The 128,996-nt window shown below is 40.7% G+C and overlaps 4 protein-coding genes across 8 annotated transcripts; 3 read left to right on the top strand and 1 right to left on the bottom strand.

Moving 5' to 3' along the window:
- Positions 1–38,605: 38,605 nt before the first annotated feature.
- Positions 38,606–44,047, top strand: gpr37l1a (G protein-coupled receptor 37 like 1a). Its single transcript, XM_036559636.1, has 3 exons — positions 38,606–39,003; positions 40,392–40,743; positions 43,095–44,047. The coding sequence occupies exons 1-3, from the start codon at positions 38,723–38,725 to the stop codon at positions 44,019–44,021; spliced, it is 1,560 nt and encodes a 519-aa protein (XP_036415529.1). The 5' UTR covers positions 38,606–38,722; the 3' UTR covers positions 44,022–44,047.
- An 18,478-nt stretch (positions 44,048–62,525) lies between these two features.
- Positions 62,526–72,261, bottom strand: arl8a (ADP-ribosylation factor-like 8A). Of its 2 annotated transcripts, XM_036559111.1 has the most exons (8): positions 71,828–72,261; positions 67,636–67,716; positions 67,215–67,288; positions 66,282–66,375; positions 64,416–64,483; positions 64,263–64,333; positions 63,510–63,602; positions 62,526–63,190 (listed from the first exon to the last, which is right to left on the bottom strand). In XM_036559111.1, exons 1-7 carry the CDS (start codon positions 71,948–71,950, stop codon positions 63,553–63,555), a joined length of 561 nt encoding a protein of 186 aa, XP_036415004.1. In that variant the 5' UTR covers positions 71,951–72,261; the 3' UTR covers positions 62,526–63,190; positions 63,510–63,552. The 2 variants fall into 2 exon arrangements, with proteins under 2 accessions (XP_036415004.1, XP_036415003.1); XM_036559110.1 differs by lacking the exon at positions 62,526–63,190 and having other exon boundaries at positions 63,456–63,602.
- Positions 72,262–73,694: 1,433 nt separating this feature from the next.
- Positions 73,695–82,947, top strand: cunh6orf89 (chromosome unknown C6orf89 homolog). Of its 2 annotated transcripts, none has more exons than XM_036559113.1 (9): positions 73,695–73,799; positions 74,170–74,240; positions 76,508–76,765; positions 77,522–77,687; positions 78,046–78,188; positions 78,645–78,796; positions 79,308–79,443; positions 80,955–81,078; positions 82,389–82,947. In XM_036559113.1, exons 3-9 carry the CDS (start codon positions 76,577–76,579, stop codon positions 82,469–82,471), a joined length of 993 nt encoding a protein of 330 aa, XP_036415006.1. In that variant the 5' UTR covers positions 73,695–73,799; positions 74,170–74,240; positions 76,508–76,576; the 3' UTR covers positions 82,472–82,947. The 2 variants fall into 2 exon arrangements, with proteins under 2 accessions (XP_036415006.1, XP_036415005.1); XM_036559112.1 differs by having other exon boundaries at positions 74,170–74,236.
- Positions 82,948–86,280: 3,333 nt separating this feature from the next.
- znf76 (zinc finger protein 76) lies at positions 86,281–101,927 on the top strand. Of its 3 annotated transcripts, none has more exons than XM_036559114.1 (14): positions 86,281–86,312; positions 88,589–88,680; positions 89,610–89,693; positions 89,809–89,886; positions 90,938–91,119; positions 92,332–92,388; positions 93,384–93,479; positions 94,269–94,470; positions 94,627–94,806; positions 95,909–96,097; positions 96,636–96,748; positions 98,086–98,244; positions 98,421–98,534; positions 100,342–101,927. In XM_036559114.1, the coding sequence occupies exons 2-14, from the start codon at positions 88,608–88,610 to the stop codon at positions 100,429–100,431; spliced, it is 1,617 nt and encodes a 538-aa protein (XP_036415007.1). In that variant the 5' UTR covers positions 86,281–86,312; positions 88,589–88,607; the 3' UTR covers positions 100,432–101,927. The 3 variants fall into 3 exon arrangements, with proteins under 3 accessions (XP_036415007.1, XP_036415009.1, XP_036415008.1); XM_036559116.1 differs by lacking the exon at positions 86,281–86,312 and adding an exon at positions 86,319–86,571; XM_036559115.1 differs by lacking the exon at positions 86,281–86,312 and adding an exon at positions 87,971–88,382.
- The last annotated feature ends 27,069 nt before the right edge of the window (positions 101,928–128,996 follow it).

Consider the following 128,996-nt stretch of genomic DNA (forward strand, 5'->3'; position numbering starts at 1 on the left):
AGGCCTCAAGTTGATTTGGAATAAAATCTCTTTACTTTAACTTTCATCAAAAGTAAAGAACGTTTTGTTTCCTCTTATGAAGTTTAGCATTTTGTAGATATGTGTTTAATGGACAGTGATAATAATGATAATATGTAGGTTTGTGTGACAGTAAATCAGTGACAGTGCTTTAGTCTCTAATCTGTCGGTACAGTTTTCTCATTATTCATGCGTTATTGTTCTGAACCTACACAGTCAGCCTTCTATGTTTGACCAGCGACCATTAAAGCATTGTAAATGTAAACATGGCCACAGAGGCTGTATGCATAGCGCACGTGCTAACACGTGCTGGATGATGATGTACATTTAAAAACAGTTTGAAGCTTTTATATGGAACTCTAAATGGATTTGAGCTGTACAGTAAATACAGTTATTACAATAAAACGTTCTCCAACAAAGAGCTGGGCTGGTTTGGGGTGGAATGTTCTTTTCCATTTACTCTGCCTGCATGACAATAACTTCACTGGCTACTTAACAGAAAAAAATGCAGAATATTTGTTTTTATTAGAAAATACTGTGCCAGATGCTTTACACATTGACCTTTGTTGGAGAGTGTTGGTGTTTGATGGAGTGTTGGCGTTGTTTGGAAAGTGTTGGTGTTTGATGGAGAATGATGGTATTTGTTGGATAATGTTGGTGTTTATTGGATAATGTTGGTTTTTGTTGGAGTGTTGGCGTTTGGAGAGTGTTGGTGTTTGATGGAGAATGATGGTGTTTGTTGGAGAATGATGATATTTGTTGGATAATGGTGTTTATTGGATAATGTTGGTGTTTAATGGAGGATGATGGTGTTTGTTGGAAAATGTTGGTGTTTATTGGATAATGTTGGTGTTTAATAGAGAATGATGTGTTTGTTGGGGTGTTGGTGTTTGATGGAGAGTGTTGATGTTGGAGAGTGTTGGTGTTTGATGGAGAGTGTTGATGTTGGAGAGTGTTGGTGTTTGATGGAGAGTGTTGATGTTGGAGAGTGTTGGTGTTTGATGGAGTGTTGATGTTGGAGAGTGTTGGTATTTGATGGAGAGTGTTGATGTTGGAGAGTGTTGATGTTGGAGAGTGTTGGTGTTTGATGGAGAGTGTTGATGTTGGAGAGTGTTGGTATTTGATGGAGTGTTGGTGTTTGATGGAGAGTGTTGATGTTGGAGAGTGTTGGTGTTTGATGGAGAGTGTTGATGTTGGAGAGTGTTGGTGTTTGATGGAGAGTGTTGATGTTGGAGAGTGTTGGTGTTTGATGGAGAGTGTTGATGTTGGAAAGTGCTGGTGTTTGATGGAGAGTGTTGATGTTGGAGAGTGTTGGTGTTTGATGGAGAGTGTTGATGTTGGAGAGTGTTGGTGTTTGATGGAGAGTGTTGATGTTGGAGAGTGTTGGTGTTTGATGGAGAGTGTTGATGTTGGAGAGTGTTGGTATTTGATGGAGTGTTGATGTTGGAGAGTGTTGGTGTTTGATGGAGAGTGTTGATGTTGGAGAGTGTTGGTGTTTGATGGAGAGTGTTGATGTTGGAGAGTGTTGGTGTTTGGAGAATGTTGGTCAGTGTGTTTTGGTTAGGAGCAGAATGAGCGTGAGTTTTGCTGATGTAACTCAGCTGGATTGATCTGATTGTGGATACTTGGCTGCTGAGATCAGGCCGAGGACTTTGTGAAACGTGGTTCCAACAGGAATCTGATGTAATCTGAAACAAACCCTGAGACCCCCATGTGTACTTGTGCCTGAGAGTGTGTGGGTGGGTGAGTTGTTGACACAATGTCAGGAGCAGTTTCATCATTGGGGGAGTTGCTCAACTCTGGAAATCTCGAGGAACATTGCACATACCTTCACAGGTGAGTGAGAGGAGTTGGCATGTAGATTACAAGATGTAGTTTGGCTTTTTATTACATTCTTCTCCTTTTTCTTCTTCTTCGAAACAAGAAGCGCCAAAAGAAGACGCGCCACTCCGCCTACAGCTTTCACGTTACAGCTTGTTAATGTTAGTTATCAGGGAGCGCAGGACTGATTATCACACTTTGAACTCTCTTATCTTGAATAACTGATATCAGCCAAACTCAGTCATACTGAAAGTGTTCTGCACTAATAAAGTGGACAATTATAGATTTATGAACATTATTTAATTTAATTGATATGATGAGATATTGTGAATATATTGTCAGTGTCAGAATCACTAATCCATGATAAATGACTATACTACAGCACAATAAAAGCCTTTCCTGTGTGTAGAAACTATGACGCAATCAATCAATGAATTTCAAATATTAAAAAAATACAATTTAAGTAAAAACGGGACATTTTTCACAGACTGCACAATTCCAAAAACACATAAAACAATAGTTTTGTACAAAAACACATGTAAGAATAGTTTATACTTTAGTACTACTGCCTTACAAAACTGCCTATAACTGCCCAGTGACACAAGGGCTACTGCGCTAAAGTACATGTTATCAACCATGTTTGATAGCTATATCATAAATATTACTGTAGATTTTAAACCTTTAATATTTACTAATTAGACCCTCAGATTAAATCTTTTAAAGTTACAGCGAAGGTGACGAGGCGGGCCATTGTGATGTCACAAGAGCAGTCTGCCAGCCATGAGCCATTGTGATGTCATCAGCACTGCATGTCGCTCATAGGCCGTTGTGATGTCATCAGTGCTGTCTCTCGTTTAGGGGCCATTGTGATGTCATCAGGGCAGCCTCTTACTTATGGACCATCGTGATGTCATCAGTGCAGTCTCTCATTTGGGGGCTAATGTGATGTCATAAGAGCAGCCTCCCAGCCATGGGCCTCTGTGATGTCATCAGTGCAGCCTCTCATTTAGGCCCCATTGTAATGTCATCAGAGCATCCTCTTAGTTATGGGCCGTTATGATGTCACCAGTGCAGCCCCTCTATTAGGGGCTGCTGTGATGTCAAAAGAGCAGCCTCTCAGCCATGGGCCGTTGTGATGTCATCAGTGCTGCATGTCACTCATGGGCCAGTGTGATGCAATCAGTGCAACATGGGCCATTGTGATGTCATTGGTGCAGCCTCTCATCTAGGGTCTATTGTGAAGTCATCAGAACAGCCTCTTAGTTATGGGCCGTTATGATGTCATGAGTGTAGTCTTTCACTTGTAGGCCATCGTGATGTCAAAAGTGCAGCCACACTCACATGATCCAAAGGCCTGCAGAACCAAACCACTGACCACCACTAAACCCTACCAGCTATCACTTTATACTGGTGTCACTCCACTTTCTCTCCCCGCTATTCTTTTATTCATCTCTCCATCACTCTCAATTAAAATACACATTTCTAACTCTAAATGAATACATAATTTCTGTATTCTACATATTTAATTCTCATATTTTCACCACCTAGCCATTACTGCTCTCTGATTCACTCCAGGCTGATCCTTCGCCCCATTCGTCGTTAGAAAGCTTTAGCCAGGCTGTCTTATTAATAACAGGGCTAATGCAGGTGCTTCTGTTTCTGATGCAATGCATCACTGACACGTCCAAACATGTCTGAGTTCATGCTAAGCTGAACTGAGAGTGAAGCGAGTGTTGAAGAAGGTGAAGTTCTCAGGAGGCGTCTGATCAGAGAGAGAAAGTGAAAATCTGTTTACTTCTCTCTGTAAAACTCTGGTGAGCGCACAGATGCAATGAGCAGCATTGTTACCGCAGTATCAGTTTTAATTTGTAGGAATGTTTTTGTCAGCAGGAGTGTGTGTGGAAGAACACTGACATCTCACTCAGCTGGAAACACCCCAGAAAAACACACACCTGAAAACACACACCTGCTTCACCGTGATCCACAGACCTACAGAGCAACTTCATGATGTTACCACCACGGCAAAATGCAAAGTCTGCAAATAATTCAGTTTTTCCCAGTTGTTTCCACACTAGATCTCTGAGGGAGGGTTTACCAGACTTAGATTTAGCCTAAACTTATACTTAATAGGATTTTAATGGTGAAACCCCAAACCAGCAGCCAGCCCTGCATCACCAAAAGCTACTAAAATCTACAAAAAACACGAGCTGGCATTAAGTTTTTAATTGGCCTGCAATTTTGCGAAAAGGGTGCACATGCTACATTTTTCTTGCACGATTTTCTGAGGTCCACTTATAACATTTGTGTGCATTTATGCACCACAAATCATAATTAATATCTACTCTGCCATTTTCCAACCTCTATTTATCCCGTTAAAATTAGACAGGCTGCTTTTGTTATTGTGCCTAAGACTGATACATGTAAATGAGTTCTGCTTTGATTGGCTGCCTCATTCGAAAAGCAAACCGCATGCAGTAACAACACTCCTTATATCTTCATTACAAATGGGCAGTAAGCATTTGCTTAGAAAACACTAATATTAGACTAAATACAAATTATCTTAATTAATTAGAATTTTAGCAAGATTTATAACACTATATATTGTTGTTACTATTTACCGTATTTATGTTTGTTTGTGTTTGTTCAAATGTTGCATGATTTTTACAGGTATAAACGCACTATCCAAATTATTTTAAAGAACTTGCATAGATGCCTGAAACTTTTGCAAAGTAATGAGTGCAAAAACATGAAAGCAGTGAATTCAAAAGGGGCCATTTTTTCTGTTTAGTTTCCATATATGTACTGTATGCCCTGGAGAGTGAACATGCATTTTGAAACTTTTTTTTTTTACTTAAATGCTTTAATTTAAAGGAGATCTGCTCATTTTTAATGTTCATAATTGTATTTCTGTTCTACTAGAACAGATTTACAGCTTCAGTGTTCCAAAATCACATTATTTTCACACATCACACATTATTCACATCCTATTCATCTCTATTCACCCTCTGTCTAAAACGCTCTGTTAGAGCTCCTGTGTCTTTAAGCCCCGCCTCCCGATAAGCCCAGTGTGCTCTAATTGGTCAGCTCGCCCACTCTGTTCTGATCGGTCAGCCTCCAGAGCGGTTCCGCCCCTCCATGTTCCGCCCCTGTCCTGCAGTCTGCAGACAGACCCTTCTCTCCTGAGCAGCTGTAACTCCGCTGTGGCTGTTTCTCCAGCGGCGTCGGTTCTGCCGGATCAGTTTGATCTAGAGCGGATCCTGAAAGTCCAGTCAGCATCTCTCCACACGCCACAGCACTGAACACACTCTTCCTCCTCCAGTAGCCGCTGTGCGCTGTGTGAGGGGGCGGAGCTCACCGGTAGGCAGGCAGTAAGGACTGTGTTACAAGATGATGTCATCCTGTAACAAAGGAAAAGTGCTGGAATTCCAACGAGGCGTTTCAGGCAGCTGAGAAAAGTGGGTTCTGTGGGAGAGAGTTTCTCCCTCTGGAGGGAACGCTGATACAACACACTGATGGAAAGAGAAGAACCGGGAAAGCATAATAGGACCTCTTTCTAAAAAAGCATGTTTGTAAACGTTAGTACTGTACGAAAGTCACGGGGCCTTAATTGATCTAATTTTAAGTTATTAATTTTTTATAATAAGAATTTCCACAGCGGGAATTTTTGAATGCCTTTAAAACTATCGCAGTCCTCCAATAATAAAGGCAGCAGCTTCTTTTACACAGTGATAGGAAACATGGCAGCTCACAGAAACCCTACACTCTTAAAAAAGATGGTTCTCCAAGGGTTCTTTAGTAAAGACAGTGGTTCTATGTAGAACCATGAACACTCAAAGAGCCATTTGCATAGTTACAGTGTTTCTGCATGGTGAAATGGTTCTTCTTGATGGAGAATGTGTTTTATATTGTTCTACTTAGAACCTTTTTGAAAGGAGTTCTAAATATCACCAAAAAGCATTCCTCTATTGTTATGATGACAGTAGAAGGATCCTTTTTGGTACTTTACAGAACCGTACACAACACAGTTTCCATCCATCTGAAGAACCATTTCATGATGCAAAGAACCCTTCAATCATGCAAAGGGTTCTCTGAGTGTTCATGTTTGTACAGAGAAAGAACCTGTGAAGAACTATCTTATTTAAGGGTGTAGTTCTACATACTGGTTCATTTTCCTGACCAATGTGGTCATGTAGTTCCCCAACTACTCTGGAAGACAGATTTGAGTCAGTTAAAGGAGAAAAACTCGTTGAATGGATCTCTATGGAGTCGGCAGTGAAGATGGGGTTAACTCCAACTGTGGCCGTCGCACCTGATCCAGGTAATTAATCTCTGACCACACGGAGATCAGGTGTGTGAGATCTGGCATGAACCGAGTTTTCTAACATTGTTCTACTACCACTGAACGTTCCTCAAAGAATGTGGAACAGCAGGGTCTGATATTCAATCCATCTTCTGTTGATGACTATCACAGTTTTCTCCATTACACCGACATTACACACATTTCAGAGCGTCTGTGCTGCAATGAACCCAACACACTCTCAAAACTCTGGAAACATTTCTACAGAACTGAGCAAACCTCAGACCACCCTTCACTTCATTACTGTCCAGTCAAAATGACCATTAAGTACAAGTTATTGATTATGATTATATTTGGTTATTGATAATGAAGGAGAAAGTCAAAGTGAAAAAACAAAAGCTGAAAAACTGATTAAAAGCTCCAGAGAAAATGAAGCTCCTAACAACCACCTGGAAGAGCTGGTCGACCCCAAAACTGCCCCATCAGATAAACAGCACTTAAAGCTTTCATCTCTGAGAGAGAGGAGAAAATCAAGCTGATCAGATCTGAAAACATCCACAGGTGTTTCTGTCCATCCTTCCACTGTGAGAAGACGACTCAGCGCTGTGGGTCTGAAAGGATGTGTAGCTGATCAAAAAGAACCTCACTGAGAAAAGGAGACGGACACATCAAACAAAGAAGCTGAACGATGGACTGACCACCCCAGAGTCCAGACCTCAACACCACTGAATGTGTTTGATTACTTCAGAAAATGATCAACCAGCTTCTAAGACTGAACTTTGGAGGTGTGTCTGCAGATTCTTTGAGGAACTGAAAGTGAGTCTCCTGAGAAGAGTGGAAGCTGGAATAAAGGTAGAGAGTGACTCACTGACTCACACAGCTGAGAGTAGAGTTAGTTATAAAAATATATACTTTTTTCTGATAATTACGTTTTCCTGATGCTGAAATCTCAATAACCTAAAACTGGAAATGAAATTAATTAAGGGGTCATCATGCACTCTCATAAAAGATGGTTCTTCAAGGGTTCTTTTTTAGCAATGAAAATGGTTCTATATAGAACCAGGAACACTCAAAGAACCCTTTGGATGATTAAATGGTTCTCTGCATGGTGAAATGGTTCTTCAGGTTGATGGACAATGTGTTGTATATGGTTCTATATAGCACCAAAAAGGGTTCTGCCATTGTTACAAGCTTGTCATTATAACAATAGCAGAACTTTTTGGTGCTATATAGAACCCTTTTCAAAAAATGGCTTATAGAAACTAGTGAAACGACTGAAGAACCATTTCACCATTCAAAGAATCCTTTCAGCATACAAATGGTTCTTTGAGTGTTCATGGTTCTATATAAAGAACCCTTGAAGAACCCTTGGGTTTCTGTAAGCTACCATGTTTCCTATCACTGTGTTAAAGAAGCTGCTGTCCTTGTTGTTGGATGCACTGCAGTAGTTTTGTTCACAAATTTACGTTATGGAAATGCTTATTATGAAAAATGTATATGGTTCTATATAGCACCAAAAAAAGGTTCTGTTATTACTACAAGCTTAACATCGTAACAATAGCAGAACCCTTTTTTGGTGCTATATAAAACCAAATACAGCACATTCTCCATCAATCTGAAGAACCGTTCACCATGCAGAGAACCATTTAAGCATGTAGATGGTTCTTTAAGTGTTCAAGGTTCTATAGAATGCTTGTCTTTTCTTAAAGAACATTTACTGAACTGTCTTTTAGGAGAGTGTATTAAATCTGACTTTTTGCAACAAAAGCAGTTCAGACATTACAATCTGGTGTTTATTCAGAAAAAAATGCCAGATATGAAAAAACATTATTATTTGAAAGATGTTGCTGTGTTACTCCCATGTTCTCTGCACAGAACAGCGGTTTGATCTCTAGCGGTTTGATCTCTAGCGCTGGAGAACCGTGTGTGACAGAGTTTGCTCAGGTGAGGACGCTGCAGCTCAGTGACACTGAGAGCGTCAGCAGGTGATTTATGATTTATCTGTTTGAAACGAATGTCATTACAGTGACGGTGTGTGACTTACATGAGCGTAAATCAGGAGGTGAAGAGCGTCAGACGTAGAACTGCTTCATTACTGTTGGGCTTCATCACAGAGATCAGTGTGTTTAGTGCATAAGACACTATGATACATCACAGCCTGTCTTTACCTCACAAACATATATGTTTACTCTATTACACACCACACTGTACTCACTGTACACTATACAGCACTGTCACACTGACGCCTCACCATTTAAAAACACCAGCTGCCCTTATCCTGTGTGGACATTTCACCATGAACAGAAATTATTTAGTATGACTTTAATATGATATATATATATATATTGGAACAAAACCTTGTATCTCCAAAAAGGTAACTTTACAGTAGAAGGAAAAAAACCTACTTTACTTTATGTAAGTCAATGGGACGAGACATTTTGCGTCGTTTCTTTTGGTTCTTTTGGTTCTTTTGGTCCATTTATCATGAAATCATTCGTCAAAAATTTAGATGTGAGGTTTTCTCGGGACAGCAGCAATATATACAATATAATGTCCACTTTTCTGTCTCTCCGTACACAGTTACCTCAGAATAAAGTCGGTCACACCAGTGACTTCAGCTAAAAGCTTCATATGAAATCATGAGCTAAATGAGAAAATCTCTGATAACTGAAAGACACAGTGGACTCACCATGTGCTTTTCTTCATAGATCCTCAGAACACAGGGAAAAGGAAGTCGAGTGATGTCATCAGTGTGACTTTTATTTCAAAATAAGAGATTTTTTGTTATGTGGTAAGTGACACGACTCCTGGGGACAACAACTCTCATTATATATTTTAATATTTTATAATATTTATTCTGCATTTGTTTTCTTTACGTCATTTAAATTATATATTCCATAGTCATGTATAGATTATTGTGGTTAAAACTGTAGAAAAACATGTTTTTTACCTCAATATATGGCCTCAGCCTTCACACATGACTGTGAGGACGAGCTCTTCTGTGGTGTTTGGAGTTCTAGATAATTGATTTAAAAACCAATATTGCTAAATTGAGGCTCGAGAAGGTGTAACTGTTATAAAGAGAGAGGGGGGGGCAGTGAGAGATAGAGAGAGAGAGAGAGAGAGAAAGAGAGAGAGAGAGAGACAGTGAGAGAAAGAGAGAGAGAAAGAAAGAGAGAGAGAGAGAGACAGTGAGAGAGAGAGAGAAAGAGAAAGAGAGAGTGAGAGAGAGAGAGAGAGAGAGAGAGAGTGAGAGAGAGAGATAGAGAGAGAGAGAGAGAGAGACAGTGAGAGAGAGAGAGAGAGAGAGAGAGAGAAAGAGAGACAGTGAGAGAGAGAGACAGTGAGAGAGAGAGAGAGAGAGAGAGAGAGAGACAGTGGGAGAGACAGATGAGTGATGGTGAAACTCTGAATGTGACGTGTCCCAGTAAAACTCTTTGTGTAATTGTAGGTGATTAAAGTGTTATTACTCAGTAATAGACGTGCTGGCGGGTGAGTGATGATTAACTCTTAATAGAAATCAGAGAGCGTCTCCGGTTTCAGCTGACTGTGGCCTCGTTTAGTAAACCATACAGTGAGCACAACATGAACTGCATAAGAAGAATAAAACTACAAACAACCAAAAATGATCAGTTGATCAAATGAACAGTTCAACTACACTCTGAAAATCAAACCACTGCTAAGAAAAAGGTTCTGTGTAACATCTGCGGAACCCTTAAACATAGAAATAATGCAAACCAATTTGTTTACTGTTTCTTTCAGTGTCTGCAAAGGGAGCAAACTTAAAGGGTTCTTTATTAAAGAAAATGGTTCTGTACAGAACCATGAACACTTTGCATGATTAAATGGTTCTGTGCATGATGAAATGGTTCTTCAGACCGATGGAGAATGTGTTGTATATGGTCCTATATAGCACCAAAAACGTTCTTATATCATTACATACAAGCTTGACATCACAACAAAAGCAGAACCCTTTTTAGTGCTTTATAGTACCATGTACAACACGTTCTCGATCAATCTGAAGAACCATTTCACCATGCAGAGAAGCTTTTAATCATGCAAAGTGTCCATGGTTCTGTATAGAACCATTTTCTTTACTTGAAGAACCATCTTGTTTAAGAGTGTAGCCAAAAACCCCTCCCTTCCTGCATATGCTAATGAGGTTTCATTTGTGATTAAATGCAGCTCAGTGAATTAAAGGGAGTGAATTCCTCAGATCTTTCATCAGCAACTGACCTGATGATGATGTAATAATAATGATAATAATAACGACCGTGTTTCTGTAAGTGCTTTAACGATGAGGAAGTGGAGGAGATCAGAGAATGAAGAGAAACAGGGTGTGTAAAAGAGAGAGAGAGAGACAGTGGGAGAGAGGAGAGAGAGAGAGAGAGAGAGAGATTATTACATAACTTTGTATTGTTCTCTTTCCTATAAGGCTGCAGCTCGGTTTCCAGGAGAATTCCCGCAACGCCCACAGTCCGCTTCCCCTTCAGAGTGGCTTTTAGTAAACGGACACCCCCTGACCCCACCCACCACTGTGGAGAGATACTTTTGATTAAACATAAATCATAAATGAACCTTTCATTCATTCATTCATTCATTCATTAAGCTGTTTTATCCTCCTGGGTTGTGGGGGGGGGGCCGGAGCCTTTCCTAGCGCTTATTGGGCGGAAGGCAGGAAACACCCTGGACAGGCCGCCAGTCCATCACGGGGCAGACAGACACGCTCACCCCTAGGGGCAATTGAATATCTCTAGTTGGCCTGACTGCATGTCTTTGGACTGCGGGAGGAAACCCACGCAGACACGGGGAGAACATGCAGAAAGGATCCTGGTTGCCCGGCCGGGGAATCGAACCCAGGCCCTTCTTCAATCAATCAATGAACCTTTATTTAACCTCGGAGAACATTGAGGGTGACCCTCATTTACAGTGTTGCCGAGTTGATACCGAAAAAAGGGACTGATAATGTGTAAGAACATATCAAATAATAAACATACATAAAACTGAAAATATGAAACAATAATTAAAGCAGAACTAAAATGTAAAAGTTAATAAAATCAAAAGAAGATAAATAAAACAAAAGAAGGATAAGATCACCAAAGGAATCTAAAGTTAATTAAAATGACTGGAATAATAATAAAATCATCATTTAGACAAGAAAAAGCATATGAATAATAGTAAATACACAAATAAATAAATGGGAAAAAATAAAACAACTAAAATAATGAAAATAAGACAATAATAGTGAAAATCGAGTATCAGGTAAAACAGCAGAGTGGAGGTGGTGGTTCTTGCTGCCCTCAATGCAACCAATATCTGAACAGAATTTGAAGGTTTCTGTTTATTCACTGACACATTTAAAACAAATAAAACATGAAATATTAAATGTACCATAACTTTTGCAGAGGCCACATTTCATGTCCTGTTTTCCCCCGTTGTGTTAAATTCAGTAAACAGTAATTGTTTATTAAAATGTTTCCCTGCTGCAGACATGAACTGTGAGCTGAACGAGTTCCTGATAATCACACATGCGAATGACTTTGATGATGAATTTGCTGAATGAATCATGAAATGTACAGTTTCAGCTGCATTCATGTTCAGCTGTACAGTGACTCCACTGTCCACTGCATGAGGAGAGAGCAGAGTCACTGCCAGCACAAACCAGGCAAACATTAGTTATGATAGAAAATATTACCACTGTGAAAAAATCAAAGTCAGCTTGAAATTTTAATCTAATTCTTTTGTTTTTTAAAATTTCTCAACTTAGTTTAGTGAAAAGCTTTAAACCTCTGATCTAGCACTGCATCTCTGCGCACTGCGTCTCAGGCGCTGCATCTCTGCGCACTGCGTCTCAGGCACCGCATCTCTGCGCACTGCGTCTCTGCGCACTGAAGCTCTGCACACTGCGTCTCAGGCACTGCATCTCTGCGCACTGCGACTCAGGCACTGCATTTCTGTGCACTGCGTCTCAGGCACTGTGTCTCAGGCACTGCATCTCTGCGCACTGTGTCTCAGGCACCGACACATCATTTAAACATGAAGAGAACCAGTTATGCATTCAGGTGGTTCTCTGAGTGTTTATGGTTCTACATAAAACCACTGATTTACTAAAGGACGATGCTTAAAAGGTGTAAAATATTATTATTGATAAATATTTATTTACTGTTATTTGAAGGAAAAGCAAACACTGCAAACAGACAAAAAATATAATTTATCATTTGCTCAACATGTTTTTAAACTGATTACACATAATTTTCTAATTTAAATTTTAAACATTAAACTCTTTTAAATCTATTGTTTATAATGATGTTTTAATGTTTTAATTACACTTTTGAATTTTTATTTAAATTATATTTGTATTTTCTCCTTTGTACAGCACTGTGAAGCGTGAAATGAGCTGCACTCTTAAAAAAGATGGTTCTTCAAGGGTTCTTTAGTAATGAAAATGGTTCTATTTAGAACCATGAACACTCAAAGAACCCCTTGCATGATTAAAAGGTTCTTTGCCTGTGAAATGGTTCTTCAAATTGATGGAGAATGTGCATGAATGAGCTGTACATGGTTCTATATAGAACCTTTTTGAAAATGGTTCTATAAAGCACACAGAGGGGTTCTTCTATTGTAACAGGCTTGACATTGTAACACCTAAGAACCCTTTTATAGAACCATCTACAGCACATTTTGTATCAATCTGAAGAACCATTTCACAAAGCAAAGAACCTTTTAATCATGCAAGGGGTTCTTTGAGTGTTCGTGGTTCTAAATAGAACCATTTTCTTTACTAAAGAACCCTTAAAGAACCATTTCTTTTAAGTATTTGATATATTTATTTACTGTTTATTTCAGTGTTTAAAAGAAAATCAAACACTGCATTTGGACAAAAATACGGTTCATCAATTAGTCAATAAAGTTTTTAAACTGAACGCAGAAATTTTCACATTTGAACGTTAAACATTTTATTTGTTTACTTATTTACCTACTTAATGTTTACAGTAAGGAACAGAGCGCTCAGGCCAGGCTCATGATGCGGACGTATGAACTGAATCTCTAATCTGATGATGATGTAAGATTAACAGTAACAGTACTAATCACAGTAATAATGATGGGGTGTTTGTGTAAGTGCTTAAAGGATGAGGAAGAGGAGGAGATCCGAGTGAGAGAGCTCCTCCTGATGAAGAGAAACGGGGGGGGCGTGTTAAAGTCAGGATTGACCTGCACGCCTGAGAGACGCTGATATAATCAAGGCTATAAACCTAAACTGTCCTGTAGCTGTTACTGCACCCTAAACGACCCGAGTTACTACAGCATCGTCCTCTACAGAGACGCAGCTCTGCACATTCTAATGCACACTTACTGTTAATTCACTGAGTTTAACAAAAGGAAATAAAGAACCAGTACACAGGCTAACCAATACACACAAATTAAACTGACCAGTTCACATGGACTGAACTGACCAGTACACAGACTAAACTAAACTGACCAGTTCTAATGGACTGAACTGACCAGTACACAGGCTAAACTAAACTGACCAGTTCTAATGGACTGAACTGACCAGTACACAGGCTAAACTAAACTGACCAGTTCTAATGGTTTCCTCAGTCAGCGCTACAGTTCAGTAAAGACTCAAACCGATTCATAGCGGTGACGCCCCGTCCTGATGAGTAATAAATGCATGGTTAACAAACAGAGATGTGTAATTAATGGATAATAACTGTGGAGTAATCCTGAATCTCACTCAGCTCAAAACAAGTGACGCACTGATACTCAGCAGCTGAGAGAGACAGAGAGAGAGAGAGAGGGAGAGAACTGAGAGAGGGAGAGAGAGAAATGAGAGATTATTAGTTGTGTAATGTTTATACATTTTTAATAATGTAAAAAATTCGTACATCTTTTATGTATAATGCATTTTAAAACAAGTGAACATTAGTGTTTCTGGTTGAGTGTTTATTTGTGCTGTAATGTATATAATGTTTACGTGAGGCCCAGATACGCAGATCCAGACTACCGAAAATCTTCATTCAGATCAGCTTTAATGAACACATTTCACAGCTCTGTCTGTCGGTGGATCGTGTGTGTCAGTGAGTGTGTTGGTGTAATTTCTGTCACTAATGCAGAACCGATGAACACACTGCAGTCAGCCGTGTAAACGTGGTGTATGTGGCTCAGTGAGGTGTGTGAGCGCAGATCGCGCTGTAGATCTGTGTTTGTCTGGTCGTGTCTTCTGTCGCCCACTGCCCGTCCTTTCCGGGGAACGGTTCAGGGGAAGAGCAGGGAAAATCCCAGCATGCTTATGCAAATCAGCTCAGTGAGGTCACGCGGAGGCACTGGCGGAAGGGGGCGGAGCTTCAGCCAGGTGCAGCTCTGAGATGCCCTGCAGCAGAAATACATTAGAGACAAAAAACAACAGCACAGTAAAATGAGCAGAAGCACCGAGTGTGAAGATCCTATTAAACAGAGGAGAACTAAAAATAAACAGACTCAGAGAACCCATTAGAGCTAGAACAGTAAGAGTTCCTCACTGATACACACGGCACTGTCTACAACACACGGCACCCAAAAACACTGTTTAACACCAGTCATCTCTAAAAACATCACAATAAACGCAAATATAAATACAGTAAAACACTGTGTAACATTACACTCTTTAAAAAGATGGTTCTTTATAGAACCATGAACACTCAAAGAACCATCTGCATGATTAAATGGTTCTCTGCATGGGGAAATTGTTCTTCAGATGGATGGAGAATGTGTTGTATTTGGTTCTGATATGGTTATGATATGTTCTAAGCTGTACTGACTCCACACACCCCGTCTCGTCTCCAGGACTTTATTTTACTGTTCTGTTTAAAACATTCGGTTATGAAAAGGTACAAATACGAACTTTTCACCTGGAAACACTTATTTAAGGTTCACAATCAGACCTTAAACCACTGTTGGAGCTTTGAGGGAACATTTACACTGTTTGTACCTTGATGATGAAAATGTTCCTGAACAGAACCTTTATTTCTAACAGTGTATAGAACCATATACAGCACATTCTCCATCATTCTGAAGAACGATTTCCCCATGAAAAGAACCGTTTAAGCATACACAGGGTTCTTTGAGTGTTCATGGTTCTACATAGAACCAATGTCTTTACTAAAGAACTCATGAAGAACCTTCTTAAAAAAGCAACGCTGTAGAACATTAGAATAAAGGCAAATAATCATAAATACAGTAAAAACGCCGTAGAACATTAGAATAAACGCAAATAATCGTAAATACAGTAAAAACGCCGTAGAACATTAGAATAAACGCAAATAATCGTAAATACAGTAAAAACGCCGTAGAACATTAGAATAAAGGCAAATAACCATAAATACAGTAAAAACGCCATAGAACATTAGAATAAACGCAAATAATCATAAACACAGTAAAAACGCCGTAGAGCATTAGAATAAAGGCAAATAACCATAAATACAGTAAAAATGCCGTAGAACATTAGAATAAACGCAAATAATCATAAATACAGTAAAAACGCCGTGGAACATTAGAATAAACACGAATAATCATTAATACAGTAAAAACACTGTAGAACATTAGAATAAACACGAATGATCATTAATACAGTAAAACGCTGTATAAGGGTTTAAGAGTATTTATCAAAGTGGTCACTTTTTCCACTCTAAGCAGACCATCATGTACAGCTCAGCATGCTGACTCACTCGAGCTCTGAGGAATGCATTACTGTTATTTGAACAGTTATTTTTATCTCTAATAGCTCTATTAGATCTGGATTAGATAATTAAGCATTTAGATAAGATTGTCTTAAAATAGAAAAACATTTTAAAATGAGGATTAGAGGCAGAGAATGCATTTCAGTGACCTCAGGTCTACCTATTTTGGCTAATCTAAGCATTGAGGCACCACAACGTGAGGAAATATGTTTACTTTCTTATTTACTTAAAATTAATTTCACTTTTTGTGCTTATCTATGAACTTACAAAGCATGCTGTTTGTTAATTGTCTTATCTATGAGCAAACAAAAACATCTTGGTCTGTTTAGATAGGGCAGGGTATGGTTACATGCAGGAGGACTAAAAAAATCCTTGAGATCTGACTGTAAAATCTAATCTCACTAAATCTATTGTTTCTCTCTGTGTTCAGCTGAACTCTTTTTTTCTGTTTTTCTTTCTTTCTTTCGGTGCTGAGCAAGTTTGACACACTGAGTCAGGTATGTGTGACCTGGTTAGCACTCTGGTCTAATCTTTAATAGGTCACCAAACACAAAATACTCAGATTGTGAGTCAGAAATACACACAAAGCCACAGCCCTGCTCTCAAAACACCAGCTTCACATCGCTAATAATGCTGTACTTCACAGTGTGGAACCTTCTACACCTTCTGCACCTTCAGATGCGAAGAAGAAAACATGTCTGAACTTTTTAGATCCTTTTTATTTAACAGAATCATAATTCTTCTTGTGTTTAAACTCTCTAAGTACTGTATTAACCCTATTAACAGCTGAGCTGCTCTCTCATTGGTTAGGACTTCAGGAGCTGGACTGAAGGCCTTACATGTTAGATTGACTACCAGCATAATTAGGAAGTGACAGAGGAACCAACCAATCACACTCTGATTTACACTCTAGTCCTTCTGAAGGTTCTAGATACGTCACTGACTGTGAATACTGACTGTGAATACAAGTCTTAGTCTAAGCAGCATAACAGAACACTACCTCCTTGTTTCTACACTCACTGTCCATCTTATCAGCTCCACTGACCATATAGTTTGACTCTGCAGTTCTACGGTTACAGACTGTAGTCCATCTGTTGTTAGTGTGTGTTGCGCTGGTCTGAGTGGATCAGACACAGTAGTGCTGCTGGAGTTTTTAAACCCCTCAGTGTTGCTGCTGGACTGAGAACCAAAAATATCCAGCCAGCAGCGTCCTATGGGCAGCGTCCTGTGACCACTGATGCAGGACTAGAGGATGACCAACACAAACTGTGCAGCAGCAGATGAGCTATCGTCTCTGACTTTACATCTACAAGGTGGACCAACAAGGTAGGAGTGTCTAATGGAGTGGACAGTGAGTGGACAAAACTCTAGCAGCACTGCTGTGTCTGATCCACTCGTACCAGCACAACACACACTAACACACCACCACCACGTCAGTGTTACTGCAGTGCTGAGAATGATCCACCACCCAAATAGTACCTGCTCTGTGAGGGTCCATGGGGGTCCTGACCACTGAAGAACAGGGTAAAAGGGGGCTAACAAAGTATGCAGAGAAACAGATGGACTACGGTCTGTAACTGTAGACCCACAGAGTGAAACTATATGGTCAGCGTGGCTGATAAGATGGACAGAGAGGGTAGATAAAAGGTAATAAAGTGCTCAGTCAGTGTATGTTAAAGTCTGCTACACACTTCAGATAAAACACATGAATGACTTTGAATGACTGAAGCTGATTAATCTAGAATGGTTAAAAGTGACCATGTAAATTGCCGTTAGCTTAGTGCTAACATACTACTAAAATCCCATAGGGGCGCTAGCTGAAAGTAGCATTAGCATTGAGGTGTTTGTTATTGTTCGTTTTGATATTTATGGCCTGAATTGAAACAGGCGTTCACCACTGACAGTGATGGTAATCTCAACCTGAAGACTAAAGAGAAATGAATGCAACAGTCCAGCTAGAAACCGTGAAACACTGAGAGCAAAAATATAACAAGAAATATAAAATTTGCCATAACTTTCGCACAGGCCACGTTTAGCGTTATTTCCTTCTCCCGGTGTGTTAAACTCAGCAAATAAACAGTAATTGTGTATTAAAGTGTGCAGAAGTGCGTTCTCTTAGAGGACGTGTTAACTTTTTCACACTCAGCACATCAACGACAGCATGTAATTCGACGAGGGCGCCCATACTTTTGCACAAGACTGTATGTCTGAGAGAGAGAGACAAAGCGATCTATTATTATTAGTAGTAGGATTATTATTAGGTTATTTGATAGCTAGCTCAGACGGAAAACATCCTCCAAATGCTTGTTGTTCCTCTGCATTCCTGACCAATCAGACGCGCGAAGACGGGAAACAGTATCAGTTCGTCTGAGAAGGTTCTGTTTACAGAGACGCATTTAATTAAAAAGCACATTCACTCTTACATAACATGCTTACAGGTTAGCAAAGCACCTTCTAGCTAACAAGTAATAGAAGCTTTATAGCCCCTCAGTTAGCATGGCGCTAAATCACCACCCTCACCTCGAACCGCGAGCTGCTCAGTAATGTGATCATATAAACTGAATGGGGGTGCTCAAACTTTTGCATACGACTGTAAGAATTGATTTACTGTTTGAACAAATGACCCATATAATGTCTTAGAATATGGTAATATATCTGTGTTTTGTATCTGTTCATAACTGTATTGTAATGAAATGGTGTTTTGTTGTTTAATAAATCTTTTCTCTATGAGGTTCTTTGTTGTTGTTGTTGTTTTTGTTTCAGTAAAATCCACTCTTTTCTCTTTCTCTGTCTCCTTATTGCCTCCAGCCGTTGTCATTTTGCCTTGAAGACATTTATGTGGTGAACTGTACAATCTCACTTTCTTGCCCTACATTAGAGCAGATACACAAGTCAAGGCGCAGACTGTTGTCACAGTTAACTGCCTCATATTGTGTAAGACTGTAACCTGAGTTCACAAACTACTAATATTTAAACGCTGGCTCCAAATAGCACAGCTTCAACATTATAACATGCGATATTAAGCTAGAACCTAAAACTTACACCCATGTGTTATTAGATGTAAATGGGTAGATTTAGTCCTTCTGGGACTCTAGCCATAAGACAGGAATGGGACCCCGTGGAAGGTGGCGCGAGTGACTACACTGCAAAATAATAGATATTTTGTTTGAAGTTATTTCACTATATTAGCAAGTAATTTTGCTTATTTTGAGAAATATGCTTGAAACAAGCTAAATTATCGGCACTCAGGTGCAGTAATGCCAACCAATCGGCGCTCAGTAGCAGTAACACTAACCAATCAGCACTCAGTAGCAGTAAGACTAACCAATCAGCACTCAGTAGCAGTAATGCCAACAATCAGCGCTCAGTAGCAGTAATGCTAACCAATCAGCGCTCAGTAGCAGTAATGCCAACCAATCAGCACTCAGTAGCAGTAATGCCAACCAATCAGCACTCAGTAGCACTCAGTAGCAGTAATGCCAACAATCAGCACTCAGTAGCAGTAATACTAACCAATCAGCGCTCAGTAGCAGTAATGCTAACCAATCAGCGCTCAGTAGCAGTAATGCCAACCAATCAGCACTCAGTAGCAGTAACGCTAACCAATCAGCGCTCAGTAGCAGTAATGCCAACCAATCAGCGCTCAGTAGCAGTAATGCTAATCAATCAGCGCTCAGTAGCAGTGATGCTAACCAGTCAGCGCTCAGTAGCAGTAATGCTAACCAATCAGCGCTCAGTAGCAGTAACGCTAACCAATCAGCACTCAGTAGCAGTGATGCTAACCATAAGGCTACAACATTAAAATTTCTGTCTGTATCTTAAAGTACCAGGATGTTCCCAAAGAACAGTGTATTTAAATTGAAGTGGAATTCCTATTAACGCAGGTACGTGCAGTAGCTCAGTAACAGCATGGCTGCTACATCACCTGGACAGGTGACAACACCACAGGAGGATTTGGCAGCTCACTTCAAACAGGACTGAGTCATTTTCTTCTTGTGAAAGGAGGAGTTAGTAATTAGTTAAGCCACATTTTTTGTAGCTTTTGTTGTGAGACTGGTCTTATACATCTACATACAAAATATGATAAGAGCCAAATGTTCAGTTTCTCATTAGGCTGAATGAATAACCGACTCTAAATGTAGGTATTGTGATATAAACCGAGTCTGTTCTACAGTTTCTCATTAGGCTGAATGAATAACCGACTCTAAATGTAGGTATTGTGATATAAACCGAGTCTGTTCTACAGTTTCTCATTAGGCTGAATGAATAACCGACTCTAAATGTAGGTATTGTGATATAAACTGAGTCTGTTCTACAGTTTCTCATTAGGCTGAATGAATAACTGACTCTAAATGTAGGTATTGTGATATAAACTGAGTCTGTTCTACAGTACTTTATTAGGTTTAATGGGATTTTTCCAGCGTTCTGTAAAGCTCGTCCAGCTTCACAGCTGTAGCCACAGAATAACACGTTTGTGGGCGGAGCCTGGAGAGGTTGGTGAGCTGATTAATTGGAACAGGTGTGTTAAATCAGGGAAAACACTGTGCTCTGCTGGACTGAAGTCCTTGAGGACCTGTTAAACTGACCTATTTGGGGTTTTCTCTGCTGTGATCTGTTCCAGAAATAACCCTACAAATCCCCCCTGTCAGCCACAGTGCTGAGTGGTTACGGAGGGGAAGTCCGCCGAGCCCCTCAGAGATGACCCGTCTGTGCTGATTAGAACGTGCTGAACAGCTTTATTCTCCTGTTGAGTATCTGTTCTGATCCAGGATCAGTTCAGCCCCCCCCCCCCAAATATGTGTTTTCCCACTTTTTCCCATTTTCTGTTCACTTTTTCCCACTCTTTCCTGGTCTTTCCCACTTTCCCTATTGTTTTCAGTTTTCTTATTTTCCCCCACTTCTCCTGCTGTTCCCACATTTTCTCCATATCCCTTGCGTTTTCCTCTTTACCCATTTTTTAACTTTTCCCACTTTCATGTACCTTTTCTTACATTTTCACTTATTTTTTCCCATTTTCCTCCTTACCCCATGTGTATTTCCATGTTCCAGTTTTCCCATTTTCATCCAAATGACTCCCACTTCTCTCAGCTGTTTCAACTTCTTCCTGGTACTTTTTCCTCATTTTTTTCCTCTTCTTGTTTTTCACTAAAGGGAAATAATTAATTAGTTCCACAGATTCCTCTCCGTTCCGCTTCAGGAGGCCAGTAGGTTCCTGTTCATAACCATGAATATCACTAACATACAGTCAGTAAAACTGTTCGGAGTGCTGCAGTCAGGCTGACTGAGGGCTGTTATGAGAGTCTCACAGGCCCTGAGCTCTTAATGAAAACATCTGGCAACCTCCATGAGAAAATGTGGGCTCAGTGTGGGGAAACATAGACTTATCAAGGTGGAAATAAACTTGTGACATTTCAACGCATTTTGAAGGTGGAGCTCATAGCAGGGGGTGCTGGTGCGCTAATCAACACTGTCTGATACACAACAAGCTGTCAGCACATGGATGTTGTGTTGAGGTCAGGGCTCTGTGAGGGACAGTCAAGTTCTTCCACACCAACCTCACCCAGTCAGGCCTTTATGGAGCTGCTTTGTGCACTGGGGCTCAGTCATGCTGGAACAGGAAAGGTTCTTCTCCAAACTGTTCCACAAAGTTGGAAGTGTACAGTTGTCCAGAATGTCTTGGTGCTGAAGCATTAAGATTTCCCTTCACTGGAACAGAGGGTTCTAGACCAACCCCTGAAAAACAGCCCCATATCATCATCCCTCCTCCACCAAACTGTACAGAGTGCAGTCAGGCAGGTAACGTTCTCCTGGCATTCACCAAACTCAGACTCGTCCATCAGACTGACAGATAGAGAAGCTGATTGGTCACTCCACAGAACACGTTTCCACTGCTCCAGAGTCCAGAGCGGCACTTTACTCCACTCCAGCCGACACTTGGCATTGTGCGTTCTGATCTTAGGCTTGTGTGCAGCTGCTCAGCCACGGAAACCCATTTTGTGAAGCTCCTAATGTGCAGTTCTTTTGCTGATGTTGCTTCCAGAGGCAGTTTGGAGCTCTTTAGTGATTCAACAGAGGATAGACACTGTGCTCTTCAGCACTCGGCAGCCCCCCTCTGTGAGTCTGCGTGGTCTAGCGCTTCGTGGCTGAGCTGTTGTTGTTCGTAGACATGTCCATTTCACAATAGTAGCACTTACAGTTGTCTGGGGCAGATCTAGCAGGACAGAAGTTTCACAAACTGACTCGTGGCAGAGGCAGCATCCTATTACAGAGCCATGGTTAAGTCACTGAGCTCTTCAGTACGACCCTCTACTGCCAGTGTTTGTCTATGGAGACTGTAAGACTGCACTTAATTTGATCCACCTGTTAGTAATGGGTGTGGCTGAAACACCTGAACTCAGTAATTAGGAGAGGCATCCTAGCACTTTTGTCTATGTAGTGTATCTACCGTAATAGCTAATCCAACTGAAGTGTCAGTGAGTTTAAAGAAATGTGATCTGTAACTTAAACTCAGCTAAGTTAGCTACTGCCTGTTAGCCAACTGTTTCAAGCAGTTTTCCTCTTTCCTTTAAACACAAGCTTGTCGGTAATATCAATAGTGTAATCAATTTTTTCACCCATTACAGATCATAATAATAATAATAGTAATCATAATAATAATAATAATTCACTCATTTTTCATTGAAAGATACTTTTCAAGCTGTATTTAGGTAGATTGGCAACAACTAGACATTCAATACATTTGTTTTATTTATCTTTATTTAGACTTTTTTCAAAATTATTGATATTTTCTCTCATTATGTTGATTAATACCAACAAAACATCTCTTCTGGTCCAGGTCAAACTGACCCTTTCAATTCAAATCACAATAAATGAGCCATAAGTCCAGCAGAAAAGGCTTCACGCTCCAAAAATGATTACAAATATTTTTCCCGCATTTTTAAACTTTGACCCCCAACATAACAGAAAGGTTACGGTGCAGGAAATGAAAGGTAATTCACTGCAGTAATGTTGGGGCTCTGAATTTACTCTTTTTCTTGTTTTTTTCCTCAGGCTGAAATTTCACAAGTTAAGAGTCGAGTCAACATGCTGACTCGAGTCCCGTCTCTGCTGTAGAGTAAACCACTCATCAAATACAGAAGCAGAGCATTAAGCAGCTGCGAGTTTTGTTCACTGGAATTCACTGAGCTCCCCTTAAACACCAGGTGTGAGTTCCTTTGTGAGACTCTTTGGAGTGTTTCTGAGCACCGCTGGCCTCATTTGCATATTCAAATTGACAGTCGGTGCACCAGGCTTCTCAGATGGTCAACTGGGTTTTCTTATTTGAATACCAAATGCATAAATAATAACAGTCTTCTCCTCAGACATGAAAATAAGCTGTGTTTTAAAGCCCCACTAATGTCATACGGTGCCCATTTGTTTTAAACAGAAAAACCTCACAGTCCTGCGCTTGTTTTTGTCGACGCAAATCCAGCAGCAGAAGAGCTGATAATCATCAGGGTGAATGTATCCGACCTGCGCTCTCAGAAATGAGGAGCGTCGGGTTTTTGATGGGAGGTGCCACCCTGTGTTAAGTAACCGACCAACACTCAGGTGCTCTTTCTGTTGCATCCCACTGCGTGTTTATTACATATTTTGGGGACGTGTTTGGTGTGTAGAGGTTGCATCTTTAGCTTTAGCACTGGAGCTATGTGTAGATTAGCACGGTGCTAACTCCTAAATCATCACAAACATGCCTCAGAGCATGTGCAGTTGTTTAGTATCTCCAATAGACTTAATTATGTGGTTTCTGACTCACTATTATCTAAAAACGCGGACTGAAGTACGTCAGCATGTTAGCATAAATGTACATGTGGCATAGCTAAACGCAGTACAGTGTCCCAAAAAACAGACATAATTTTGTAGTCCAATAACGTAGCCAATTCTCCCTCAAATGATCTGAAACTTGAACAAAATGTGTAAAAACTAGTGTGCAGCGCGTATTTTCCAGAAAATTCAATAAAAACGCAACAACTGGAAAGCAGATTTGGACACGGCACAAAAACTCAAAGAGGAAGGCTGTCTGTGCAGCGCAAAAGGGGTCTGGACGACCACCAGTATCGGAAGATATTACATTTGTGAAGCTGTGAAATCGGTTATAAATCTACATCCCTCTGAATTTCTTGTTCAAATTTTGATAAATAAATCTTGTTTTGTTCAACATGAAGCCTATTTAGTTTCGTTTGACAGTACATGTATTTACTCAGATACTCACATCTTAAATGATGTCCATTTTTTCGGGACACCCTGTATTAGCAGCTTTTTGTCTGTACTTGTCATGGGATGATTCAGACATGCAATTTGCGCAATGCTAATCGAAGTGGTAGAAAATTAGCCAATTGCTCGGCGTGAGGATCACACATAATCACACCATGCTAGCTGGCAATAGCACAAGCTTCCATCACAAGCTCCATTAGCCTCGTAGCTCCAGTGATAAACCTAAATAGGCAAACTTCAGACCGCAAACATGTCTTGGCTGATCGTTTGTGCCAAGAAAAGGCATTACTTTAAAAATGACTGCCCTTTTCCTACTGAGAAAGAAACCTCCAAACACCTGCCCACATACCGCCACTTCAACCAAACAGGCTTTTACGGTTGAAGATATTTGCAGTGCATACTTTGCAGGTTTATGTGGTTTGTTGAAAGAATCCTCTTACTAGAAGAGTGCGGTGGCACTCCAGCAGGTCTGATTTGGGAGATAAATGACTCAGAGAGGTTCGCGTCCCCTCGTGACCCTCGGTCCGCAGTAATGCAAGGTATGGAGGCCTTGCTGCGTTTGGGTAAAGACCGGTCCAACTGGAGCTGGAGTAAAGTGAGCAGAAGATCAGATCAGGAGGGAGACATAGTGTTCATTAAACAACAGGAAAACCGGGTAAGCAGGCCTAAAGAGAGAGAGAGAGAGAGAGAGAGAGAGAGAGAGTGTCACTATGATATGCAGCCATCTAAACACCAGTTTGACTGCAGGTTGAGGTTTTGGAAGTAAATTCTGACATTTTTCCACAATTTCATCTCTTTCCTCCAACATTTCGCTGTTTTCCATTCCGTCTCTCACTCCTCTTTATACACTCCTTCTAGACAAGAGCAATAACTAATTCTAATTTAATTCAGGGTTCTCTTTTTACCTCTCGCAAGTTTTTCACAGGTTACTTTGCTCATACTGTGTATACTTTAGGTTCTCTCTCTGCAGCTCCCTACACACACCGGCCCATGTTTTCCCTGATTCACTTCATCTGGGTTCATACTTACTGAGGGGTACTAGAGCAGAAAACACCACCGTGTGCAGCACTGGCACACAGACTCACCTAGAGATCACCCATAGATCACTTAGAGATCACCAATAGATCACCCAAAATCACACACAGAAGACCTACAGATCACATAAATCACCCATGGGTCACCCATAAATCACCTAGAGATCACAAATAGATTTCTTACAGGTCATGCATGGTCACTCATAGCAAGATTGCTGAGAGATCACCTAAGTTTGCCTATAGATCACCCACAGATCACCAACAGATCACCCACAGATCACTTGAAGATCACCGATTATCACCCAGGGTGTCCCATAGTACCCAAGATTGTGCATAGATCACTGACAGATCACCCCTAGATTATCAACAGACCACCCACAGATCAGCAACAAATCACCCATAGATCACTCACAGTCACCCATAGAACCAAAGATTGCCCATAGATCACCTACAGATCGCCCACAGAACACTTATAGATCACCCACAGATCACTCAAAGATCACCAAGAGACCAACAACATATCACCCAAGGTCACCCGTAGAACCCAAGACTGTGCACAGATTACCCTCAGATCACCCGTAAATCACCAACAAATCACCCACAGATCACCAAAGGTCACCCATAGAACCCAAGACTGTGCACAGATTACCCTCAGATCACCCACAGATCACCAACAAATTACCCACAGATTACCCGAAGTCACCCAGAGAACCCAAAATTGCCCATAGATCACATATGATTGCACATGGACCACGTATAGATCACCCACATAATAATCGTTGTTGTATTTAAACTCTGCACATACTGTAATACTCCTCTTATTACATTGTTAAGTTTGGCTTGTAAACAAGAGCTAAAATCTCTTGAATGATCCTGTCAGGACGTGCAGCCAACAACTCGTTTCAGCAGTCAAACAGATACTGTATGAATCACGCATGTTCAGAATGAAACTCCCGACCCGTTAAACAGCATCTCCCTGACACACTTCCATACACATGTGTAGGTGGTCATCATTGTCCATGTAAGATACACTCTAACTGAAGTGCTGTCACTGCAGTAAAAGTAAAAGCACGTTTCTGAAAAACAGCTTGAACAGAAGTGCAACATTAGCAGCACAAACACTACATAACAGGAAATTCCACCGATTTTTTAAACTCAGTGTGTGAGGTGTAATCAGAGAGATTCAGAGTGGTTTGGTGTGAAATGGTTCAGATGTCTTTACAGTGGTGGTGATAGGAACCAGGGGTCGCCATGACTACAACACAAATATAGACATTTTATTTTCTATCCAGAACCACCAGTGAACCTACACGAGTCTTCTGAGTCTATATGGAATGTTGATGATGGAAAATAGTGGAAAATCTGAAATAATCAGTTTTCTTTGGGGACTATTTTGCCTCACAGTGCCCTGCATGTATCCCTCCACCATGAATGGAGTTTAAGTTCTCTAAACTATCATAAAACAGTGTCTCAGTCATCAGGCAGTGAATTCATAACCATTTCATGTAGGAACTTTCTGTGAGGGAGCTTTTAGAGGTGGACGTCTGGTTCCTCTCACTGTGAACAGTTCAGAGATGTTCCATTCTGAATGACTTTGTTTACACCTTAACCATTTCATTATGCAGAAATTGATAAATCAGTGGAGTTCCCCTTTCAGTAATGATTATAGGCCTGAAGTGGAACATCCAACATCCATCAGCACAGGAAGTACGAGACTGAAACTGAACGGAAAATTCTAATAAAAAGCTGGTGAATAAGAATCTGTATGGGATCTACAGTTTGTTCAGCTCTGCTCTTAAATTTTTGGAAGCTTTTGGTCTAAATTGAAATGCTAAATCTCCAAAGTGAGAGGAGTGATCGAGATTAAAGCAGAACAGGAGCTGAACCAGCACAGCAGAATGAAATTGAACTAAACTGGGGCAGTCGTGGGCTGGAGGTCAGGGAACCAGCCCTGTGACCGGAAGGTCGCTGGTTTGATCCCCTGAGCCGACAGTACGTGACTCAAGTGCCCTTGAGCAAGATACCTAACCCCCAACTGCTCCCCGGGCGCCGTGGATAGGGCTGCCCACCCCTCCAGGCAAGTGTGCTCACTGCCCACTAGTGTGTGTCTTCACTAGTGTGTATGTGGTGTTTCACTGCATGGACGGGCTAAAATTCCCCATTGTGGGATTAATAAGGGTCACTTAATCTTTAAAAATAATTAGAAACTACATGTTACAAATTTATCTAAACTGCACTTCAGCACATGCAGCTCAGCAAGTGGAGATTATTATTACCTCCCATCTGACAAAAACTGACCTGTACCTGTGGCGTTTTTTGTAGATGTGTATTTCTTTTTCTGGGTTGCCTTCATTCAGCTCAAAGCCTCCAGCCTCATTATATAAAACCAGACCATAATGATAATTCATACCATAGCGTTTACTGGCAGACCAATTCCTCTCTCACCTGTCGCATTCTTGAGGTTGGCCTGAGTGCCAACTCGTTGACAAGAAGCGCAGGAGGTGTATGGTTAACACCAGCTCTTATGTAAGGAATCCTAGGGGGGCCGGAAGAGCCAGTCCAGCCGGTCTGAGGGAGAAATAGAAGCAGTTTAAAAGACAATAGGAGAGAAGAACAATGGGCTTTAGTTTAATTCACTGTCTGACCCTTTAATGTCTCAGTAAAAAGTGGTCATTTCTGTCTTTAGTGTACTATTCTCCTTTATCAACATGGTTTCTTAATGCATTTGTCCTAATTAACAAAGAAAATAGTCTGAAAATGAGCCACATCTATGGCTTTTTATTTGTTTTTGTCACAGACTGCCATTTTTTGGATGCAAACACATAAAATGGAGTATACTTTACACATTAGGGCTTTTTATTTGTTGCTTTGATTAAGCAAATTGTAATTCGAGAAAACCTCATATCTCCAAAATGGTCATTTTTCACAGGAACAAAAAACATTTGTAACTTTAACTGTACTTTGTTGTAATGAGACTTTATTCCAAGCCATTTTTGATCAGTCCATTCGTCACAAACTGCTCACACAATGTAAAGAACAGCTGGACGTTCCAGAACATTCTCAATGCATCCGGCAGCTTCTTTTATACGGTGATAGGAAACGCGGTAGCTCACAGAAAGCTCTAATACTACATACTAATCCATTTTACTGACCAATGTGGACAGGCACGCCGGCCAACTACTCTGGAGGACAGACTTCCATCAGGTAAAGGACACAAACACCACAGATGGATCACCGACAAGACGTTAGATTACACACTGTGTAACAGTGCTCTGTGCTAAATGCACACAAACACTACTGTACGGACTTGAAGCCGGACACTGGCGCCATGTAAATGAACGCTCAACCGCTACACCAGCACATTGCTGTGTTAGAGAAGAACAGGAGGAGTTTGTGTTTGTGTCTTGCTGTGTTTCATGCAATGATGTGTCCCCTTAAGCTCTAACTGTATGAGCCCTGTGAAAAATGTACATCTTGGCAGGTGAAATAATCTCATATCCAGTTAATATGTATAATATTTCTGATTATAACATATAAGACATTTTTTATGCATATTTCTCTGGTGGAAAATCTCTCATTGATGCAAAACATCTGGTTTACAAACCTTCAACACAAAATGTGTGCAAACGTTAACCTTACAGTACATACTGTTTGCAAAGGTTTGCCTTATAGTACAAAATATAAATGAACCTTTCAGTCCAAAGGTGTGTAAAAGTTGGCCTTCCAGTTTATAAAATGTGCAAAAGTTAACCTTACAGGTGAAAAAGAGTGCAAAAGTTAACCTTACAGTGCAAAAAGTGTGCAAACGTTAACCTTACTGCGCAAAAAAAGTGTAAATGTTAAACATACGGTGCAAAAAGTGTGTAAAATTTAACATTACTGTGCAAAAAGTATGCAAAGTTAACTTTACAGTGTAAAAAGTGTGCAGAAGTTAATTTTACTGTGCAAAAAGTGTGCAAAAATGAAGCTTATATATAAAAAGTGTGCAAAAGTGAACCTTGCAGTGTCAGAAATGTGATAACCTAAAACTCTAACCTTTACTCTGCATCAGCACTCAGTCTGTGAGGTAAAGTATGCAGGTGAACGTTCATTGCGGTTTAAAAAAGCCTGTCAGTAAAAACACAGGCTGAGACTGAAGTAAAGCAGCTGATTCTCCTGACCAACTACTGCCCCCATGTGGTCGCGATGCAACATTATAAACCCTTACAAATTCCAAAGATGGTTCCATAATCAGTCACATTTACCTTTAACCTGCATTTCATATGGACAGATTTCCAGTCTGCACTTCTGCCCTTTTTTACGTCAAAAAATGACAAAATCCTGGTTAAAATGTGAAGAAAAGAAAGGATGTTTTTTTCTTTCTGCAAAACAAGACGGCACACAAAGTTAATCAAAGTCACCCCATACACAGTTGTGGAAAGGTCAGACGCAGAGTCTGATACCAATCATAGCTCTTACAGTAACTCACTTCAGAACCGGTTCTGGATGTTACAGTAAGAGCTGCCTGCTGTCAGTGTTTACAGAGACGTCACTGCAGACTTCAGTGTTGCTGGTGCGGTGGGTCGTCCTCAGCTCAGCACTGACACTGACATGGCAGCGAACGCCCAAAGACGTCCAGTCGGGTTCTCTGTAGTGATGGAGCTCCGTCCATTACCATTGGGATGAGCTTTAGTGATCAAGATCAGAACTTCATGCTCAGCGTTCAGCAACATTAAACAGAGAGACCTGCTGGTCAGGAAATGAACCAGGGGTCAGCAACATGTGGCTCTGGAGCTGCATGCGGCGCTTTTACTGCAGAATCAGATTAGTAGGTAAAAATAAAATAATCCTCCTTTACAGTAAAATAAAGCTCTGCTGATCGTTCAACACAGTTTAACAATAAATGGTCTTAAACTCTGGAGTTAATGTAGAACTGCTGATTCACCCTTTAACCCTGAAGATCAGCACAGACTGCTGGTCACCATAGCAACACAGACAACAGTCTCACCTAGCTAGTAGTTAACGAAACGGCAAAGAGAGAGATTTAAGATGAACATCGATAATTTGGAGATGAATGGGCTCATTTGTGTTTATAATCACTCCAGCTGGTTTCCTGATACGTTTAATCTGCAACGAGAAACTGAAACACTAAAAAGCTGAAGTCAGTTTCTTAATCACCAGCTTCTTATTAAAATTTTCCCGTTCCACCTTAAATGGTGCAGCAGTTACATTCTGACCCCTCAGGCATCACAAAGGTGACTACAACAAGAAGAACTGTACAAGAAAAGCAGCTACAGCTGAGCTGAAGCCACTTTTCAAATGTTGTGGCTCCCAAGGTGGTTTGATTTTTGTTGAAAGGACAAAATGGCTCCTCTCAACATTTGATTTACAACCCTTGAAATAAACGGTTAGTACTGAAGGTGGCACTCTTCATTAAACAACAACAACAACAACAACAACAATAATAATAATAATAATAATAATAATAATAATAATAATAATAATAATAATGAATTATTATAACATAGCTATGGACAAAAATCTTTCATTTCAGCTTGAGCCTCAATCAGAGAGAGTCACATCACACACTCTACACAGGAGCTATAAACACCTTCAGTTCTCAGTCACAGGACTTCGGACGTCCAAGTGATTCACAGATATCAAAGTTGCATACAACAATAAAACATACAGAGAACAAAATACCCCAAAAAACAAACACTGATATCAAAACACAAGGTCAGTATCCACAAACTGGACCCTACAGCTGTCAATCATAGGCCTATAGAAATGGGCTAAAATCAAGATCTTCATTTAATCCAGGAAGAGCAGTCGCTTTAATCCAAAACGTCTCCTTTTGACTAAGTTTCTGTTTATTTCTTTTCCTACACTCTTAAAAAAGATGGTTCTTCAAGGGTTCAGTGGTTCTATGTAGAACTATGAACACTCATAGAACCCTTCGCATGATTAAAAGGTGCATCATGAAAAGAACTGATAAATTATGTACTGTAGATGGTTCTACATAGAAACTTTCTGAAAAAGGCTCTATATAAGTTCTTCAATGGTTCTTTAGTAAAGACAATGGCTCCGCACAGAACCACGGAGACTCGAAGAACATTAGAACATTAGGAAAAAACACAAACAAAACATAATTACAGTAAAACAAAAATGAAAATAATGTTTATTTATCTGCAAAACTGTAAGTTAAAGGATGAAGGTGTGTCCAAGTACAAAGGCTAGTTTATACATGTTTTAGTAACTGTAAACAACCTAAATCAGATCTTTACTGGGGTGTGTTTGTACAGCCTGACTGAGCAAGTCTTTATACTGGTATAAAGCTATGAATGTCAACACGTTCTTGAAAAGATTCTTGCAGACGCAAAACGCTGCATCACATCCTTTTTAACAAGAACTGTTTGATGACCTGTGATTGGCCCAAACACAAACACGCTGATAACAGGATGAGTCATAACTTCCTCCAGCTGAACTGGGACTAAACTGAAGTGATTGTTTTGCTCCAGTGACTCTGAATGTTACAACCCGAGTGTTTAAAAAGAAAACTGACTCAGCATTAATGAGAGCATCATAAAGCAGCTTTGAGGAACTGAACTGACAGTTTATTACTGCACCACATCAACAAAGGCTCATTCATCTGTCCATCTCCAGCAGCTTCGACTCTAACGGCCTGCTTACTGACCTCCCCGAAGAATCCATCAGACAGCAGCTGTCAGAACATTGACCAAGACACTGACGATAATAATAATAATAATAATAATAATAATAATTTATTCATACAGCACATTTCATACATAAAAATGCAGCTCACAGCGCTTCACAATATTCTGACAGCAGCTTGGAGAAAATATCCAGTACAAAAGAGGACGATGTGAGTTCTATATAGAACCATTCCATGCTTGAATGGTTCTCTGCTTGTTGGAACTGTTCTTCAGATTGATGGAGAATGTGCTGTATATGGTTCTATCCTGAACCTTTTTGAAAAGCGTTCTGTATGGCACCAAAAATGGTTCTGCTATTTACTCTGAAAAATGATTATTCAAGGGTTCTTTAGCAAACAAAATGGTTCTATATAGAACCATAAATAGTCACAGAACGATTTGGATGATTAAATTATTCTTTGCATTGTGAAGTGGTACTAATGGAGAACGTGCTGTAGATGGCTCTTTTTTAAAAAATTGTTCTATACATCACCAAAAAGGGTTCCACTGTTGCTACAAGCCAAAGAACACTTTTTTTGGTAGTGTATAGAACCCTTTTTGCTAAGAGTGTTGTTAACAATAGAAGAACCCTTTTGGGTGCCATATAGAACCCTTTTCAAACAGGTTCTATATAGAACCATATACAGCACATTCTCTATTAATCTGTTTCATAGTTCTATATAAAACCACTGTCTTTACTAAAGAACCCTTGGAGAACCTTCTTTTTTAAGAGTGTAGAATTTAGTGGTTTTAGCTTAGTTGATCAAAACATTGATGTTTGGGCTTTTGTTTGTGCTCTATGTGTGATTTCTGGGTAGATTACTGACCGGGCCAGAGGGGTCAGGGCCCCGGGACCTCTGTCTGGCAGGGGCTTTGGGGGGACTCAGACCTGAGGGGGCTGAAACACTCAGGAAATCCACTGCAGATGTAAACATTAGATGAGTGAATAGCCGCTGAACATGTACAAGTCACTGAACAAATGAAATAAAATGAGAAACATCATCTGTTCTCAGGGTTCTTGTACTGTCACTGGTTTCGTTGCTGCTGTTTAAATGTGCTGTTTGAGAAATGTGGATTCAGGTTCGTCTTCAGGCACTCAGAGAACGAACTTGTGCAGAGTGGACACAGCAGAACGTTCCACACTGCTCACTAACACAGCTAATTCTGTTTACTGTCAAAGCAGACGAAACCTGCTTGGCTAATAGTACACATAAACATGAACGTGAACTACTGCTCAAACTCACTTTTCGGGTATTTATTTATTATTATTTATTATTCTGTGTTATTATTAGCATTAGGGGGGCTTTGCAAGACACCTGGACAGGGTATAAATATTTGGAAACTGCTAAGCTCCTAAATAAAACTAGTTGTTGTGGTGCAACCTGTTTTGATTTATTAATGTGCAAATATGAACTTACATTACAACCAGCTTATGTTTTAACACAGAAAATATCTGTTTCACTTAAAGTCAAAATTCTTCATATCGTCGCTGTCGGAACGAGAACTCGTATCTCCAAAACAGTAACTTTACAGGAGAAGGAAAAACTTTCTCAACCTGTAATGGAAGTTAATGGAAGAGGATTTTTTCTGGAGTCATTTGGGGGCATTTCTGTTAGTCTGGTCATCAAGAAATTCTAACGCAGTGTAAAGAGAAGCAGATATATTCAAATTCTGTAAAAAAACAAAAAATGACAAAAATAGAGAGAATGGGTTGTTCCAGTAATGATGATTTTGTGTGTTTTTACTTATTTATTTTGTATTTACTTTTAAAAAAAACACTTATTAGCAGCCTTTTGTCTTCATACACAGTGTTATTATTATATTTATCATCATTATTATCATTATCATCATTCAGGGAGCAGATTTGTGTCAGGAGGCTGAAGTTTACATACAGCAATTCAAATGTAAAAGTAAAACACAGCACAGCGATCATACTGATATCTAATGCTTTATATGGCGATATTAAAACACAAAAACATAGATATTATTAATAGAATAATTATATTGTACATATTCAGTACAGAGGTTCAATTCAGCTGGCATTTTTAGTTTCCACTGTCACTGAAATTCTTAGTCTGATCTGCATGCTGTTATAAATGATTTAGAAAAAGCTCATTAGTGATGATTATATGATGATTATGAAGGAAAATTAGGTATTATATGAATAACTGTTATGACATACATTAACAAATGATCACAGTGCAGCAAAGACGTGCTAAACAACTCCTGGACAGTCGTTACAGTTACACAAAACAACAATCTAGTTCTGGTTTAATTGGAGTTTGTACTGTAATTATTAGCTGGATATTAATTAATATCTGACAGCTCTTTTACTTCAACAATCACCCTGCAAATCCCAAAACTATCTCATATAATTTCAAAAAGTGGCCCAACTTCACAAAAGTGCTATTATTACCATTATTATTATTGTTATTATGAATAAGAAGTTAAATACTGCACTACACTGTTATTAATAAAGGTTCTGTTCAGGTACATTTCTCGTTCATCAAGGTACAAACAGTGTAAATGTTCCCTCAAAGCTCCAACAGTGGTTCTAAGGTCTGATTGTGAACCTTAAATAAGTTTTTCCAGGTGAAAAGTTCGTATTTGTACCTTTTCATAACCGAATGTTTTAAACAGAACAGTAAAATAAAAGCCTGGAGACGAGACGGGGTGTGTGGAGTCAGTACAGCTTAGAACAGATCATTTCAGTGGATTATGGTTCAGTTATGTTCCCTGACTGAAGGTACTGAGATGGAGCCTTGAGGGTTCCACCCCAGTGACCAGAGGGGAACTGACCCAGTGACAGTCTAGTACCTTTATTTCTAATGAGTGAACTTAACATCTAATATAACTGTAGCTGAACTGCAGAGCAGCTTTAGTGATGATGTGTTTTTAAAGCACTAAAATAATAACAGTAATACAGTTGTACAGTAACCGAACAGTCACAGTGTTCAGGGTCTGTATTGTTCACAGTGTGTAACTCAGAGTATCCACACAAACACAGTCATAAAACAGCTCAAACGTGAGTCTGTTGAAGGTAAATCAGGTCGATGGCTGAACAGGCGCTGTACTGTTACTTCCCGTGAAGCTGCACATCGTCTGACTCACAGCTGTTGAACATTAACTCCACCGTTTAAACATCAACAATCATTGACAGGGCAGCTCCTATCACTCCATCTGAACGCATCTATTCTTTACTTTCTCCAGAACTGCAGCTCCAGCGCTCTGCAGGAATTTCTCAGATTTCATAAGGGCTCTTTGTTGCTGAGAGATTCTACGTCGACTTTATTGTTCTGTTGTTTGAGGAGGAAGAATAAAGAGAGCCTCGCACGCCCAGTGAGGGAGATACAGGAAAGATCTCTCCAAGAACCCAAAAAAACAAAGGGGGAAATCCACACTTACCGAACTAACTACACACACACACACACACACACACACCAGCAGAGGCTAAAAATAACCCTCTGGAGGCCACAGAGATGTTTACTCAGCCACACAATCACCTGCCTTCAGCCATCAGAGCCTAAAATAGCAGCATGACACAGCAGCTCAAACACACCAACAACGGCTTCCTGCATGCACTGGAATTTCACTGTAACCCCTAAAAGGCAGGCCTTTTATTCTGTTATTAATCTTAAATATAAATCTTAAATATCTATTCAGCATCTACTATGAATTATTCAGTGTCTACTATGAATTATTCAGTGTCTACTATGAATTATTCAGTATCTACTATGGATTATTCAGTATCTACTATGGATTATTCAGCATCTACTATGAATTATTCAGTAGCTACTTTACATATGTCAATGTTATTGCTAAGCTGACAGTGGACCGTCCACCCAAAAATATCCAGCCAAGAGCGCCTCTGTGGTCAGAAACTGACCCCTGATGAAGGAGGATACACAAACACAAACTGTCCATCAACAGACATCTCTAACTAAAGGTGCCTAAATGTTTTGATTTGGGGGCCAAAGTGCAGCGTTTATGGTGACTGAGGATCAAAAACACAAAACAGTTTACAAATATCGAAGTTCTTGTTAAAATCAAGCTTTTAAAAAGTATTTTTTAACATTACACCATATTTTTTAAATTGGAAAGGAAATTAGAATTGAAGAAGCATAAAGCTGTGTTTGTTCTCTGGTTGCGTGAGAGAACTTTCTGACAGGCCAAATCAAACATCCTTCTGGTCCACGCTGTGGGCAGCCGAGCTTAATCTGTACACAAACAAGGTGGAGCTACAGGGATGGGTTTTTGATAAAGTGTCTGGTAAAATAACGATTAGGGGTGTGTAAGTGAGGTTTTTGGCTCAGTGTCAGTTCATTTTGTTTCCTTAAAGAAACTTCATGACAAAATTCTTGTCAGCAGCTGCTGTTATTTCAGTAAATAAACATGTGATTAAATAACCTCATTACATAAAAGCACCAAAACCTCTAGACAGACTGTCATTCCTTCATTCCATCAAACTGTGAGCTGTCTGTGTGTGTGTGTGTGTGTGAGTGTGTGTGTGTGTGTGTGTGTGAGTGTGTGTGTGTGAGTGTGTATGTGTGTGTGTGTGTGTGTGTGTGTGTGTGTTTTCTTTGGCACTGTAACACGGATGCATCTCATTACCTCTCACTTACCGTCACACTAAACATCTTAGAACTCACTCATTCATTCACCCTCTCACTCAACTATTCATAAATCCACCTGCACATTCATTCCTGTTCTTGTGTGTGTGTGGTGGTGGTGGTGGGGGGGGGGTGCTCTGCACATTTGTAGCTGTTGCTTTACTTCAGATTTTTGTTTTTTGTTTGTCACTGTCACAGCATTAGCAGAGCTTAGTTAGACTGTGAGCCTGGTCACTTTTTACTGTGGCAGCAGAGTTCAACTGGCCCGAGAGCCAGGCCACTTGTAACTGTGGTAGCAGAGTTCAACTGGGCCGAGAGCCGGGCCACTTGTAACTGTGGTAGCAGAGTTCAACTGGGCCGAGAGCCGGGCCATTTTTTACTGTGGTAGCAGAGTTCAACTGGGCCGAGAGCCGGGCCATTTTTTACTGTGGTAGCAGAGTTCAACTGGGCCGAGAGCCAGGCCACTTGTAACTGTGGTAGCAGAGTTCAACTGGGCCGAGAGCCGGGCCATTTTTTACTGTGGTAGCAGAGTTCAACTGGGCCGAGAGCCGGGCCATTTTTTACTGTGGTAGCAGAGTTCAACTGGGCCGAGAGCCGGGCCATTTTTTTACTGTGGTAGCAGAGTTCAACTGGGCCGAGAGCCGGGCCATTTTTTACTGTGGTAGCAGAGTTCAACTGGGCCGAGAGCCAGGCCACTTGTAACTGTGGTAGCAGAGTTCAACTGGGCCGAGAGCCGGGCCATTTTTTACTGTGGTAGCAGAGTTCAACTGGGCCGAGAGCCGGGCCATTTTTTACTGTGGTAGCAGAGTTCAACTGGGCCGAGAGCCAGGCCACTTGTAACTGTGGTAGCAGAGTTCAACTGGGCCGAGAGCCGGGCCATTTTTTACTGTGGTAGCAGAGTTCAACTGGGCCGAGAGCCGGGCCATTTTTTACTGTGGTAGCAGAGTTCAACTGGGCCGAGAGCCAGGCCACTTGTAACTGTGGTAGCAGAGTTCAACTGGGCCGAGAGCCAGGCCATTTTTTACTGTGGTAGCAGAGTTCAACTGGGCCGAGAGCCAGGCCACTTGTAACTGTGGTAGCAGAGTTCAACTGGGCCGAGAGCCGGGCCATTTTTTACTGTGGTAGCAGAGTTCAACTGGGCCGAGAGCCGGGCCATTTTTTACTGTGGTAGCAGAGTTCAACTGGGCCGAGAGCCGGGCCACTTGTAACCGTGGTAGCAGAGTTCAACTGGGCCGAGAGCCAGGCCATTTTTTACTGTGGTAGCAGAGTTCAACTGGGCCGAGAGCCAGGCCACTTGTAACTGTGGTAGCAGAGAGAATTTGAATGGACCATGAGCCGGGTCTCTGTTTACCATAGTAGCAGAGTTTAACTGGGCTGAGAGCCGGGTCGTTTTTTTCTTGTGGTAGCAGAGTTCAGAGTTTAACCGGGCCGAGTGCCTGGTGACTTTTCACAGTGACAGCAGAGTTAAACTGGGCTGAGAGTCGGGTCACTTTTTACTGTGGTAGCAGTAACTCACTCATTAACACTCACTCACAAACTCATTACCACTCACTCACTCACTCACTCACTCATTAACACTCACTCACAAACTCATTACCACTCACTCACTCACTCACTCACTCACTCATTAACACTCACTCACAAACTCATTACCACTCACTCACTCACTCACTCACTCACTCATTAACACTCACTCACAAACTCATTACCACTCACTCACTCACTCATTAACACTCACCCACTCATTCATTCAGCTAATGGTAATTTACTGGTAACAAATAATAGTACATTTGTTTTCAATATTTAATTATGTTACAGTAAACTTGGCTAAACTGTACTTGAGAAAAAAAGCATTTATATGGATTCTTTTTATTATTTTGTTTTGATAAAATTTACTTTTATTAACAGTGTATTTTATCATCTTTTTCAGGATGAATTCTTGAAAAAACTGGGAAGACATTTGTGTATTTTATTCATTTATGTTTTTTATTTACAATGACGGGCCATTACTTTCTTTAGACGGTGTAAAACTCTTACTGTCCACCAGATGTCACTGTTTTGCTCTCTCTCTCTCTCTCTCTCTCTCCTCTGTGGTCCAGCAGTTTGGGTGAATAAGGGTCAGTGGAGTGCGAAGAGTTCCTCAGAAGCACCCCTGCGTCCTGAGCTGAGAGCAGCTGCAACTGTGAGTGAAATGCTCCCACTTTCTCTCCTCCAGCATCATCCCTCCATCGTCTCCTCGTCGCTCTCCAACTAACTCCAGGCCCTTCTGAAGGAGGGAAAAATGGTTCTCCTACTTTGCATGGCTGTGGTTCTTGTAGGAACTTCAGAAGCAGGTCCAACAGCGGTGGATGAAGCTTCTTTCTGGATAGAAACTCCATCAGATGGTCTTCTATCTACACCAGCCATCCAGTCTGCTCCAGCATTGAGAAACAGCAGGAGTGAAGATGTGAAAATGGAAGATTCTTCAATTTCACACCTTGAGAAGCACCACAGAAGAGTTCCGAGGGGTTCTAAGGATCGAAAACTGAAGCAAAAAGAGCATCAGGTGCTTCATACCCAGAGGTGGGTGATGTTAAAGTGGAATTACACTAGTTTTTCTAAATTTGTGCATAATTAAGCGGTTAAGATGTAATCAAAGCGGTTCAGAGTGGTTTGGTGTGAAACGCTCTGTTCTAGATAAACTTACCGAGTCAGAACTGTTCACAGTGGTGGTGATAGGAACCAGATGTCCCCCTCTAAAAGCTCCCTCACAGAAAGTTCCTACATGAAATGGTTATGAATTCACTGCCTGATGACTGAGACTCTGTTTTATGATAGTTTAGAGAACTTAAACTCCATTCATGGTGGAGGGATACATGCAGGGCGCTGTGAGGCAAAATAGTCCCCAAAGAAAACTTATTATTTCAGATTTTCCACTATTTTCCATCATCAACATTCCATATAAACTCAGAAGACTCGTGTAGGTTCACTGGTGGTTCTGGATAGTAAATAAAATGTAAATTTAAAAAGTAGGTAAGTAAGTACATTTTATTCGTAAAGCACCTTTAAAACAGTTGACCAAATTGCTGAAATATCAAAATATTGAAATTGAGCGTAAATAGAAACAAAAATAATCAAAAAATAAACTGAGTGGGATGATCAAGAAAAATAAAATGCAGCTATAATCATAAAAATAATAGTAAAATAAAATAAAAATATTTATAAAATTTCAAAATGCTACACTGTTTCTTCAAGGGTTCTCTAGGAAAGGAAATGGTTCTATTTAAAACCATGTGTTCAATATGGAACAATTTCATGCTTAAATGTTTCTCTGGATGGTGAAATGGATCTTCAGACTGATGGTGAATGTGTTGTTTATGGTTCTTTATACAAGCTTGACATTGTAACAATAGCAGAACCCATTTCTCATGCTAGATAGAACAGTATACAGCACATTTAACACACTTGTGCTGATGTTGCTTCCAGAGTCAGTTTGGAACTCTTTAGTGATGATTCAACAGAGGATAGACTCTGTGCTCTTCAGGACTCGGCCGCCTCAATCTGTGAGTCTGTGTGGTCTAGCGCTTCGTGGCTGAGCTGTTTTCGCTCCTAGACATGTCCGTTTCACAGTAATAGCACTTACGGTTGTCTGGGGCAGATCTAGCAGGACAGAAGTTTCACAGACTGACTTGTGGCAGAGGCGGCATCCTATTACAGCGCCATGTTTAAGGTCACTGAGCTCATCAGTTCGACCCTCTACTGCCAGTGTTTGTCTATGGAGACTGAAAGACTTTGTGCTTAATTTGATCCACCTGTTAGTAATGGGTGTGGCTGAAACACCTGAACTCAATAATTCGGAGGAGTGTCCCAATACTTTTGTCCATATAGTATAAATACTTAGCAATGTACAAATCCTTCAGAATCTCACTCAAGCGCATTAAGTTACCACCCACCTCTGTTCATAATTACAGGCACCCAAGACCCTTTGACCCTGAAGGTTACTTCACCACTCCGAGGGTCTTCAACGGGTCACTCCTCATCCACAACCCGCTGTACCCGGTGACGGACGACTCCTACAGCGCCTACGCAGTCATGCTGCTGTCTCTGGTGGTCTTCGCGGTGGGTGTGGTGGGTAACCTGGCGGTCATGTGCATCGTCTGGCACAACTACTACCTGAAGAACACCTGGAACTGCGTCCTGGCCAGCATGGCATTCTGGGACTTTGTGGTGCTCTTCTTCTGCCTGCCTGTGGTCATCTTTAACGAGCTGACCAAGAGGAGGCTGATGGGAGACCTGTCCTGCCGAGTCGTGCCGTACCTGGAGGTCAGTTTTTTTAACAGGGATGTTTTCTCTCCTGATAGCAAAGTTTAAACTCAGAGTATCGGCCCAAACAGAGTACCGATCCAACTTTTACTCTCGGTACCGGTTCTGTTATGGTGCCGGTCGATATCGAGTACCGCTAGAACATTTTATTAAACTAAAACAAAATAAAACAACAGAATTAAAAAAGAGTTTTAATAGAACTCAAGGAAAATTAGAAATAGCTGAAGTTATGGCCTATTTTTTCTTTAATAATAATAATAATAATAATAATACATAACAATTTAAAAATTATATTAATGATCATGATATTAACCTAGCAGCCTTAATTCAACTCCGCATTGTTTTTTTTTTAAGCAAGTGAAAGTAATTTCTTTGTAATTTCTCGGCCTTTACCACTGCAAAAATTGTCTTATCAAGTGAAAAAATGTTTAATCTAGTCAATATATCTAATATTTCTCATGTTGAGATTGTTGTAAGATTATTTGATTTATTTCTAGACATTTTTACTTGTTTTAAGTGATTCTAGTAAGTAATACTGTTTGTTTCAAGAATATTTCTACTAAAATTACTTAAAATAAGTAGAAAAAAGTCTAGAAATAAGTTAAATAATCTCATAATAAACTTACAATAATCTCAAACATGGGCAACATTAGATATATCGACTAGATTTAAGATCATTTCACTTGACAAGAGATGATTTTTTGCAGGGTGGTGAGTTTTGCTGTTCCTCTGGTGTCGATTTAACATTAGTGTGGGTGTTGAGTCTGTAAAGTGTCAAACAGGCCGTTTGTTGTGTCTGGACTTCATCTCATTATTTCTGCCTCTGCTCTGAACCGATGTGAAAGAATTCCCTCTGTCCGATTCAAATGCAAATCCAGGCTCTGCTTAACGAGCCTGAATGGCTGTGCAGAACTAATTTAGGTCATTAGTGTGTTAAATGGAGATTTAGGTCAAACGGTCTGAAGCGACAGGCTGTGTTTGTTTAGAGGTTCATTCGGCCTGTTTTTGTTGTTCGGATGAACGATTAAAGCGATAGTTCGGTGAAAACGTTACCCAGTTTCACCCATTTAACCCCAAATTCAGTCGATCAGTTTCTTCAGTTTTAGCACTGGAGCTACGAGGCTAATGTAGCTAACAAGTAATGGAAGCATGAACCAGCATGGCGCTAACTGCATGGCTGAACCATCGAGCACTTGATTTACTGTTTATCTGTAAAAGTGGATAAGAATACAGACAATTTGAGGCCTCAGGATATCTCTACTGTGTTTAGCTACGCTAATGTTCTTTATTGCATGTTTATAGATAATGGTGAGTCATACAGAGTCAGAAACTACATAATTGAGTCTATTATACAACCCCATTTCCAAAAAAAGTTGGGACGCTGTGCAGAATGTAAATAAAAATAGGATGCAATGATCTGCAAATCATGTAAACCATATTTTTAAAGGATAATACTTCAAAGACATCATATCAGTTGTTGAAACTGTGAAATTTTATTGTTTTTTGAAAAATATTTGCCCATTTTGAATTTGATGCCAACAACGTTCCAAAAAAGTTGGGACGGGGGCCTGTTTAGCACTGAGTTTCATCACCTCTTCTTTAACAACACTCTGTAAGTGTTTGGGAACTGAGGAGACACTGCTGTAGTTTTGAAAGTGAAATGTTTTCCTGTTCTTGTTTGATACAGGATTTCAGCTGCTCATCAGTTCATCATTTGTCGTATTTTTCATTTCATAATGCGGCAAATGTTATCAGTGGTATCAGGTCTGGACTGCAGGCAGGTCAGTTAAGAGCCCAGACTCTTTTAATACAGAGCCATGCTGCCGTAATACAAGCAGAATGTGGTTTTACATTGTCTTGCTGAAATAATAAAGGCCGTCCCTGAAAAAGACGTTTTTAGCAGCCTTTTGTTGCCTCCGTCCCAACTTTTTTGGAATGTGTTGTTGGCATCAAATTTAAAATGTGCAAATATTTTTCAAAAAAACAATCAAATTTCTCAGTTCCAACATTTGATTTGTTGTCTTTGTACTATTTTCAATGAAGTATAGGGTTTAAGTTATCTGCACATCATTGCATTCTGTTTTTATTTACATTTTGCCCAGCGTCCCAACTTTTTTGGAAATGGGGTTGTAGATTACTGAACACCTCCACATGGTTTAAGACAAGTGAGTGACAATTTAGGCATGAATTTAGCACCATGCTAATGTGATTTCATGTACAGATGCTTCCATTACTGCTTTAGCCTCGTAAAGGGAGAAACTGTCGAAGTTCTATCTTTCACTAAACTAGCGCTAAGTTAATTGAGCTAGTTACCATCCTCTAATGGCTGGTTCTCTCTCGCCCTCTCTCAGGTGACGTCTCTAGGTGTCTTCACCTTCAGCCTGTGTGCTCTGAGCATTGACCGCTTCCACAGGCTGACCGGCGCCCCCTCCAGGCCGCAGCAGCAGCAGGTGGAGTCGTGCGGCTCCATCGTCGCTAAGCTCTCCGTGGTTTGGTTCGGCTCTCTGCTTCTAGCTACTCCAGAGCTGCTTCTGTGGCAGATGGACACAGAAACTTCGCCCGTTTCCGGTCTGCCGATGGACTCCTGCGCCCGCCGGCCATCTGCATCGCTGCCCGAGGCTATTTATTCTCTGGTTTTGACCTACCATGAGGCTCGCATGTGGTGGACCTTCGGCTGCTTCTTCTGCCTGCCTCTGCTTTTTTCTCTGGGTTGCCGGCTGCTTACGAGCCACATGGTCGAAGAATCCGCGAGACAGACCCGCCCTTCATCGTCTTCGTCCTCTTCGTCCTCTTCATCCTCACTGAAGAAGAAGAAACGAGGTCAGGAGGATCAGCTAAGCCGCATGCTAACCATGCTAATGGCCGTTTACGGCTTATGCGGCCTGCCTGAACACGCGTGGAACATAGGCCTTGCCTACGCTAACCTGGAGGTCAGTAAGGCCACGCTGGCCCTCTTATCTCTGATTGGTCAGTTTCTGATGTTTGCGCAAGCTGCAGCCACGCCCATGCTAATTCTCCTAGCCAGCCGCTCGCTAGGCCGAAGCTTCGTGGACTGCTGCTGCTGCTGCTGTGAAGAGTGTCTGCCGGACCGAGCTTCGTCATCATCATCGTCGTCGTCTTCGTCCACCACAGCGACCGCCATGTCCTCCTCTCCTTCCTCCCCGGTTTCGGTGAACGAAGAGAAGCTGCAGATTGTTTCTGGAACGACGCCAGCCTCCGTTTTCTTCGATAAAGTAAAGGACGGCTCTGCGGAGATGGCCATAGGGACTCCATGCTGAGCGGCCCAAAAAAGGTCAACACATAAAACGACAGTTCAGTGAAAAATCGAATTTACACAATTTTCCCTCAGTGTAGTCAATCAGAAAAGACTATTTAGCATCTTAAGTTCTTCAGTTTTGCACTGGAGCCATGAGGCTAATGTAGCTAACATGTTATGCAGCATACTTTTACACAACTCTCTCTTTATCCCAAACGTAGTCGAGGCATTTCTCATGAAATGTTCTTGAAAGGTTTTCCCATTCTTGCTTATGGTCTCATAAACGTAACACAAAACACCAAAGCACATGTAGTACAGTAGCAGTGAGAGACTCTATTATAAAACGATTGTTGATGTAATTTCTATAGCCCACACTATGATTTGTAGGCTAAATATTTACTGATTTATTTAAAAGCATATATGAAATAACATTATTTAAAAAAACTATTTCACCTTTTCTTTTGAAAGTTTTGACTACAAACATTAGCATTCATGGCTGATTGTGTGCTAACACTAGCGCCTCCTGCTGGAGAAGCTTCAGAGTGCCACACATGCTCATGTAAATGAGTTCCAAAGTCTAAATATTCTACATATTTAAAAAAAACAGTTATAAATTATGATATTTTCAGAATCTTTCAACTAATCTGAGAATTGCTGAGAATTTTCAGCCAGCATATTTTTTCACTTTGTGTGCTGCAGCAAATCTTTCAGTAAACATTTGTATTTAAAGCCTAACTCTGAAAATTACTGGATTAGCCTGTTCGCCGGTTAGCATCTTCTGAGCTGATCGTGAGCTGCATTCCTATGTAGAGCATTTGCTGTGTTTTTGGGCCTTTATTTTATAGTAGACCCTGCTGAAAAACCCATAGGAGCCAAATGCCTTAACCTTGTAGCTCCAGTGCTAAAACTACAGAGGCAAACTTCAGACACCAAACACGTCTCGGCTGATTGACTACATTTGGTGTAAATTGGTGAATCCATATTTTCCTGAGCTGTCGTCTTAATATCGAGACTTTGTTTCTGATACAGTTACTGAAGCTGAAGTACCTCTGAATGAAACACCACCAGCAACAACAGTGCACCAGCTCCAGCAGGACTCGGTGCTGCGGCTTCCGATCGTTTCCAACAGCAGTTCCTTTATAACTGTGGACTTCTATCTGTACCATAAGCTGTGAATGACTGAATGCTCTGTTGATGTTATAGGCCTCGTAGATCACTTGTGTGGACTCCTCGGCCACTTTCAGGAGCCCCGCCCCTGTGGCTGGAGTACTTTTAGAGACTGTAGCTCATCTGTTAATGTACAATTTGATCACCTAGCCCTTCATCAGTGGTCAGTTTCTGACCACAGAGCCACTCTTGGCTGATATTTTTTGGTGGTCATCCACCTTCAAGCTAGCAGTGGCCCTGACATGTGGAACAACCTCACCAACACCGCTGTGCCTGATATTAGATCTGATACTTGGTCAGTATCACCACCGATGCTGACCTGATCCATATTTGATAGTGTTTCTCAGTCACAGTCGCTATAAAGTTGTAACAGAGCAGTTTTATAGACCTTTTAGAGCAGGATAATTAGATAAAAACACAATCATAAAGAGAATCTTGGGGAATGACTGTCTTCTCTGTGCTACATTAACCTCTACTGTATATTTACATTTATGTATTGTTCTACCGTGACACACGAGTGCCTTAACAGAGCTCTGGTATCGGACTGGTACTCGATATGCAGCGATATCTTGAGTTCAGATATCAGAATCGATGTCAGGAAAGAAATTTCGATTGGTGCATCCCTAACTGAATATAGTAGACCGGAAAGGTATGTGGAGCACACAAAGTGGGCAGTGAGCAGAAATACAAGCTAGGGTTTCTAAACCAGACTAAAAAGTGGAATCCAGAGATGTGAGTCGGTCTGAAGGACAGAACTGAAGCGCTACATGCAGTAAATGTAGTGTTTAAGGAAAAAGGGCTAAACAGCTTAGAACAGTTGGCTAATCTGTAGTTTGAATAGCATGTAAGCCAGCTAATAGCTAATCCAGCTGAAGGTTAGTAAGATTTAAAGAAATGTAATCTGTAGCTGCTAAAACTTGCTAACGCTAAGTATAAGTTTACTAGCTAGCATATTTGCTATCCAAACTACATGCTAGCCAACCATTTCAAGTTGTTTTGTCTCTCTCAGTTCTGTTTGTGAGTGAGTGGAAGTACAAGGTGGGTGTTTCTAATAAAGTGGCCAGTGAGTGGAAGTACAAGGTGCGTGTTTCTAATAAAGTGGCCAGTGAGTGGAAGCACAAGGTGGGTGTTTCTAATAAAGTGGCCAGTGAGTGGAAGCACAAGGTGGGTGTTTCTAATAAAGTGGCCAGTGAGTGGAAGTACAAGGTTGATGTTTCTAATAAAGTGGCCAGTTAGTGGAAGCACAAGCTGGGTGTTTCTAATAAAGTGGCCTGTTAGTGGAAGCACAAGGTAGGTGTTTCTGTTAAACTGGCCAGGAAGTGGGAGTACAAGGTTGGTGTTTCTAATAAAGTGGCCACTTAGTGGAAGTACAAGGTGGGTGTTTCTAATAAAGTGGCCAGAAAGTAGAAGCACAATGTGGGTGTTTCTAACAAAGTGGCCAGTGTGTGGAAGTACAAGGTTGGTGTTTCGAATAAAGTGGCCAGTTAGTGTTGTCCTCCTAAGAAGCTTAGGTTGGTGAGCTTTGGGTTCAACTCACGGCCCCAATCAGAAACTATAGGAACAGTGCTGTAGCTCACTGACCTGTGTCCAGCACTGCAGCAGGCCGACACTGTTCCGCTCCTTCTTCTTCCATTCTTCTGTTTGTTCACTCACTCTTTTGTGTAACCCTTCGGAGGAGGAACAGTGACCGCTCCTTACTGACTCTCATGACGTCCTGCTTTATTGTCCTCAGTCATTCTTCATTATTGTAATCACCACAAGGCCATTCATCACACAGCGCCGTCATTCTCCGCTCTGTCAGAGAGGCTCAGTAGGCCGAGAGGAATCTGATGCAAAAATGTTTTAACGTTTAGAAATGTTTGAGGATGCAGGAGATGGAAAAAGCATTTAGTGGTAATATTTTCCAACATTTTTACATTCGACTTTAGCAGATAAATTTTTGTTGATACTTGAAAAGCTGTGAAAACTATTGTGGAAAAGTTTTTGATTATTTGAAAAATAATTATGCATGAATTTAGTGTCATGTGACAGGATTTTGATGTACAACATACCAACAGCAGTGAGATGGCTTTTCCTATAATGGTCAGGGGAACTCACCAATTTTTCAGAATTTCTACATAATTAAGTGGTTAAGATGTAAACAGAGTCATTCAGAGTGGTTTGGTGTGAAACGCTCTGTTCTAGATAAATTTACTGAGTCAGAACTGTTCACAGTGGTGGTGATAGGAACCAGACGTCCACTTCTAAAAGCTCCCTCACAGAAAGTTCCTACATGAAATGGTTATGAATTCACTGCCTGATGACTGAGACACTGTTTTATGATAGTTTAGAGAACTTAAACTCCATTCATGGTGGAGGGATACATGCAGGGCGCTGTGAGGCAAAATAGTCCCCAAAGAAAACTGATTATTCCAGATTTTCCACTATTTTCCATCATCAACATTCCATATAAACTCAGAAGACTCGTGTAGGTTCACTGGTGGTTCTGGATAGTAAATAAAATGTCTATATTTGTGTTGTAGTCATGGCGACCCCTGGTTCCTATCGCCACCACTGTAAAGACATCTGAACCATTTCACCCCAAACCACTCTGAATCACTCTGTTTACATCTCACACACTGAATTGTGGGGGAATTTTAGAAAATTAGTGGCATTCCCCTTTTAAAGGTCAGCATTTGAGGAAATGCTTACTTTTTGCTTCATCATCAGAGACAATATTAACACAGTATTAACTCTTTAATTCTGTCCAGAATCAGTAACCGAAACGTCAGGGAAGCAGAAGAAAATCCATACACAGTTTACGAAAGTCGATCTGAAGGAAACGAGCTGCCGGCAGCAAAACTGGCAAAAATTGTTTTAAAGCATTTTTGCTTTTGTTCTTGTTTGTTTGTTTCTTAGTTCTGCTTCTCTCCACACTGTGCTGGATGTCCGTCCTATTCAGACTTGAAATGTTTTTACATTATTATTATTATTTGTAGATGAAACATTGCTCTGTATAACACGATTGGAAACCATGTGGGCAGTAATATATAATTAAAATCAGTGACAAAAAGCACACAAGACAGAACGAAGAAAACATGGCTGTGTCTTTGGATGACAATACAGCAGCATTGTGGACATACTTGCATATCTGTCCAAGGGGAATTCTGCTTATATTATAAAATTCCCCCACAATTCAGTGTGTGAGATGTAAGCAGAGTGATTCAGAGTGGTTTGGTGTGAAATGGTTCAGATGTCTTTACAGTGGTGGTGATAGGAACCAGGGGTCGCCATGACTACAAAACAAATACAGACATTTTATTTACTATCCAGAACCACCAGTGAACCTACACGAGTCTTCTGAGTTTATATGGAATGTTGATGATGGAAAATAGTGGAAAATCTGAAATAATAAGTTTTCTTTGGGGACTATTTTGCCTCACAGCGCCCTGCATGTATCCCTCCACCATGAATGGAGTTTAAGTTCTCTAAACTATCATAAAACAGTGTCTCAGTCATCAGGCAGTGAATTCATAACCATTTCATGTAGGAACTTTCTGTGAGGGAGCTTTTAGAGGTGGACGTCTGGTTCCTATCACCACCACTGTGAACAGTTCTGACTCGGCAAGTTTCTCCAGAACAGAACGTTTCACACCAAACCGCTCTGAACAACTCTCTGATTACATCTTAACCATTAAATTGTGCAGAAATTTTGGAAAAGTGGTGGAGTTCCCCTTTGAAGATATGCAAAACGGCACTGATCTTTGTAATTATGGGAAAACATTACAGTCATTTCTTGAATGGAGTCTAACAAGTAGTGTATTTTAGATTCTGCGCTGGCAGAATGAGATCTGAGTGACAGTGAAAACACCTCAAATCAGGTCAGTATGCAAAATGTTTCTCATGTTTTTCTACACACATTTTACCTGTTTTAAGCTATTTTATTGAGTAAAAAGATCATTTTGCTCATTTCAAATAAATAAGCAGTATTATCTGCATTATTTCTTAAAACAAGTAAGATTATCGGCTTCTTTCACTAGAAAAACTGACTTAAAACAAGCAAACATACAGAAATAGGTTAAATAATGTTATTATATTCTTACAACCATCTCACAATGAGAAATATTAGATATATTGACTCGATTTAGGATGTTTTCCTTGCTTGGATGTCATTTTTTGTGGTGTGGGTGTAATATAGAGTTCGCAGTGTTGAAACTGGACTGTTGTTTTTTTGCTGAATTCAATAAAAAAGATGTTAAAAGAGTTTTTGGAACATGTCGTTTTGCACAAAGAGGAACATTCACGGACACAGTGTGAACTTTATGGACACAGAAATTCCTTTCAGTGCGTTAAAGTTCTCAGACTCCTACACTCTCTGGCAGGCGCTGGTTCTCAGGCTGAGCCGTTTAGGCCGCGCTGGGTCTCAGGCTGAGTTCTGGGGGGGTGGTCTTTCATAACGGCCGTATTGTTCCGTCGCCCCCACGGAGCCTCTCTCTGGATCTGTGTCCGGGACGGAGGGGGGTTGCTAAGTAACTGTCGTCACACTCCGGCCTTTGGAGCGCAGGGTTGCTAAGCGACTGTCACACCCCGTCTCTCGTCTCGGACCCCCAAACAGACGCTGCTTCTCTCTCGCCTTCTCTTTCATAGCCCTGCTGGTTGCCATGGAGATGGGGGCCTTTTTAACCCCCCCCTAAATCCCACCATCCCACCACTGTCAGGCCAATTTGGCGCATGTGAAGTCTGGCTGGAGGAGCGTGATGAGAGAGGAGGACATAATTCATAAGAACACTGACTCTTACAGATAAAGGCTTCTTTGGTTTTGGTTTTCTTGGTTCTTTATAGAACCATCAACACTTAAAGAACCCTTTGCGTGATTAAAGGTGAAAGGCTTACTCACATTGATGGACAATGTGCTGTAAGCAGTACCAAAAAGGGTTCTTCTATTGTTACAAGTTAACATAATAACAGTAAAAGAACCCTTTTTGGTGCTATACAGAACACTTTTCAAAAAGGTTCTATATAGAACCATGCACAATTCATTCTCCATCAATCTGAAGAACCATTTCACCATGCAAAGAACCCTTTAATTGTGCAAATCGTGCAAGTGTTTATGATTCTATATAGAACCATTTTCTTTAGTAAAGAATCCTTGAAGAACCATCTTTTTTTAAGAGTGTAGAAGAACGTTTACAAGTGATGTCCTACCTGGAGTGAGTCAGTGACTTAAAGGTGCAGTCTGTATGATTTAGTGGCATCTAGTGGTGAGGTTGCATATTGCACCTAGCTGAATCCCCCTCCCTCACTCCTCCCTTTCCAAGCATGTAGTAGAACCTAACTATCCTGAAAAAGGAAAAAATGTTCTAAAGTTAATAGAACAGGTATGTTTTCCAGGTGAGTTTCCTATTGGTGCGTTCATTATGAAATTTGAGGAGAATGTGAAGAGTAACTGGGGTTTTTAAATTATGCAAAAAAGTAAAAAAAAATACAAAAATGTAGATACGAGTTTTCTGCACGACAGTGAGTGCATTTACATTTGTTTATGTGATTATTCAGATGGTCGTTTGAACAGCGCACTCTGATTTCTTAGATCGGAATAAGGAATAGAAATGTGATTAAGAAATCTGATAAAGAGACTGGATTTTTAGCTCAGTAATCAGATTTCTCAGCACATGTAAACTCTTACTCTGATTTCTTTCGGATTTCTCATCAGATTATTAAGAGCATGAAAACGCACAGAACCAGTTATCAGCCTATTAAGTGTAAATACGCCGAACCAGTTACTGACACAATCTGATTTTCTGCAGTTATCAGACTATTAAGTGTAAATACGCCGAACCAGTTACTGACACAATCTGATTTTCTGCAGTTATCAGACTATTAAGTGTAAACATGCTGAAACAGATACTGACACAATCTGATTTTCTGCAGTTATCAGATAATTAAGTGTAAACATGCTGAACCAGTTACTGACACAATCTGATTTTCTGCAGTTATCAGATTATTAAGTGTAAACACGCTAAACCAGATACTGACACAATCTGATTTTCTCCAGTTATCAGACAATTAAGTGTAAACACACTGAACCAGTTACTGACACAATCTGATTTTCTGCAGTGATCGGATTAAGTGCAAGTTCACACTGTGAGTGATTCATCAGAATCAGCTACAAACCAAAGCTCATCAGTGAATCACTGGAATATTCTGACTTATATCAGTTTCTGTTAGTTAGAATTTTTTAGCAGCTGCTACAAAAAACTATTGATCATTCAGCGGCTCGTCCTGTCGCAGCGCTGCAGACAGAACACTCAGGAAAAAGGAACTGAACTGTCGCTGAGGTGGCACCACTGTCGTCAAAACTAATAAAAGTGGCTACACTGAGGCGCCTTAAATGAAGAACGAATCACAAACAAGAAGCTGGCAAATATGAAGCGACATCAGATTAAGTCAATAACTGCATCCTTAATCAACAAATACCTTAAACTTCTGCTTGAAAATGTTGGTGACTATGATTTGAGAAAATGACCTCAGAACCCAGAGGGTTAACTCAGTTTATGCCAGTGCTGTAAGGAAACCTTGTTTAATGTACAGAAAATGGAAAACTGTAGTATGAAAACCAGACTGGAGGTGTTTAGGAATGATGTATAATTAATAAATTCTCATTTCATCTTCTTTCAGCCGGTTGAGTGAGAGCATCTAATGAACACGGAGGAAGAATGAAACACACACTGAAGGCCTCTTCAGTCCTGCAGGCCTCAAATATTCATTTACGGCATAAAATCCACAGATGCGCTCGTGCTATTTGAGAACACACCACAGTCCCCCATAGTAAGAGGATAGTGGCCCACTGTCGGCCCGCTGATGGCAGAGCCGATGGTCCACTGGCGTTTCGCTTAGCGTTTTCTGGGCGGCCCACCAGTGTTTAAGCAGAATATTAGGCAAAATTTAACTTATCATCACTCGGTTTACACTGTCAGTCCAGTTTACTGGATTTTCCTTCCTTCCTTTTTTAAGTTATACTTTGTTTAGTCAATAATTTGAATCCAGCTCAGCGTCAGCAACAACACTTTCTATAAAATCATTTTGTATCAGGCCTAGTCATTATTCTTCTCTCTCAGTTGTTTGTAATTCTTGTCTTAGTCTTTTATTTTAGAAAATAAACTGTGTGCATTTAATATCGGATTAAAAACTGGGTAGAGCTTGTATGCAGGTCAGTAATCTTGGTGGTCCAAGGGTGTCAAACACTCAGTGGGGTACCGACCTTATCAAGCCAGTGGACCGATATGTGCTCGCTATTTGGGTCTGGCTGTTTCAGATCATGCCAATCGTGTCTCAGCTGTGTTTCAGAGCGAGTGACCCGAGTAAAGTCTGTCTGTGTGAGTTTGACACTGAAAAACTCTTCTTTCAACAACCCCCCCAGCCCCCCCACCCCCAAAGACTGAAGAGAAGGCCCGTCTTCCCAAACAGGCTGATGTGTGTCTAATAGACTCTCCATGGACTTCCTCTGACAGAGCGTCAGTGTCGGGGTTTGTTCTGGGTTTGTGTTCTCTGTGTGTAAAGTTATCTGTTCATCTGAGAACCGTCCTTTCAGTGTGATGTGCCTGTACTCTTTGCCCCCCCCTCACTGCCCCCGTCCCCCACCCCGCCCCTCTGTTTGGGGCTGACACTTCTGGAACACTGTTTGTTTTCTCCCGTCGGGAACAGGATGGAAGTGGGCTGACGGGGAGCCCCTACGTTTCCACGGTAACCGCTATCGGGTGTGTTATGGTATGATATGCGGTCAGTTCCGGGTCCAGCTCTCTGCGGGTCAGATCCGGAACCAGAACCATTCACCCCAGAACAAACAGAAACGCTCAGCACGCCAGCCGTCACCGGCCTAGCGGGGCTCAACCCGGGACAAAAGTCCGGCCTGCAGGGGTCAGGAGGTCACGAGAGCTCTATAGACACACTACAGCTGATCTAGGATCAGGACTGGGCTGCACTGGTTTTGCATTTTGTATTTTGTATTTAAGATTATTCTTTAATATTCACTCCAGGGGTGTCCAAACTTTTTCAAAGAAGGCCAGATTGTACTGTATCAAAATACCTGAGGGCTGAACTTTTATTCACAAATGATTCAAAATATTAAGTTTTCAAAATATCAGCGCATAGAAACTCAGCTATCTGTGAGCGGCTGTGCTTCCCACACAGGTTTATTGCTCATTCAGAGCAGTTTGGATCGATAAGCGCTTATAATAAAAAATTAAACTGTTTAAGAGAAACAATACATCATGTCTAATGTATTAATCATATTCCTATTCATGTGTTTACTTGTTGAAAAATATAATTTGTGAGACAAACTAAAGAAAAATCATTTGGTAAATGTTTACTAAATGAAGCTTCAGGTCTGATCAGCTGCCACCATCAGGTGAAAGGGAGAACTGCAACGTACTGGCTGGCAGGCCACTTATAATGCACTGTAAAACAGAAGCTGGGGGCCAATTAAAATCTGTCTGTGGGCCGCATTTGGCCCTGGGGCCGGACTTTGGACAGCCCTGATTTACTCAAAAGAACCAAATATGCAGCTTGTTTGAACGACGGTTTCTGACTAACCGACACAGCAGCAGCACAGTATAAACATTTCGGCAGCTGGGATTGGCTGCCCCAGCCGTACGTAAGTTCAGACCTGGGCTAGTTGTAACGTATATGATTACTCAGTTCAGGTTCATGCATGCCTAAATGGTTCTCTGCATGGTGAAATGATTCTTAACATTGATGGAGAATGTGCTGCATATGGTTCTATGTAGCACCAAAAAGCGTTCTTCTATTGTCTACAGGACTGACATCATAATAATTGCAGAACCATTTTTGGTGTTGTATAGAACCATACGCAACACATTCTCCATCAATCTGAAGAACCAATTCACCATGCAGAGAACTATTTATTCATGTGAAGGGTTCTTTGAGTGTTCATGGCTCTATATAGAACCATTGTCTTTACTAAAGAACCCTTGAGGAACCATCTGTTTTAAGAGTGTGTATACAACTACACTTTGTAGGTTCACAATTCAAAAAGACCACCGTAGAACCACCGCTGAGCAGACATTTAATTTGGGAGGTGGTCCGTTGTCAGCAGTCTTTCACTGCTTCCTAATGAAGTCTCTCTCTCTCTCTCTCTCTCTCTCTCTCCCTCTCTCTCTCTCTCTCTCTCTCTCTGTAAGCAGCAGCTCAGCCCTCCATCCCAGCACACTGTAACTGCAGCAACCATCAATGTCCATAAATCACACCATTCATTCAGACGTCCAGACAGGTCCAAAACCAACACCATCGGGGGGCTCCTTTCAGGGGCATCCAGCTCCAGCCTGATTCAGCCTGGAGAAAAAGCCGAGATCAGACGTTTTAGACAAAAGCCCCCCCAAACACACCACCCACACCACCCACCCCTAAAAAACCAACAGACCACTGAGGAGCTCTTTAATCCAGGCTGAGGGCCACTGCTGATCAGGAGCACCGCTGATCATGCAGAGTGAGCAGCACACGGCAGAACTACGGTTTCAATGGACTGAAGTACATCAGCAGCAGCCGCCATCTTGAATCCTGTATTTCATCAAACTTTCTGTATAATTCAGTGTGTGAGGTGTAAACAGAGAGATTCAGAGCGGTTTGGTGTGAAGTGGTTCAGATGTCTTTACAGTGGTGCTGATAGGAACCAGGGGTCGCCATGACTACAACACAAATATAGACATTTTATTTACTATCCAGAACCACCAGTGAACCTACACGAGTCTTCTGAGTTTATATGAATGTTGATGATGGAAAATAGTGGAAAATCTGAAATAATCAGTTTTCTTTGGGGACTATTTTGCCTCACAGCGCCCTGCATGTATCCCTCCACCATGAATGGAGTTTAAGTTCTCTAAACTATCATAAAACAGTGTCTCAGTCATCAGGCAGTGAATTCATAACCATTTCATGTAGGAACTTTCTGTGAGGGAGCTTTTAGAGGTGGACGTCTGGTTCCTATCACCACCACTGTGAACAGTTCTGACTCGGTAAATTTATCTAGAACAGAGCGTTTCACACCAAACCGCTCTGAACCGCTCTGTTTACATCTTAAACACCTAATTATGCAGAAATTTTGAAAAATCAGTGGAGTCCCCCTTTAAGCATGCAGTTAGCACCATGCTAACTGTAAGCTTGGAATACTTGGTAGCTCCATTAGCCTGTAGCTCCAGTGCTAATTTTAGTGTCATTTTTAATGATTTAACAAAATCATTTAACAAAAAAACGCTTTAAAGGAAAAGATCGACCAAAACATGCTAACACGGATGAAAGCTAGCAGCATGATCTCCTAGGCATAATGTTAGCTGTTGGCCATACAGTGATATTCACGATTTAGATTTAGTTCAGTCCAAAATTAGCATTAGCATTAGCATTTTGGACTGAACGAAGTCAAGATTGTCTGACAGATATCAGCATATATCAGTCCGCTAGCTTGATACGGTGGCACCTGCTGACTGTATGACACTGCTGGACCACCCTCGGACCACCCAGATTAGAACTAGAACTAATTTACAAAGGATAAAGAAGGAAATGAAGGGGAAATCAGTAAATTGGACTGTGAGTGCAAAATGAGTGATGAACCACTTTGACTTTAATATTCCTCTCCTGCACTGCATAAAATACCATATTGACGAGAAATCATGTTGAATCTAGTGAGCTTATCTAATATTTCTGATTTTGACATTGTTATATGATTACTACATGATTGTTTCACTTACTTCTCGGCATTTTTCCTTGTTTTAAGTAGGAGACACTTTAACTAGCTTTCAGCTATTAGAAAATGCCTTTTATTTTGACATGGAATCATTTCATTCTGTGACATAACAGTTATAATGCTTAATTATTCCAGCTGATTGTCGTCTAAGGCGGGAGAGAATCCCTCCTCCCGTTCACTCACACACACTGAGGCCTTTGTGTGCGCACAAGCATTTAACACTGGCCTCCACTGGCCTCTAGTGGTGAAGCTGAAGAATAGCAACATCCAAGGGAAAACCTTCATCAAGAGCTCAGACACCGAATTTACAGTCAACAGTTGCCGTTATCGCCTCTGGTGTTCCTCAGGGCTCCAATTTGGGGCCGATGCATTTTCTCCGTATACATGCTTCCACTGTCACAAAGTATAAGCAGGTATGATACCTAGTTTCACTGTTGCGCTTCATACAGCTTTATCTTTGTCTGAAAGCTGGTAGCCAGTGCTTGGGCTGAATGAGTGAACTGCTGTGACATCACAACCTTAATAAATTCGAAACAGGCTGTTTTTGCAGTTTAGCTTTTCCATATATGGAGTATATAGTTTTCATATCTCCAAAATCGTTTCAACATATGGAGTAGATATGTTTTAAAACTTTTGAAACAATATTTACATACTTCAAAATCAAAGTCTTATTTTATAAAAAGTGAGAAAGATATCTTTTTCCATGGTACACACATTAAGATCTATATGCTACATTTATAGAATCTATATTTATTTAATCTTGCCACAATTATTGCAACACCTTGTGTTTTGGGGTTAGCCAGTCCTCTCTTGCACACTTGCAGTCAGTTCAAAATGCTGCAGCTCGAGTTTTGTTTGGAGTATATATATTTATATATAGTGTATATTTTTTTATATATCTCAAACATTTTACACGTACAGCGTAAATGAAATGTTCTGAAACTTTTTAAAACATTTACATACTACATCAAACTCTTATTTCATAACATTCAGTGTTTCATTAATGAAAATCTCCACATCACAGACGTCAGGAAGTATTCATTTATTCGTCACTTTTAAATTATCTCAAGATAACAAGAGCAACATGTACAGTTAGCACTGGAAGGACGTGAGTAGAGAAGAAACAGAAACGCACCTGCCCTGATTCTCCTCCAGAGTAATAATACACAAACACCTGGTACATCATAGCTGATCATGTCGACAAGTCTGAAAAAGTTATTTTCATAAATAAACTAGAAATAATCATGTTAAAAAGGTTTGATACAGGAAGCAGAAGAGGGATCCAGTCATGAGGAAGTGTGTGTGTGTGTGTGTGCGCGTGACAGAGAGTACGGTATCCCGGGTAAACACGCCAGTAACCATGGCGATATTTCCATCTCATTATGTCTACATACATACAACTCTACATTTTCTTACAATTATACATAAAGAAAAATTATAAGCAAAAATAAGCAGATAAAAATCACATATGATCACATGACCGTAATTATGTTGATAAAAAAACAACCAAAACAAACAGATTCAAAGCTTCTGGCACTATAACTGCAGTTTATGGCAGAAATACTGCAACACAAATAACCTTCACCCCAATACTGACTATATTAGGGCTGCAACAATCAGCTGACAAAGTCAATTAGTCAATATAATGTTTCTTAATGAACGTAAAGGTCTTTAATACTCATATACAGTCATTCTGACAGACTGTAGTACACTACAGGAAGTGTAGGGGGCGATATGGCTCTATTGTTTCACTGCTAAGACAATAAATTGTTTGTGGCACAGACAAAACTTCGAACATCAAAGATAGATAAACTGAAGAAGGTGGAATCGTCAGATTAGTCGACTAATTGAATAACAGTCAACAGATTAATCAATTATAGGAATAATCGCTTGTTGCAGCCCTAATGTTGGTTTTTTACATGGAGGGTTTCAAAGCAAACGTGACATTAAAACAGGATGAGTACAAAATTATTAGTGACAGCAAAAAATCTAAAAAATTATAATAAATAAATAAATATACTTCTGCTTTATTAAAATGCAGCTACAGTGCAGCTAAAGGAGCAAACAGAGACGACCTCACACACACACACACACACACACACACACACACACGTTTCTATAATCTGCTGAATGTAAGTGGGGCTGTTTGTTCGTTTTAAGGCCTTTTCACACCGAGTTCAACAAACAACAAATAAAAGCTGTTCACAGCGAGTCTGAAACTGCGTAAAACTCGAGTCCGCTCAATTTTCTACAGTCTATTCATTAAACCAGGCTGACCAATCGGAGCTCCGTTGTCATGGTTACGGTCCAAGCAATGCATCATGATGGTGGCAGAACTCAACCAGCAACATGCTGACCATAAAACGCAGAAGTTGAAGAAAATACAGGGAGGACTTCAGCTGAAAGGCTGGGAATGACCGCGAGAACCTCTGAACAACATATACTGTAAAATAATGTGTTTAAACGTACAAAAGTAATAATCGGACTACCTTAAAATCAAAGTTCACTGAATGTCAAATAACAGAATGTAAGACACCAGTTATTGCTCTGTTAACGTACTATTGGGACCTCAAATGACTCCAAAGCCCAGTTAGGTTTTTCCCGTAACACTGTAGTGCTGTTTTTTTAGTTTTTTTAATCACCATTATTATTATTATTATTATTATTATTATTATTATTATTATGTAAGTCTAGATGTATGCCAGATATCACCGCCTGGCAAGAACTGCGAAAAAATAAAAATGCATTGGACTTGATGTGAGGGTTCCACTGCGTTAATAATCACATCTGTGGAGCTCCAATGTGGTGCCATCATCTCTGTCGCTGTGAGATCACGACAGTGATTCCAGGAGATGCCACAGCCATCCGTAATCTGGAGTCCAAGAGATCATAACTGTCCTCTCTCTCTCTGAGCTCAGGACTATGCTAGCCAATGTGAGCTGATGTAACAGAATGAGCAGTTAGTGCTCTCCTCCAAGCATGTTGAGCTCCAATGCTGCATTAGTGGGAGTCTGAAAGGACGCAGTGGAGCTTCACGTGTCTCAGAGGCAGCTCGTGTAGGTCTTCAACCTCCCTGCTCTGCAGCGCTGTGTGACAGAGGGAGCCCTCGCTAACGGGTGGAACAGGCAATGATTATAATTGTGGAGACTTTCATGTTTTGGGGGGTTTTTTGGTCCAAAAAAATACAAATGGTACTCGGTGTGAACAGGCCTCTAATCTCATAACACAGAAATCAAAACAGGCCGTTAAGGGTTTTGGTTTAGTGTCGCTATTTACAACATCCAGTCCAAAAAAAAAAACAAAAAATGCACGACAACAAACGTACTAAAACCATGCACCTGAAAAAGAGCCAGCCGTACATCTGTATATCAGTAATGCACTACAGGAGGTTTAATGCTGTCAGCCGAAGCGAAGCCTGTTAGCTCAGTTCAGTAACTTCAAGTTATTCCTAGTTTCTGAGAGAAACTCAAAAGGACAAAAACAGACTTGATCAACACTGTATTTCAACTCAAATCCATCACTGAGGGAAGGCATTTCACATTAAAAGTCATGTTAAAGTTCGCCGATACTGACCAGAAAAAAGGAAAAATGATATCATTTCCCAGACAGGCTGAGAAAACAGAACTGAAAGGCCTCATGCTAATGCTAATGCTAATGGTGATAACCAGGGACTATAAACTAACTCCCTCGCGGGAAGTTTCTCACTTTCAGCATGTTAACTCCTCACAGATGCTTTCTGGGTTGTAGTTCAGCTCTGCTTTGGGAATTACCTGCTGGATCCTCTGAACTATGAGGTCATGAAGGAGTTAAATGTGCTTAATATGCTTAAACAGAAGCGGGATGGCCTTGTTAGGGGGCGGGTTAGCTCATCTGACTGGGTGCATAAATATGAGACAGCAATTTGAAAGAGAGCAAAAAAGACCAAGACGAGCGAGAAACATTCTGAAACTGACATATACAATAAAAACAGTAGAATATCGATCATTTCTATCGATTTTAAACGATAGTTTGACCAACAACCAGTTTTCTCAGCTTATTCCAAATGTAGTCGATCAGCCAAGACATGTTTGGTGTCTGGAGCTACGAGGCTAATGTAGCTACCAATTATGGAAGCCTATGTACACCAATTAGCATGGTGCTAACTGCATACCTAAATTAAATGGTTCAGATGTAGACAGAGTGCTTCAGAGTGGTTTAGTGTTCTAGAGAAACTTACCGAGTCAGAATTGTATGAATTCACTGCCTGATGACTGAGACACTGTTTTATGATAGTTTAGAGAACTGAAACTCCATTCATGGTGGAGGGATACATGCAGGGCGCTGTGAGGCAAAATAGTCCCCAAAGAAAACTTATTATTCCAGATTTTCCACTATTTTCCATCATCAACATTCATATAAACTCAGAAGACTCGTGTAGGTTCACTGGTGGTTCTGGATAGTAAATAAAATGTCTATATCTGTGTTGTAGTCATGGCGACCCCTGGTTCCTATCACCACCACTGTTAAGACATCTGAACCATTTCACACCAAACCGCTCTGAACCTCTCTGATTACATCTCACACACTTTAATGGGGGAAATGTCCCTTTAAGAAATAACAGACTTGCTTATGTGGTTTTCTGGACAGGAATTAAGCCAAATCCTGGACTCTATGCTACGTAGTCCAGGACCACTCATAAAATGGTTCTTTTATATAGAACCATGAACATTCCAATAACCATGTACATGCTTAAATGGTTCTCTGCATGGTGAAGTTGTTCTTCAGATTGATGGAGAATGTGTTGTGTACGGTTCTATATTGCATCTTTTTTTAAAATGGTTCTGTATAGCACCCAAAACGGTCCTTCTACGGTTATGAAGTCAAGCTTGTAACAATAGCAGAGCCCTTTTTGGTGTTACATAGAACCATATACAACACATTCCCCATCAATCTGAAGAACCATTTCCCCATGCAGAGAATCATGCAGACGGCTAATCAGTCTGGGAAACTGATCCTAAATGTTTTGGTTGATCTACATTTGGGGAACTTATTTTTCCTAAACTACTGCTTTAAAATCCCAAACGTGTTCGCTGCTATCTGGTTGTGCAGATGTTCTGAATGGATCTGAAATCCTGATGGCACAAAAATGAAAAAGCTGCCATAAAACTCCAGCTGCCTCCACACACTGAGGGTTCTCCAAGGGTTCTCTACTCCACTTTCCCTCTTTAATCCACTCTCTGACCAGCACAGCCTGAAGAAGGAGATGTGGCATTAAAGCAATCATCAGAAACACTGACCAATCAGCTGCCGTTTCTATCACAGTCTGTATCATGCAACATCCTATCCAGACACGCTTTACAGACGCTGGTAAAAATCCCATTGAAGCTAATGAGTTTAGAGTCGCTACAACAGGGTTAACTGGTCTTACTAAGCAAAAGCAGGGACGCTGGGACAATAAGCGATTTTGAAAAATCGGTAAATAGGGACATCATTATTGATAAAATATTAATTATTTAAAATCATTTTTATCATAACATTCAATAGATCTAAGACAGTTCCCCTTTGTGCCAGAGGGGGCGACAAAGCCTCACAGAGTCCGAGTTTCACAGACACGTCAAAATGAAAGACTGAAAAATGAAAAATGAAAGATTTTTTTAAACATACACTTTAACACTAACGCTGCGGCTTTTCTCGCCACGTTCTGCTGCACCGGAACTCTCTGCTCGCTGCTGGTGGGCGTTTCTGTGTCATTGCGGAAATAAAGGAACCATATTAAACATTTGTGGTGCAGAAAACAAACCGTCCCCTACGAGCTAGAACGTCAGCTCGCTCAGCGTGACCGGCAAGCTAGCTACCTGACCTAGGCTCTTATAAAAGATGGTTCTTCAAAGGTTCTTTACTAAAGACAATGGCTCTATATAGAACCATGAACAATCAGAGCACCACTGCACTGCTGTATATGGTTCTATATAGCACCAAAAAGGGTTCTTTTATTGTTGCAAACCTGACATCATACCTGTACACTCTTAAAAAAGATGGATCTCCAGTGGATCTTTTGTCAAGAAAATGGTCTAAATAGAACGATAAACACTCAAAGAACCCTTTTTTGTGATTAAAGAAAGAAACCTAAAGAACCATGAAAGGTTCTTCAGACTGATGAAGAATGTGCTGTAGATGGTTTTATATAGAACCTCTTTGAAAAGTGTTCTATATAGCAGCAAAAATGGGTTCCAGTATTGTTACAAGCCAAAGAGCCCTTTTTTGGTACTATTTAGAACCCTTTTTGCTAAGAGTGTAGAAGAACCCTTTTTAGTGCCATATACAACACCTTCTCCATCAGTCCGAAGAACCATTTTAACATGCGGAGAACCATTCAGTCATGCGAATGGTTCTTTGAGTGTTCATAGTTCTACATGATATGATTGGCTAAATGCAAAGCTGCACTTATTTGCACAAAATTGGAAATCTGAAGTCGGAATGTGAATGGGAATGTTGGAATATGAACGGGAACGCTCGTAAGACTCAACTACAGAAGTCTGGAGAGGCCATGAGCTGTTGCTTTAATTTTCTGGATTGTTATGTGGAGATAATGGGTTAATTATCTTGTGATCTCAAGAAAACAACTTCGCCATCCTGAGATCACAAGATAATTAACTCGTTATCTCAAGATAACAATCTAGAAAATGACATCTACCTCATGGCCTCTCCGGACTTCCGCACGCAACTTTCCTATAATCTGAGCTCTCAACCGAAGTGAACAGCATGTGGCCGTGTAGTAAGTGGACGCGTACCGTAAAGCCGTCTTTCAGGTGGTTGTTGCGAATGTTTTTCACTCCTTTTAAAGCTCTGAGCTGAAGCAGAGCCTCCACACTCACGGTGCTGCTGCAGAGCTTCAGCTCAGAGTCTGTCGTTTTTAAAAGTCCACGCCTTTAAAAAACTGATCACTTTAAGGTCACTACTGCTCGATGGACTTTTCTTTGTGTGTGTTTAATAAAAAAGCACACCAGATCGAAAGTCTAGACCCCGAATACGAGTGAAAAATACTGTTTCTGGTGCCGTTTTCTCCGTGTAGCCGCGCGGCGACTCCCTCTCAGGACCACTCACTGTGTTAAAATGAGGTAAAACCAGGGCTGGAGTTTCAGAGCGCGGATCGGAGCGTGGAACGCTCACGCTTGCAAAACGGAAAGTAAAAAAATTCTACTCATCAATTTCACGGCCGTTATCGATAATCATCAACAGATCGATAAGTGATCACGGCCTTAATCTGAAGCAGAGCCGCTGAACACTCCTGGATCTCTGACTGAAGCTACAGGCTGAAACACACACACACACACACACACACACACACACACACACACACACAGAGGACGGCAAACGTAAACAAAAATACAACGTCTGTTATTTGATAAGTGTATCAAATCTGTCCAGTTCGGATTATGTATTATAAAAAATGCATACAAGTTTTTAAAAAACAAAAAACAAACAAACAACGTTAAACAGTGCAAATCATATTTATAATAATATTTTACAAGAACGAAACCTGGGTTTGCTAAAAGGGCGGGACTAGAAGGGCGGGGCTAGGAGGGCGGGGCGGGGCATTTTCTAGAATAAAACCGAGGGGGCGTGGCATACAGGTGATGTCATGGTTCTGTTCCTCCAATCAGCCGCTCTCCTCTCAGCTCCGCCTGATTCTGGAGTGCTGGATCAGCCACTGTAGTGTGATATCTAGAACAGAGAACCACAGAACAGAACCATTTTAGGGCATGGATTTTTCTCCTTAACTAATGAAGTTTGATGAAGGAGGAGCCGAACGATCGGAAACACTGATTAGCAATTATTATTATCCAATAACAGATAATAAAATGAAATATTATTTAATGTGGTCACAAACATTTAACAGTAAATAATTTGTCCTATGAAAGATTTTAATCTAAACACAATAAAAATGAACTGCAGCAAATTTTCAGTCGTGTGCAAAAGTTTGTGCGCCCCGATCTAACTGTTCTGAGTGTTAAAAAGTTAAAAAATCCTCTACAGACACTGATTATTTACTGAATTCAACATAATGGGGTAAACAAATAAAACATCAAATATGCCCTGTGAAAAAGTTATGGCCCATTTTATATTTCATGTTTCATTATTTTCCAATCTGTTAAACTCACTTTAACATGTAAAACTGTTCAATAAAATGAGCAGAAAAATAAAATATTTAAGTCTATAAGTTTCTCTAAAATGAACCATTACTGGTTCTATTAGACTAAAGAATTTCAAGCTGTGTTCAGAGTCTGAAGGGTGCTAATAAGTGCAGCCTAATTAAGTGTATTTATTGTGCATCTGGCTCCACTAATAAACAAACATCTGCATGTAGGTCTGAGTGAATCTTACCGATGTTGTCCTTCTCCTTACAGGAGATGGAGTAGCAGCAGATCTCTCGGTCCTGAATGGCTGACAGATTCCTAACGAGGGGGAGGGGTCATAGTCTCATTAAAGCTCATTAAGAACACAGGTAAACAAACAGAGTTAACGAGTTAAACTCACATCCTCTCAATGAGCTCCTTCTCGTCCAGCGACCCCGGCAGGTCTCTCTTATTGCCCAAAACCAAAACCTGAAAAGACAGTTTGATCAGTGCAGTTATGATGGATACACAGACGAACACATCTGCAAACAGACCGTTTAGCTAAGACATGCGGGGCTCATTTACCTGAAGGATGTTTTACGTCCCTGAAATCACATTCTGACATTCTTTTAAATCAACTTTAATGTTAATTATTTACCATTGTATATACATACATCATCTAAACCGCTTATCCTTCTGGGTGCATTAAACCAAAGAGCTTTTACAAGAGGCTCTGAAGTCCATTTGTAGTGATGAGACCGATCAAGGTGCAGCAGGTGCAACCTCAACCTCAATCAGTCTAAATTTCAACCACCCCAACCTCCAACCTCCATCATGTTTACCTCAAATCTCCATCATGTTTACCTCAAACCTCAACCACTTCAATCTCCAATCTCAACCACCCCAACCTCCAACCTTAATCACGTTTACCTCCAACCTTAATCACATTTACCTCAAACCTCAACCACTTCAATCAAAATAACCCTAACCTCCAACCTCAACCACATTTACCTCAAACCTCAACCACTTCAATCAAAATAACCCTAACCTCCAACCTCAACCACATTTACCTCAAACCTCAACCACTTCAATCAAAATAACCCTAACCTCCAACCTCAACCACGTTTACCTCAAACTTCAACCACTTCAACCTCCAACCTCAATCACCCCAACCTCCATCACATTTACCTCAAACCTCCATCACGTTTACCTCAAACCTCCATCACGTTTACCTCAAACCTCAACCACTTAATCTCCACCCTCAATCACCCCAACCTCAAACCTCCATCATGTTTACCTCAAACCTCAACCACTTCAATCTCCAATCTCAACCACCCCAACCTCCAACCTTGAGCACATTTACCTCAAACCTCAACCACTTCAATCAAAATAACCCTAACCTCCAACCTCAACCATGTTTACCTCAAACTTCAACCACTTCAACCTCCAACCTCAATCACCCCAACCTCCAACCTCCATCACATTTACCTCAAACCTCCATCACATTTACCTCAAACCTCCATCACATTTACCTCAAACCTCAACCACTTCAATCTCCAACCTCAATCACACCAACCTCCACCCTCAAATCACATTTACCTCAAACTTCAACCACTTCAACCTCAATGACCCCAACCTCAATTACATTTACTTCAAACCTCAACCACCTCAATCTCAACCTCCAACCTCAGTTACATTTATTTCAATCACCTCAATCTCAATCACCACAAACTGTAACCTCAGTCACCCCAACCTCAATCACCTGAACCATCACCCTCAAAGCACATCTAACCTAACATCCTTCCCACCTACATTAACTCTCATCCATGTTAACCCCATAACCTCTCCGGTGTGAATCACCTCTACCTCCAGCCTGAATCACTCTACCCTCAAACACCTCAACCTCTCTTTGCAATCACCTCCAACCTGAACGGGAACAGTCAGGAGTTTAAATGTGTTGAACTGGATTCTGATGGCCAAACGATTCTGATGTGTCTGATGAACACAACAGCAAATTAGCCAGACAAACAGTGAAGTTTAAAATGGAAATTAAACTGAAAGAACAGGCATTTCCTTCGGTCAGAGTGAAAAGCACTGACTGCTTTGAGGAGAATTGAGTTTTTGTTCCCTTTTTTAAAGCTCTTTAGCAGAAAGTACCGCCTGTTTGGGCAGAATTAGTCACATGCCTCTGCGTTCTGCCTGGTATTCAGAAGAAGTTTAAGGGCTCAAACGTAAGTCAGAGCTGACAGCTCACAGTTGGAGCGCATGTGTAAAGTAAAGCACTCACAGGAATGCCCTGCAGCTGCGGCTTGTCTAACAAGTTGTGCAGTTCATTCTTAGAGGCTTCAATCTTCTCTGGATCTGCGGCATCAACCATATACCTGCGAGAAAGAGAGAGAGAGAGGTATTAAAAGAAAGAATGAATACAGACACACTATTTGACAAATAATATCTACATTCAGAGTGAGGAACAGTGGCTATAAACAGAGAAATATACGTAGATACATATGTTATACATACCGTCGCTGCCCAAAGAAAACCATGCATCTCCATTTTTGTCGATTTTTATTTTCCTACATCATTTTAACACACCAGCTGTCCTTCACATTGTGTTTCATGATTAACGGACCAATAGAAATGCTCTGAAATCACTTAGAATAAAATCTTTTTTTTCTAATGTGATATAAACTGAGTCTGTTCTACAGTTTCTCATTAGGCTGAATGAATAACTGACTCTAAATGTAGGTATTGTGATATAAACTGAGTCTGTTCTACAGTTTCTCATTAGGCTGAATGAATAACTGACTCTAAATGTAGGTATTGTGATATAAACTGAGTCTGTTCTACAGTTTCTCATTAGGCTGAATGAATAACTGACTCTAAATGTAGGTATTGTGATATAAACTGAGTCTGTTCTACAGTTTCTCATTAGGTTGAATGAATGAGGATATACTGAGTCGTCTAAAGGTGATGTAGGTATTGTGATATAAACTGAGTCTGTTCTACAGTTTCTCATTAGGCTGAATGAATAACCGACTCTAAATGTAGGTATTGTGATATAAACTGAGTCTGTTCTACAGTTTAATGGGATTTTTAGCAGTGTTCTGTAAAGTTTGTCCAACCTCACAACAGTAGCTATGAAAGAAGATTGTGGGCGGAGCCTGGAGAGTATTAGAATAATCAGAGTGCAGTATTAAAACTGAAATGAGATGATACTCACACTATAGCGCTGACGCCCCTGCAGTACCTCTCCCACATACTGCGGAATCGGGGCTGACCACCAATATCCCACAGCTACAAAACACAAATGAACACGTTACAAATATAAACACCCAAAAGTTGGTCATTTATTCCATTTATTCCAGATGTGCAAACAAGGACTGCAAACTGCAAAAAATCTATCAGCCGTTGGGGGCATTGATTATGAAAAGGGGTCAACATTTAATTTATTTAACAATAACGCTCATCCATGATCCACACAGTCATTCTGACAGACTGTAATACACTACAGGAAGTGTAGGGGGCGATATGGCTTCTACTGTTTCATTTAAAAAGCCCTTTTAGCCCTGCCCATTTTCAGGCAGAGCGGTTTTAATCGATCAGCAGGTCACAGCAGTGAACGTCTGAAAACACACACTGACCTTGATGGTGACGTTTCCTTTGGTGATCTTCCGCATGTTGAAGCCAACAGTAGGAATCATATCCTCACTGAACTGGCCCGACTACAGAGAGAGAGAGAGAGAAAGACAGAGAGAGACAGAGAGAGAGAGAGAGAGAGAGAGAGAGAGAGAGAGAGAGAGAGGATGATCAGGTCTGCTGGTAACAGATGTCGGTGGGTAACACTGAGTATGAAACAACACTGCACAGCTAAAACAGCGTCAGCGCCGCCCTGCAGTCTGGATTTTGTCCAGTTTGTATTTTTACACATTTGTACCGTAATTATAACAGTAATTACTCTAATTTAGTCGTATCTGATTCCCCTTATTAACAAGGTGTCCCTCTGACACGCTGGTACTGATCTGGAAGAGTGAAGGTTCCTCTCAGACACGTGAAGCTCCAGCACAGTGTTCCACACCGACGCTATCGCAACATCATTGGAGCTCAACACGCTTGGAGGAGAACACTAACCGCTAATGTTCCATCAGCTAACAGGCAGCCGCATCGGCTGAGTGACGAGCGGAGAACGTGGTATTCAGGAGGCTGAACTTCTGAGCTACATCTGATGGACAACTGTCAGAAGGTCAGCTGGGATGGGGTGAAAATGTGATGAGAACATCAGACAAAACTGGAATATGATCACAGTACTGCAGACGCTTCCAGCACTCTGAACTGTGGCCTGTTCATTTCCACTAGGACAGCCCGACTGATTCATGGAGGACCACTAACATCTTCATTGCGCTGGGCAACATGATTAGGGGCTAATTACGCTCTCTTTTACAGCGATTAATCAAATTTTATTTTTAATTACAATTTTGGCTTCCAATGTTTATGAAAACAAGATAACCAAGATCAAACAACTGTCAAACAAACACTCCTTTCCTTTTCAACGGTGAGCTTTTGCCCCTCCCTAATAGCCCATCTATTTTGGTTTATTTTATTTTTATTTATTATGTTTATGTTTAAGTAGTTTTCAATAGGTTGCAGAAATGCACATACCTAAGTAATAAGTTGATTTTATTTATTTGTAATTATATATATATATATGGTTTATTATTTATCTTTTTTCTACATTTATTTCTTATTTGTTTTTCAGTTGAATTATATTTAATGTTCAAGGTAATCCACTGTTTAAAAGACAATTTTTTTAAAGTATGTTAAATAATCTCAATATTGACGAAAATAATCATGATTATGATTTTTGCCATAATCGAGCAGCGTCGTCCAGCCCTACGTCTACGTTTGTCCTGTTATTCCAGCGTCTGTTACGAAGTGCTAAGCTAACCTCTAAACTGATGCTTTATGCTGTCAGAGCGCTACGTTAGTTTGTGTTTTATGTAAACAGACTTTTATTTTGTTAATTTGAGTTGCTTCTGGCTCACAGTTGCACATCAGCCAGCTGGCTACACTGCTAATCTCTGAACTGACTGATATGCATTCTCTCTGATCAATAATTAAATTAATAATATCCTCATCTTACCCACTCAGATCGGTCAGGAAAGTCCCGTATTTACACACAGAGGAGTGCAGTGAGGTCAGGACAGCCTCAGCTCAGCTGCTGCCCACATGCCTCTCAAACAGAGTCTGAGTCAGCACACGAGGAACACTGACACTCAGCAATGAGAGACACTCGCCGCTTTGGACGCCAAACACACCCGACGTGTGACTGAGAACCGATCACAATAATCAATTCTGAGTCTTACTGTTGAATCTATATGAAGAAAAACGTGCACATACTTGGTGCTTTAACATGTTTGTGCTGAATATACTGAGTATGTAAATATATGCACATGCACGTCAATATATATATATATATATATATATATATATATATATATATATATATATATATAGATAAAATACTTATTAATTTTTAACATTTACATATTCTGCTCCTCCAAAATGACAAAAACACACTACTTTCTTTACAGGAGAGAAAAAAAACATCTCACAAGTGTTTTACAGTATAAATTAGGCCCAAACCCATTTCCACCCGCGCCCCTACCACTCAGCCCCACCCCTCTGTTTTGTGCGTTCACATCTAGGGGTAGGGTGTCCCGATTCTTGTTGAGATAGAGGGGTAGGGCGGAGTGTTGGGGCTACATGACCCTCCAAAAATCTGAGAATTTCCTCTGCTAAAAAGTACGATAACCATCGTATCATCTTAGTTTAGCACAGCACTGTTTAATGCACAAACTTTTACTTTATAAGTACTTTTTGGTCACCAAATCACCACCGTGAGTCTTATTTAGCACCAATCCAGCGGCTCCTCTTCTCACACTGGGGCTGAATCTCAAACGGCTCTGTACTCCCTACATAGTGCACTACGTAAGAGTTTAAATACTGGATCCTGCAGCCCAACAGAGCAAAATACAGCTAAGAAACAGTCATTTGGGTCTCAGACTCATCCACACTTGATACATGATGCACTGTTTAACTGTAGAGGCTGGAATTTCTAAACTTTCATAGCTAGAACACTATTTAGGGAGTACAGAGCCGTGTGGGATTCAGCCTGGGTTTGACTGAAACACGTTTACACATCTGAAGTGTGTAAAACATTCAAGTGACATTTTTAGACTTTTATACTGCAGTTTTACAGTAAATCACACTGTAAGTGCTTTAACTCAACCCTGTGACATTAACGAGGGAGCTGTTTAGGCTGTTGGCTCTTTTAGCCTGTTAGCAATCTGACCAGCCCAGTTCTAGTTAAGAAAATAAGTTGTCAGCCCCTCAGTTTAAATAGAACTGGGTTCTTAAATCATCAGTACACTCGGTGCTCCGTGTGAGCAGCATTAGAGTCAAACATAATTACGTTAACAAAGGTTTTTTTCGTGCCGTAATACACTGTTCAGCTGCTGTGAGGCGGTCAGTGTGTGTATATCGTATATTTCACAATGGTTTCGAACGCAGCTCAGCCAATCAGATTTTAGGACCTGAACTATCTGTATTTATAATACAGTTTATAATAGGATACAACAGGAATAATATAGATTACTATGAGACAGCAATACAGGAATATTATACAGAGGAGGAAATATTATAGATTATAGATAATATATGTATTTTTATATTGGAATTATACAGCAATGCTGTTTCATATTGTAAATTTTGCATATTTTTGGCACATGCATGGGTGTCACTAGCATAAATGCCTTTATCACCACTCACTCAGATGTAATTCTGGGAAAGAATGAGGTCAGATACATCCTCAGAGGATAAGCAGTGTGTGTAAAACAATAAAAAAGCATGTGCATTTCATAATAACATCAACAGATGTGATATTTAAAAGGCCTGTGTCATTTTAAAATGAACTTTCCTCACTTTTCTGTGCCAAAAAAGGTTCAACGTAGTACGTAAACACTGAGCTGCACTTTGAATGCACTGTTTTTGTGATGTCACAAAAACCAAAACATTTAGCTTTAATTTGCAGCCAACATTATCAAAAATGGCGTCTTAAGTTGAACCTGATAAGAACAGAGCTTGTGAACTGCATGTAGACCAATCAGAAGCCACCAAGCCTTCATGTGTTGTGACATCACAACCACAACCTCCAGCCAGATATTCTGTTCTTCTTGGGGGAAAAAACAGGCTGGAAGCTTCATTTATAGAAAACGGTCGCAGCCATATTGGTTTTCAGCCAATTAGAACAGTGCTAATTTGCATATAACAGTCTTAAAGGCACAGGAAGGGATTAAGAAAGGTAAAAGTGAATTATGGCCAGTACATGAAACCACACAAACGTCACAAAAGGAAGAAAATGTAGGGGTATAGGCCCTTTAAAACCTCCAAATCTGTAGAAATTGCATATCTATGTAATTATAACACTATGAATAATAGTTTTTTGTTAAAAAAAAAGCATCATGTTCGAATTTTCCGTTCCACCTTAAATGGTGCAGTAGTTACATTATGGCGCCTCAGGCGCCATAATGTAACTCCTGCACCATTTAAGGTGGAACGGAAAATTCGAAAAATGAAGCTGGCGAAAAAGAAGCAAAGAAAGCATTTGCCTTTACTAAAGCATTAAAGGTCCTTCTAAAAAGGTCTAAAAAGGTCAGAATGTCCACTGAGGCCTGAAAAAGAGCTCAATCAGAGTTGCTTTCTGGCCCTGGACCTCATTATGATGGTGGAGGAGGCCTGTAACTGTCCAGCACAGCAAAAAAAAAACACCACATTTACCGCGATCACGTTGACAAACGTTGTTTTCCCGGAATACTGCAGGCCCACCAGGGTCAGCTCCATCTCCTCCTTCCAGAAGAGAGCCTTAAACCAGTCCAGCAGCTTGTTGAACAGGGCGATCATCCTGATGTGATGTGTGAGTGGAGCAGAGCAGCAGCAGCTCCTCACTCTCTCTCTCTATCTCTCTGTCACTGTCTCTCACTCACTCTGCGCCGCTTGTTATTGTGACGGATGGAGGTTTCGCTGTTTTTCTCCGCCGCGGCGCGTCCGTGTTGCCCCTTTTTCCTCCTTTCCTCTCTCGGTTCGATGCTCTCTTGCCTCGCAGCGGCTCCCTTGCCCTCTCTCTCTCCTCTATCGGGGGGTAATTTCTCCTCCCTCCTGCCCTTTTTCCTCTCTTTCCTCTCTGGGTGCGGCTTCACAGTCACAGCTCCGCCCGGTTCAGCGCTGCGCCCTCTGCTGGACATCCCCCAGCACTGCGCGCCACCATTACAATACAGGACAATACTGTGTACTGTATGTGGGTCATTGTGCAGAAGTGGGAGCTAGAAAAAAATGTTTTAAATGATTTTTCCTCCTTTTTAACTTTCTTTTACCTTTCTCTTGCATACTAATCAATATGTTAAAATTAACTGAACATATGTTGTGTACATACTTTCAGACATTTGTCTATATTTGTCGAGAAACTCCACAGAAAATCATAAATAAACAACCTTTTCTCTTTTTTTGCTGCTTTAGTTGTTGTAGTTGTTAGTTTGGTTGTAGCTGAAAAATTTGCACTTTTTAAAAAAACCTCTCAATGTCTGTTTATCTAACGAATACAAATATTGAACTACACACTTAAAAAAGATATATATATATATATATACACACCGATCAGCCATAACATTATGACCACCTCCTTGTTTCTACAACTCCAGCAGCACTGCTGTGTGATCCACTCAGACCAGCACAACACACACTAACACACCACCACCACGTCAGTGTCACTGCAGTGCTGAGAATGATCCACCATCCTGCTGCTCTGCCATTCAGACGACGTCTTTTTCAGGGAAGGCCTTGATTATTTCAGCAGACAGTGTCAAACCACATCCTGCACTGATTACAGCAGCATTGCTCTGTATTAAAAGAGTCCATTGCTAAACTGACCTGCCTGCAGTCCAGACCTGTCACCACTGATAACATTTAGCGCATTATGAAATAAACAACATGGCAAAGGAGACCCTGAACCGTGGCACAGCTGAAATCCTGTATCAAATAAGAGCAGGAGAACATTTCAGTCTCTAAACTACAGCAGTGTCTCCTCAGTTCTCAAACACTTACAGGGTGCTGATAAAGAAGAGCTGATGCAGCGCAGTGGTAAACAGGCCCCGTCCCAACTTTACAGGCATTTATTATTCAAAAACACCAACATTTCTCAGTTTCAACATTTGATATGTTGTATTTGTACAATATTAGTAAATGAAATACAGGGTTTAAATGATTTGCACATCATAGCATTTGTTTTTGTTTACATTTTGCACAGCGTCCCGACTTTCCGGAAACCGGGTTGTGTGTGTTTTTTAAAGTTTGGTGGATAAGAGTTATTAAAATGTAGTAACTGCATTCTGAATATTTACAAACTGTAAATTGGACGGAAAACAGATATCTACGTGCCATGGTGACGGAAAAAACACGTGATTACATTTACTCATTCACTGCACTAGATTCGACGCTCTCATCTCAAGCGTAAAAACGTAAGAACGATCACTGAGATGACAAATGTATTAAATATCACATGTTATTATTAAGCCTGTACATTTCCCCACTAGTGCTGTGACTCTTATAAAATAATAACCAGTGCGGGTACGTGATGACGGTGGCGTGTCGAATCTGCGGTCGGGGTTTCCGCGCTGGGAGAGAGTTGAGTTAGATGAAGAGGAGCTGAGCGAACGGAGCGGAAAACGCGCAAAATAAAGAGTTAATCTCCTTTAATGTGAGTAATTTTCTGCTTTTAGTGCGTCTGAGCAGGTTGGGTAACTAACTTCTACATTTAATCGCACATTTTGATTTGAAATCACTTCGTTTTGTCAGCTGATAGTCGTGCTAATGTTATGGCTACAGGATTTTCCCGTTCCACCTTAAATGGTGCAACAGCTACGTTCTGGCGCCTGAGGGGCCAGAATGTAACTGCAGCAAGTTTAAGGTGGAACGGAAAATTAGAATAAGAAGCTGGCGAATAGGAAGTCAGAGGCTGGTGTTTGTATGTCTACAGGTGTGGCTGGTTTTAAAGGTGAAGACAGATCGAGTTTATATAATAAGATTCTTTTAAAAATTAATGTTTATTTGTTTTTCTGACTTTGCAGACCATGAAGGCCACAGCGTTCCCCCGTGACCTGGGCTAAGTCAAGCTAAACCCACATACTCACCTGTGTAGGTAATAGGTGAACAGGCTCATGTTTACCTCATAATAATGCTCGTATATTTAGTTTTTTTATGGTTATTCAAAGTAAAATGACATGCTGTAGTTAACTGTCAGGTCCGTTAAAGCGCACAGGAGACTTTAAAGGGATATTCCAGCCTGGAACTGGCATTAAAGGGCCCATACCCTGCATTTTTCTTATGTTTTCCACTGAGGTCCACTTATGAAAACTGTGTGGTTTTGTGTAGCAAAAACAGTCATAATTTAATTGTTAAACGACCCTATTCTAAGCTCTCCTCAACCCTTAAAATGAAATAGGCTGGTTTGTTTCTGCGCCTTACATACTGATATGTAAATGAGCTCTATTCTGTTTGGCTGTCATGTATTTTCTGTGAAACTGCTTTGTGACCACGCCTGTTGTAAAAAGCACTGTATAAATAAGCTTTGACTGTCCTTCACCTCATTCAAAAGCAGTCCAGACTGAAACACTCTTCAACTTATAACTTCAGCATGAGTGGGCGGGGCTAAACTGCTGTAGGCTGAATAGGTGCATATAGGTCAGTGATTTGGGCTTTTATGACATCACAAAAATACTGATATCAGAACAGGCTTTTTTTTGCCTCTTGGTTTCCATACATGGGCTGGCGAGTGGTCCATATATGGACTTTAACAATCAGTCTCTTTTGTTACTTTTGGTTTTTCATGATAAAGTCCTTTAAATGCATTATTTGTCGTGTTATTGAGTGTTTGAGGCTTCCTTTTTTGGGTTAGCCACAACCAGGGGAAAGACTATTTAAACAGCCTGCCCCCAAAAAACTACCTCAAAGTGCTTTTAGGTGTTCAGAAGCTCCTCCCACTTTCAAAAAACATAGAGATAAGTAGGCATGTTTACAACAGATGTAGCGATGGTTAAATTTCTTATTTTAGCTGTGGTGCCTCTCGAATAAAACTAAAACCAAACTGCTTAGCAGCAGTTTTATAGGCATTATTAGGCCTGGGCAGTATCTATTTTTTCATACCTTAATATCTTCCTGGCATTTCACTGGGGCATCTGGTATATGATGATATCTGTGTTAAAAAAAAAAACTATTTTGCTTTATATGGTTACCGAATAAACGAACACAGTGCACAATTTTCAAGCCATCGTTCAATAACACTGCAAAAAATAGCATCTGGTCAAGTAAAATTATCTTAAATATAGTCAGTATATCCAATATTTCTCCTGTTGAGATTGTTGTAACCTTATTTTGTTATAGATTATAGATTATTTAATTTATTTTCAAATATGTTTTACTTGTTTTAAGTAATTTTATTAAGTAAAATTATCTCACTATATTGGCAGGTAATTTTGCTTTACTTTAAGAAAAAAACAGTAAAATTATCTACATTTATTATCTAAATTTATTATCTAAATAAATTAATTAACATTCCCTATCGGAAAGTTTAAGTCCGTTCTGATCATGTTCGTCGCGTCATAGTGAGAGTTTATACCGTTCAACATGGCGGAGCAGAAACTGGTCTGCAGAGGAGACGAAGTTTATGCTCCGATCTTTAAAAGACGGCGGTGGGACGGACGTCCAGCTTATGTGTCTCAGAACACGACGTCTTCCTCTCGGCCTTCTTTAATAAGGACATGTGAAGGACGTTTTCCTGAGTCTGACATCATTTTAAAGCAGTTTAAAAACACAAGCGCTGCTCACTGCTGCTCATCTCACTCTGACTGGACTCACGGGATGCTGGTTGTCATGGTAACGTCTACACTAAGCGGTACTTCACGCAAGCACGCCATTTTGGATCAGATTACTTGTAGTGAGCATGTAAGCAGAGATTTTCATCAGAGTGTTGAGCAGAGTGAGAATAAACACCTCAGTCTGAGTCTGTAATCAGAATGAATTCAATCAGACTGGAGAAGATCTCTGCATGTAAACACAGACAGTGAGCCCTCTAAAATATAAATGGGTGGGATTTATTTATTTATCCGTTCAGACGTGGAATAGAAATTTGACACGGTTTAATTTTGAAATACTGTCAATGTATTTTTAAATATCGTCATCACATTTACATACTGTAGTCTACCTTATTACCGTCATACCGCTCAAGCCAAGGTATTATAGGATGGATATGATGCTCATTGACTATCAAATAAGTTACTGAAACTGAAAAACAATACTATAATATGTAAATATCAGATGATTTATCAGCTCATATAGCTCCATGAGGATCCTGTTGGTGTTATTACTGTATGTAAATAATCTCCCTGCCTTGCTCTCCATGTGTTCCAGCGCAGGGTGATGAGGAGGAGGTGAGCGGCTGAGCAGCAGAGTTCACCTGAGCTCAGGTAGCAGGACACCATGGGGTCCACCCTCAGCGAGCCGTGCATTTACGACAAGCTGTCGGAGAGCATCGACATCCTGCGGCAGTCCGGTTACCGGTACGGCATGTCGGAGAGAGAGATAGAGAAGTTCATCAAGCAGGTTTTGGAGACAAACGAGCCACGGAGGGACCCGCCGCAGTTCCCTATTCTCCGAGCCACCATCAAGGTACAGAGATTATTCAGAAAATATACAGTGTTTTATTTATATTACTGTACAGCTGCTTTGAGGTGTTGTAGCGAAAATGAGAAGTGCTGTATAAATAAATGTTTTTATTATTATTATTACTGTTAAACTTATTGACTTGCTTATGTAAACAAACATAAGGTAGCATAACTCATAACATTAGCTGCCTATTTATTATGTTAGAGCCTAAATTTAGCCTTTTTTCCATATGTAACAGTCTTAACAAGCCTTTTAGAGAGTATGTAAAGAGGAAGTCCACCAATTTTTTAAAATTCCAAAATTGTGAGAGTGGTTTGGTTTAAAATGGTTCAGATGTCTTTACAGTGGTGGTGATAGCAACCAGGGGTCGCCATGACTACAACACAGATATAGACATTTTATTTACTATCCAGAACCACCAGTGAACCTACACGAGTCTTCTGAGTTTATATGGAATGTTGATTATGGATATATATATATATATATATATCTATATATATATATATATTTATTTATTATATATATATATATATATAGTTATCATTATATAGTTATTTATTTATATATACATAAGCTTTCTTTGGGGACTATTTTGCCTCACAGCGCCCTGCATATTATGAGTTTAAGTTCTCTAAACTATCATAAAACAGTGTCTCAGTCATCAGGCAGTGAATTCATAACCATTTCATGTAGAACTTTCTATGAGGGAGCTTTCAGAGTGTTTATGTTGTGTTTTGTTTTTGTTTTTTTTTGTTGCAGTTCGTTGTTGCTGTCAGTGTGTTGGTGATAGCAGTGTTAGCCTTCACGTACCCCCAGAGCCTTCCCCACCCCGGACCCTTCAGCACCGGAGCGCACAACTGGTCCTCTCCACTCAGCCACATCAGACTGTTATCCCTGCCCATCGCCAAGAAGTACAACCTGCACAGTAAGAGTCACTCTGTAAAAACAAACCTGCACAGTCTGAGTCGATACCTTCTTTTAACTTACAAACTAAACGTGGGAGAGGCTTAAACCAGAAGTGAGAACTGACCACAACAGATTACAGACTATTCAAGAAGTGCTAACGTTAATAATAGCCAGTCAACGGTCCAGATTGTGGAACAGCGATGGTTATCGTCTCACGGTACCGAACACTGACTGCTCAAGTATTGAAATATGATATTGAATGACACAGAATTTTTCAGCATTCATAGTACTGCAGTAGTTGAGTCAGTAAAAGTGTTGAGGTTTTGATGGTGTCTGTGTCTGTCTGTGTGCGCGTGTGTGTGTGTGTGTGTGCGTAGGTTTTCATGCGTGGTGGGGTGTGGGAGGTCTGAGGCAGACCCTGCTGAACTGTTCTGGCTGTGCCGGAGTGTCTGCAGTGCTGGAGCTGAACGCACTGCACACTGAAGCTGTACACACAGGAACACAGCCCATACTGCTGAAGGTGACCACACACACACACACACACACACACACAACACCTATATACACACACCTCTACATCTGTACACACACCTCTACATCTGTACACACACACACCAGATTTTTTACTAGATTTTTAATCTCGATTAGGTTAGTTAAAGATCACATGATGGTCGATAATCTGTTGTTAAGATTTTGTCTTAATTAGCTAATTAGTGACTGAACAAAATAGTTACTCATCATAAATTCTTTTTCTTCCTTTTTCGTTTTTATTATTTATCTGTCGAATTTTTGTCCGCTAACTCGCACCACAGTTTTGGCGAGACCGGCACCGCTTTAACTCTGGAATGTTCGGTCTGATTATTTCAGGATCGTTTCAGGTTGATTTATTCCCATAGTCGATGCCGTAGACAGCTCCTTACAACCTCTCTCTCTCTCTCTCTCTCTCTCTCTTCTCTCTCTCTCTCTCTCTCTCCAGGCTGGTCAGTCTCTCTGGTTGCGGAGGCAGCAGTTAGAGGAGCTTTACACCACTCGGTCCGACTCGGTGGCGGTCCTGCTGGGAGAGGAGGAGCAGGTCATGTCTCCAGAGGCGGGGTTCCCTCAGAGTCCGGCTAACTTCAGCTTGCTCTGGTACTGAACTCTACCTGTGCTGGACATATGCGTTACAGCTTCAGTGCACTAGGTGGTGCTGTGCATTTACTCTGTAGACGGGGAAGAAGAAGAAGTCTAGTCATTCACTCATAACGGCACAAACCAGTAGGACAGTTAAGAGTTAGCATTAGTAGAAATAACCTCAGATTATTTTAATCCTGTACTATTAAACGAACAATAGTAATAACCTCAGATTTTATTAATGCTGTGCTATAACACGAGCAGTAGAAATAACCTCAGATTAGCATTAGCGTTAGCTATTTTCATATAAACATATATATATATATAATATTTTTGTGTAGACCTTTTGTTTTCGGTGTGGCTGAGACGTTGGAAAATGCATATTTTAGGTACTGAAAATGATCAATGTTAAACACTAAACATATATTGTCCTAATATTTTTGGCCACATTGTTGGCACTACACTGTCAGTAGTGCTGTAAACGTGCTGTTTGTGACTGAACTCACCTGTATGGTTTTTCCTCCTGCAGGAGGTTTGACTCAGGTTCGAGGGAGGAGGTGTTTCAGTGGCTGTTCCCGAACGCTCTGCTCTGCCCCCTGGTGGAAGGTGCAGGAATGACGCTACGGCGCTGCAGAGTCACTCACAGCACCGGCTCTCAGAGCAGAGTGAGCGGACAAGACTTTTTATTATTATTTTTATTATTATTATTTTTTTTTTATAGGTCGTACCGTTAGCAAAGTGGCAGTAATAACTCTGGACTTTTTGGGGTTAATATCGGTGGAAAGCAGTGTTAAACTGGGGTGCCCAAACTTTGTGGGCCATGATAAAAAATTCTCTCTCTCATTTCAGTCAGAAGTTTCAGAGACACACTATAAACAAACACATCTAATATACTCTTCAAAAATCTTACACTTTTATAACACTAAAATCAATGAAAAAAATGATGTTAGCATTTTTTCCTAATTGCGTGTCTAATATATATTGTTTTGTGAAATTTGTGAATCGTTACACTTCTATACTGAAAGTATTATTTTAAGAAAAAGTATAAAAATGTTTGTTTTGTCACTTTGGGGGTTGAGGAAACTCTGCCAGGCCAAATCACATGTCCTTACAACCTTGGCCTGCAGTACAGCTCTCTGTAAAATAACAGATTACTGCTTATTAGTGACCACAGTACAGTGGAAGTGGATCTTCATCCGTTTTAACCGACAGAGAGGAAATGAAAGTGTCTGTGTGTGTGTCTGTGTGTGTGTCTGTGTGTGTGTCTGTGTGTGTGTCTGTGTGTGTGTGAGAGTGTGTGTGAGAGTGTGTGTGTGTTTTGAGGTTTTGGTTGTGTGTTTCCTCTCAGTACAGTACAGTGTTACTTCTGTTTATTAGCTTTCACTGGAGCAAGATCCTCTGTATGGGCTTAAAAGGGGAATTCCACCGATCCTTCAAAACTCCCCCCATAATTCAGTGTGTGAGAGAGATTCAGAGTGGTTTGGTGTGAAATGGTTCAGATGTCTTTACAGTGGTGGTGATAGGAACCAGGGGTCGCCATGACTACAACACAAATATAGACATTTTATTTACTATCCAGAACCACCAGTGAACCTACACGAGTCTTCTGAGTTTATATGAATGTTGATGATGGAAAATAGTGGAAAATCTGAAATAATAAGTTTTCTTTGGGGACTATTTTGCCTCACAGCGCCCTGCATGTATCCCTCCACCATGAATGGAGTTTAAGTTCTCAAATCTATCATAAAACAGTGTCTCAGTCATCAGGCAGTGAATTCATAACCATTTCATGTAGGAACTTTCTGTGAGGGAGCTTTTAGAGGTGGACGTCTGGTTCCTATCACCACCACTGTGAACAGTTCTGACTCGGTAAGTTTCTCTAGAACGGAGCGTTTCACACCAAACCACTCTGAACGACTCTGTTTACATCTTAACCGTTTAGTTATGTAGGGATTTTTAAAAATCTGAAATTCCCCTTCTGTACTGCAGTGGTGATGGTCACTGTATTGTGTTGAAACGATAGTTCAGCCAAAACTCAGATGCAGTCCATCAGCTGAGACATGTTAATGCAAGTTGAAAGGGCACTTTTACAACACATGTTGTAAACGTGTGAGTAAACTGAGCAGTGTTTGTTTGTGTGTGTGTGTGTGTGTGTGTGTGTGTGTGTGTGTGTTAGGGAGAGCGTGTATTAGGCTGGCTGTTGGTGGGTGATGGCGCCCCCACTGTCCGAGTGCTGCCGCTTCATCGCTGCCAAACGCACTGCAGCTCCTTCAACCTGTGGCTCAGTCCAGGAGATCTAGGTGAGTATGCACACACACACACTGCATGTATTAGATGTAATTAGCCATATTACAAGCTATAGAAATAATCTCAGATTCTATTAATCCAGTGCTAAAAATTGAGCAGTAGAAATAACCTCAGATTATCTTAATCCTGTACTATTAAACAAACAATAGTAATAACCTCAGATTTTATTAATCCTGTACTATAACACAAGCAGTAGAAATAACCTCAGATTATATTAATCCCGTGCTATAAACGAGCAGTAGAAATAACCTCAGATTATATTAATCCCGTGCAATAAAAGATGTAGAAATAACCTCAGATTATATTAATCCCGTGCTATAAAACACGCAGTAGAAATAACCTCAGATTATATTAATCCCATGCAATAAAACAAGCTGTAGAAATAACCTCAGATTATATTAATCCCGTGATATAAAACGAACAGTAGAAATAATCTCAGATTATATTAATCCTGTGCTATAAAATGAGCAGTAGAAATAATCTCAGATTTTATTAATCCTGTGCAATAAAATAAGATGCAGAAATAATCTCAGATTATATTAATCCTGTGTAATAAAACAAGATGTAGAAATAATCTCAGATTATATTAATCCCATGCTATAAAACAAACAGTAGAAATAAAATCGGATTATAATAATCCTGTGCGAATTGACATGTCGGTAAAACACTATAATATTCTCTGGAAAAGGAGTTTCTTAAATTCGGAGGCTTGAAGAAGAGTTTACTTGAGTTCTCTGTGGCTAAAATCAGGCCGATATGTAACGTTACTGTCCTACTTCTCGTGTACAACTCAGAACATGTAAAATTGCAGAGAAATTTTGATTTTATGCAGTGAAGTTGACTCTCTGTTGTGAATTCCTGGCTAATGGCAATGCCAATGATGCACTGCATTCACTTCAGACAGCAAATGGTTCAAGCAGCGGCCTCCGAACCTGATGCTGGAGATCCGCCTTCCTGCAGAGTCCAGTTTCAACCATAATCTGTCACACCTGCTCCAGCTAATCAGCCTCTTCCCAGGTCCCTGATTAGAGTTCAGTGAGGGGCGGGGCAGCTCATCGAATACAGGTTGGAACTGAGCTCTGCCGGAAGGTAGATCTCCAGGGCCAGAGCTGGAGACCACTGGGTTAGGGTAAAAGAAATAGCAGCTAAATTAAATGTTTTGAGGTGTGTAAATGAAGTGTCCGCAAATCCCTGAGGTAAACTGCATTGTCACCTCCCCATAGGAAACTGATCTCATCCCAATATGACTTTAGGAATTAATTGCACTTGTTAATTTATTTTTCTGTATTTCTCTGATTGACAGTGTACGCAGATCCGCGCTACTGGCAGCTGGAGCTTTTCCCTGGCCGAGGGGAGAACATAATGTGTGACGGATCAGCGCTCTGAGAGGAGGAATCCAGAAAGAAAGGGATAGAGAGAGAGTGAGAGAGAGTGAGAGAGAGTGAGAGAGAGTGAGAGAGAGTGAGAGAGAGTGAGAGAGAGAGAGAGATATTTCGCTGCTGGATTCTGTAAGCTGCACAGGCTGCATATGTGGAGCCGGAACTGATGCTAATGCTAAACGATCGAGATCGTCACGAGGGAGTTTAAGAAAGACCACCGTGACCTGCTGTTGCCAAGAGCGCTCAGAGCCAACGAACGAGAGAATGTACTGTACTGTTTTAAATTCAGCCAGATGTGATTGATTAACTGTTGCTTTAATTGTAAAGTGGGAACATGTTTTGAAAAATCACATTTTTGTCCACATGCTGAAACGCTAATGACGATAGCGTGTCCGTTTGCTTGCTAGTGAACAGTTACGATCTCAAAAAGACACAAATATGTGACTTAAAGCGGATCAAAACGCCTCTTAAAACACAAGTTCAGACAAAAATCAGGCCCCCCCCCAACAAAGAAGTTTTCTTTGTTAGTTTTAGCTCTGGAGCTACGAGGCTAATGCAGCTAACATGTAATGGAAGCATAATACCCCAGCATTAGCATTGTGCTAACTGCATGACTGAAGTATCACACCCTTGTGGAGTCGATTCATCTCAAAAAGACTTGCTAACTTCAGACATCAAACATGTCCCGACTGATCGACTGAGTTTGGACGTGAGTGGGGAAACTGGGTGAATGTGATTTTTGGCTGAACTGTCGCTTTAAATCTTTTCCTTTGATTTATAAATGGTTTCTTCGATATGTACGTGCTGTGTGCCAGCGCTAAGCTCTCTGAGGCGAAGCCACCACTGCCATAGTTTTTCATGTTTGCCTGCATGGTTTCTTCCTGTTGCCTCTTGCAAAAATAACCCCTAAAAAGCACTTTAAGATTTGTTGGCATTGTGCATCGATGTGCCGACACTGTTTCTCCATCGTTCCCCTTTATATCTCCTTTATCTTCTCGTCTATGTGTCTGTAAGCACACAGTTGCTGTACTTTTCCTTATACTCGTCAGTATTATCTGCTCCTCATATTCCTTCACTAAGACGAAGTTTGGACATTCTGGATGAGAACCAGGAATGCTGAAAGGGAATTCCACTGATTTTTTCAAAGTTCCCACATAATTCAGTGTGTGAGGTGTAAACAGAGAGATTCAGAGTGGTTTGGTGTGAAATGGTTCAGATGTCTTAACAGTGGTGGTGATAGGAACCAGGGGTCGCCATGACTACGACACAGATATAGACATTTTATTTTCTATCCAGAACCACCAGTGAACCTACACGAGTCTTCTGAGTCTATATGGAATGTTGATGATGGAAAATAGTGGAAAATCTGAAATAATAAGTTTTCTTTGGGGACTATTTTGCCTCACAGCGCCCTGCATGTATCCCTCCACCATGAATGGAGTTTAAGATCTCTAAACTATCATAAAACAGTGTCTCAGTCATCAGGCAGTGAATTCATAACCATTTCATGTAGGAACTTTCTGTGAGGGAGCTTTTAGAGGTGGACGTCTGGTTCCTATCACCACCACTGTGAACAGTTCTGAAGTTTCTCTAGAACGGAGTGTTTCACACTAAACCACTCTGAGCGACTCTGTTTAGATCTTAATGATTGAGTTATACAGAATTTTTTGAAAAATCAGTGGAGCTCCCCTTTAGCTTCAAGTTCAGTGGTAAAATGCTAACATAGCCACAATTAGCATCATATAAAAGACTTAAAGCTAACTAGTGGCTACCAAATGATGAGTAGCTGCTAGTTAGCATGGTGTCATTTTGCCAGTTAGCGCTATGCTAACTTGTCAGCTTTCTTTCGCTGTTAGCCGCGTTAGCATGCTCGGTCACCCCACTCCATTAAATCTGTTCTCTGCACATCGTTTTTCCTCAGACTGTTGCAGATTATGTTTGTGGCTTGTTATTTACAGTATGGAGCTGATACTGCTGATAAGTAATCAGTTTATTTTGAATAAGATGTTTATAATGATGAATAAATAAATAAATAAATAAATAATGATATGAATCTAAGATGGTGATTCTGGCACTACTGCGGGATTTCTAATGTAAACAAACGCTGCTGTTTATAAAGGTTTTCCTCTCTGAAATCCTCTTGTGTTTCTTGTGTTTCCTTTATGAATATTTTAGCATTTAAGACAAAGAAACAAAGCAGTTATCAATGTGCGTCACAGCCGTGCTGTGACAGAGGGGGGTATTTTAGGACGAACTGCCCGACCTGCACCCTGTTAACGTTAAGCTTAAACCTCCTAATGTCAGTTTTTAACAGTTAATTGTGAGAATACTCTGAACACTGTAATTACGTGAACTGTTCTCTCTGTATCTTTAGTGTGTGGCGGGTGAAGGTTGTGTTTAATAGTCCCTGTCAAGGACGCAGAAAAACAAAAGCTCATAAATGTTGAACGACTCGGCTCCTCTACAGGCGACGTGACATGAAATTATTTTTATGGTTAAACATTTTGGCTTGACAGAGTGCAAAGCAAAACTCAAGTACACAGCTAACTTAAAATTAAAAGCGTTTATATTCATTTAATATATTTTGTGTTAATGTACATATACGTTTAATCATGGAAAATGACGTGAAAATGACTTTTATTTTGTAATATTTGAGGTGGAACTTCAATGATGGTCTATATGGATATGTAAAATTTCTATAAAATATATATATAATTACATGCTTTTTTCACTTAAACGTTTTCATGCACTTTTATCGTGTTAACAATGAAGTTTAAAGTAATATTTAGTATATTTTAGAAAAGGGATTATGCCATGCATAGTTATTGTATTGATTAGTGTAGGTTTAAGTTTATCTTTTACACTTAAATTCCCACTCACAAAAAGTTATAAAATCACGAAAAATAAATGACTATTTGAGTTGTATTTTATAATGTGATATGCGTTGAGTATATATATTGGAACTCATGTAATCTTAAATATATTAACTATCCAATAAAAACGGTGTAGGGAGATTATAAAGGGCACCTGAATCATAATCATTAGTATTATTATTCTTATTTGAGTGAGTGAATTTATCAGTTGTTTTTATTAATTAATATTTTATCAATATTTTGTATTTTTCTTCTGTTATTATTAATATTTGGAACTTTAAGTAAATTAACTCGTCCTGTTTTATTAGTATTTTATATATTATTTTGTATTTTCTATATATTATTTTGTATCTGTATTATTATTATTATTATTATTACTAGTATTATTAATATTAACATTATTATTATGTGATTGGGTGAACTTGTCCATGTTTTATATTTGTTAGTATTTTTATATGATTTTGTTTTTTTGTTGTTATTATTTAGAACTTTATTTAAGTAAATTAACTCGTCATATTTCAATAGTATTTTATTTATTATTTTGTATTTTTTATATATTATTTTGTATCTCTATTATTATTATTATTATTGTTATTATTATTATTATTGTTATTACTATTATTATTATTATTAACATTATTATTATGTGAGTGGGTGGACTTGTCCATGTTTTTTATTTATTAGTATTTTTATATTATTTTGTTTTTTTGTTCTGTTATTATTTAGAACTTTATTTAAGTAAATTAACTCGTCATATTTTAATAGTATTTTATTTATTATTTTGTATTTTTTATATATTATTTTGTATCTCTATTATTATTATTATTGTTATTATTGTTGTTATTATTATTGTGTGAGCGGGTTGTCCGTGTTTTGTATTTTATCAGTATTTTATATGGTTTTGTGTTTTTCTCTGTTATTGTGATGATTACTCTGTGAGTGACTGAACTCATCCATGTTCCGGGGCTCATGGCGGTGAGTAGCTATCCCAGTTTGCGCTGCAGCAGAGGGAGAGATGGGATAGAAAATGGGGGAGAGCTGGAGCTAAACTCGGCAGTAGCCGCGAATCGGAGCTCATTAAAGTTCGTCCGAATCTGAAAATCCGAAAAGCAGGCTGTGAAACTGAAGCGGGTGGTGTTTGCTGCGCTGTAGCCGCTCAGATTGAGGCGCTGCTCGGAGAAAAGCGGCCTTCTGCCCTCAGACAGGCTTCAGTTAGCCTAGCCGCTAACAGCAGGTCCGAGCGATAAAAAGCGGGTTTACCGCGCTTTGGAAATAAAACACCCGGGTTTGCTTCGCTTTGTGTTCAGTTTCACACATCACGGTCTTACTTTCAATCTGGTTCGATCGCTGTCTTCAGATAGACGCGGGTTAGCGACGCTAAAACGCGGCTACAGCCTGTTAGCTGCCCGAAGTTAGAGTTGGATTCTTGTCCGAATTTTTTCGGTCCACCTTAAATGGTGTAGTAGTAACGTTTTGGCACATGGACACGCGGGTGTAACTGCTGTGCTGTTTAAGGTGGACCGGGTATTTAGCGTCGTGTTAGCTGCTGACATTGTGCGACTCTGAGTGTCGAAACTGAACTACAGAGTCTTTAATAACTGCTGGAGCGAAAGTGGTTCAGTTTTTATACAGTTGGTGTGTTTTAACCTTAAAAACAGCTCTGTCTGTTAATTAAACGGCCTGAACTAAACTAACCCCATCATAAGCTACTTAATAGCATGTTTGTCCTTAGCCAACAGCACCAAGTGTTGTAGCTACCTCTGAACTTTCTGCATGACAGTCTGTACAGTATGACATGAAGCTATGGCTTTAGGCCCCTGAGGGCAAGTCCACTGATTTTCACAATTTCAGCACGATTAAATGAATGAATTAATAATATAAAGATATAAACATAAAAGATATTAAAAAATAAGTAAAGATATAAACACCCTGCTGAAAAAGACAATTAGAAACCATTTTAATGGGAATTGGCTTAGTGATTTCCAATAGAGACCACTAGTTTCCTGTAGAACGCTTTTAGATCCCATTAGGAAGCCATCAAATGCATTGAGAATCAGCCTTTTAAACCTTAAACCATTAGGATCCTTTACACTGTAATATCAACCCATTAAAAAAGCCAAAACACATTACAAAACCATCAGGAACCAATAGAAAAACAATGCTTTCTATGAGTTTTTTCAGCAGGACGGAGCTGTTCAGAGTGGTTTGGTGTGAAACGCTCCGTTCTAGAGAAGCTTACTGAGTCAGAACTGTTCACAGTGGTGGTGATAGGAACCAGACGTCCACCTCTAAAAGCTCCCTCACAGAAAGTTCCTACATGAAATGGTTATGAATTCACTGCCTGATGACTGAGACACTGTTTATGATAGTTTAGAGAACTTAAACTCCATTCATGGTGGAGGGATACATGCAGGGCGCTGTGAGGCAAAATAGTCCCCAAAGAAAACTTATTATTTCAGATTTTCCACTATTTTCCATCATCAACATTCCATATAGACTCAGAAGACTCGTGTAGGTTCACTGGTGGTTCTGGATAGTAAATAAAATGTCTATATCTGTGTTGTAGTCATGGCGACCCCTGGTTCCTATCACCACCACTGTAAAGACATCTGAATCATTTCACACCAAACCACTCTGAATCTCTCTGTTCACACCTCAACAAATGAATTATGCACAAATTCTGGAACCCAGTGGAATTCCCTTTAAATGGAGAGTCGTGCAGCATACGGTTGAATTCCAAATGACTTTTTATTTGACCTAAAATGCACTAATGGAGTGTTATTTTATAACCTGGGGGCAGCCGTTTCTGATTCAGCCCATAGCATAGCGCGCCGGGCTACAGCCCCTTTTGACAACCAGAGGTTTTTCCACACAGCCAAGAATGAATGTGTTGGTTTTGTGACATCACAAACATCATGAAATCAGAACAGCCTGTTTTGAAAGTAACAATATTTACATATATTGACTTGTGTGTTATTGTTCTGAGCACACCGTTGAAGATACTACTCCGTCTATACACACATCAAACTCCTTCATTCAAAAAAAGTGAGGATAAAATCATTTTTTTCATGATAAGGGCTCTTTGAAGTCTTCTCTTCTGAAGTCACTGTTTCTGAGATAGCAGGTAGAAGGGTTTAGGGGAAGTGAATAAGGGTTGTTTGAGTATTTAGGACACAGGTGGGTCTGGAGCAGGACTGTGTGCTGGACTGTGACCCTGTATGTGTGTGTGTGTGTGTGTGTGTGTTGTATAGGTAGTGTGTGTGCAGTAGGATGGAGAGTTTGGGGCTGCAGGCTGTAGCTCTGAGTGATGGCTCCACCGCCTACATCCAGCAGGCGATTAACGGTGAGACAGAATCCACATCACAGTCTGGACTTGTTATTTTCATGTGCCGGAAGTACAACGGAATACTGAGCTGCTTCTCTCAGACCTCCACAATAAATACAGTAACGTTCAGTGAGAATACATGATGACAACACAGACAGCATTACAGTTACTTAACGTCTACGTGCACAGTGTTTGTATTTTCATGTCACGACTAAAGGTACCAAACACAGCCTAAAACACAACTAAAGGTACCACACACAGCCTAAAACGTGACTAAAGGTACCACACACAGCCTAAAACGCACCTAAAGGTACCACAGACAGCCTAAAACGCACCTAAAGGTACCACACACAGCCTAAAACACACCTAAAGGTACCACACACAGCCTAAAATGCAACTAAAGGTACCACACACAGCCTAAAACGCACCTAAAGGTACCACAGACAGCCTAAAACGCGACTAAAGGTACCAAACACAGCCTAAAACGCACCTAAAGGTACCACACACAGCCTAAAATGCAACTAAAGGTACCACACACAGCCTAAAACGCACCTAAAGGTACCACAGACAGCCTAAAACGCGACTAAAGGTACCAAACACAGCCTAAAACGCACCTAAAGGTACCACAGACAACCTAAAACACACCTAAAGGTACCACAGACAGCCTAAAACGCGACTAAAGGTACCACACACAGCCTAAAACATGAATAAAGGTGAGGCAGCACTTTTTATGTATATCATGAGTGGAATATGTCATGCTTTCTTTTATGTTTGTACTTTATGTTTGTACAGCTGTTTTAGCATATTATCTGAGCACCTTCACAGTGGCGAGACAGTAAGACAGAACTCTTCAGTATAGATACAGGGGACAAAAGTCAACTAACTTGAGTTGCTGTGTTCTCTCTCTCTCTCTCTCTCTCTCTCTCCCTCCTCTCTCTCTCTCTCAGACAGTAATCTGGTTGAAGGAGACACCATCCAGCTGGAGGACGGAACCACAGCATACATCCAGCAGGTCACAGTGCAGCAGAAAGGTCAGTTTGCATGATTTTATTTTTTTTAGGATAATAAACCAGCTCAGTGGCCAGAGTAAAGTAGTACATACATCACAGGTCAGTCTCTCTTATTCTCTGCTTTGTTCTCTTTCAGACACTCTGCCGTTTGAAGATGGTCAGGCGGTCCAGCTTGAGGACGGCACCACAGCCTACATCCACCGCACACCTAAAGGTAACATACACACGCAGCCTAAAACACACCTTAAGGTACCACACACAGCCTCAAACATGACTAAAGGTACCACGCGCAGCCTCGAACATGACTACAGGTACCACACGCAGCCTCAAACATGACTACAGGTACCACACGCAGCCTCAAACATGACTAAAGGTACCACACATAGCCTAAAACATGACTAAAGGTACCACACACAGCATAAAACATGACTAAAGTTACCACACATAGCCTAAAACATGACTACAGGTACCACACGCAGCCTCAAACATGACTAAAGGTACCACACATAGCCTAAAACATGACTAAAGGTACCACACACAGCATAAAACATGACTAAAGTTACCACACACAGCATAAAACATGACTAAAGGTACCACACATAGCCTAAAACATGACTAAAGGTACCACACACAGCATAAAACATGACTAAAGTTACCACACATAGCCTCAAACATGACTACAGGTGCCACACACAGCCTAAAACATGACTAAAGTTACCACACACAGCATAAAACATGACTAAAGGTACCACACATAGCCTAAAACATGACTAAAGGTACCACACACAGCATAAAACATGACTAAAGTTACCACACACAGCATAAAACATGACTAAAGGTACCACACATAGCCTAAAACATGACTAAAGGTACCACACACAGCATAAAACATGACTAAAGGTACCACACACAGCATAAAACATGACTAAAGGTACCACACATAGCCTAAAACATGACTACAGGTGCCACACACAGCCTAAAACATGACTACAGGTGCCACACACAGCCTAAAACATGACTAAAGTTACCACACACAGCATAAAACATGACTAAAGGTACCACACATAGCCTAAAACATGACTAAAGGTACCACACGCAGCATACTACACTATAGTATGGTATACTATGCAACACTATACTAATGGATATACTACTAACGGTGGTGAACTTTTGCGACACACTATTTAGTGCGGCGTTTGCTTTTGTGTGGCCGAAGTGTCTTTTTTTTTGCCGAAGTGTCTGACCTTTGACCTCTCTGAATGCAGATGGTTTTGACCCCGGTGCGGTGGAGGCGGTGCAGCTGGAGGATGGCAGCACAGCGTACATCCACCACCCATCAGCCCTGCAGCCAGGGAGCGCCATACTCACCGTACAGGCCGGGGGCGTGCTGGAGGAGCTCACTGCGGACCCCGACACCATCAGCACGCTGGAGAACTACTCTGCACGGGTCAGAAACCCGCACACAGAGCTTTAGTGCACAATAACCATAGTACTCATAACAGACAGCTCATATACCGCATTTAGCCCCACCCGCACAGTCTGATTGGTTGAAAAGTGTTTTTTTTGGGTTTTTTTTAACCACACCTGTACTGTTACACTGACCACTGGAAACAACATTGGTAGCACCATGGCCACTTGTGTGTAACTATTTTTTTAGGTAGAAAAAATCGCCAATATTCAAAAATAAGGATTACAGAATCTGTCTACCTACAGTATCTCAAGTTAGGACGTCCTAAACTACTCGATCGAGGTTGATAATGAGCTGTCATGTCTGTTGCCAAGCAGCCGACGATCCGTCCACAGCTGAAACGTAAACCCAAAACCAAAATAATGCTAAAAATGTAAGTTAGTTAGCTAGACAGCTGCTGTTATAGATGTAAAATACAACTAAGCAAAAGTGTGCTAAACTGTAAGTAGTGAATATTGTGAGAGCGCCCCCTGCTGTTTATCAGATCGTTGCCGCTCCTCAGTTTCAGTCTCCATTTCCCAAACGCTTTAGCCGAGCGCGCTAACGTTACTCCTCCTAATAAACGGACACACGTTCAGAACTTCAAAACTCCTTTTCCACAGAATATGATAGTGTTTTTACTGTTTATTCGCACGAGATTAACGTAATCTGGAGTTATTTCTACATCTTGTGTTATGGAAGGTAAAAGGCACTGGAATCTTTACTGATGCAGGAAAGCGCAGTCCGTAAAAATGACTGACGCTCTGCATTCTGACGGGACTAAACTCACTGAGAAACACCGGTAATAATTACATTACCCACCTCCTCATATAAAACTAATCCCACCCGAACAGGGCTTAAAACTGTTGTATGGAAGCAGCGGAGCGCTGGAGGTTGTGTGTTATGGTGAACGGAATCACGGCTGAGACGATCTACTGCGACCGAATCACAGTCCTGTTCTGTTTCTCAAATATTCAGCACATATTCTCTGTGTGGTGCAGCTGTCTTCCTCTTAGGCTCATATAATGTTGGTGATAATAATAACGGTGTTGTTAAAATGTGGACAGAAGTTTGTTTATTTATTTATTTGTTTATTTGTTTATTTATTGATTGTAGCAGGGACTAATTAACCCATGTGTCCAAGTTCACGGACAGTTATTGTTGATGATTAGAAACAGGCTGATGTGTTGTTTTACTGTGTGTGGTCTGTAGCTGACGAGTTCTAAGGTGGAGATGGATGAGAACAGTGCCGGGGCTAATGGAGTGAAGGTAAGTGCAGGTAAACCGGCTCTGTCCCAAATGCATTTACCTTCATACAGAGATGTACTTGGTCCGTCTCTGAGCACCACACACGTCACTCTCAGGGTGTTTCTCCTCTGAAAAGGTCTCAGAAGTCGTGTCGTCATTCTGTGTCGGTGTCACGCCCGTGTTAGGAACTCTGGATCTAAGCTGTTTATCTTCACAGAAAAAATAAACAGCATTTTATTAAATTGTCCTGGATCCTCTGAATTTTGGGATTATTAAGGAGTTAAAATGCTAATATTTCAACAACCAAGCTGACACTGCTGCACGCTGAAATGATGTCACATAAAAGTACGTCTACACTCTTAAAAAAGATGGTTCTTCAAGGGTTCTTTAGTAAAGACAGTGCTTCTATTCAGAACTCTGACTTTTATATAGAACCATTTCACTTGTTCTCTGCATGGTGAAATGGTTCTTCAGATTGATGGAGAATGTGTTGTATATGGTTCTACATAGAACCTTTTTGAAAATGGTTCTATATAGCACCAAAAAGACCAAAAAGGGTTCTCCTATTGTTACGATGTCAAGCTTGTAGCAATAGCAGAACCCCTTTTGGTGATGTTTAGAACTGTATACAACACATTCTCCTTCACTCTGAAGAACGATTTCACCATGCTAAGAACCAGTTAAGCATGCAAATGGTTCTTTGAGTGTTCATGGTACTAAAAAGAACCATTGTCTTTACTAAAGAACCCTTGAGAACCATCTTTTTATAGAGTGTATAGTAAATGTGTAATCTCAGGTTGATTTTTGTCACCTTTCAGTCGTTTTACTTCAGGTGTCCCCCAGGGGTCAGTATTGGGCCCCATCTTGTTTCTTTGTTTTTATATGCTTCCTGTGGGCAGTATTTCTCTCAGACTTAGTTTGTCTTCATTGTTTTTGCTGGCGACACACGTTTATTTTCAAACATAAACAAACTTATCGCTTGTCTTATCATCTGAAAATTTGGTTATTATTATTAGGCGTGGAATTCCTGTAAAACTCCTCAGGGGGAGAAAAGCTTCCAGTGCAGCTACGAGGGCTGCGGCCGACTCTACACCACGGCACACCATCTGAAGGTATAAACACACTCCTGGCCACTTCTTCACATTCACGATTGTTTTATAGCTTATCAGGAGCAACTGGGCTGCTTTTCACTTGATGGTGATGACAAACCATCAAAGATGTGAAGGACCATATCATGGAAAACTGAGTTTTCCTCACATTTTGGAGGATTTAAAAAAAAACGGTTTGATGTCCTTCTTAAACGTTGTTTCACATTAGTCCATATGTGGAAACTAAGCTGTGAAAACAGCCCCTTTTTAATTTATCATGGTTGTGATGTCATTCATTCATGAATGTCCATTTCAACCCACAGCAAATTAACCCCGCCCTACTGTTTTATTTATATTTATTATTTATATTAATAGTGTTTGTTATTTTATACATAGTAATTTCTTTGTAATACACTTTGGATTCATATATATCATAAACTCTTCACTGAAAAGCATTTTAAATGTTTTATTCAATGTTTCGAAAATTCTTTGCATAAGCATAAAATGATATATACTGTAATGAACTGTTTATTTGACTTGAGATTTGATCCCCCCTTTGGAAATATGATGAATTATGGATATGATTGTTTTTTTAATTCACAGCTGTCTGATTATCTGAAAGTTGTTCAGGACGAACAGATTACAGTAATTTTATACATTAATCTGAAACCTGGCTGGTTTTAGACTGTTGAAAACAGAGACTCTAATCCGTTGAACAGTGATGTGGATATAATGTGAATGTAAAATAGTATAAAAGAGCAGAACTGTGTGACGATTGTGCAGCTCTGACTCCTGTCCTGTACCTGTCCTCAGGTGCATGAGCGATCTCACACAGGTGACCGTCCGTACCGCTGTGAGATCCCCTCCTGCACTAAAGCCTTCTCCACCGGCTACGGCCTGAAGAGCCACCTGCGCACGCACACCGGAGAGAAACCCTACAAGTGTCCTGAGGACATGTGTTACAAAGCCTTCAAAACCTCCGGAGACCTGCAGAAGCACGTCCGCACGCACACAGGTGACACGCACACACACACACAGGTCACACACACACACAGGTAACATGCACATAGGTAATGTCAATGTTAACGCACACAGGTAACTGTCTCTCTCTCTCTCTCTCTCTCTCTCTCTCTCTCTCTCTCTCTCTCTCTCTCTGTCTGTCTGTCTGTAGGTGAGAAGCCGTTTAAGTGTCCGTTCGAAGGCTGTGGACGCTCCTTCACCACCTCCAACATCAGGAAGGTCCACATGCGCACGCACACGGGCGAGAGACCGTACCTGTGTCCAGAGCCGGCGTGTGGACGAGGCTTCGCCAGTGCCACCAACTACAAAAACCACATGAGGATACACACGGGTACACACTCCGCACGGCACACACTCCTCACTGATCTGAGAGACATGACTCTGAATGAGTCATGAATTCATAAATTAGATATTATTATCTGCAGACTATAGAATATAATATTCATCATTCACTGCATCTATAATAGACACAGGATGTAATAATATGACAGCACAGTCAAAACACAGTAGTGGTCGATCAACATAGAGCTCTATTAGTTTAATAATGTCACTGTGCCCGAGTAGACAGTGGGCACAATTTTGAGCTTGTATTTTGTTAGTTTGAGAGATAAAGAGGCTTTAAAAAGTGGGCGTGGCCTTATTTTCTGCCATAAAGTAATTGTAAAACGTTTGAATTTTGTAGTAAGCTTTAACTTTTGAACTATCAATACTAGATGCATGAAATTCTCAGGGATTATACTTTGTTTAATGCTTAAAACAGAAGATACAGACATGCAGGTTTGCCAGATTTTGCTGCAATGTATTGTGTCTCTATGTTTTTTGTTAGTTCCTCTGTATCTCCACACAGAGAAGCCCCTCAGATATTTTAAGTTTGGGAATGGATTTGCATAATTATGATACAATTTAAAAGATTTCTGATTTAAAATGAAAACCTCACGCTTACATTTCAAATGCATGTTTTTCTGCATGGAGGCAGATTTACTCTACGAAGCCCGGCTGATGACATCCTGTATGAATAAAAATAACGCGTGGACATGAGTGGCCACGACTTAGTAAGGTGTGGGAACGAGATCATGCCTTATTAAGCTGTGGCCAAGGCTTAATTATCTCACTCGCACACCTTACTACGTCATAGCCATACATTAAGATCTTGTTCCCACACATCACTACTGTTGGCCAGGACTTAATTATCTCGTTCCCATGCTTTAATAAGTCGTGGCCACGCATTATTATTATTTATACAGTATGATCACCAGCAGGGCACTGTATTACTCTCTGTACTGTGATGTAAAAGTTATTATATTTGACTTCAAAAATAAATGAAAAACATTTTAATGATGTAAAGAAATGACTGACTCTCTCTCTCTCTCTCTCTCTCTCTCTCTCTCTCTCTCTCTCTCTCTCTCTCTCTCTCTTTCTCTGTGTCTCTGTAGGTGAGAAGCCGTATCTGTGTACGGTTCCCGGATGTGGGAAGCGTTTTACGGAATACTCCAGTCTGTATAAACACCACGTCGTTCACACGCACTGCAAACCGTACAGCTGCAACCACTGCGGGAAAACCTACCGACAGACCTCCACGCTCGCCATGCACAAACGCACCGTACACGGAGACTACGCCGAGGGTACCACACACACCTCACACTGAGACTCCAGCACCGTCCACACCCAGAACCCACACACTTTATACCGGCAGCGTTCAGGCTTTGTGTCACTCACACATAGGGATGGATATCGTTAGGATTTTATCAATACCAATACTGCCTATTGATACCAATACTTATCGATACTCTTATTGATACTACTCTCCATGATTTGGTGCAGAAAACAGACCTGACATGAAAAGATGTGAAAAGATCAAAATCAAAATATTACAACCATAATCAAAACAAAAGTAGTTACCCCAGTTATCAGGACGGCTCACGCGAAACTCAAACTTGGGCTACCTATCGGTTAGCGATTTATGCTATGCTAGCTACCAAATTTTAATTCAGAACAGACTCAGTTTATAATTAGCACTCGGTTATTTACACCCGCCAGGGCATTAATACTGATATTATTACTGTTATTATAGCTTAATATGACAATTTACTGGAAGTACAAGAGTTTCTAACTGTGTGTGTGTGTGTGTGTGTGTGTGTGTGTGTGTGTGTGTGTGTGTAGAGACGGAGGCTATAGAGTCTACTCAGCAGCAGCAGGGTGTGTATGCAGAGGGGTCGGAGCAGAAGGAGGAGTCTCAGGCTGTCATGGAGACCGACGATGTCATTGGCTCTCAGGTAGTTTCAATCATTCATGGGCGGAGAAGTGAGTCAGTGTTACTGAGCGCGCTTCAAATGTCTTGAATGCAGCCTGCGTAGGGCACTTACAAGGCGGCACACTAAGGCCCAGTCCCATTTCTTATTTTTACCCCTTGTTTTCGAGTGTTGCCCCTTGTTACTGAGTTACAGGGTAGTGGTTGAAATCCTCCCTCTGAAATGGGACCCTCAAATAAAAAGAGCATCACTTCATTAACAGCTACCAGCGCTGCTCTGTAGGCGACCCTGCCAGTCTGCAGTGACAGCAGAGGAGGGTAAAGTTCAGCTCCTCACTGCTGGGCTTTAGTTACATTTAGGGCATCATATGATCTTCAAAGAGGGGGGCAATTATTTATTATCACCCACCCCTAATTCTTCAGTGATATGAAGCTGAAGTCAGATATTCACCAGCTTCTTGTTCGGATTTTCCTGTTTCGCCTCAAATGGAGCAGCAGTTCTGACGGCTGAGGCTCCAGAATGGAACTGCTGCACCGTTTAAGGTGGAACAGGAAATTTAGCTGCCAAGATGTCAGCAGTGCTGTTAGGGATTTTTTATGCTTGTTATGAAGAAAATGACCATAATACACTGAAATGACATTAAACTAAGAGAATATGATGGTTATTGTGATTTTTAACAGAGAAAATTCTCACATTTGTGGGTTTCTTTGATCTCTTGTTCAGCCATCTTTTTGATTTTTCTTTTTTCCTCATAACTCTCTGTTTGGAGTCTCTGAAAATCCTCTGTTTGGAGGGTCATGTAGCCCCAACACTTCACCACCCCCCCCCTCTATCTCAGCAAGAATCAGGACACCCTACCCTAGACGAGAACACGCAGAACAGAGGGGTAGTGCTGAGTGGTAGAGGTGGCGAGGGGTGAAATGGGACGGGGCCTCAGAGTAGCCATTACAAACATTGTTCCGAATTGAAGGGATGAACTGATGGACACTTTGCTCCCAGGATGCTTTGCAGGGGTAATCAGCTTTAGTAGAAGAGCGCGTCACAAATATTCATCACTGATTCTGATTCTAGTTTCTTTACAGCTATTTTTTTTTATTTGCCTTATTATTTTATTTTGTTGTTTTTTATGCCCAAAAGCTCTGTGAGCGACACACTTTCAGTACTTTCCATCAGCCAAGTCACAATCTAAAGCCTGTAAAATGCTGTTCAGGCCAGCTTTGTGCAAATGTTTGGGCACCCACCCTCTGTGTCATGTCGACGTGTGTTCTACGTGATTCAGACGAGATGATAATAATAATGATGTGCAATTTTACTCATTTTAGCCTCATTTAGTTTCATTTTTGGCTGCCTGTGTGTTACAGGTCAATCTGACCGCTGAAGATCTACAGGCTCTGACCGCTGGCATTACCATGGTAGCGCAGGACGGCACCACCATCACCGTGCCCGCCCACCAGGGCATCCTGAGCGGCAGGCAGCAACACGTCGCCATGGTTACTCGAGACGGCAAGGAGCTGCAGCAGGTGGGCTTTCACACTGCAGATTAGATTCAGTTGCATTAGACTTGATTAGAGATTAGATTTATATCAACAATGAGCAAAATTGTTTTGTGCAAAAATAATAATAATAATAATAATAATAATAATAATCATTTCAAACAGCTAATAACTAACCATTCTGCTCTCTTTCTCTCCTTCAGGTTGCTATAGTAACATCAGACGCCATCATGTCAGCCGGGTCAGGGATGAGCTCTCCTCAGTGTCAGCAGGTGGCGCTGTTGGCCACGGCAAACGGCACACAGATAGCAGTGCAGGTTCGTGCTTCTCCTGAACGTTAGCGCACAGGCAGACGCTACAGCACCTTATTCAGCGCCTGTCAAGTTTGAATGAATGTAAATTTGCAAATTTAATAAAATCAAATTCCATCAGTCCAATCTGCAGAATTACTGTGATGTACAGTATTATCATCATCCAAATCCACTAATTAAGTGCCACATGGGCGTGTCCCCCTGATGATGATGTAATTACTATGGGCTGCATCTAATACTGCTGAATAATCTGTATTGATAACTGTATTGTGCACGGATTGCATGTCCTTTCTTCTGGACAAGCTCGTCCATTTTACTGTCCACTAAGGGGAGTAGACCCCACGTCCAGAAGTTTCTGTGTTATGTTATTATTGTTGTATGTTATTATCTTTTCTTGTGGTGTTCAGAGTATGCGTGCATTGCTAATTAGTTAAATTGTTTGTAGAGTCTATAATTTAGTGTGTTCTTTTATATCGCATACATTGTTGAAATAACAAAAATTACAATAATTGTACAAAATGAATGGTCAAATAATAACAAAGCAATGAAAAAAAAGAAAACAACAATATTTTGTGTGACGTCAGCGTCACAGCATTCAATAATATTAATTAGCAGCTCGCGGCTCCTACTGTTCTTAGCTCCGCGGCTTATAATCTTAGTCATTATAATTATATTACTGATCAATTTTAATATACAAAATGTACCATTTATACCGATCAGCCATAACATTCTGACCACCTCCTTGTTTCTACACTCATTGTCCATTTTATCAGCTCCACTTACTATATAGGTGCACTTTGTAGTTCTACAGTTACAGACTGTAGTCCATCTGTTTCTCTGATACTTTGTTAGCCCCCTTTTACCCTGTTCTTCAGTGGTCAGGACCCCCATGGACCCTCACAGAGCAGGTACTATTTGGGTGGTGGATCATTCTCAGCACTGCAGTAACACTGACGTGGTGGTGGCGGTGTGCTAGTGTGTGTTGCGCTGGTGCGAGTGGATCAGACACAGCAGTGCTGCTGGAGTTTTAAAGCACTGTGTCCACTCACTGTCCACTCTATTAGACACTCCTACCTTGTCGGTCCACCTTGTAGATGTAAAGTCAGAGACGATAGCTCATCTGCTGCTGCACAGTTTGTGTTGGTCATCCTCCAGTCCTTCATCAGTGGTCACAGGACGCTGCCCACAGGACGCTGTTGGCTGGATATTTCTGGTTGGTGGACTATTCTCAGTCCAGCAGTGACACTGAGGAGTTTAAAAACTCCAGCAGCACTGCTGTGTCTGATCCACTCAGACCAGCACAACACACACTAACACACCACCACCACGTCAGTGTTACTGCAGTGCTGAGAATGATCCACCACCCAAATAGTACCTGCTCTGTGAGGGTCCATGGGGGTCCTGACCACTGAAGAACAGGGTAAAAGGGGGCTAACAAAGTATCAGAGAAACAGATGGACTACAGTCTGTAACTGTAGAACTACAAAGTGACCCTATATAGTAAGTGGAGCTGATAAAATGGACAATGAGCGTAGAAACAAGGAAGTGGTCAGAATGTTATGCCTGACCGGTGTATATCATGTGTGTCAGGCTCCAGTCCTCACGGGCCAAAACACTGCAGACCTCAGTTCACTGCCTCATTAAACACACCTGATTCAGTTCATCAGCTAATTAGCAAGACCTTCTTTAACTGAATTCAGTGTTAGAGGAGGGTAAGCGCTGATCTCCACAGCACTTTGGACCAGAAGCTCCCAGTTTGACATGACTTGAATAAATAGTTACTGTTATTATCGTTGTTATTACTGTTGATCAGCTGGAGGAGCAGCAGACGTTAGAAGAAGCGATCAGCATGGCCACTGCGACCATACAGCAGGGACTGACCCAGGATCAGGCAGAACCCTGACCGCATCATCCACAGAAGTGACCCAGGATCAGCCAGAACCCTGACCACAGCATCCACACAACTGACCCAGGATCATCCAGAACCCTGACCACAGCATCCACACAGCTGACCCAGGATCATCCAGAACCCTGACCACAGCATCCACACAGCTGACCCAGGATCATCCAGAACCCTGACCACAGCATCCACACGACTGACCCAGGATCAACCAGAACCCTGACCACAGCATCCACGCGACTGACCCAGGATCAACCAGAACCCTGACCCAGGATCAGCCAGAACCCTGACCACAGCATCCACACGACTGACCCAGGATCAACCAGAACCCTGACCACAGCATCCACGCGACTGACCCAGGATCAACCAGAACCCTGACCACAGCATCCACACGACTGACCCAGGATCAACCAGAACCCTGACCACAGCATCCACGCGACTGACCCAGGATCAACCAGAACCCTGACCACAGCATCCACACAACTGACCCAGGATCAACCAGAACCCTGACCCAGGATCAGCCAGAACCCTGACCACAGCACCCACACAACTGACCCAGGATCAGCCAGAACCCTGACCACAGCATCCACACAACTGACCCAGGATCAACCAAAACCCTGACCACAGCATCCACACAACTGACCCAGGATCAACCAGAACCCTGACCCAGGATCAGCCAGAACCCTGACCACAGCATCCACGCGACTGACCCAGGATCAGCCAGAACCCTGACCACAGCATCCACACAACTGACCCAGGATCAGCCAGAACCCTGACCACAGCATCCACACAACTGACCCAGGATCAGCCAGAACCCTGACCACAGCATCCACACAACTGACCCAGGATCAGCCAGAACCCTGACCACAGCATCCACGCGACTGACCCAGGATCAGCCAGAACCCTGACCACAGCATCCACACAACTGACCCAGGATCAGCCAGAACCCTGACCACAGCATCCACACAACTGACCCAGGATCAGCCAGAACCCTGACCACAGCATCCACACAACTAACCCAGGATAAGCCAGAACCCTGACCACAGCATCCACACAACTAACCCAGGATAAGCCAAAACCCTCACCGCAGCGTCCACAGAACTGCCCAGTCAGATCTGATATCTGGTCTCAGGTCAGTGTTTTAGGGCAGTGGTTCTCCCAGGAGGTCTTTCATAAGGCAGAACTTCTCCAGTTGGTAAGATAAGCCCAAAATAACGACTGACCGATATGAGAAGAGGGTCATTCTGATTGGATGGTCCTTACTTTGGGCTTCAGTGATCCAGCTAACTGAGAAATCCTGCTTTGTGAAACACCATCACTGCTTCTGTGTGTGTGTGTGAGTGTGTGTGTGTGTGTGTGTGTGTGTGTGTGTTTCGGAGCTGAAGTGTTTTTTCAAAATCAATTAAGTTAATATACAGACGAGTTTTCAGGTATGTTGTTAATAATGTGTACAGTTGTAAATAAAAATAACAGATGAATAAATGAGCTTTACACTCTGAGTTTCTCCGCATTGTGTCTGTATGTTTATTCCGTTATTATTACAGTGTTTACTGGATGTTGGGCCTCAAACCGACCAGCAGGGGGCGCACTTACCCACACAATCACTTCACTAGTGATTTGAGTGAGTTGCTGAGTTGGGACTTTTACTTCCTCAGTCCCTCAAAACCGTTTTGAAATCATAAATTTTCATATTTGTGTCACTTCCCCCTTTTTTGATTGTAAAGTTTCATTGAATTTTCAGGTGAAGTTACAAAAGAGGCACATAAACCATTAGAACAGATCACATAAAGCAGGATAATAATCAGACTTTATTGATACGGCACCTGTCAAACAAATCAAACTGCAATTCACAGTGCTTTAGAAGTGACTGACAACGTCTGATAAAACACAGTATTAAAATGGATTTAGAGACTAAAATATGCACAGTTTAAGAAGACAACAATAAAAATGGGTGGTTAAGAGAATAAAAGACAAATAATAAAAGATATTACGAGCTATAGAAACACAAAATTGTGAAATAAGATGCAAAATAAATTATGATAAAACAGTAAAATGCTAACCAAGTAAGATGGTGTAAAATAAAATTGATTACTAGTAAAATGTTAGGAAAATAGAACAAAATAAATAAATAATAATGCTGATAAATTCAGTGTAAATAATACATTTATAATAATAACTTCAGGGTTACATCTGTGCACTCCTCACTTTATCTTATAAAAATAAGTAAATATAAATAAAGTTTGAGAGGAAAAAAACTCTAAGTTGTTCCTGCAGCTGCTGCTCAGGTTCTCAGTTTGGGTCAGTTCTGACCACACCAGATTCCTTCAGACCTGATTAGAGCCCCGTTCGGTTCTGCTCAGTGAGCTTTGTGATTTTGTAAGAAGGTGTTTCTTCCTTTCTGACTGATAAAACTACAAAAGATCTGATTTATTAATCAGGTTGAACTGGTTGATAAAGTGCCTGTGGCGTTTTACTGCTGCTCTTTTACTCACATTTTGTTTTATTTGTCTCATATTTTGTGTTAAATTGTTTTATTACTGCCAGATTAATCTTAATATTGAGTTTGTGTTCTTTAATTTTCATGTTTTTTTCATATCTGCGCTGTGTTTATGCTGGTGTCTCTTGTGGTCGCTGCTCTGTTCCGCTTCTGCTATTCCTCTGTTCTCCCTCAACAACAGCCTCTGATTGGCTGAGCCGTGGTGACATCACGTCCCACCAGCAGCCAGTAGCTGCAGAGAGGAAGGGGAGGTGTGTTTGTGTGGGGGAGGGAGTTTCCTCTGTTCCACTCTGTGTGTGTGTGTGTGTGTGTGTGTGTGTGTGCGCGCGTGTGTGTGTGTGTTTGTGTGTGTATGTGTGCCAGGTTTATGCTACATTGTGGGGACGTCTCTTCCTTGTTGGGGACCTCAAGCAGGTCCCCACAATGTAAATCATAAACTTTAAGTTGAAAATATGTTTTAAGCTAAGGGTAACGTTAAGGTTAGTGTTAAGGTCAGGGTTAGGATTAGGGTTAGGCTTGTAATAGTTATCTTTAAGGTTTAGTTAAGTCTCCAGGAAATGAAAGGAAGTCTAGGTAATGTCCCCACAATTCACAACAACAAACCTGAGTGTGTGTGTGTGTACTTCCGTTCATACGTGTGGAATCTGTGTTCAGTAAATGATGAACGGAGCTGTAAATGATTCCATAATAATTGAGAACACAGAGAACATCTCTGCACATTTTAATACACAGTTACTGTTTATTTACTGAGTTTAACAGATTGAGAAAAAAACATGAAATATAAAATGTGCCATCACTTTTGCTTGGGTTACATTTTATGTTTTATTTTATTTCAATATGTTAAATTCAGTAAGTAAACAGTAATTGTGTATTAAAATGTGTGGAGGTGTGTTTTCTGTAGAGGATGTGTTCACTTATTCACACTTTGAAAACAATACAAACACTGCATTCAACCAAAGGTTGTGCAAACTTTTGCAAAGTGTGTACACAGTCACATGTGGTTTTACTGTTATGACTGATCAGTGTATTGTTGTGCATATATATATATATGTATATATATATATATATATATATACACACACACACACACAACGATCAGCCATAACATTATCCTTATTTCTATGCTCATTGTCCATTTTATCAGCTCCACTTACTATATAGGGTCACTCTGTAGTTCTACAGTTACAGACTGTAGTCCGTCTGTTTCTCTGATACTTTGTTAGCCCCCTTTTACCCTGTTCTTCAGTGGTCACGACCCCCATGGACCCTCACAGAGCAGGTACTATTTGGGTGGTGGGTCATTCTCAGCACTGCAGTAACACTGACGTGGTGGTGGTGTGTTAGTGTGTGTTGTGCTGGTACGAGTGGATCAGACACAGCAGTGCTGCTGGAGTTTTTAAACACTGTGTCCACTCACTGTCCACTCTATTAGACACCCCTACCGTGTTGGTCCACCTTGTAGATGTAAAGTCAGAGACGATAGCTCATCTGCTGCTGCAGTTTGTGTTGGTCATTCTCTAGTCCTTCATCAGTGGTCACAGGACGCTGTTGGCTGGATATTTCTGGTTGGTGGACTATTCTCAGTCCAGCAGTGACACTGAGGAGTTTAAAAACTCCAGCAGCACCGCTGTGTCTGATCCACTCAGACCAGCACAACACACACTAACACACCACCACCACGTCAGTGTTACTGCAGTGCTGAGAATGATCCACCACCCAAATAGTACAAGCTCTGTGGGGGTCCATGGGGGTCCTGACCACTGAAGAACAGGGTAAAAGGGAGCTAACAAAGTATGCAGAGAAACAGATGGACTACAGTCTGTACAGACTGTACAGTACAGTAACTGTAGAACTACAGAGTGAAACTATACGGTCAGTGGAGCTGATACAGTGGACAATGAGTGTAGATACAAATACTAGGAGAGGGGTTTAATGTTATGGCTGATCAGTGTGTGTGTGTGTGTCTAAGTGGAGTTTGTCTGCTGCTCTCTGTTCCTCCAGCAGGGCGGCGTTGTTGCTGTTCTACGTGTTCTACGTGCTGAACAGTCTCAGATCAGTTGTGGTTCACGTGCTCTTTGCAGGAGAGTCTGTACCCAAACCGGTTCAGCAAGCGCACACGCTCTACACACACACTCTACACACACACTCTACACACACACACACTCCACGTACCACACACACACACACTCCACGTACCACACACACACACACAGACATGTTCCCTCATATAAACACAAACCCTCAAACCCACAGCGGTTCAGCTGTGACTGACCACACGCACAATAACAATAATAACTCCTCTATTACAGAATGTCCTCAGCTGTGAACCTTATCCAAACAGCGCTGAACCCCGTCCGCACTGCTTGCCTCACACACTGATCTCACTGAAGTTATTAAAGAGACTGTTTGGTGAAAAAACAACCCCCCCAAAAAACACACTCACCCCACATGTAGTCACTCAGCCAAGACAATGTTTGCTGCATCTTTAGTTTGCTTTCCTTAGTTGTAGCACTGGAGCTACAAGGCTAATGTAGCTAATAAGTAATGGAACATCATTAGCATTGTAATTAGCCTGGTGCTAACGACATTCCTAAGTCATCGCTCAGCCTCAAAGCGTGTGGAGTTCAGTAATGGTCTTGATTATGTGGTTTCTGACTCTGTATGAGGCCGTTTACACCACACATCAAGGGTTCTCGGTGATCGGATCACAATCTGATTCGACCACATGAAAAATATATGTACATATCAAAAATATGTGTAATGTATGTGATGTTTTAACCTACATGTGCCGAACGTATTGAATATATTGACGCAATATAGGTTCATAGGCTGAATGAATAACTGACTCTAAATGTAGGTATTGTGATATAAACTGAGTCTGTTCTACAGTTTCTCATTAGGCTGAATGAATAACTGACTCTAATGTAGGTATTGTGATATAAACTGAGTCTGTTCTACAGTTTCTCATTAGGCTGAATGAATAACTGACTCTAAATGTAGGTATTGTGATATAAACTGAGTCTGTTCTACAGTTTCTCATTAGGCTGAATGAATAACTGACTCTAAATGTAGGTATTGTGATATAAACTGAGTCTGTTCTACAGTTTCTCATTAGGCTGAATGAATAACTGACTCTAAATGTAGGTATTGTGATATAAACTGAGTCTGTTCTACAGTTTCTCATTAGGCTGAATGAATAACTGACTCTAAATGTAGGTATTGTGATATAAACTGAGTCTGTTCTACAGTTTCTCATTAGGCTGAATGAATAACCGACTCTAAATGTAGGTATTGTGATATAGGGTGAGTCGTGGGGGGGGTTGTGGGAATTTGGCTGAACTCTTGCGTTTGTTGTTCACTGAAAATCTTCCTGGTTCTCTCTGGGAGGCGTATCGTGAGCGCTGTGTCTGTGTTTTGGTGGGGGAGCGGCTGTGCAGAGTTAATGGAGTAAGGAGTGCAGTGTTATCTGTAACAGTTCAAGCTGGGTGTGGTGAGCTAAACTGGATCCAGATGAATTGAAGCCCGCAGGGAGAAACCGTGTGTGTGTGTGTGACCTTCTGTAACTGTACACCACACACACACACACACACACACACACATACAATAGATAAGCTAAATGGCTTCGATCATTGTGTTTTAGCTTTACAAAGAGATTAAAATAAAAAAGCAAACAGAGTTCCAGTCAGAATATCTTGTAAAAACACGCTGCTGTGACTGAACGCTGTGTTCCTGATCACTGATCAGATGTTAGATGTGTTTAAAGGGCCCGTACGCTTCATTTTTCTTGAGGTTCATTTGGTTGTTTGGTTTTATGCACCAAAAACAGACTTCATTCATTTTTATAAGATCATTTTCCAGCCTATCTTTATCCCTCAGCATTAAACAGACTACTTTTAAGACTCATATATGCAAATGAGCTCTGTTTTGATTGGCTGTGTCTCATTCAGAAAGCAGTGCAGGCTGAAACACTCCTTATAACTTCAGTGTGAATGGGCGGGGCCTGTTGGCTGCATAAGCAGATATATATAAATTACGTCTTAAAATCGTTGCATTTAAAACTCTGTTTTTGCAGCTTAGTTTTCCTCGAGGAGTGAATGCTGCGTTATGAATAACAGTGTTTACATACTACATAAAAAGATTTTATCTTTGAGGAAAATGCAGTTTTCCATGACAAAGTGATGATGGGGCGCGTTAAAGTGAAGCGGAGAGATATAAGCGTCATGCGGGATGTGCTGCCCTGTGTAATCTCCTCGTTCTAAACAGCAGAAACAGATTAAACTCTACAAACAAACTTTATCTGTTCGGCTGTAAAGCAGAGCGTCTCTGAGGTCATTTTCAGTTTTTCTCCCCTTCCCGGCACCACTTTAACAGTTAGCAAACTTCAGTCACATTACAGTTTTAGCTCTGCGTTACCAGATAAACAGTGAAATGCGCTGACTTAGCTGGTGTTAGCATTACCGTTAGCTGGTGCTCAGTCGCGTTCAGCTGCATGTCTATAAACCGAGGACAGGGAAACTGACGTTATGGGGTTTTTGTCCACTTCCTACAAACACGTCCACCACAGTTAGCACAGTTAGCGGTTAGTAACTTCAGAAGTGTTACAGTTTTAGAGCTCTGCATTACCAGACAAACTGTGTCAGCCAGCGTTAGCATTACCAGAGACGTTATAAGGAGTAGGAGACGGTCGTTGGTTGAAATATTAAATAAGGGAAAGCTTGTGAAACTTAACATGGCGTCTGTTTACAGAGAAAGTCCTGACCTTCAATAAGAAGACCCAGTCAGCTTGATGGACCCTTTTCACAAAAAAATCCGCTTACTCCTGGTTTTAGCATTAGCAGGGTAAAACTGTGCCATCTAGCTTGCGTAGCTGGCTACAGCTAAATAAAGTCTTCCTAATTCATACTACATATAAACGTTCATCTTTCTTTTAAAACATAAATATTACAGAAATCGCTGGCGTGAAGACACAGAAACAAGGCTACACCATATAGAGCATTTTAGCTCTGTTTAAAGTTAAATCAGGGCTTCCTTCCACTTCTTACTCTCAGTATTTGCAGTGACAATGCACAAAAACTAAAATATGTCTGTTGTAGCTCAGTGTTTAAACACTATAAAACATTACAGTGACATTTTGATGTCGCTTATACAGGTAACATGTGGAGCGGAAGTGACTTTAACCCTGCTGACGCTTAAACTGGACGTTAGCCAGTTTAACAACTCTGTGTGAAAAGGGTCCATTTAAGCCACAAGCTGGGAAAACTGGAATATTCATGAAAGCACAGTGGCCAGAACAATCTCTGATAACTGAAAGACACAGTGGACTCACCATGTGCTTTTCTTCGTAGATCCTCAGAAAACAGGTAAAAGGAAGTCGAGTGATGTCATCAGTGTGACTTTTATTTCAAAGAGAGATTTTTTGTTACGCAGTAACACCAGTGACACGACTCCTGGGGACCACAGCTTTCATTATATATTTATAATATTAATTTGTTTCCTTTGTCATTTAATTCATATATTCCATAGTCGTGTATAGATTATTGCAGTTAAAATTGCAAAAAAAACAACCTCAAACTACAGCACCTTTACACGTGACTGAGGATGAGCTCTTCTGTGGTGCTCTGAACTCTATATGATTGATTTAAAAACAAATATTGCTAAATTGAGGCTCAATAAGGTGTAATTGTTAAATTAACTTATTGTTTTATTTTTAAAATATTGATAAATTGTAACCCCAACATGTTTTTCAAGTGTAACATGTATACATGTGTGTGAAATCATGTCAAACTAAAAACAGACCAGCGCACAGTGTAAATGTTGAGCGAGGTAAAGTTAGCTGAGCGTTTTGTTTGTGTGTGTTTGTGTGTGTGTGCGTGCGTGTGTGTGTGTGTGTGTGTGTGTGTGTGTGTGGGCTGAAAGGGTTAACATGCCCAGACGTGCAGCGGGAGCTCCAGCTGATGTGGCGGCGTTTAGATAGTGTGACTAGGCTGGCGGGGGGTTGGTGTGTGTGTGTGTGTGTGTGTGTGTGTGTGTGTGTGCGCTGAGAGAGGATGCAGGCTGGGCAAAAGGGGGCTGGAGGAGTGTGAGCCTTTTTTACGCTTTTATGTCACCCCCCCCCTGCCGACAACCACCCCCAGCAACCCCTCCACCCTCCTCAGGATTTAGTACAGCAGCTGCAGGCCTGGATTCCCGTCAGCCTGCAGAACAATGAGAGCATTGTGCAGGAAAGAAAAGACAGGGTGTGTGTGGTTGATGGGGGTGCGGGTTGGTGGGAGGGGGTGTATGGGGGGAAGGGGTAACCCGTGTGGAAAGAAACTCAGTACTAATAAACTCATAAACTATCCTAAAACTCTCTCCTGCTCTCCTCTGATGTTGACGTCCATCCCACTCACCTCTGGTCATTTACTGTCTCCTGCATGTTGCTGTTTGTTTATCCTCCACTGTTTATTTGCCTGTCTTGTTTTCTTCTCAGCTCTCCAGCTGGCCAAAGCAACAGGTCTCGCAGTGACGACATTCGGCTTCCCTACAATAGTTTTAAAGTCTGAAAATGCATGTTTTTCATATGTCATTTACTACGTCAGTTTCCCTCAGGCAAGCTTTAAACATCCCATTAAACCTAATAGTGGGACTGCCCTAGCAACCACCTGGAAACTGTAGAACAGACTCAGTTTATATCACAATACCTACATTTAGAGTCAGTTATTCATTCAGCCTAATGAGAAACTGTAGAACAGACTCAGTTTATATCACAATATCTACATTTAGAGTCAGTTATTCATTCAGCCTAATGAGAAACTGTAGAACAGACTTGGTTTATATCACAATACCTACATTTAGAGTCAGTTATTCATTCAATCTAATGAGAAACTGTAGAACAGACTCAGTTTATATCACAATACCTACATTTAGAGTCAGTTTATATCACAATACCTACATTTAGAGTCAGTTTATATCACAATACCTACATTTAGAGTCAGTTATTCATTCAACCTAATGAGAAACTGTAGCACAGACTCAGTTTATATCACAATACCTACATTTAGAGTCAGTTATTCATTTAGCCTAATGAGAAACTGTAGCACAGACTCAGTTTATATCACAATACCTACATTTAGAGTCAGTTATTCATTCAGCCTAATGAGAAACTGTAGCAAAAAACACAAAAGTTTCATCAACATTTCTAAATTGTGTACAAAATGTTTGTTTAAAGTCACTAAAAAACACTGAGTTTCCAAATTAAATGAGTTTTTAATGAGTTTCTAATTTTTAAATGCTAACTGGACTGTGTGGCTGTTGCTGATTAAAACCAGGCAGGTTGGAAATAAAAACAAATTAGCCACATGTTAACATTAGCTTGATTACAGAAAAGGCAAGACAGGCCCTCATAGGAAATCATGCAGCATACACTCTTTAAAAAGGGTCCTAAATGGTTCTTGACTTGGACATATATTCTAGGAAAGACCTTTAATTGGTACAGAACAAATGATGTGGAGCTTTTTTAAACTTTAAAAAGGTTCTCCACCATCACACTTCTGATTCTTTAAAGATCTGTAACGTTCCTTATTAACCAACAAAAGCCTAGAAGTGTCCTAGTAACCACCTGGAACACACTACAGTTCTTAGGAAAACCTTTCATTGGTAGAAAATACATTAAGTGATGGTTATTAAAACTTTAGAAAGATTCTTCTTTACACTTCTGACTCTTTAAGGATCCATGCTCTATAAGGTTCTTTAGGGAACAAAAAGTGGTCCTCTGGCGTTTACGCTCTGTGATTGCGCCTTTATTTTTTATTTTTTGTAGGAGGAAAAAAACAATAGAAAAGAAAAACTTTTGTGGGTTTGCTGGAACAACACAAGAGCTTTTTCTGGAAAGTGGTGTGTGTGTGTGTGTGGGTGGGTGCGAGCGGAGTGTGTGTGTGTGTTGCGTGGGAGCGGAAGTGTTTTAACATTTAAAGACATAAACTAAACTCGGCCTTCGCTTCTCCGTCACTCTTTCCAAACTGAAGTAGAAGTAAAAGCAGCAAAAACAGCTTTGAGAAATAAAAAAAGTGACACTTCTTACTTCAATTTCCTGTCCCACCTTAAATAGTGAGGCAGCAGAATGGAACAGCTGTGTCATTTAAGGTGGAACAGGGATTCAAATAAGAAGCCTTCAAATATGAATCCGCATAGGAACTGAATTTTGTCCAGCTCCGTTCTTCTCTTTATGGAGGAACAGGAAGAAAAATCAAACCATTAGCTGTGTCCCAATTCAGGGGCTGTGTCCCAATTCAGGGGCTGCGTCCTTCAGAGGCTGCATTTGAAGGCCAATTGTGTCACAGCAGCACGACTAGCCTGTCCCATTTCGAAGGCTCCTTCATATGCGGCTGAGAAATGTGAGTCGAATAGCTAAAGATACAGATGTTAAAGCCGATGTGGTCTGAAGAAAAACTTACACTAACATTTCGTTTGTTTTAGGGAGCAAAGAGCCGACAGAGAGAAGCAGCTCCAGCTCTAAAAAATGAAAAAATAAAACACTAAAATCAAAGTTTCTCCATCTTTAAAGAACTTTAAAACAACTTGACAGGAGCGGCGTTCCGTGACGCAGCGGTGAGGGCGGAAACAGCGGTGCTGTGACACAAACGGGAAATCCGCCATAAAGCAGACTGTCTCATTTCGGTTCAGCCTTCACGGCCTTCGAAGGACACGCCCCTGAATTGGGACACAGCTTCCGTTAAAAATAAATAAACAAAACAGGATGATGTCACAACAGGCCGCCGTCCAATTATCTACTTGTTGCTATGCGGTTTATACAGTTACTGTTCAATGGTAGTTGTTTTGTTTACAGGCTCTCTATAATTAGTGCCTTTGTTGTGATTTTAGTCATTATTTACTCCCAGGGTGTCCAAAGTCCGGCCCCAGGGCCAACTTTGGCCTGTGGACAGATTTTAATCTGCCCGTGGTTTCTGTTTTAGAGTGTGTTATGAAGCCACTTTTCCACTGCATGGTACCGGCTCGACTCGACTCACCTCAGATACCAGCTACTTTGTTTTCCACTGCAGATATAGCTCCCCCTCAATGTAGCTGGTCGTCATAGCGACACCAAATGAAACTGCTGAGATTAGATGAAGGAGACAGATTTTGCTAAAAAGAGGCAGCGAGACAGAAGACAGCTGATAAAAACAGGAGAGTTTACAAAAACTATATCAGAGTTCAGACGATTCTCAGCAGTAGCATTTTTACATCACCTTTGGTATCGGCTCAGCTCACTCAGAACCTCGACGGAGATGGTACCAAAAAAGTACCAGGAATCAGGTACCAAATTTTGCCTATGGAGAACCAAAAAAGGCGAGTCGAGTCGAGTCGGTACCATGCAGTGGAGTGGTGGCAGCAGTGGTGTAAGATCACAGTGTAACGCTGCACTGCGGTAAAGAAGTAGCTAAAGTTGAAGAGCCTTTCTTCTCTGACTGACCTGCAACTTCATTTACTGACCACATTTAGTCCAGACTGAGCCATAAAGCTCAGACTAACACTGAGAGACACAGATTTAGATGGAAATTTGAACTTTTTCATCGAGAGTCGCAAAACAAGCCTCATATTTCAAAAGACTGTAATGAATTTAATACCAACAGACATGAAAAACAGCTGAACATCACAGTAAATATTCAGGAGAGAAACTAAAGCAGCTGCAGCTCCGAGTCTCACAGCACCGACTTCATATCAGAGCAGATTCAGCAGATCAGGACATATTAACCCTTTAAGGAGGAACAATAACGGCTGATTATGATGATTAATCTGATCTTCTCCTTTAATACAGTGATTTATGAATGCAGCTGCTTTTATTTGATATGTAACTAACATGATCAAACAAAATCCAAAATGTAAAGATTTTTGTTTAGTTTGTCTGACAAATTATATTTTTGCACAAGTAAACACAAAATGAATATAATTAATACATTAGACAAGTTTTATTGTTACTCTTAAACACTTTAATTAGTTGTTATAAGTGCTTACTGATCCAAACTGCTCTGAGCAACAATAGAAGAAGCCTTGTGCATCTTTTACACAGTGATAGGAAACACAGCAGCTCACAGAGAGCTCAGATTCTACACGCTGATATTCTGGATTATTTGTAAATAATATTTTGGTCCTCTTTGAAGAAGTTTGGATGCCCCAATATGAATAAAGTGTGGTCATATCAGCCGCCCCAGTTAACTCTCACCTCCGTAATACACACAGAGAGTGTCGATGACACATAAAGGAAGGAAACGCCGTTCACACGTCCGCAGCTCGGCCTTTCAGCGTTAAATGTTTTCCCAGACGGTCAGCGCTGGTGACCCTCAGTCAGGCTTTGTTCTTTTTCAAATGCTAATTTTTTTTTACTTCAGTGCAATATTACTGAGTGATGTAATCAACCTTCTCCTTCCATTTCAGTCATTAACAGTCAGCTCCTAATTCTCTCGTTTGGGGTTTAATCTCATTCTGCTGTGCTGGTTCAGCTCCTGTTCTGCCTCACTGTTGATCAGCCAGCTCACTTTGGAGCTTTAGCAGTTTATTTTAGACCAAAAGGATCCAAAAAGAGACGAAATGAGTTTCAAACTTCACTTCGTACACTGATTCATATCTGAATTTACCGTTCCACCTTAAATGGTACATCTGAATTTACCATTCCACCTTAAATGGTATATCTGAATTTACCATTCCACCTTAAATGGTATATCTGAATTTACCATTCCACCTTAAATGGTACATCTGAATTTACCATTCCACCTTAAATGGTATATCTGAATTTACCATTCCACCTTAAATGGTATATCTGAATTTACCATTCCACCTTAAATGGTATATCTGAATTTACCATTCCACCTTAAATGGTATATCTGAATTTACCGTTCCACATTCCACTTTACTTTAAATATGCTAATTTAAAGCTTGACATCATACCAATAGCAGAACCCTTTTGGTGCTATATAGAACCCTTTTACAAAAAGTTCTATACAGAACCATACACAAGACATTCTCCATTAATCTGAAGAACCATTTCACAATGCAAAGAACCTTGTAATCATGCAAAGGGTTCTTTGAGTGTTTATGGTGCTATATAGAACCATTTTCTTTACTAAAGAAGCCCTTGAAGAACCATCTTTTTTAAGAGTGTATAAATAGACTTGCCTTGCCTACACCCTTAAAAAAGATGGTTCTTTAGCAAAGAAAATGGTTTCATGGAGAACCATGAACACTCAAAGAACCCTTTGTACAATTAAAGTGTTCTTTAGATTGTAAAATGGCCCTTCAGACTGATGGTGAATGTCTTGGGTAAGGTTCTATATGCAACCTTTTTGAAAAGGTTTCTTCTGTTGTTGTGGTATAAAGGGTTCTATATAGCACCAAAATGGGTTCTTCTGTTGTTACAACATAAGAACCCTTTTTGATGCTACATAAAACCCTTTTCAAAATAGGTTCTATATTATACCATATACAGCACATTTTCTATGAAAGCAGAGAACCCTTTCACAATGCAAAGAACCCTTTAATCATGTAAGTTGTTCTTTCAGTGTTCATGGTTCTATATAGAACCATTTAATTTACTAAAGAACCCTTGAAGAACCATCTTTTTAAGTGTTTAGTATAAGTTATAGCATATTAGACAGTGTATTATAGCATATATTATAATATAAACGTTGTATGACCTGAAGCAAAAAATAGTCATATATGATTTGAACCTTTTCAGTTCTAAATGTAAAAAACAGCATCAAAAAATAAAATAAATTGGCTTTATTTTAACACTGTATAACGTATGAACCCATAAATATCTACTAATAAACAGTGACGTTCTGTGTATCCGTCTCTCCTTCTTTGGTTGAGTTTACAGTAATGAGTATATCTGTGGAGTCAGTGTTGGACAGATGTCGTCTCAGATATTATAACAGTGTCTGAAAGCTGTGCTGTGAGCGGTGTGTGATTGTGGAACGGTTCTCTAAACCTGCTGTTCAGCTAAATTACACTGTCTGTGAGGATGCAGCACTGAAACAGCTTTTCAGTCTGAAACCAGGCTTAGCGCTCGTCTCTTCCACACACTAACATACACTCAGAGCAGCAGCAAACCACGAGACATAAACTCACAGACCAACAAATCTAATTTACACAGTATCTACATTTAGAGTTTCATTCAGCCTAATGAGAAACTGAACAACAGACTCAGTTTATATCACAATACCTACATTTAGAGTCAGTTATTCATTCAGCCTAATGAGAAACTGTAGAACAGGCTCAGTTTATATCACAATACCTACATTTAGAGTCGGTTATTCATTCAGCCTAATGAGAAACTGTAGAACAGGCTCAGTTTATATCACAATACCTACATTTAGAGTCGGTTATTCATTCAGCCTAATGAGAAACTGTAGAACAGGCTCAGTTTATATCACAATACCTACATTTAGAGTCAGTTACTCATTCAGCCTAATGAGAAACTGTAGAACAGACTCAGTTTATATCACAATACCTACATTTAGAGTCAGTTACTCATTCAACCTAATGAGAAACTGTAGAACAGACTCAGTTTATATCACAATACCTACATTTAGAGTCGGTTATTCATTCAGCCTAATGAGAAACTGTAGAACAGACTCAGTTTATATCACAATACCTACATTTAGAGTCGGTTATTCATTCAGCCTAATGAGAAACTGTAGAACAGACTCAGTTTATATCACAATACCTACATTTAGAGTCGGTTATTCATTCAGCCTAATGAGAAACTGTAGAACAGACTCAGTTTATATCACAATACCTACATTTAGAGTCAGTTATTCATTCAGCCTAATGAGAAACTGTAGAACAGACTCAGTTTATATCACAATACCTACATTTAGAGTCAGTTATTCATTTCTAATGATATTTATCCAGTAAGTGTGTAAAAGCTCACACTGTTAGATCAGGTGAAGATTTCCTGGTGTGTACTGAAGGTTTTTAGGTATAAATATCTGATTTATAAGCTAAACAGAAAGTTTACCAGCTTCAGCTGTTTTAGTGTTGCTAGCTAGGTTAGCGTCACAGCCTACACTGCTAGCTACTAGCATGGCTGACATTACTGTAAAAGATTTACAATATTTTCTCTGTTATATTATCATATATACACACATCACAGCAAATGCAGAAAGGAGATGACATGTAGCCTCGAGATACGACAGTTAAGTGGAGCTGCTCTGAGGCGGAGACACAGACGAGCTCAGCTAGCAGTGCTGAGAACTGCTGAGGTGTACGCTGCGATTACCTGTTAGCTACATTAGCCTTTTAGCTCCAGTGCTAGAACTAAAGAAGTTTCACCAAACCGGCTGATTGACTGTATTTGGGGTAAGAGGGGGAGCTGGGGAGCTTTCCTGTTCCTGTAAAGTTGTCTGGAGCAGTTTTAGTGAGCAGGAAGTCTGATTGAGAGGGGTTTTTTAGGGTTTACGATTCAGAACAAAGTCCTTGTTTAATCTGTCTGGTCTTATCTGAGTGAGAATAAAGTCAAACTGATAATCTGAACCGCAGACAACCGACAGACTCACTGCCTCTAAAATAAGGAGGAAAGAGTTAGAGAGTTAGAGTCTCATCAATAACACTACAGACCTGTCTAACCTCCCCACCTCTCTCTCTCTCTCTCTCTGTATGCCTCGTTTTCTCTCCCCCTCTCTCTCCTACCTCTGTCTCCTCTCTTTCTTCTCTCTCTCTCTCTCTCTCTCTCTCTCTCTTTCTCCTCTTTCTCATGCTATCTCTCTCTCTCTCTCTCTCTCTCTCTCTCTCTCTCTCTGTTGTTCTAATTAGGGCCTCCAGTCTGGTAGAGGATTAACTAAATGACCAAAATAAGGAGACACCCAACCAGAAACACACACACACACTGCCTAGGGGCTACAGAATTACTCCTGTGTGTGTGTGTGTGTGTGTGTGTGTGTGTGGTGTGTGTGTGTGTGTGTGTGTGTGTGTGGGTGTGTTCATTTGTGTATTTGTTTTTAGTACAAATATGTTGCGGTTGTATGAAAGTATACATATTATGTTTACACTGTCAAAACCAGACATTCAGTTCAACTGTTAAACTGACAAAGAAAGAACAAAACCTCCTCTACAATAATGCTAATTTCTACTAGCACTTCTAGGCTGTTTCTAATGTTGTGTTAGCGCTAAGCTAAAGACGATTCACATGAACATTGTTTACACGTTCCAGATTAAACACAGACATTGAAGCTTGTAATGGATGCTCCATATGTTTGAGCTTGTCTGTATCAGTAACTCTTTCATTCAGCCTTTTTGTTTGTGTTCAGGTGCTCACGTATATATGATGGAAGTTCACGTAAAAAGGTGAGTAATTTTGGGCCATTTCTGTTGATCTGTTCATCTTCAAACGTTCACACATTGCAAAAAGCAGCTGGTGCTTACAAATTAGATAAAAAAAAAACAAAAATAAAAACAAAATAGAAAGTTTTGTCCCAACAGCAATGATATATATAATACACATAGAACATATTATAATGTGCATATGGACACTTATATATAATACACATAGAACATATCATACTACATGTAGATACTTACATATAGCTATTTAGAATACATATGGAACAAATTATTATTACATATAGCTGCATATATATATATATATATATATATATATATAATACGTAAGGGACATATTATTATTACATATAGCTACTTATAAAACACTCCAGATATATCTTTATTATTACATATAGCTACTTACAATACTTACTGGACATATTATTATTATTATATATAGTCACTTATAATACATAACAGACATATTATTACATATATCTATTTATAATACATATCAGACATATTATTATTATCTATAGCTACTTTTATACTTATACAATACATATAGGGTATCTGTATGCACTGGTGTCCTGCTAAGGTCTAAAAACGAGTGTGTGTGTGAGGGTGTTTACCGTCTGATCTGGAGATTATGATTATAAATTTGGCACGAGACGGATTTAACTGGTGAAATCTGGTGGATTTGGAGCAGAGATGCGGCGGGTCTCACTGACGAATCTCAGGAAGTGTGTGTGTTTTATCTCACGCCTGTGTTGAGTGTGTGTGAGGTTTGGTGGAGGATGGTGGGGGTCCCGCTGTGGAACGGTGGGAAAGTACCCAAAGCCAAACCTGCCTGGATACAGAAACAGCCAATCACGCGCCAGCACAACACAAACACACTCAGAGTGGCTTCAGCAGCTGAGGGGTCAAAGGGCACCCATTTGTTTGAACTCTGCACCATTTGGGGGGAAGAAGGGGGGGGCAACCCGAGAAAGACTCCAACAACAACAAAGAAAGTTTGGAAAGTTTTGGACAATTTCACCTCCACCTGCTAAACACCGACACTGCAGACCAAAAGAGTGGACACAGCAGGGACTTACAGTAAAGTTGCAGAGTAAAAACATTTTATTTATATTAATAAATAACAGACGGTAAGAAAGGAAAGTAGTTTATTGACCCCTCAGAGTCGAGAGATACTTTTAATTTGCTTTATATATTATACATAATTAAATATTAGATTACTGGGTGAGACATAAATTACATTTATATGAAACTATATTTATAATCAGTTCACATTCTGTATCAACAGGTTCTGCAGTTTTCTGACTGTAGTTTTAAGTATTTCAAAGCATGTTTTTCATCCTAGCAACAGTCACTTTACTCTAAGATAATGGGACTACTTAGATGTCTTTACAGCGGTGGTGATAGGAACCAGGGGTCGCCATGACTACAACACAAATATAGACATTTTATTTACTATCCAGAACCACCAGTGAACCTACACGAGTCTTCTGAGTTTTATAGGGAATGCTGGTGATGGAAAATAGTGGAAAATGAAAATAAAGGTTTAAAAATGAAAATAAAAGGTTTTCTTCAGGGACTATTTTACCTTAGAATACATTTTAGGCCCAAAATCTTCTCAAAACTATCATAAACAGTGTCTCAGTCATCAGGCAGTGAATTCATAACCATTTCACGTAGGAACTTTCTGTGAGGGAGCTTTTAGAGGTGGACGTCTGGTTCCTATCACCACCACTGTGAACAGTTCTGACTCGGTAAGTTTATCTAGAACAGAGCGTTTCACACCAAACCACTCTGAACCGCTCTGATTACATCTTAACCACTTAATTATGCATTATTTTTTAATTAGAGGAATTCCCCTTTTAAAACACACGTTGGAAACATTGGCCTCATTCTCCTGTATCTCCCTAAGTTTGTTCTTAAGTGTGTTCTTGAGAAAGATCGTAAGAATAAGTCTACGTCAGATTCATGACGTGTTCCTAAAGCACAGAACTGTTCTCAGTTTGTTCTTACCTAAGAACAAATCCCAAATAAGAGAACAGTGGTGAATGTCAGAATCTTCGTAAAAACTGCGTAAGTGGGTTTAAGAAGATTTTTTTTTTTTTCGTAAGAAGAGTTGGTGAATGAGGCCCAATGTTCAGGGCTTCTTTGCTTGACCTTGTTTTTCGCTGTGTAAACTGTTGTATAAAGCAGTGGAACTGTGGAGGTGGTGGTTATGGTGAATAACATCACAGCTCAGATGATCTACTGTGACCAGATCACAGCTGTGATGGTCACACACGACTCTCTCTCAGCCCTGCATTGCTAAACACTACAAAAATCATAAAACTGAAATCATTTGTCTCAATTTCTAATTTCAGGATATTTTTATTGATGTCTGTACTTGTTTCTCTGTTAACTGATTATTTAGGCCCCTCAGGTCTCTATATAGCTGCTGTGTTCATTTTTAGTGTTTGTCATTTTCTGTTATGTTGTCAGTTGTGAGGTTTTTTGTCTTATTTGGCCCGGGTGTTGCTTTGCTCTTGTTATTTTATCCCTCTCTTGTATTTCCCTTTTCCTCAGGTGGCTTCTGCTGTTTGCCAGGCCACCAATGTGTATAAGAATATATATATATATATATAAGAATATTGTATCCCCATTTTTGTCATTTTTCAGTTTTTGGCATAATTTGAAAATGCCTGTTGCTCTTTATATTGTGTGTAAATTTCATGATGAATGGACCAAAAGAAACGGCCCAAAATTACTTGGAAAACATTCTGGTTCCATTGACTTACATTAAAACTAAAGTATGTATTTTTCCTTCTCCTGTAAAGTTACCATTTTGGAGATACAGAGTTTTGTTCCGACAGCAGTATATTCTTAATGACCTCCTTGGTTTCAATAAAAGGTTAAATAAAAAAATTAACAAATAAATCGGCACAAGTGGTCGCCCCCTATACCCTGATTTGCAGATAAAAGTCCATAAACTCCTGTATTTCACCTTTTACATGCATTTTACACCCTGAATATGTAGATCCAGACGTGTTAGTGAGAATGTTTTCACAGCTGGCTCTGAAATGAAGCAGTCTGTTGTTGTTCTGTCAGTCTGCGCTGATAACCGTGTCCTTTTTAGACCTCTATCTCTGTCCTGGACGAGGTTTCATCAGTCAGACTAAAGTGCATGTCGGTGTTGATGAAGCTAAAAACAGTATGATCTCGGAGTGAGAATGAGGCCGTATACTCACAGATGTCTCAGTCCTGCTGAGGTGTTACAGTCACCGTTTACACCGGCTTTATGATGTAATTCCTCCTCATACGGCCCAATAAACACCTTGACTCACAACAACAACACAGCGACAGACTTACAAACAACAGCTCATCTGTGTTTCACTTACATTAACTTGCACACCCACTAAGCTCCACACACCGAAAAAGAGCTCTGGGTGGGTGGGGTGGTCCTCGGTCTCACCCCCATCACTCGCGACGCTAGTCAAGGCGGTTAGCTGGTGTAACAGAATTAGCCGTTAGTGCTCTCCTCCAAGCGTGTTGAGCCCCAGTGACGTTGCTTTAGCAACAGTTTGTAAAGATGTGGTTGAGCTTTGTGTGTCTCGAAGGAAGAACGTGCTGGACTTCACCCTCCTAGCTTCATAGAGGGAGATCTAGCTAACGAGAAGAACCAAATACCAACTTAAATTCCCTTCAAAGCCCATCAGCTTGTTGAAAAATGTGTGAAAAAATGAAGATCTAATTTGGTCTTTCTTGAGAACAAAAACTTGTTTACAGTGGAGAAACACAAACAGCAGGTTATTCTCTTTAGTACAAAGTTATATTACAAATGTGGAAACTACTCTTAAAAAAGATGGACTCTTCCAGCGTTCTTCAGTAAAGAAAGTGGTTCTATATAGAACTATTTTCTTTACTAAAGAACCCTTGAAAAACACATCTTGTGTAGAGTTGGTACCAACGTATGAGGTGGGTAAATGAACTGATCAATGTATTGCATTTGGAGAAACTAAGATTTCTAGACAATACTGTATAACTGTGTGTGTAACTGTAACTGTGTAACTGTGTAACTGTGTAACTCTATATTTAAAGTATAAAATTAGGTTTCTGTAAGTTGTAACTCTACAGTACGTTTGTTATTATTTGTTTTATTTAAGGTAGTGAAACTAAAACCTGTGAACACCTGAGCATGGAATCTGAACCCGACCTGAGTCCGTATTCAGAAAATCACAACAGAACCTCACTAAACCCGATACGAGCAGTCGGGTTCTGTCAGTGGTAATTACCTCAGGCTCAGGCCAGGATAGCCTTAAGGCCTCGAAATACTTCCAGCGAAATTAAACCGAACCTCCTTTGCAAGCTGACAAGCAGCGGTTTTGCATTTGCAGTGAACAATCACGAGCTTGCGTCTGTCTGTGTTCTGTATTTATTGTGTGTGTATATATATATATATATGTAGTCTGTTATCCCACTATATCCTTCTTAGTTACACTGCAAAAAATTGTATCTTGTCAAGTAAAAGTATCTTAAATATAGTCTATAAATCTAATATTTCTCCTGTTGAGATTGTTGCTTAGTTTAAGATCATTTCTAGACATTTTACTTGTTTTAAGTAATTTTATTAAGTAAAATTATCTCACTATCACTATATTAGATGTAATGTAACCATGTAAGTAATGTTGTAAGAAATGTTCTTGAAACCAGTAAAATTATCTGCCAGTATAGTGAGATATTTTTACTTGATAAAATTACCTCAAACAAGTCTCGAAATAAGCAAGATAATCTTATAATAAGTGCACAACCACGTCAAAATGGGAAATATGAGAAATACCAAATAGATTTCAGATCATTTCACTTGACAAGATACCATTTTTTGCAGTGTGTGTCCTTGTCTTAATGTTTATGCACCAGAGAAGCAGCCTAAGTGTGTTCCGTTACACTGCACCACTGGATGTGTATAATTGAAAGTTGAATTGAATAGAATTGAACTGATGTCTACAGAGTTCACTCGGCTATTACGTCATACTGTCTGCCAAAGCCAGGCGCCCGTCATCTCTGCATGAAGCACACCGAGGCCTTCAGAGTACGTGTGAGGACTGTGCGGGTGCTGTAAACACCACTGCCTGCATCGCGGCAGGAGAGGACGGCATTATGTGGACAAAATGGTCTTGTTGTTGGCAGTGCGGAGAGAGGCGGAGCGGTGTTGTCGGGGGGGAAGTGACAGATGGCGGAGTGTCCGAGGTCTCCTTTAGGGGGCTGGTAGGGGAGTTAGAAGGGTCTATTGTCTCCCTCAGCAGACGCCGTGATCCTGACAGAAGCGGCTCAGTGAAGCCGACTGACCCAGTCGTGTGGCGGCGGGGGCCGGGGTGATGGGAGGGGGCAGTTTCCTTATGTGGTGGGCAGAGGAGGACAGGGCCTATTTACCTCCATTCACACTCTATCCCTCCCTTCCTCCCTCCCTCCCTCCATCCGTCCGTCCATTCACAGTGGGCACAGGCCTCAGACTGGGCATTCTTATGGAAATGTTTATTTAGCTCGGCCGTGCGTTTGTGTGTAGGCAGTAGTGGATCTGCGGTGACTCTGAATAGTGACGCTGAGCCCCCTGTGCCATCTGCTACCAGCACACATACATACATATATACGTACTTTCTGATCCCCCCACAACAATAATACTACGCCACATAGGCCTCTTTTCCACTGCAGGGCCGAACGGTGTCTTTTCAACATGGTTAGCTAAACCATACTCAGATCCACAGAACCATTCGGTTGACTCTGACTAACAAAAGCTTTACTGACACAACTTTAGGAGATAGAGACTCACATCTGAGGAAGCAAGGCGAGTGGCTGATGTTAGAGGGACAAAAAGCTGAAATCAGACCTGTTCTGTGATGTTTTGTAGCCTCCTAGCTAAGCTAATGCTACCTGGCCCCTCTCTCCTAACTTAGCTTAGCTAGTGAGATTGAAACACCCCAGCGCAGGTTCGAGTCGACTAACTGATCAGTGACAGAAAGACGAAATCAAACCTGTTCTGTGATGTTTGAAGCTGTAGCCTGCTAGGCTAAGCTAACACAAATGTACGGTGCCTCTCACTGCAGTACAGACTCAGTTCCAGTGAACTGATTATTAAAAACACTCAATTAGAGGATAAAGACTCACATCTGAGAGCACAGATTTGATTGTCTGGTGCTGAAGTAACAGAAAGCTGAATTGTTCTGTGGTGCTCTGAGCCGTACCCTGCTGGGTGACGCTCATGCTAGCATAGTTAGCTGGTTACAGGTGCCACCCACTGCAGCAGAGGCTCAGATTCAGTAACTGGTGCTCAAATAACACCCATTTACAATCTGAGATACACAGACATGGAGCTGGACTGACAGACAGAATCAAACGTGTGTTGTGGTGAGTGCTGTGTGTGTTGCTATTAGCCTGTTAGCCACTCTTGTGTTTATCTTCAGGATGTCCTGTCTCTGATTTAGCAACACAGTAGAAGGGAAAAGAAACCGTAACTGGTCTCACAGGGTCCGCACCAGCACGGAACGGCACAGTACGGCCCTAAGAACCATTCGGTTCTACAGTTAAAAAGAGGTTACTGATACAGCAATATGTGGTGTCGTCATTCAGTGCATGGTCACTTTATATTTGAGTAAAAAACACTGGAAAATCTGTACTTTTCCATCTAAAATGGTTTGATTCGTTTGAATAAACTGCTCAGTGTTGTACAGATCAGCGCCAAGAAGAGTATAACTGTCAAATTAGTGAGGTAAACGCTTCCACTAGCTGTTAGCTACATTAGCCTCACAGCTCCAGCGCTAAAACTAAAAAAGAAAACACGTCTTTGCTGATTTGCTGATGAACATTTGGAGTGGGGAAACATTCCTGTTTAACCTTCCACTGATTTTTTTAAACTCCCCCATAACTCAGTGTGTGAGGTGTAAACAGAGTGATTCAGTGAGATTTTAGCCTCATTCATCTTTGTGGGATAAAACCACATTTTCAAAAATCAATGCTATCTCACCATGCGGTAAACAAAACACCCAGATAGCAGCATATATCGGTCCACTGACTTGATAAGTTAGGCACCCCCCTGACTATTTGCTGCTGCTCGTCCCCCCTTGGACCACCCAGGTTACTGTCCTGCATACAAGCTCTAACTAGTTTTTAATCTCCTCAAACAGACTTTTATTTTAGAAAATTAACTAAGACAAACATAACAGAGAAAAATAATGACTAGGCCTGATATAAAATTATTTTAGAGCAAATGTTGTCACTGGGTGACCAGGGTCATTTCTGTGTGGAGTGCATGTTCTCCCTGTGTCTGCGTGGGTTTCCTCCCACAGTCCAAAAACATGCGGTCAGGCCAATTGGACATGCTAAATTGCCCCTAGGTGTGACTGTGTATGTCTGTCTGTCTGCCCTGCGATGGACTGGCGACCTGTCCAGGGTGTGTCCTGCCTTCCGCCCAATGACAGCTGGGATAGGCTCCAGCACCCCACCGTGACCCAGAAGGATAAGCGGTTTAGATGATGTGTGTGTTGTCGTGGACTAGATTAAAATTATTTACTAAACTAACTTACAGAGTGTAACCAAAGAAAGGAGGGAAGGAAAAATCAGTAAATTGGACTGTGAGTGAAAAATGAGTGATGATAAGTGGAATTTTGCCTGATACTCTGCTTAAACACTGGTGGACCGCCCAGAAAACGCTGAGCGAAACTCCAGTGGACCACCAGCTTTGCCATCAGCGGGCCGACAGTGGTCCAGTAGACTCTTGCTATCAGGGCAGTTCCAAACCTGATATGTTTTGTCCTCCAAACATTTTTCTCCAAAATGGATCTGTATTACAAGGTCGCCAAGCAGTCAAAATACAAATTATCTGGGCTTAGAAAATATCTTAAGCAGTGACCTTCATATTAACCAGTCTGGGAGAAAAGCCTCCAAACGTCCACACTTTCTTACTGCAGTGGACAGAAACAAGGCTTTACGACCTGCTCCACACCGACTCGGCCGTGTCTGGAACATGCTGGTGAGTTATTTCTGAAACAAGAGCTGGATTTAGAACTTATCCAGAGAAGATCAATCAACATTATGGCCAAATCTGATTCCTCTCCACTGCAGTCACGATGACGTGAAGCTGCTGTAAAACTTTCAAATGACGCGTTTGTGCTCGTTCATCCTCCAAATGACTGAGAAAAGCGTGGCAAAAGTCTCAGGAATCAAAATCCACTGTCCTGCACTGCGGCACGTACGACCAGACTGAGAAAGAACACTGGCTGCATCAGTTTAGCCTTTCTTTTACTCTGTTTGGTCAGTTTGTATAGTTTTAAAGCTTTTACATACTTTAAGCTTGGTGGTAATACAGGGATTAGTGTAATACTGTGGTAAGTGTTGTGCAGAGAGACATAAATAAACTTAAAACCTCTATAAAGCATCATCATAAGACCGACAGCCTCACCAAAACCCCACACAAACCAGCAGGCGAGGTATATTTACCAGAGCCGCTGCCTGGGCAGAGCCAGGAACATCAGCAAGGACGTTTCTCATCCTAACCAGGGACTTTTTACCCTCCTCCCATCTGGCAGGCGTTACAGGAGCCTCCGCTCCCGAACCAGCAGGTTCAGGAAGAGCTTCTCCCCTGAGGCTGTGACCCTGCTGAACTCCACACCGTCACTTTAACCGCTTCACTGCACTCACTGCACTGTTACTGTACTTTATGTCCTGGTATTATTGCACTATTCATATTTGCACAGACAGTTACTGTACATATTTTTACTCTGCATTCTTATCATTTTACATATCGCTGTTGTCGGAACAAAACCTCGTATCTCCACAACGGTAATTTTACAGGAGAAGGAAAAGACATACTTTACGTTTAATGTAAGTCAATGGAACCAGACGTTTTACCAAGTCATTTTGGGTCATTTCTGTTGGTTCATTTATTATGAAATTTACAGACAATGTAAAGAACAACAGGTACTTTCAAACAATGTCAAAAACTGAAAAATTACAAAAATGGAGATACAAGGTTTTGTTCTGATTGCAGCGATGCATTTGCATTCTCTCCACTCACACTGTATGTATGTATATTTATACTTGCAATATCTATATTTTTTACCACTCTACTGTCCTTAATTGTACATATTGTAACCACAGCATCACTTACCATGATTACTCTCCTGCACTTTATATGTTAATAATACTGTGTTTTGCACTTCTGGTCAGATGCTAACTGCATTGCGTTGGCTCTGTACCTGAACTCTGCACAGTGACTATAATGTTGAATCTAATCTAATCTAATATCGTTGTTTGAGTTTGCATCACTTAAACCTGCCCATGCACAGCAGGCCTGGTGCATCACTAAGGGTCAGAAATAAGAGGGCAGATGACGGAGAGCGCATGGCTTAATACGTAACGGCAACTCAGGAACTGGACATTTCTATCTGAGCACAAAACACTGACTGGGAAATCTGTACTTTATCCATCTAAGCTGATTTGATTCTTTTGAATGAACTGCTCAGTGTTGTACAGATCAGCACGGAGAAGAGTATAACTGTCAAATTAGTGAGGTAAACGCTTCCTCTACCTGTTAGCTACATTAGCCTCACAGCTCCAGCGCTAAAACTAAAGAAGAGAACTTCAGACAGTAAACACATCTTTGCTGATCAACTACATTTGCAGTGGGGAGACATTACTGTTTAACTGATTATTCAACATTCATCCAATATTCCGTGTGTGAGATGTGAACAGAGAGATTCAGAGTGGTTTGGTGTGAAACGGTTCAGATGTCTTTACAGTGGTGGTGATAGGAACCAGGGGTCACCATGACTAAATACCTCGTTTACACCTGGTCTCTTCCTATGTCCAGTATTTGGATTGTGTCCTGATAAGATTTAGTCTCATAAATTAACATTCGGTAGTCAGATGCATCACCAGTTAGTCAGACCAAAATCTGATTGCTGTATGGGACAGAATATGCAAATTAGTTCATTACACAGCAACCAGTTACCAACTGTTTATCCATTCAGCCTCTTCATCTGCAGTGTGTTTTGTACAGTCGTGTCTGTCTGTGTTGATATTAAGCATTTCTTTTCATCCCCAAACATGAATGTCCTCCATGATTATCCGCCTCACAGACATGGAACTCAGTGATGCACTGCATGGCGAGGAGTTTCAGTTGTACTGGTAGGACTTTCAGTTATACTGGTAGGACTTTTAGTTTTACTTGGAGGGGTTTCAGTTGTACTGGGAGAAGTTTCTGTCGTACTGGTAGGAGTTTCGGTTGTACTGGGAGGGGTTTCAGTTGTACTGATAGGAGTTTTAGTTGTACTGGGAGGGGTTTCAGTTGTACTGATAGGAGTTTTAGTTGTACTGGGAGGGGTTTTGGTTGTACTCTCCAAAACCACCGGTGAACCTACACGAGTCTTCTGAGTTTATATGGAATGTTGATGATGGAAAATAGTGGAAAATCTGAAATAATAAGTTTTCTTTGGGGACTATTTTGCCTCACAGCGCCCTGCATGTATCCCTCCACCATGAATGGAGTTTCAGTTCTCTAAACTATCATAAAACAGTGTCTCAGTCATCAGGCAGTGAATTCATAACCATTTCATGTAGGAACTTTCTGTGAGGGAGCTTTTAGAGGTGGACGTCTGGTTCCTATCAACACCACTGTGAACTGTACCATTCAATTAATCCAAATTAGAATAACTAATTCCTCTTTAACTCTCATTATTCAGATGCCTCAAATTTACACCTGAAATCAACAGGTCAGTAAACTCTACAACCCCCCACTCCCGCCCCCGACAGCTGCCCACTGAGCAGGGCTGTCGGATTGTGTATAAAGTCACATCTAAACTCTTCGTTAGTGCAGTCAGTTTATAAGCGAGCGGATTCGTAATCTCCTTTCTCAGAAGTCTGTTCTGGCTGCCACGGCAACCGTGGAAAAAAAAACACCAACAACAAAACCTCCCACCTAAACCACACAGGCTCTCCGCTCGGCTCCATCTCCTGCTGTAGGTGTGTCTGAGGAACATGTCCAGGCCTGCGTCTGTGTGAGGAGATAAGCCGGTCGGCCTGCTGGGCTTCAGCAGGACTCGACATGAGGCAGAAAACCACACACAGCACAGGAGGAGCTGTTTACCAACCACACACCGGTGTGGAGGAACAATCAGAGAACTGCGCAGACTGTTGAAAGCTGTTTAGATAAGCATTTAATTGCTCAAGAACCCTAATGTCAGAATAAATACAAATAATATTTAACACAGTAAGTGGTGACTTTATGTTAATGTGCTCATTTAAACATTTACTAATCTCTCCTGGAGGAGATGAGACGATGTAGGTATCGTCCAGAACCTGTTTTGTCCGATCAATAGTTCATTAACTCATTAAATCAGGAGCCGCTAATAGAGCTGAACAGATCCTGTGATGTTTGGAGAGCAGCGAAATGTCGGGGATCAAACCTGAGCTCTTCTGACCAACTAATAACCACTTTTTTGAAAACTAGAATTTATTTTTTACTGCATTAGTTTGTGTCTATTTGAATGTTATATACTGATTTTAACATTTTGCTTAGGTACCCAAGACTTTTGCACACACACACACCACACACATCTCGCTGCTGTCGGAACAAAACCTCGTATCTCCAAAATGGTAACTTTACAGGAGAAGGAAAAACATACCTTACTTTTAATGTAAGTCAATGGAACTAGAATTTTTAAGAAGCCATTCTGGGTCGTTTCTTTTGGTCCTTTCATCATGAAATTTACACACAATGTAAAGAACAACAGGC

This window comes from Colossoma macropomum, unplaced genomic scaffold, assembly GCF_904425465.1.
Source record: "Colossoma macropomum unplaced genomic scaffold, Colossoma_macropomum, whole genome shotgun sequence".
NCBI classification, from domain to species: Eukaryota; Metazoa; Chordata; class Actinopteri; order Characiformes; family Serrasalmidae; genus Colossoma; species Colossoma macropomum.

Bases quoted from the DNA above. Each gene is read 5' to 3' on its own strand.
- cunh6orf89 (XM_036559113.1), top strand. From the start codon at position 76,577: ATGGGGTCCACCCTCAGCGAGCCGTGCATTTACGACAAGCTGTCGGAG. The intron at 76,766-77,521 runs GTACAGAGATTA...TTTTTGTTGCAG, and splicing joins TTCTCCGAGCCACCATCAAG to TTCGTTGTTGCTGTCAGTGT. The intron at 78,797-79,307 runs GTACTGAACTCT...TTCCTCCTGCAG, and splicing joins GCTAACTTCAGCTTGCTCTG to GAGGTTTGACTCAGGTTCGA.
- znf76 (XM_036559114.1), top strand. From the start codon at position 88,608: ATGGAGAGTTTGGGGCTGCAGGCTGTAGCTCTGAGTGATGGCTCCACC. The intron at 89,887-90,937 runs GTAACATACACA...CTCTGAATGCAG, and splicing joins CATCCACCGCACACCTAAAG to ATGGTTTTGACCCCGGTGCG. The intron at 98,245-98,420 runs GTGGGCTTTCAC...TCTCTCCTTCAG, and splicing joins ACGGCAAGGAGCTGCAGCAG to GTTGCTATAGTAACATCAGA.
- arl8a (XM_036559111.1), bottom strand. From the start codon at position 71,950: ATGATCGCCCTGTTCAACAAGCTGCTGGACTGGTTTAAGGCTCTCTTC. The intron at 67,717-71,827 runs GTAAATGTGGTG...CTCTCTCTGTAG, and splicing joins CGTTTGTCAACGTGATCGCG to TCGGGCCAGTTCAGTGAGGA. The intron at 67,289-67,635 runs GTCAGTGTGTGT...TGTGTTTTGTAG, and splicing joins AAGGAAACGTCACCATCAAG to CTGTGGGATATTGGTGGTCA.
- gpr37l1a (XM_036559636.1), top strand. From the start codon at position 38,723: ATGGTTCTCCTACTTTGCATGGCTGTGGTTCTTGTAGGAACTTCAGAA. The intron at 39,004-40,391 runs GTGGGTGATGTT...TCATAATTACAG, and splicing joins CAGGTGCTTCATACCCAGAG to GCACCCAAGACCCTTTGACC. The intron at 40,744-43,094 runs GTCAGTTTTTTT...GCCCTCTCTCAG, and splicing joins GAGTCGTGCCGTACCTGGAG to GTGACGTCTCTAGGTGTCTT.